Source organism: Nicotiana sylvestris, chromosome 1 (assembly GCF_000393655.2).
Source record: "Nicotiana sylvestris chromosome 1, ASM39365v2, whole genome shotgun sequence".
Taxonomy (NCBI): Eukaryota; Viridiplantae; Streptophyta; class Magnoliopsida; order Solanales; family Solanaceae; genus Nicotiana; species Nicotiana sylvestris.
This window is the reverse complement of record NC_091057.1, coordinates 77,715,336-77,859,514: the sequence shown is the minus strand read 5'-3', so window position 1 is coordinate 77,859,514 and position 144,179 is coordinate 77,715,336.

The window sequence follows — 144,179 nt, the reverse complement described above, 5'->3', positions numbered from 1 at the left end:
GGCGCCTGATTGCCAAAACTTGAACTGTATTCCCTTGTTCTCTAGGTGTGCGCCTGATTGCCAAAAACATGAACTATAGTCCCTTGTTCTCCAGGTGGGCGCCTGATTGCCAAAAACTTTAACTGTATTCCGTTGTTCTCAAGGTGGGCGCCTGATTGCCAAAACTTGAACTGTATTCCCTTATTCTCCAGGTTGGCGCCCGATTGCCAAAAACTTGAACTGTATTCCCTTGTTCTCCAGGTGGACGCCTGATTGCCAAAAACTTGTACTATATTCCCTTGTTCTCCATGTGGGAGCCTGATTGCCAAAAACTTAAACTGTATTCCCTTGTTCTCCAGGTGGGCGCCTGATTGCAAAAAACTTGTACTGTATTCCCTTGTTTTCCAGGTGGGGGCCTGATTGTGTTCTCCAGGTGGGTGCCTGATTGCCAAAAACTTGAACTGTATTCCCTTGTTCTCCAGGTGGGCGCCTGATTCCAAAAAACTTGTATTGTATTCCCTTGTTCTCCAAGTGGTCGCCTTATTTCCAAAAACATGAAATGTTTTCCCTTGTTCTCCAGGTGGGTGCCTAATTGCCAAAAACATGAATTGTATTCCCTTGTTCTCCAGGTGGGCGCCTGATTGCCAAAAACTTGAACTGTATTCCCTTGTTTTCCAAGTGGGCGCCTGATTTCCAAAAACTTTAACTGTATTCCCTTATTCTCCAGGTGGACGCCTGAGTGCCAAAAACTTGAACTGTACTCCCTTGTTCTCCAGGTGGGCGCCTGATTGCCAAAAACTTGAACTGTATTCCTTTGTTCTCCAGGTGGGCGCCTGATTGCAAAAAACACGAATTGTATTTCTTTGTTCTCCAAGTGGGCGCCTGATTGCCAAAAACTTGAATTTTATTCCCTTGTTCTCCAGGTGGGCGCCTAATTGCCAAAAACTTGAACTGTATTCCCTTGTTCTCCAGGTAGGCGCCTGATTTCCAAAACCTTTAACTGTATTCCCTTGTTCTCCAGGTTGGCGCCTAATTACCAAAAACTTGAATTGTGTTCCCTTGTTTTCCAAGTAGGCGCCTGGTTGCCAAAAACTTGAACTGTATTCCCTTATTCTCCAGGTGGGCGCCTGATTGCAAAAAACTTGTACTATATTCCCTTATGTCTAGTTGGGCGCCTGATTGCTAAAAATTTGAACTGTATTCCCTTGTTCTCCATGTGGGCGCCTTATTGCCAAAAACTTGAATTGTATTCCCTTCTTCTCCAGGTGGGCGCCTGATTGCCAAAATTTGAACTGTATTCCCTTGTTCACCAGGTGGGCGCCTGATTGCCAAAAACTTGAACGGTACTCCATAATTCTCCAGGTTGGCGTCTGATTTCGAAAAACTTGAACTGTACTCCCTTGTTCTCCAAGTGGGCACCTGATTGCCAAAAATTTGTACTATAGTCCCTTGTTCTCCAGGTGGGCGCCTGATTGCCAAAAACTTTAACTGTATTCCGTTGTTCTCCATGTGGGCGCCTGATTGCCAAAAACTTGAACTGTATTCCCTTATTCTCCAGGTTGGCACCCGATTGCCAAAAACTTGAACTGTATTCCCTTGTTCTCCAGGCGGACGCCTGATTGCCAAAAACTTGTACTATATTCCCTTGTTCTCCAGGTGGGCGCCTGATTGCCAAAAACTTCAACTGTATTCCCTTGTTCTCTAGGTGGGCGCCTGATTGCAAAAAACTTGTACTGTATTACCTTGTTCTCCAGTGGGCGCCTGATTGTGTTCTCCAGGTGGGCTCCTGATTGCCAAAAACTTGAACTTTAGTCCCTTGTTCTCCAGGTGGGCGCCTGATTCCAAAAAACTTGTACTGTATTCCCTTATTCTCCAAGTGGGCGCTTGATTGTCAAAAACATGAAATGTATTCCCTTGTTCTCCAGGTGGGCGCCTAATTGCACAAAACTTGAATTGTATTCCCTTGTTCTCCAGGTGGGCGCCTGATTGCCAAAAACATGAACTGTATTCCCTTGTTCTCCAGGTGGGCGCCTGATTGCCAAAAACATGAACTGTATTCCCTTGTTCTCCAGGTGGGCGCCTGATTGCCAAAAACTTGAACTGTATGTCCTTATTCTCCAGGTGGACGCCTGATTGCCAAAAACTTGAACTATACTCCCTTGTTCTCCAGGTGGGCGCCTGATTGCCAAAAACTTGAACTGTATTCCCTTGTTCTCTAAGTGGGCGCCTGATTGCAAAAAACTTGTACTGTATTCCCTTGTTCTCCAGATGGGCGCCTGATTGCCAAAAACTTGAACTGTATTCCCTTGTTTACCAGGTGGGCGCCTGATTGCCAAAAACATGAATTGTACTCCCTTATTCTCCAGGTTGGAGTTTGATTGCCAAAAACTTGAACTATACTCCCTTGTTCTCCAAGTGGGCGCCTGATTGCCAAAAACTTGTACAATATTCCCTTGTTCTCCAGGTGTGTGCCTGATTGCCAAAAACTTGAACTGTATTCCCTTGTTCTCCAGGTGGGCGCCTGATTGCCAAAAACATGAACTGTATTCCCTTGTTCTCCAAGTGGACGCCTGATTGCCAAAAACTTGAAATGTATTCCCTTATTCTCCAGGTGGGCGCCTGATTGACAAAAACTTGAACAGTATTCCCTTGTTCTCCAGGTGGGCGCCTAATTGCAAAAAAACTTGTACTGTATTCCCTTGTTCTCCAGGTGGGCGCCTGATTGCCAAAACTCGAACTGTATTCCCTTGTTCTCCATGTGGGCACCTGATTGCCAAAACTCGAACTGTATTCTCTTGTTCTCCATGTAGGCACCTAATTGCCAAAAACTTGAATTGTATTCCATTGTTCTCCAGGTGGGTGCCTGATTGCAAAAAACATTAATTGTATTCCCTTGTTCTCTAGGTTGGCTCCTGATTGCCAAAAACTTGAACTGTATTCCTTTGTTCTCCAGGTGGGTGCCTAATTGCCAAAAACTTGAATTGTATTCCCTTGTTCTCTAGGTGGGCGCCTGATTGCCAAAAACTTGAACTGTATTCCCCTGTTTACCAGGTGGGCGCCTGATTGCCAAAAACATGAACTGTACTCCCTTATTCACCAGGTTGGCGTTTGATTGCCAAAAACTTGAACTGTACTCCCTTGTTCTCCAAGTTGGCGCCTGATAGCCGAAAACTTGTACCATATTACCTTGTTCTCCAGGTGGGCGCCTGATTGCCAAAAACTTGAACTGTATTCCCTTGTTCTCCATGTGGGCGCCTGATTGCCAAAAACTTGAACTATATTCCCTTGTTCTCCAGGTGGGTGCCTGATTGCCAAAGCTAGAAATGTATTCCCTTGTTCTCCTGGTAGGCGCCTGATTGCCAAAACTTGAACTGTATTCCCTTGTTCTCTAGGTGGGCGCTTGATTGCCAAAAACATGAACTGTATTCCCTTGTTCTCCAAGTGGATGCCTGATTGCCAAAAACTTGAAATGTATTCCCTTATTCTCCAGGTAGGTGCCTGATTGCCAAAAAATTGTACTGTATTCCTTTGTTCTCCAGGTGGGCTCCTGATTTCCAAAAACTTGAATAGTATTCCCTTGTTCTCCAGGTGGGCGCCTGATTGCCAAAACTCGAATTATATTCCCTTGTTCTCTATGTGGACACCTGATTGCCAAAACTCGAACTGTATTCTCTTGTTCTCCATGTGGCCGCCTAATTGCCAAAAACTTGAATTGTATTCCCTTGTTCTCCAGGTGGGCGCCTGATTGCCAAAAACTTTAACTGTATTCCCTTGTTCTCCAGGTGGGCTCCTGATTGCCAAAAACTTGAACTGTATTCCTTTGTTCTCCACGTGGGTGCCTAATTGCCAAAAACTTGAATTGTATTCCCTTGTTCTCCAGGTGGGTGCCTGATTGCCAAAACTAGATATGTATTCCCTTGTTCTCCTAGTAGGCGCCTGATTGCCAAAACTCGAACTGTATTCTCTTGTTCTCCATGTGGGCGCCTAATTGCCAAAAACTTGAATTGTATTCCCTTGTTCTCCAGGTGGGCGCCTGATTGCCAAAAACTTTAACTGTATTCCCTTGTTCTCCAGGTGGGCTCCTGATTGCCAAAAACTTGAACTGTATTCCCTTGTTCTCCAGGCGGATGCCTGATTGCCAAAAACTTGTACTATATTCCCTTGTTCTCCAGGTGGGCGCCTGATTGCCAAAAACTTAAACTGTATTCCCTTGTTCTCTAGGTGGGCGCCTGATTGCAAAAGACTTGTACTGTATTACCTTGTTCTCCAGTGGGCGCCTGATTGTGTTCTCCAGGTGGGCTCCTGATTGCCAAAAACTTGAACTTTAGTCCCTTGTTCTCCAGGTGGGCGCCTGATTCCAAAAAACTTGTACTGTATTCCCTTGTTCTCCAAGTGGGCGCTTGATTGTCAAAAACATGAAATGTATAACCCTTGTTCTCCAGGTGGGCGCCTGATTGCACAAAACTTGAATTGTATTCCTTTGTTCTCCAGGTGGGCGCCTGATTGCCAAAAACATGAACTGTATTCCCTTGTTCTCCAGGTGGGCGCCTGATTGCCAAAAACTTGAACTGTATGTCCTTGTTCTCCAGGTGGACGCCTGATTGCCAAAAACTTGAACTATACTCCCTTGTTCTCCAGGTGGGCGCCTGATTGCCAAAAACTTGAACTATATTCCCTTGTTCTCTAAGTGGGCGCCTGATTGCAAAAAACTTGTACTGTATTCCCTTGTTCTCCAGGTGGGCGCCTGATAGCCAAAAACTTGAACTTTATTCCCTTGTTTACCAGGTGGGCGCCTGATTGCCAAAAACATGAATTGTACTCCCTTATTCTCCAGGTTGGAGTTTGATTGCCAAAAACTTGAACTATACTCCCTTGTTCTCCAAGTGGGCGCCTGATTGCCAAAAACTTGTACAATATTCCCTTGTTCTCCAGGTGTGTGCCTGATTGCCAAAAACTTGAACTGTATTCCCTTGTTCTCCAGGTGGGCGCCTGATTGCCAAAAACATGAACTGTATTCCCTTGTTCTCCAAGTGGACGCCTGATTGCCAAAAACTTGAAATGTATTCCCTTATTCTCCAGGTGGGCGCCTGATTGCCAAAAACTTGAACAGTATTCCCTTGTTCTCCAGGTGGGCGCCTAATTGCAAAAAAACTTGTACTGTATTCCCTTGTTCTCCAGGTGGGCGCCTGATTGCCAAAACTCGAACTGTATTCCCTTGTTCTCCATGTGGGCACCTGATTGCCAAAACTCGAACTGTATTCTCTTGTTCTCCATGTGGGCGCCTAATTGCCAAAAACTTGAATTGTATTCCCTTGTTCTCCAGGTGGGTGCCTGATTGCCAAAAACTTTAATTGTATTCCCTTGTTCTCTAGGTTGGCTCCTGATTGCCAAAAACTTGAACTGTATTCCTTTGTTCTCCAGGTGGGTGCCTAATTGCCAAAAACTTGAATTGTATTCCCTTGTTCTCTAGGTGGGCGCCTGATTGCCAAAAACTTGAACTGTATTCCTCTGTTTACCAGGTGGGCGCCTGATTGCCAAAAACATGAACTGTACTCCCTTATTCACCAGGTTGGCGTTTGATTGCCAAAAACTTGAACTGTACTCCCTTGTTCTCCAAGTTGGCGCCTGATAGCCAAAAACTTGTACCATAATGCCTTGTTCTCCAGGTGGGCGCCTGATTGCCAAAAACATGAACTGTATTCCCTTGTTCTCCATGTGGGCGCCTGATTGCCAAAAACTTGAACTATATTCCCTTGTTCTCCAGGTGGGTGCCTGATTGCCAAAGCTAGAAATATACTTCCCTTGTTCTCCTGGTAGGCGCCTGATTGCCAAAACTTGAACTGTATTCCCTTGTTCTCTAGGTGGCCGCCTGATTGCCAAAAACATGAACTGTATTCCCTTGTTCTCCAAGTGGATGCCTGATTGCCAAAAACTTGAAATGTATTCCCTTATTCTCCAGGTAGGTGCCTGATTGCAAAAAAATTGTACTGTATTCCCTTATTCTCCAGGTGGGCGCCTGATTGCCAAAAACTTGAATAGTATTCCCTTGTTCTCCAGGTGGGAGCCTGATTGCCAAAACTCGAATTATATTCCCTTGTTCTATATGTGGGCACCTGATTGCCAAAACTCGAACTGTATTCTCTTGTTCTCCATGTGGGCGCCTAATTGCCAAAAACTTGAATTGTATTCCCTTGTTCTCCAGGTGGGCGCCTGATTGCCAAAAACTTTAACTGTATTCCCTTGTTCTCCAGGTGGGCTCCTGATTGCCAAAAACTTGAACTGTATTCCTTTGTTCTCCACGTGGGTGCCTAATTGCCAAAAACTTGAATTGTATTCCCTTGTTCTCCAGGTGGGTGCCTGATTGCCAAAACTAGAAATGAATTCCCTTGTTCTCCTAGTAGGCGCCTGATTGCCAAAACTTGAACTGTATTCCCTTGTTCTCTAGGTGGGCGCCTGATTGCCAAAAACATGAACTGTATTCCCTTGTTCTCCAAGTGGACGCCTGATTGCCAAAAACTTGAAATGTATTCCCTTATTCTCCAGGTGGGCGCCTGATTGCAAAAAAATTGTACTGTATTCCCTTGTTCTCCAGGTGGGCGCCTGATTGCCAAAAACTTGAACAGTATTCCCTTGTTCTCCAGGTGGGCGCCTAATTGCAAAAAAACTTGTACTGTATTCCCTTGTTCTCCAGGTGGGCGCCTGATTGCCAAAACTCGAATTATATTCCCTTGTTCTCCATGTGGGCACCTGATTGCCAAAACTCGAACTGTATTCTCTTGTTCTCCATGTGGGCGCCTAATTGCCAAAAACTTGAATTGTATTCCCTTGTTCTCCAGGTGGGCGCCTGATTGCCAAAAACTTTAACTGTATTCCCTTGTTCTCCAGGTGGGCTCCTGATTGCCAAAAACTTGAACTGTATTCCTTTGTTCTCCAGGTGGGTGCCTAATTGCCAAAAACTTGAATTGTATTCCCTTGTTCTCCAGGTGGGCGCCTGATTGCCAAAAACTTGAACTGTATTCCCTTGTTCTCCAGGTGGGCGCATGATTGCCAAAAACTTAAACTGTATTTCCTTATTCTCAAAGTGGATGCCTGATTGCCAAAAACTTGAACTGTACTCCCTTGTTCTCCAGGTGGGCGCCTGATTGCCAAAAACTTGAACTGTATTCCCTTGTTCTCCAGGTGGGCGCCTGATTTCCAAAAACTTGAACTGTATTCCCTTGTTCTCCAGGTGGGCGCCTGATTGCCAAAAACTTGAACTGTATTCCCTTGTTCTCCAGGTGGGCGCCTGATTGCCAAAAACTTGAACTGTATTTCCTTGTTCTCCAGGTTGGCGGCTGATTACCAAATACGTGTACTGTATTCCCTTGTTTTCCAAGTGGGCACCTGATTGCCAAAAACTTGAACTATATTCCCTTATTCTCCAAGTGGGCGCCTGATTGGAAAAAACTTGTATTGTATTCCCTTTTTCTCCAGTTGGGCGCCTGATTGCCAAAAACTTGAAATGTATTCCCTTGTTCTCCAAGTGGGCGCCTAATTGCCAAAAACTTGAATTGTATTCCCTTGTTCTCCAGGTGGGCGCCTGATTGCCAAAAACTTGAACTGTATTCCCTTATTCTCCAGGTGGGCGCCTGATTGCAAAAAACTTGAACTGTATTCCCTTATTCTCCAGGTTGGCACCCGATTGCCAAAAACTTGAACTGTATTCCTTTGTTTTTCAGGTGGACACCTGATTTCCAAAAACTTGTATTATATTCCCTTGTTCTCCAGGTGGGCGCCTGATTGCCAAAAACTTGAACTCTATTCCCTTGTTCTCTAGGTGAGCGCCTGATTGCCAAAAACTTGAATTGTATTCCCTTGTTCTCCAGGTGGGTGCCTGATTGCCAAAAACTTTAACTGTATTCCCTTGTTCTCCAGGTGGGCTCCTGATTGCTAAAAACTTGAACTGTATTCCTTTGTTCTCCAGGTGGGTGCCTAATTGCCAAAAACTTGAATTTTATTCCCTTGTTCTCTAGGTGGGCGCCTGATTGCCAAAAACTTGAACTGTATTCCCCTGTTTACCAGGTGGGCGCCTGATTGCCAAAAACATGAACTGTACTCCCTTATTCACCAGGTTGGCGTTTGATTGTCAAAAACTTGAACTGTACTCCCTTGTTCTCCAAGTGGGCGCCTGATTGCCAAGAACTTGTACCATATTACCTTGTTCTCCAGGTGGGCGCATGATTGCCAAAAACTAGAACTGTATTCCCTTGTTCTCCATGTGGGCGCCTGATTGCCAAAAACTTGAACTGTATTCCCTTGTTCTCCAGGTGGGTGCCTGATTGCCAAAGCTAGAAATGTATTCCCTTGTTCTCCTGGTAGGCGCCTGATTGCCAAAACTTGAACTGTATTCCCTTGTTCTCTAGGTGGGCGCCTAATTGCCAAAAACTTGAACAGTATTCCCTTGTTCTCCAGGTGGGCGCCTAATTGCAAAAAAAACTTGTACTGTATTCCCTTGTTCTCCAAGTGGGCTCCTGATTGCCAAAACTCGAATTATATTTCTTTGTTCTCCATGTGGGCACCTGATTGCCAAAACTCGAACTGTATTCTCTTGTTCTCCATGTGGGCGCCTAATTGCCAAAAACTTGAATTGTATTCCCTTGTTCTCCAGGTGGGCGCCTGATTTCCAAAAACTTTAACTGTATTCCCTTGTTCTCCAGGTGGGCTCCTGATTGCCAAAAACTTGAACTGTATTCCTTTGTTCTCCGGGTGGGTGCCTAATTGCCAAAAACTTGAATTGTATTCCCTTGTTCTCCAGGTGGGCGCCTGATTGCCAAAACTTGAACTGTATTCCCTTATTCTCCAGGTGGGCGCCTGATTGCCAAAAACTTGAACTGTATTCCCTTATTCTCCAGGTTGGCACCCGATTGCCAAAAACTTGAACTGTATTCCTTTGTTTTTCAGGTGGACACCTGATTTCCAAAAACTTGTATTATATTCCCTTGTTCTCCAGGTGGGCGCCTGATTGCCAAAAACTTGAACTCTATTCCCTTGTTCTCTAGGTGAGCGCCTGATTGCCAAAAACTTGAATTGTATTCCCTTGTTCTCCAGGTGGGTGCCTGATTGCCAAAAACTTTAACTGTATTCCCTTGTTCTCCAGGTGGGCTCCTGATTGCTAAAAACTTGAACTGTATTCCTTTGTTCTCCAGGTGGGTGCCTAATTGCCAAAAACTTGAATTTTATTCCCTTGTTCTCTAGGTGGGCGCCTGATTGCCAAAAACTTGAACTGTATTCCCCTGTTTACCAGGTGGGCGCCTGATTGCCAAAAACATGAACTGTACTCCCTTATTCACCAGGTTGGCGTTTGATTGTCAAAAACTTGAACTGTACTCCCTTGTTCTCCAAGTGGGCGCCTGATTGCCAAGAACTTGTACCATATTACCTTATTCTCCAGGTGGGCGCCTGATTGCCAAAAACTAGAACTGTATTCCCTTGTTCTCCATGTGGGCGCCTGATTGCCAAAAACTTGAACTGTATTCCCTTGTTCTCCAGGTGGGTGCCTGATTGCCAAAGCTAGAAATGTATTCCCTTGTTCTCCTGGTAGGCGCCTGATTGCCAAAACTTGAACTGTATTCCCTTGTTCTCTAGGTGGGCGCCTAATTGCCAAAAACTTGAACAGTATTCCCTTGTTCTCCAGGTGGGCGCCTAATTGCAAAAAAACTTGTACTGTATTCCCTTGTTCTCCAAGTGGGCGCCTGATTGCCAAAACTCGAATTATATTTCTTTGTTCTCCATGTGGGCACCTGATTGCCAAAACTCGAACTGTATTCTCTTGTTCTCCATGTGGGCGCCTAATTGCCAAAAACTTGAATTGTATTCCCTTGTTCTCCAGGTGGGCGCCTGATTGCCAAAAACTTTAACTGTATTCCCTTGTTCTCCAGGTGGGCTCCTGATTGCCAAAAACTTGAACTGTATTCCTTTGTTCTCCGGGTGGGTGCCTAATTGCCAAAAACTTGAATTGTATTCCCTTGTTCTCCAGGTGGGCGCCTGATTGCCAAAACTTGAACTGTATTCCCTTGTTCTCCAGGTGGGCGCCTGATTGCCAAAAACTTAAATTGTATTCCCTTATTCTCCAAGTGGACGCCTGATTGCCAAAAACTTGAACTGTACTCCCTTGTTCTCCAGGTAGGCGCCTGATCGCCAAAAACTTGAACTGTATTCCCTTGTTCTCCAGGTGGGCGCCTGATTGCAAAAAACTTATACTGTATTCCCTTGTTCTCCAAGTGGGCGCCTGATTGCCAAAAACTTGAACTGTATTCCCTTATTCTCCAGGTGGGCGCCTGATTGCCAAAAACATGAACTGTATTCCCTTGTTGTCCAAGTGGACGCCTGATTGCCAAAAACATGAAATGTATTCCCTTATTCTCCAGGTGGACGCCTGATTGCAAAAAAATTGAACTGTATTCCCTTGTTCTCCAGGTGGGCGCCTGATTGCCAAAAACTTGAACAGTATTCCCTTGTTCTCCAGGTGGGTGCCTAATTGCAAAAAAACTTGTACTGTATTCCCTTGTTCTCAAGGTGGGCGCCTGATTGCCAAAACTCAAATTATATTCCCTTGTTCTCCATGTAGGTACCTGATTGCCAAAACTCGAACTGTATTCTCTTGTTCTCCATGTGGGCGCCTAATTGCCAAAAACTTGAATTGTATTCCCTTGTTCTCCAGGTGGGCGCCTGATTGCCAAAAACTTTAACTGTATTCCCTTGTTCTCCAGGTGGGCTCCTGATTGCCAAAAACTTGAACTGTATTCCTTTGTTCTCCAGGTGGGTGCCTAATTGCCAAAAACTTTAATTGTATTCTCTTGTTCTCCAGGTGGGTGCCTGATTTCCAAAGCTAGAAATGTATTCCCTTGTTCTCCTGGTAGGCGCCTGATTGCCAAAACTTGAACTGTATTCCCTTGTTCTCTAGGTGGGCGCCTGATTGCCAAAAACATGAACTGTATTCCCTTGTTCTCCAAGTGGACGCCTGATTGCCAAAAACTTGAAATGTATTCCCTTATTCTCCAAGTGGGCGCCTGATTGCAAAAAAATTGTACTGTATTCCCTTGTTCTCCAGGTGGGCGCCTGATTGCCAAAAACTTGAACAGTATTCCCTTGTTCTCCATGTGGGCGCCTAATTGCCAAAACTCGAATTATATTCCCTTGTTCTCCATGTGGGCACCTGATAGCCAAAACTCGAACTGTATTTTCTTGTTCTCCACGTGGGCACCTAATTGCCAAAAACTTGAATTGTATCCCTTGTTCTCCAGGTGGGCGCCTGATTGCCAAAAACTTTAACTGTATTCCCTTGTTCTCCAGGTGGGCTCCTGATTTCCAAAAACTTGAACTGTATTCCTTTGTTCTCCAGGTGGGTGCCTAATTGCCAAAAACTTGAATTGTATTCCCTTGTTCTCCAGGTGGGCGCCTGATTGCCAAAAACTTGAACTGTATTTCCTTGTTCTCCAGGTGGGCGCCTGATTGCCAAAAACTTAAACTGTATTCCCTTATTCTCCAAGTGGACGCCTAATTGCCAAAAACTCGAACTGTACTCCCTTGTTCTCCAGGTAGGCGCCTGATTGACAAAAACATGAACTCTATTCCCTTGTTCTCTAGGTGGGCGCTTGATTGCAAAAAACTTATACTGTATTCCCTTGTTCTCCAAGTGGGCGCTTGATTGCCAAAAACTTGAACTGTATTCCCTTGTTTTCCAAGTGGGCACCTGATTGCTAAAAACTTGAACTATATTCCCTTATTCTCCAAGTGGGCGCCTGATTGGAAAAAACTTGTATTGTATTCCCTTTTTCTCCAGTTGGGCGCCTGATTGCCAAAAACTTGAAATGTATTCCCTTGTTCTCCAGGTGGGCGCCTGATTGCCAAAAACTTGAACTGTATTCCCTTGTTCTCAAGGTGGGCGCCTGATTGCCAAAACTCAAATTATATTCCCTTGTTCTCCATGTAGGCACCTGATTGCCAAAACTCGAACTGTATTCTCTTGTTCTCCATGTGGGCGCCTAATTGCCAAAAACTTGAATAGTATTCCCTTGTTTTCCCGGTGGGCGCCTAATTGCAAAAAACTTATACTGTATTCCCTTGCTCTCCAGGTGGGCGCCTGATTGACAAAACTCGAACTGTATTCCCTTGTTCTCCATGTGGGCACCTGATTGCCAAAACTCGAACTGTATTCTCTTGTTCTCCATGTGGGTGCCTAATTGCTAAAAACTTGAATTGTATTCCCTTGTTCTCCAGGTGGACGCCTGATTGCCAAAAACTTTAACTGTATTCCCTTGTTCTTCAGGTGGGCGCCTGATTGCCAAAATCTTGAACTGTATAAACTTATTCTCCATGTGGGCGCCTGGTTGCCAAAAACTTGAACACTACACCCTTGTTCTTCAGGTGGGCGTATGATTGCCAAAAACTTGAACTGTACTCCCTTATTCTCCAGCTGTGCGCCTGGTTGTAAAAAACTTGTACTTTATTCCCTTGTTCTCCAGGTGGGCGCCTGATTGCCAAAAACATGAACTATATTGCCTTGTTCTCCAGGTGGGGCCTGATTGACAAAGCTTAAACTGTGTTCCCTTGTTCTCTAGGTGGGCGCCTGTTTGCCAAAAACTTGAACTGTATTCCCTTGTTCTCCAGGTGGGCACCTAATTGCCAAAAACTTGAACTGTATTCCCTTGTTCTTCAGGTGGGCGCCTCATTGCAAAAAACTTGTACTGTATTCTCTTTTTCTCCAGGCGGGCGCTTGATTGCCAAAAACTTGAACTGTATTCCATTGTTCTCCAGGTGGGCGCCTGAATTGCCAAAAACTTGAACTGTATTCCTTTGTTCTCCAGGTGGGTGCCTAATTGCCAAAAACTTGAATTGTATTCCCTTGTTCTCCAGGTGGGCGCCTGATTGCCAAAAACTTGAACTGTATTCCCTTGTTCTCCAGGTGGGCGCCTGATTGCCAAAAACTTAAACTGTATTCCCTTATTCTCCAAGTGGACGCCTGATTGCCAAAAACTTGAACTGTACTCCCTTGTTCTCCAGGTAGGCGCCTGATTGCCAAAAACATGAACTGTATTCCCTTGTTCTCTTGGTGGGCGCCTGATTGCAAAAAACTTGTACTGTATTCTCTTGTTCTCCAAGTGGGCGCTTGATTGCCAAAAACTTGAACTGTATTCCCTTGTTTTCCAAGTGGGCACCTGATTGCTAAAAACTTGAACTATATTCCCTTATTCTCCAAGTGGGCGCCTGATTGGAAAAAACTTGTATTGTATTCCCTTTTTCTCCAAGTGGGCGCCTAATTGCCAAAAACTTGAATTGTATTCCCTTGTTCTCCAGGTGGGCACCTGATTGCCAAAAACATGAACTGTATTCCCTTATTCTCCAGGTGGGCGCCTGATTGCCAAAAACTTGTACTGTATTCCCTTATTCTCCAGGTTGGCGCCCGATTGCCAAAAACTTGAACTGTATTCCTTTGTTTTTCAGGTGGACGCATGATTGCCAAAAACTTGTATTATATTCCCTTGTTCTCCAGGTGGGCGCTTGATTGCAAAAAACTTGTACTGTATTCCCTTGTTCTCTAGGTGAGCGCCTGATTGCTAAAAACTTGAATTGTATTCCCTTGTTCTCCAGGTGGGCGCCTTATTGCCAAAAAGTTGAACTGTATTCCATTGTTCTCCAGGTGGGTGCCTAATTGCCAAAAACATGAATTGTATTCCCTTGTTCTCCAGGTGGGCGCCTGATTGCCAAAAACTTGAACTGTATTCCCTTGTTCTCCAAGTGGGATCCTGATTTCCAAAAACTTTAACTGTATTCCCTTATTCTCCAGGTGGACGCCTGAGTGCCAAAAACTTGAATTGTACTCCCTTGTTCTCCAGGTGGCGCCTGATTGCCAAAAACTTGAACTGTATTCCCTTGTTCTCCAGGTGGGAGCCTGATTGCAAAAAACACGAATTGTATTCCTTTGTTCTCCAACTGGGCGCCTGATTGCCAAAAACTTGAATTGTATTCCCTTTCACCAGGTGGGCGCCTAATTGCCAAAAACTTGAATTGTGTTCCCTTGTTCTCCAGGTGGGCGCCTGATTGCCAAAACCTTTAACTGTATTCCCTTGTTCTCCAGGTTGGCGCCTGATTACCAAAAACTTGAACTGTGTTCCCTTGTTTTCCAAGTAGGCGCCTGGTTGCCAAAAACTTGAACTGTATTCCCTTGTTCTCAAGGTGGGCGCCTGATTGCAAAAAATTTGTACTGTATTCCCTTTTTCTCTAGTTGGGCGCTTGATTGCCAAAAACTTGAACTGTATTCCCTTGTTCTCCATGTGGGAGCCTTGTTGCCAAAAACTTGAATTGTATTCCCTTGTTCTCCAGGTGGGCGCCTGATTGCCAAAAACTTGAACTGTATTCCCTTGTTCTCCAAGTGGGCGCCTAATTGCCAAAAATTTGTACTATATTTCCTTGTTCTCCAAGTGGGCGCCTGTTTGCCAAAAACTTAAACTGTATTCCCTTGTTCTCCAGGTGGGCGCTTGATTACCAATAACTTGAACTGTATTCCCTTGTTCTCAATGTGGGTGCCTGATTGCCAAAGCTTGAACTGTATTTCCCTTGTTCTCCTAGTGGGCGCCTGATTGCCAAAACTTGAACTGTATTCCCTTGTTCTCTAGGTGGGTGCCTGATTGCCAAAAACATGAACTGTATTCCCTTGTTCTCCAAGGAGGCGCTTGATTGCCAAAAACTTGAACTGTATTCCCTTGTTCTCCAGGTGGGTGCCTGATTGCCAAAAACTTGAACTGTATTCCCTTGTTCTCCTAGTGGGCGCCTGATTGCCAAAACTTGAACTGTATTCCCTTGTTCTCTAGGTGGGTGCCTGATTGCCAAAAACATGAACTGTATTCCCTTGTTCTCCAAGGAGGCGCTTGATTGCCAAAAACTTGAACTGTATTCCCTTGTTCTCCAGGTGGGTGCCTGATTGCCAAAAACTTGAATAGTATTCCCTTGTTTTCCAGGTGGGCGCCTAATTACAAAAAACTTATATTGTATTCCCTTGCTCTCCAGGTGGGCGCCTGATTGACAAAACTCGAACTGTATTCCCTTGTTCTCCATGTGGGCACCTGATTGCCAAAACTCGAACTGTATTCTCTTGTTCTCCATGTGGGCGCCTAATTTCCAAAAACTTGAATTGTATTCCCTTGTTCTCCAGGTGGACGCCTGATTGCCAAAAACTTTAACTGTATAAACTTATTCTCCATGTGGGCGCCTGGATGCCAAAAACTTGAACAATACACCCTTGTTCTTCAGGTGGGCGTCTGATTGCCAAAAACTTGAACTGTACTCCCTTATTCTCCAGCTGGGCGCCTGGTTGTAAAAAACTTGTACTTTATTCCCTTGTTCTCCAGGTGGGCGCCTGATTGCCAAAAACATGAACTATATTGCCTTGTTCTCCAGGTGGGGCCTGATTGACAAAGCTTAAACTGTGTTCCCTTGTTCTCCAGGTGGGCGCCTGTTTGCCAAAAACTTGAACTGTATTCCCTTGTTCTCCAGGTGGGCACCTAATTGCCAAAAACTTGAACTGTATTCCCTTGTTCTTCAGGTGGGCGCCTCATTGCAAAAAACTTGTACTGTATTCCCCTTTTCTCCAGGTGGGCGCTTGATTGCCAAAAACTTGAACTGTATTCCATTGTTCTCCAGGTGGGCGCCTAATTGCCAAAAACTTGTACTGTATTCCTTTGTTCTCCAGGTGGGTGCCTAATTGCCAAAAACTTGAATTGTATTCCCTTGTTCTCCAGGTGGGCGCCTGATTGCCAAAAACTTGAACTGTATTCCCTTGTTCTCCAGGTGGGCGCCTGATTGCCAAAAACTTAAACTGTATTCCCTTATTCTCCAAGTGGACGCCTGATTGCCAAAAACTTGAACTGTACTCCCTTGTTCTCCAGGTAGGCGCCTGATTGCCAAAAAACATGAACTGTATTCCCTTGTTCTCTAGGTGGGCGCCTGATTGCAAAAAACTTGTACTGTATTCTCTTGTTCTCCAAGTGGGCGCTTGATTGCCAAAAACTTGAACTGTATTCCCTTGTTTTCCAAGTGGGCACCTGATTGCTAAAAACTTGAACTATATTCCCTTATTCTCCAAGTGGGTGCCTGATTGGAAAAAACTTGTATTGTATTCCCTATTTCTCCAGTTGGGCGCCTGATTGCCAAAAACTTGAAATGTATTCCCTTGTTCTCCAAGTGGGCGCCTAATTGCCAAAAAACTTGAATTGTATTCCCTTGTTCTCCAGGTGGGCACCTGATTGCCAAAAACATGAACTGTATTCCCTTGTTCTCCAGGTGGGCGCCTGATTGCCAAAAACTTGTACTGTATTCCCTTATTCTCCAGGTTGGCGCCCGATTGCCAAAAACTTGAACTGTATTCCTTTGTTTTTCAGGTGGACGCCTGATTGCCAAAAACTTGTATTATATTCCCTTGTTCTCCAGGTGGGCGCTTGATTGCAAAAAACTTGTACTGTATTCCCTTGTTCTCTAGGTGAGCGCCTGATTGCTAAAAACTTGAATTGTATTCCCTTGTTCTCCAGGTGGGCGCCTTAGTGCCAAAAAGTTGAACTGTATTCCCTTGTTCTCCAGGTGGGTGCCTAATTGCCAAAAACATGAATTGTATTCCCTTATTCTCCAGGTGGACGCCTGAGTGCCAAAAACTTGAACTGTACTCCCTTGTTCTCCAGGTGGGCGCCTGATTGCCAAAAACTTGAACTGTATTCCCTTGTTCTCCAGGTGGACGCCTGAGTGCCAAAAACTTGAACTGTACTCCCTTGTTCTCCAGGTGGCGCCTGATTGCCAAAAACTTGAACTGTATTCCCTTGTTCTCCAGGTGGGAGCCTGATTGCAAAAAACACGAATTGTATTCCTTTGTTCTCCAACTGGGCGCCTGATTGCCAAAAACTTGAATTGTATTCCCTTTCACCAGGTGGGCGCCTAATTGCCAAAAACTTGAATTGTGTTCCCTTGTTCTCCAGGTGGGCGCCTGATTGCCAAAACCTTTAACTGTATTCCCTTGTTCTCCAGGTTGGCGCCTGATTACCAAAAACTTGAACTGTGTTCCCTTGTTTTCCAAGTAGGTGCCTGGTTGCCAAAAACTTGAACTGTATTCCCTTGTTCTCAAGGTGGGCGCCTGATTGCAAAAAATTTGTACTGTATTCCCTTTTTCTCTAGTTGGGCGCTTGATTGCCAAAAACTTGAACTGTATTCCCTTGTTCTCCATGTGGGAGCCTTGTTGCCAAAAACTTGAATTGTATTCCCTTGTTCTCCAGGTGGGCGCCTGATTGCCAAAAACTTGAACTGTATTCCCTTGTTCTCCAAGTGGGCGCCTAATTGCCAAAAATTTGTACTATATTTCCTTGTTCTCCAAGTGGGCGCCTGATTGCCAAAAACTTAAACTGTATTCCCTTGTTCTCCAGGTGGGCGCTTGATTACCAATAACTTGAACTGTATTCCCTTGTTCTCCATGTGGGTGCCTGATTGCCAAAGCTTGAACTGTATTCCCTTGTTCTCCTAGTGGGCGCCTGATTGCCAAAACTTGAACTGTATTCCCTTGTTCTCTAGGTGGGTGCCTGATTGCCAAAAACATGAACTGTATTCCCTTGTTCTCCAAGGAGGCGCTTGATTGCCAAAAACTTGAACTGTATTCCCTTGTTCTCCAGGTGGGTGCCTGATTGCCAAAAACTTGAATAGTATTCCCTTGTTTTCCAGGTGGGCGCCTAATTACAAAAAACTTATATTGTATTCCCTTGCTCTCCAGGTGGGCGCCTGATTGACAAAACTCGAACTGTATTCCCTTGTTCTCCATGTGGGCACCTGATTGCCAAAACTCGAACTGTATTCTCTTGTTCTCCATGTGGGCGCCTAATTTCCAAAAACTTGAATTGTATTCCCTTGTTCTCCAGGTGGACGCCTGATTGCCAAAAACTTTAACTGTATAAACTTATTCTCCATGTGGGCGCCTGGATGCCAAAAACTTGAACAATACACCCTTGTTCTTCAGGTGGGCGTCTGATTGCCAAAAACTTGAACTGTACTCCCTTATTCTCCAGCTGGGCGCCTGGTTGTAAAAAACTTGTACTTTATTCCCTTGTTCTCCAGGTGGGCGCCTGATTGCCAAAAACATGAACTATATTGCCTTGTTCTCCAGGTGGGGCCTGATTGACAAAGCTTAAACTGTGTTCCCTTGTTCTCCAGGTGGGCGCCTGTTTGCCAAAAACTTGAACTGTATTCCCTTGTTCTCCAGGTGGGCACCTAATTGCCAAAAACTTGAATTGTATTCCCTTGTTCTTCAGGTGGGCGCCTCATTGCAAAAAACTTGTACTGTATTCCCCTTTTCTCCAGGTGGGCGCTTGATTGCCAAAAACTTGAACTGTATTCCATTGTTCTCCAGGTGGGCGCCTAATTGCCAAAAACTTGTACTGTATTCCTTTGTTCTCCAGGTGGGTGCCTAATTGCCAAAAACTTGAATTGTATTCCCTTGTTCTCCAGGTGGGCGCCTGATTGCCAAAAACTTGAACTGTATTCCCTTGTTCTCCAGGTGGGCGCCTGATTGCCAAAAACTTAAACTGTATTCCCTTATTCTCCAAGTGGACGCCTGATTGCCAAAAACTTGAACTGTACTCCCTTGTTCTCCAGGTAGGCGCCTGATTGCCAAAAAACATGAACTGTATTCCCTTGTTCTCTAGGTGGGCGCCTGATTGCAAAAAACTTGTACTGTATTCTCTTGTTCTCCAAGTGGGCGCTTGATTGCCAAAAACTTGAACTGTATTCCCTTGTTTTCCAAGTGGGCACCTGATTGCTAAAAACTTGAACTATATTCCCTTATTCTCCAAGTGGGTGCCTGATTGGAAAAAACTTGTATTGTATTCCCTATTTCTCCAGTTGGGCGCCTGATTGCCAAAAACTTGAAATGTATTCCCTTGTTCTCCAAGTGGGCGCCTAATTGCCAAAAAACTTGAATTGTATTCCCTTGTTCTCCAGGTGGGCACCTGATTGCCAAAAACATGAACTGTATTCCCTTGTTCTCCAGGTGGGCGCCTGATTGCCAAAAACTTGTACTGTATTCCCTTATTCTCCAGGTTGGCGCCCGATTGCCAAAAACTTGAACTGTATTCCTTTGTTTTTCAGGTGGACGCCTGATTGCCAAAAACTTGTATTATATTCCCTTGTTCTCCAGGTGGGCGCTTGATTGCAAAAAACTTGTACTGTATTCCCTTGTTCTCTAGGTGAGCGCCTGATTGCTAAAAACTTGAATTGTATTCCCTTGTTCTCCAGGTGGGCGCCTTAGTGCCAAAAAGTTGAACTGTATTCCCTTATTCTCCAGGTGGGTGCCTAATTGCCAAAAACATGAATTGTATTCCCTTATTCTCCAGGTGGACGCCTGAGTGCCAAAAACTTGAACTGTACTCCCTTGTTCTCCAGGTGGGCGCCTGATTGCCAAAAACTTGAACTGTATTCCCTTGTTCTCCAGGTGGGAGCCTGATTGCAAAAAACACGAATTGTATTCCTTTGTTCTCCAACTGGGCGCCTGATTGCCAAAAACTTGAATTGTATTCCCTTTCACCAGGTGGGCGCCTAATTGCCAAAAACTTGAATTGTATTCCCTTGTTCTCCAGGTGGGCGCCTGATTGCCAAAACCTTTAACTGTATTCTCTTGTTCTCCAGGTTGGCGCCTGATTACCAAAAACTTGAACTGTGTTCCCTTGTTTTCCAAGTAGGCGCCTGGTTGCCAAAAACTTGAACTGTATTCCCTTATTCTCCAGGTGGGCGCCTGATTGCAAAAAATTTGTACTGTATTCCCTTTTTCTCTAGTTGGGCGCTTGATTGCCAAAAACTTGAACTGTATTCCCTTGTTCTCCATGTGGGAGCCTTGTTGCCAAAAACTTGAATTGTATTCCCTTGTTCTCCAGGTGGGCGCCTGATTGCCAAAAACTTGAACTGTATTCCCTTGTTCTCCAAGTGGGCGCCTAATTGCCAAAAATTTGTACTATATTTCCTTGTTCTCCAAGTGGGCGCCTGATTGTTAAAAACTTAAACTGTATTCCCTTGTTCTCCAGGTGGGCGCTTGATTGCCAAAAACATGAACTGTATTCCCTTGTTCTCCAGGTGGGTGCCTGATTGCCAAAGCTTGAACTGTATTCCCTTGTTCTCCTGGTGGGCGCCTGATTGCCAAAACTTGAACTGTATTCTTTTGTTCTCTAGGTGGGCGCCTAAATGCCAAAAACATGAACCGTATTCCCTTGTTCTCCAAGGAGGCGCTTGATTGCCAAAAACTTGAACTGTATTCCCTTGTTCTCCAGGTGGGTGCCTGATTGCCAAAAACTTGAATAGTATTCCCTTGTTTTCCAGGTGGGCGCCTAATTGCAAAAAACTTATACTGTATTCCCTTGCTCTCCAGGTGGGCGCCTAATTGACAAAACTCGAACTGTATTCCCTTGTTCTCCATGTGGGCACCTGATTGCCAAAACTCGAACTGTATTCTCTTGTTCTCCATGTGGGCGCCTAATTGCCAAAAACTTGAATTGTATTCCCTTGTTCTCCAAGTGGACGCCTGATTGCCAAAAACTTTAACTGTATTCCCTTGTTCTTCAGGTGGGCGCCTGATTGCCAAAAACTTGAACTGTATAAACTTATTCTCCATGTGGGCGCCTGGTTGCCAAAAACTTGAAAATACACCCTTGTTCTTCAGGTGGGCGTCTGATTGCCAAAAACTTGAACTGTACTCCCTTATTCTCCAGCTGGGCGCCTGGTTGTAAAAAACTTGTACTTTATTCCCTTGTTCTCCAGGTGGGCGCCTGATTGCCAAAAACATGAACTATATTGCCTTGTTCTCCAGGTGGGGCCTGATTGACAAAGCTTAAACTGTGTTCCCTTGTTCTCTAGGTGGGCGCCTGTTTGCCAAAAACTTGAACTGTATTCCCTTGTTCTCCAGGTGGGCACCTAATTGCCAAAAACTTGAACTGTATTCCCTTGTTCTTCAGGTGGGCGCCTCATTGCAAAAAACTTGTACTGTATTCTCTTTTTCTCCAGGCGGGCGCTTGATTGCCAAAAACTTGAACTGTATTCCATTGTTCTCCAGGTGGGCGCCTGAATTGCCAAAAACTTGAACTGTATTCCTTTGTTCTCCAGGTGGGTGCCTAATTGCCAAAAACTTGAATTGTATTCCCTTGTTCTCCAGGTGGGCGCCTGATTGCCAAAAACTTGAACTGTATTCCCTTGTTCTCCAGGTGGGCGCCTGATTGCCAAAAACTTAAACTGTATTCCCTTATTCTCCAAGTGGACGCCTGATTGCCAAAAACTTGAACTGTACTCCCTTGTTCTCCAGGTAGGCGCCTGATTGCCAAAAACATGAACTGTATTCCCTTGTTCTCTTGGTGGGCGCCTGATTGCAAAAAACTTGTACTGTATTCTCTTGTTCTCCAAGTGGGCGCTTGATTGCCAAAAACTTGAACTGTATTCCCTTGTTTTCCAAGTGGGCACCTGATTGCTAAAAACTTGAACTATATTCCCTTATTCTCCAAGTGGGCGCCTGATTGGAAAAAACTTGTATTGTATTCCCTTTTTCTCCAAGTGGGCGCCTAATTGCCAAAAACTTGAATTGTATTCCCTTGTTCTCCAGGTGGGCACCTGATTGCCAAAAACATGAACTGTATTCCCTTATTCTCCAGGTGGGCGCCTGATTGCCAAAAACTTGTACTGTATTCCCTTATTCTCCAGGTTGGCGCCCGATTGCCAAAAACTTGAACTGTATTCCTTTGTTTTTCAGGTGGACGCCTGATTGCCAAAAACTTGTATTATATTCCCTTGTTCTCCAGGTGGGCGCTTGATTGCAAAAAACTTGTACTGTATTCCCTTGTTCTCTAGGTGAGCGCCTGATTGCTAAAAACTTGAATTGTATTCCCTTGTTCTCCAGGTGGGCGCCTTATTGCCAAAAAGTTGAACTGTATTCCATTGTTCTCCAGGTGGGTGCCTAATTGCCAAAAACATGAATTGTATTCCCTTGTTCTCCAGGTGGGCGCCTGATTGCCAAAAACTTGAACTGTATTCCCTTGTTCTCCAAGTGGGTGCCTGATTTCCAAAAACTTTAACTGTATTCCCTTATTCTCCAGGTGGACGCCTGAGTGCCAAAAACTTGAACTGTACTCCCTTGTTCTCCAGGTGGCGCCTGATTGCCAAAAACTTGAACTGTATTCCCTTGTTCTCCAGGTGGGAGCCTGATTGCAAAAAACACGAATTGTATTCCTTTGTTCTCCAACTGGGCGCCTGATTGCCAAAAACTTGAATTGTATTCCCTTTCACCAGGTGGGCGCCTAATTGCCAAAAACTTGAATTGTGTTCCCTTGTTCTCCAGGTGGGCGCCTGATTGCCAAAACCTTTAACTGTATTCCCTTGTTCTCCAGGTTGGCACCTGATTACCAAAAACTTGAACTGTGTTCCCTTGTTTTCCAAGTAGGCGCCTGGTTGCCAAAAACTTGAACTGTATTCCCTTGTTCTCAAGGTGGGCGCCTGATTGCAAAAAATTTGTACTGTATTCCCTTTTTCTCTAGTTGGGCGCTTGATTGCCAAAAACTTGAACTGTATTCCCTTGTTCTCCATGTGGGAGCCTTGTTGCCAAAAACTTGAATTGTATTCCCTTGTTCTCCAGGTGGGCGCCTGATTGCCAAAAACTTGAATTGTATTCCCTTGTTCTCCAAGTGGGCGCCTAATTGCCAAAAATTTGTACTATATTTCCTTGTTCTCCAAGTGGGCGCCTGATTGCCAAAAACTTAAACTGTATTCCCTTGTTCTCCAGGTGGGCGCTTGATTACCAATAACTTGAACTGTATTCCCTTGTTCTCCATGTGGGTGCCTGATTGCCAAAGCTTGAACTGTATTCCCTTGTTCTCTAGGTGGGTGCCTGATTGCCAAAAACATGAACTGTATTCCCTTGTTCTCCAAGGAGGCGCTTGATTGCCAAAAACTTGAACTGTATTCCCTTGTTCTCCAGGTGGGTGCCTGATTGCCAAAAACTTGAATAGTATTCCCTTGTTTTCCAGGTGGGCGCCTAATTACAAAAAACTTATATTGTATTCCCTTGCTCTCCAGGTGGGCGCCTGATTGACAAAACTCCTTGTTCTCCATGTGGGCACCTGATTGCCAAAACTCGAACTGTATTCTCTTGTTCTCCATGTGGGCGCCTAATTTCCAAAAACTTGAATTGTATTCCCTTGTTCTCCAGGTGGACGCCTGATTGCCAAAAACTTTAACTGTATAAACTTATTCTCCATGTGGGCGCCTGGATGCCAAAAACTTGAACAATACACCCTTGTTCTTCAGGTGGGCGTCTGATTGCCAAAAACTTGAACTGTACTCCCTTATTCTCCAGCTGGGCGCCTGGTTGTAAAAAACTTGTACTTTATTCCCTTGTTCTCCAGGTGGGCGCCTGATTGCCAAAAACATGAACTATATTGCCTTGTTCTCCAGGTGGGGCCTGATTGACAAAGCTTAAACTGTGTTCCCTTGTTCTCCAGGTGGGCGCCTGTTTGCCAAAAACTTGAACTGTATTCCCTTGTTCTCCAGGTGGGCACCTAATTGCCAAAAACTTGAATTGTATTCCCTTGTTCTTCAGGTGGGCGCCTCATTGCAAAAAACTTGTACTGTATTCCCCTTTTCTCCAGGTGGGCGCTTGATTGCCAAAAACTTGAACTGTATTCCATTGTTCTCCAGGTGGGCGCCTAATTGCCAAAAACTTGTACTGTATTCCTTTGTTCTCCAGGTGGGTGCCTAATTGCCAAAAACTTGAATTGTATTCCCTTGTTCTCCAGGTGGGCGCCTGATTGCCAAAAACTTGAACTGTATTCCCTTGTTCTCCAGGTGGGCGCCTGATTGCCAAAAACTTAAACTGTATTCCCTTATTCTCCAAGTGGACGCCTGATTGCCAAAAACTTGAACTGTACTCCCTTGTTCTCCAGGTAGGCGCCTGATTGCCAAAAAACATGAACTGTATTCCCTTGTTCTCTAGGTGGGCGCCTGATTGCAAAAAACTTGTACTGTATTCTCTTGTTCTCCAAGTGGGCGCTTGATTGCCAAAAACTTGAACTGTATTCCCTTGTTTTCCAAGTGGGCACCTGATTGCTAAAAACTTGAACTATATTCCCTTATTCTCCAAGTGGGTGCCTGATTGGAAAAAACTTGTATTGTATTCCCTATTTCTCCAGTTGGGCGCCTGATTGCCAAAAACTTGAAATGTATTCCCTTGTTCTCCAAGTGGGCGCCTAATTGCCAAAAAACTTGAATTGTATTCCCTTGTTCTCCAGGTGGGCACCTGATTGCCAAAAACATGAACTGTATTCCCTTGTTCTCCAGGTGGGCGCCTGATTGCCAAAAACTTGTACTGTATTCCCTTATTCTCCAGGTTGGCGCCCGATTGCCAAAAACTTGAACTGTATTCCTTTGTTTTTCAGGTGGACGCCTGATTGCCAAAAACTTGTATTATATTCCCTTGTTCTCCAGGTGGGCGCTTGATTGCAAAAAACTTGTACTGTATTCCCTTGTTCTCTAGGTGAGCGCCTGATTGCTAAAAACTTGAATTGTATTCCCTTGTTCTCCAGGTGGGCGCCTTAGTGCCAAAAAGTTGAACTGTATTCCCTTGTTCTCCAGGTGGGTGCCTAATTGCCAAAAACATGAATTGTATTCCCTTATTCTCCAGGTGGACGCCTGAGTGCCAAAAACTTGAACTGTACTCCCTTGTTCTCCAGGTGGGCGCCTGATTGCCAAAAACTTGAACTGTATTCCCTTGTTCTCCAGGTGGGAGCCTGATTGCAAAAAACACGAATTGTATTCCTTTGTTCTCCAACTGGGCGCCTGATTGCCAAAAACTTGAATTGTATTCCCTTTCACCAGGTGGGCGCCTAATTGCCAAAAACTTGAATTGTATTCCCTTGTTCTCCAGGTGGGCGCCTGATTGCCAAAACCTTTAACTGTATTCTCTTGTTCTCCAGGTTGGCGCCTGATTACCAAAAACTTGAACTGTGTTCCCTTGTTTTCCAAGTAGGCGCCTGGTTGCCAAAAACTTGAACTGTATTCCCTTATTCTCCAGGTGGGCGCCTGATTGCAAAAAATTTGTACTGTATTCCCTTTTTCTCTAGTTGGGCGCTTGATTGCCAAAAACTTGAACTGTATTCCCTTGTTCTCCATGTGGGAGCCTTGTTGCCAAAAACTTGAATTGTATTCCCTTGTTCTCCAGGTGGGCGCCTGATTGCCAAAAACTTGAACTGTATTCCCTTGTTCTCCAAGTGGGCGCCTAATTGCCAAAAATTTGTACTATATTTCCTTGTTCTCCAAGTGGGCGCCTGATTGTTAAAAACTTAAACTGTATTCCCTTGTTCTCCAGGTGGGCGCTTGATTGCCAAAAACATGAACTGTATTCCCTTGTTCTCCAGGTGGGTGCCTGATTGCCAAAGCTTGAACTGTATTCCCTTGTTCTCCTGGTGGGCGCCTGATTGCCAAAACTTGAACTGTATTCTTTTGTTCTCTAGGTGGGCGCCTAAATGCCAAAAACATGAACCGTATTCCCTTGTTCTCCAAGGAGGCGCTTGATTGCCAAAAACTTGAACTGTATTCCCTTGTTCTCCAGGTGGGTGCCTGATTGCCAAAAACTTGAATAGTATTCCCTTGTTTTCCAGGTGGGCGCCTAATTGCAAAAAACTTATACTGTATTCCCTTGCTCTCCAGGTGGGCGCCTAATTGACAAAACTCGAACTGTATTCCCTTGTTCTCCATGTGGGCACCTGATTGCCAAAACTCGAACTGTATTCTCTTGTTCTCCATGTGGGCGCCTAATTGCCAAAAACTTGAATTGTATTCCCTTGTTCTCCAAGTGGACGCCTGATTGCCAAAAACTTTAACTGTATTCCCTTGTTCTTCAGGTGGGCGCCTGATTGCCAAAAACTTGAACTGTATAAACTTATTCTCCATGTGGGCGCCTGGTTGCCAAAAACTTGAAAATACACCCTTGTTCTTCAGGTGGGCGTCTGATTGCCAAAAACTTGAACTGTACTCCCTTATTCTCCAGCTTGGCGCCTGGTTGTAAAAAACTTGTACTTTATTCCCTTGTTCTCCAGGTGGGCGCCTTATTGCCAAAAACATGAACTATATTGCCTTGCTCTCCAGGTGGGGCCTGATTGACAAAGCTTAAACTGTGTTCCCTTGTTCTCCAGGTGGGCGCCTGTTTGCCAAAAACTTGAACTGTATTCCCTTGTTCTCCAGGTGGGCACCTAATTGCCAAAAACTTGAACTACATTCCCTTGTTCTTCAGGTGGGTGCCTCATTGCAAAAAACTTGTACTGTATTCCCTTTTTCTCCAGGTGGGCGCTTGATTGCCAAAAACTTGAACTGTATTCCATTGTTCTCCAGGTGGGCGCCTAATTGCCAAAAACTTGAACTGTATTCCTTTGTTCTCCAGATGGGTTCCTAATTGCCAAAAACTTGAATTGTATTCCCTTGTTCTACAGGTGGGCGCCTGATTGCAAAAAACTTGAACTGTATTCCCTTGTTCTCCAGGTGGGCGCCTGATTACCAAAAACTTAAACTGTATTCCATTATTCTCCAAGTGGACGCCTGATTGCCAAAAACTTGAACTGTACTCTCTTGTTCTCCAGGTAGGCGCCTGATTGCCAAAAACATGAACTGTATTCCCTTGTTCTCTAGGTGGGCGCCTGATTGCAAAAAACTTGTACTGTATTCCCTTGTTCTCCAAGTGGGCGCTTGATTGCCAAAAACTTGAACTGTATTCCCTTGTTTTCCAAGTGGGCACCTGATTGCTAAAAACTTGAACTATATTCCCTTATTCTCCAAGTGGGCACCTGATTGGAAAAAATTTGTATTGTATTCCCTTTTTCTCCAGTTGGGCGCCTGATTGCCAAAAACTTGAAATGTATTCCCTTGTTCTCCAAGTGGGCGCCTAATTGCCAAAAACTTGAATTGTATTCCCTTGTTCTCCAGGTGGGCGCCTGATTGCCAAAAACAAGAACTGTATTCCCTAGTTCTCCAGGTGGGAGCCTGATTGCCAAAAACTTGTACTGTATTCCCTTATTCTCCAGGTTGGCGCCCGATTGCCAAAAACTTGAACTGTATTCCTTTGTTTTTCAGGTGGACGCCTGATTGCCAAAAACTTGTATTATATTCCCTTGTTCTCCAGGTGGGCGCTTGATTGCAAAAAACTTGTACTGTATTCCCTTGTTCTCTAGGTGAGCGCCTGATTGCTAAAAACTTGAATTGTATTCCCTTGTTCTCCAGGTGGGCGCCTTATTGCCAAAAAGTTGAACTGTATTCCCTTGTTCTCCAGGTGGGTGCCTAATTGCCAAAAACATGAATTGTATTCCCTTGTTCTCCAGGTGGGCGCCTGATTGCCAAAAACTTGAATTGTATTCCCTTGTTCTCCAAGTGGGTGCCTGATTTCCAAAAACTTTAATTGTATTCCCTTATTCTCCAGGTGGACGCCTGAGTGCCAAAAACTTGAACTGTACTCCCTTGTTCTCCAGGTGGGAGCCTGATTGCAAAAAACACGAATTGTATTCCTTTGTTCTCCAACTGGGCACCTGATTGCCAAAAACTTGAATTGTATTCCCTTTCACCAGGTGGGCGCCTAATTGCCAAAAACTTGAATTGTATTCCCTTATTCTCCAGGTGGGCGCCTGATTGCCAAAACCTTTAATTGTATTCCCTTGTTCTCCAGGTTGGCGCCTGATTACCAAAAACTTGAACTGTGTTCCCTTGTTTTCCAAGTAGGCGCCTGGTTGCCAAAAACTTGAACTGTATTCCCTTATTCTACAGGTGGGCGCCTGATTGCAAAAAATTTGTACTGTATTCCCTTTTTCTCTAGTTGGGCGCTTGATTGCCAAAAACTTGAACTGTATTCCCTTGTTCTCCATGTAGGAACCTTGTTGCCAAAAACTTGAATTGTATTCCCTTGTTCTCCAGGTGGGCGCCTGATTGCCAAAAACTTGAACTGTATTCCCTTGTTCTCCTAGTGGGCGCCTAATTGCCAAAAATTTGTACTATATTTCCTTGTTCTCCAAGTGGGCGCCTAAACTTGAACTGTATTCCCTTGTTCTCCAGGTGGGCGCCTAATTGCAAAAAACTTGAATTGTATTCTCTTGTTCTCTAGGTAGGCGCCTGATTGCCAAAAACTTAAACTGTATTCCCTTGTTCTCCAAGTGGGCGCCTGATTGCCAAAAACTTGAACTGTAATCCCTTATTCTCCAGGTGGACGCCAGATTGACAAAAACTTGAACTGTACTCCCTTGTTCTCCAGGTGGGCGCCTGATTTCCAAAAACTTTAACTGTATTCCTTTGTTCTCCAAGTGGGCGCCTGATTGCCAAAACCTTTAACTGTATTCCCTTGTTCTCCAGGTTGGCGCCTGATTGCCAAAAACTTGAACTGTATTCCCTTATTCTCCAGGTGGGCGCCTGATTGCCAAAACTTGAACTGTATTTCCCTGTTCTCTAGGTGGGCGCCAGATTGCCAAAAACATGAACTGTATTCCCTTGTTCTCCAAGTGGGTGCCTGATTGCTAAAAACTTGAACTGTATTCCCTTATTCTCTAGGTGGGCGCCTGATTGTAAAAAACTTGTACAGTATTCACTTGTTCTCCAGGTGGGCGCCAATTTGCCAAAAACTTGAACAGTATTCCCTTGTTCTCCAGGTGGGTGCCTAATTGCAAAAAACTTGTACTGTATTCTCTTGTTCTTCAGGTGGGTGCCTGATTGCCAAAACTAGAATTATATTCCCTTGTTCTCCATGTGGGCACCTGATTGACAAAACTCGAACTGTATTCTCTTGTTCTCCATGTGGGCGCCTAATTGCCAAAAACTTGAAATTTATTCCCTTGTTCTCCAGGTGGGTGCCTAATTACCAAAAATTTTAACTGTATTCCCTTGTTCTCCAGGTGGGCGCTTGATTGCAAAAAACTTGAACTGTATTCCCTTGTTCTCCAGGTGGGCGCCTGATTGCCAAAAACTTGAACTGTATTCCCTTGTTCTCCAGGTGGGCGCCTGATTTCCAAAATCTTTAACTGTATTCCCTTGTTATTCCCTTGTTCTCCAGGTGGGCGCCTGATTGCCAAAACCTTTAACTGTATTCCCTTATTCTCCAGGTGGGCGCCTGATTGCCAAAACTTGAACTGTATTTCCTTGTTCTCTAGGTGGGCGCCAGATTGGCGCCTGATTGAACTGTATTCCCTTGTTCTCCAAGTGGGTGCCTGATTGCTAAAAACTTGAACTGTATTCCCTTATTCTCTAGGTGGGCGCCTGATTGTAAAAAACTTGTACAGTATTCCCTTGTTCTCCAGGTGGGCGCCAATTTGCCAAAAAACTTGAACAGTATTCCCTTGTTCTCCAGGTGGGCGCCTAATTGCAAAAAACTTGTACTGTATTCTCTTGTTCTTTAGGTGGGAGCCTGATTGCCAAAACTCGAACTATATTCCCTTGTTCTCCATGTGGGCACCTGATTGACAAAACTCGAACTGTATTCTCTTGTTCTCCATGTGGGCGCCTAATTGCCAAAAACTTGAAAAATTTATTCCCTTGTTCTTCAGTTGGGTGCCTAATTACCAAAAATTTTAACTGTATTCCCTTGTTCTCTAGGTGGTCGCCTGATTGCAAAAAACTTGAACTGTATTCCCTTATTCTCCATGTGGGCGCCTGGTTACCAAAAACTTGAACACTACTCCCTTGTTCTCCAGGTGGGCGCCTGATTGCCAAAAAATTGAACTGTATTGCCTTGTTCTCTAGGTGGGGCCTGATTGACAAAGCTTAAATTGTGTTCCCTTATTCTCCAGGTGGGAGCCTCTTTGCCAAAAACTTGAACTGTATTCCCTTGTTCTCCAGGTGGGCACCTGATTGCCTAAAACTTCAACTATATTCCCTTGTTCTCCAGGTTGGCGCCTGATTGCAAAAAACTTGTATTGTATTCCCTTTTTCTCCAGGTGGGCGCCTGATTGCCAAAAACATGAACTGTATTCCATTGTTCTCCAAGTGGGCACCAGATTGCCAAAAACTTTAACTGTATTCCCTTGTTCTCCAGGTGGGCACGTAATTGCCAAAAACTTGAATTGTATTCTCTTGTTCTCCAGGTGGGCGCCTGATTGCCAAAAACTTGAACTGTATTTCCTTTATCACCAGGTGGGCGCCTAATTGCCAAAACTCGAACTTTATTGCCTAGTTCTCCATGTGGGCACCTGATTGCCAAACCTCGAACTGTATTCCCTTTTTCTCCAAATGGGCGCCTAATTGCCAAAAACTTGAATTGTATTCCCTTGTTCTCCAGGTGGGCGCCTTATTGCCAAAAACTTTAACTGTATTCCCTTGTTCTCCAGGTGGGCGCCTGATTGCGAAAAACTTGTACTGTATTCCAATTTTCTCCAGGTGGGCGCCTGATTGCCAAAAACTTGAACTGTATTCCATTGTTCTCCTAGTGGGCACCTGATTGCCAAAAACTTGAACTGTATTTCCTTGTTCTCCAGGTGGGCGCCCAATTGCCAAAAACTTAAATTGTATTCATTTGTTCTCCGGGTGGGCGCATGATTGCCAAAAATTTGAACTGTATTCCCTTTTTCTCCAAGTGGGCGCCTGATTGCCAAAACTTGAACTATATTCCCTTGTTCTCCAGGTGGGCGCCTGATTGCCAAAAAATTGAACTGTATTCCCTTGTTCTCCAGGTGGGTGACTGATTGCCAAATCATGAATTGTATTTCCTTGTTCTCTAGGTGGGAGCCTGATTACCAAAACTTGAACTATATTCCCTTGTTCTCCTGGTGGGCGCCTGATTGCCAAAAACTTGAACTGTATTCCCTTATTCTCCAAGTGGGCGCCTAATTACAAAAAACTTGAATTGTATTCCCTTGTTCTCTAGGTGAGCACCTGATTGCCAAAAACTTGAATTGTATTCCCTTGTTCTCCAGGTGGGCGCCTGATTGCCAAAAACTTGAATTGTATTCCCTTATTCTCCAGGTGGACGCCTGATTGCCAAAAAATTGAACTGTATTCCCTTGTTCTCCAGGTGGGTGACTGATTGCCAAATCATGAATTGTATTTCCTTGTTCTCTAGGTGGGAGCCTGATTACCAAAACTTGAACTATATTCCCTTGTTCTCCTTGTGGGCACCTAATTACCAAAACTTGAACTGTATTCCCTTGTTCTCCAGTTGGGCGCCTGATTTCCAAAACTCGAACTGTATTCCCTTGTTCTCCATGTGGGCACCTTATTGCCAAAACTTGAACTGTATTCCCTTGTTCTCCATGTGGGCGCTTGATTGCCAAAACTCAAACTGTATTCACTTGTTCTCCAGGTAGGCGTCTGATTACCAAAACTTGAACTGTATTCCCTTATTCTCTAGGTGGGCTCCTGATTGCCAAAACTTGAACTATATTCCCTTGTTCTCCAGGTGGGCGCTTGCCATTACAACAAAACAGATAAAACAAAAGAAACTTTTCTGCCCTAGTTTGGTATTTGGGTACATCTGTGAGTGTTAATCGAATCATGTTACCTAAAAGAGCTCTAAAAATTTAAAAGCTAAATCCCATTATTCAGGAGGGCCCTGAAAACATCAAATTAAATCTCATCTTAAGAGTGACAACTTTAAAGCTAAATTATATTTCCTAAAGGTAAAACTTATGCTAAATCTCATTATCTATGAGGTTCCAACAACTAAAAACCATATCCCATTATCCAGGAGGGTCCTGATAACTTAAATTTAAATATCATTATCCAGGAGGGTCCTGAACACTTAAAATTAAATTCCAATATCTAGGAGGATTCTGAAGAGCCGAGAATGAACTTACTTGAGCCATGCTTTCTTAATGGAGGATCTCTACAAAACGAACAAAATTCCTTGCCCCTGAACCATGTTTTTCCTCATGGAGGGTTCCTGCAGATTGAACAAATTTTTCTTTCCCCTTCTCAAACTGCCTTTGTGCTGACAAAATTTGGACACGACACTTGAAAAAATTCAAACTTCCAAGCTTTGATTTGGACACAATTTTCGTCCATGTTTCAAACAAAGAAAACTTGTGAGCTATAAATATGGTGGTTGGTTTGTGGCCTTGGCCTTGAGGTCTATTGCTCCTTCACTTGCCATGATAACTTTGATTTCCACTTAGAAGACCTTGCTTGTTATTGGTTAACCACTTTCTCTGTCAACCTTATCACAGAAAATACCTTTGATCTATTCAAACCCAACACCATCTATCTGTTGAATTGTTCATGAATTGACATATATCGAACCTTTGTATTTCACATGAATACCAAAGTACATTGATTGTTACCAACTCAGTGCACTTGCTATTCTTTCTTGACTTATGCCACTTTGATGTGCTAGCCAGATCCTGTTTTGTGCAATTGGAAAGCTGGTGGAAAATTTTGAAGTCATTTCTCACTTGTTCTGACCAAACAGACTTAGGAAGAGGAAGTAAATAATGCAAAAGAAATAGAGTAAAGGACAATGGAAAGAGATGATTTCTAACAAGACAACTACAAAGTAGAAACTTATCAGATGTGGATACCAACTCTAATGACCATGACATGCACCTTTGGATTAAGTGGCCTAATTTGTCAAGCAAGTCTAATGCTCAACTCTCGTTGTACCTCTGAGTCGTGAAACTGGGCTTCCATGCTCCAATTATCCTATCTGATTCACGATCCTTATTCGACTTGCAGTGCCCAAACGGTTTTCACCATCAAGCCTCTCTCATTTTGTTCTTTCTCTCAACTAACCATCGCCTTATGGGGCCTGTGAAGGTTTTCACCAATAAGACTATCTCATTTTGTTCTTTTCTTCTTATTTCCTCTGATTATGCAGATGACAAGGCATAAACCATGGTAAAAACATCATATACTCTTGGCATGTCTAAACTTAACACTCTCAAAGATTATCTGGGAGGTCTTTTTTGGACTGTAATGTGGCTTTTGGACAGGTTTAGAAAGAAAGGATATCATAACAGCTCAAAAAAACAAAGACAACGGGGTTAATTTATTTACAACTTTTGGAATCCATTTCAAAACTTTGCCCCAATTTCTAAAAGAAGAGAATTTGATTCTAAGAAAAACCGCCCCACTCTTGACTTCGTGGGATTATGAAATATTTTATTCGATGCGACAAAACCGTAAAGATACCTACGTATCTTATGGTGACAAAAATCAGGTCGAACGTAGTTCACACGTCTACTTTTTGTTGCTATTTACCTTTTTCTCTTTTTTTTCTTTTTCCTTCTTTTTTTTCTTTTTCTCTCTTTTTCCTTCTTTTTTATCTCTATTTTCTCTTTTTTTTTGAATTTTCCTTTTGGAATGAACATTCTAAAATAAACTTACGGTGTCATGAACTCTTTTTTTTTTCTTTTCATATGACTCTAACTTGATTCCAAAAGAGGGGAGGTCAAAGAAATCAGTATAGGCTTAAAAGGGTATCGAATGGTATAAGTGTTTGGGTAGCTGAAAGAGGGCCTCCCAATCCCTAAAAATGTCAAGTACAACACATGCAACTTGAAATGAAAAAGGAAGAGCACACACAACATTTCTTTTACAGCTTCGGCATTGATATCACTAATATGCCTTCCACTTTTTTTAGTGCCTTGTCAGGTACAAAACTCTCGTTGGGTGATTCCCTCTTCACAATGGATATCGTCTGTCAGTTCAGAGTAAACTCCCTCCACTTTATCTTGTTACTTGAGGTGCACTCAAAATTGCTCACTCCAAATTGTCTGGGATGCACTCTCCTTTAACAAATTCTTGTCATCCTATTAACTTTCCAAATTATCTATCTCAGTTTCACATAGTTCGGGATTTAAAAGATCTCAAAATGTCCAAATCTATATTTATTTCCCTCAAATGTCCCTATCATCTTCAAAATTATTTTATTGCTTCATGATTAAACTAACTTTTAAGACCAAGCCTAGAATTATGCATGCATGTCATGTCACTAGATTCAGCAAGAAAAGAACTATAAAAGGAGAAGAGAACTAAACAAAAAATGACTAGAAATAACAGAAAACAGAAAATTGCATTAGGCAGACGGTGAAAGAGTTTGAACAACAAAACAAGAAAAATAAACTGGGTTACAACCTTGGAACAAACATAGATAATACTAAATAAGTTGCTACAACTAAAGAAACTAGGCAAAATAAAAGGATAGAAGAGTTTGAGTCATAAGACAATATCCAGATTACAACACTGAATAACCCGGACAACAGAAATGACAACAAAATGAACCACCAAGACTCCTCCCTAGCTATCCAAGAAAGGAGGATCTTTCCAATTACCAAGCTCGGCATCTTAGCCACTGAGTTTCACATCATTATTACCAAGACCATTGCCAATTTCCATATCATTAACTTCAATCAGCAAGTTCCCAAGAGAATTCGCATGCTCCCTGTCACTACGCATCATCCTCACAAAGTGTGCATCATCATGTGCAGGTAAAGGATTCTGCGCGATATGTTGGGTGTCACTGTCCTAGATCACAATTATCCCTTCTTGAAGCATTCTTTCTATTTTCTTTTTCAAAGCACGACAATCTTCAATGCTATAACCTTGAACATTAGAGTGGTACATGCACCGTACAGTAGGATCAAAACCTTTTGCATATGCATCCGGAGTTTGAGGAGCGGCTCAATCAGGCCAAAGTGTTTTAACTTTTCAAATAGGCTTGTATAGGATTCTCTAATTGGTGTGAAACTATTTATTTTCCTATGTTTCCCTCCATGCCCTAGTTTTCTAGGGTTGTTGGATGTTCGAAAATGCTGTGAAGGTGCACAAGAATTTTGGCATGCTGGTGCTCGCCCTAAGGAGTGACCTAGTGGTTGGACAGATGGCTAGATGTTGTTTGGAGGATAATACTGGGGTGGATTATGTGGAGTTTGGGGAAGTTCATGGGGTTGGTATTGAGGTTGAAAGCGTTTAACATGAATGCCCACTAGATCCTATCGTTGGCGGGGATCAGCAACATCTTTTCTATCAATATGAGGATTGTCCCGAGCAACTTGTTCGTTTGATCTGAACCAAAATTCCCTAAAACATTCCTTGGGTTTCTTTTCTATCTTAGATATGGAGGAATGGTCTGGGACAATGTCTATATTGTACTGAAAGTGTCGCACAAAATCTTGAGCCATGTCATCCCATGTATGCCACTTACCGACATCTTGACGAGTATGACATTCCATAGCTGCCCCAATTAGGCTCTCACTGAAATACGCCATCAGCAACTCATCTTTCCCGCCAACACTTCTCATTTCACTGCAATAACCCCTCAGATGGGCTACTAGATCTCTACGCCCATCATACAAATTAAACTTTGGCATCTTAAAACCTTTCAGCTTTCTAGATATCTTATCTTGCTCCACTGTCTTAGCAAGCTTTGCACTCCCACCGGGAGGCTCAAAATGTGGAGTGTAAGAGTATGGAACTGAGACCTTGAAAATTGGTTTTGGAGCATAGTGTTGGGCATCAGGGATTTTGAACACAGTCTCGCTAGAGGATCGAGTAAAGGTAGCAGGTGGATGAGCTACAAAAACATTAGTGGTCAAAGGATCAGGATATGAGGTGGTTCTCGGGAGTGGATTGTGAAAAGGTTGTAGGGATATATCCCAGACTTGTGACAGTGGCGGAATGGTGACAAGGATTTCAGTGTAGTTAGTGGGAACTGATGGTGGAGGACGCCGACTAATCCAGGCTTGGTATATTTCGGCCTTCTGTCCTTTCAACCTTAAGACCTCTTCTTTCAACTCAGATTCTGATTCAATAATTCCCTTAGATGGATCAAAAACCCCTGTGTCCAAGTCTTTGGTAGCCATGGCTACCTTGCTCTTTGACCTTCTGTTGTATGGATGAGTTACTTAAGAACCAAAAACCAACCACCCTTCTACTCAATGAAGATAAAAAAAGGAAAAAAATGGGGACATCCTATTAGCATTAGGGCATTTAACAGCGAAAAATATCACATTGTGTGCAATACACCTAGCAACAATTAACGGTTCTAGAATGACTTCTAGTGTAACAAGGTCGCTTGGCATCAACCCAATTTTGTTCATTTCAATCTTCTCTTTTCTTTATTTTCTAGCACTTCTTGGCTTGCTCATTTTCCTTCCTTTTTTTTAATTATCACTCTTTTCTTTCCTGTCAATTCTCACATCCCATTATTTTATCTTTTTCTTTTAATAATAAAAAAATGATTCGTTCGAACACTATGTAGGTTGCCTACATATCATGACACCGCATGAATCATATCTTTGCGTAGTTCGGGAAAAGTAATGGATAAATTAAACTAAAAACGTCTTTTTGGATTATTCATTTACAACGCTTTTTGATTTTCAAATACAAAACAGGAAATATGATAATGAGAGACTCAATTCAACTATACTACGACAAACTCCGACACCAACTAAAAGAATCATTGCTACTGAACATAACTATAAAGTACAAGACAGTATAAAAAAGAAACAGACTCAAAATATAAAAAAATTCTCTTTAAGCAACTCCTAGATGCAACGGTCCTGACCAGACGGTCCTGGGGTATTTGTGATGCTCAAACTCTAGTAAGTAGATTCACACCTGTATAAGAAAACTAAAGCCAAATAGAGTTAAAGATTTAGAACACTATGTGAGGCAATAACACTCCCTGTTGGATACATGCAAGACATGATTATGCAAAAATAGCCTACGTGGCCAAAAGGCGGCTAGAAGTGCAAACTCAACAAAGGTGACGTCTAAGACATGGAAAAATTACTTTTGCAGAAATGACCAATTTTGTTGAAATGGCCAATGTGGCCAAAAACAACCAAGCATGCAAATTTAACAGAATGGGCCTTAACATAAAGGACACCTTGTTGTGGACCTAGGACTCTAAGACATGGGTTAATTGAACCAATTTTACAAAAATAGCCCTATTTTGCAAAATGGTCTATGTGGCCAAAAGCGGTAGACATGCAAATTTGACAAGGATGCACCTTAGAGTAAAGAGACACCTAATTGTAGATTAGGCAAACCACTTTGCAAAAATAGCCCTATTTTGCAAAATGACCGATGTGGCCAAAAGTGGCTAGACATGCAAGATCTGGCTAAGACCCCACGAAACCAAAGACCTAAGACTCAGAAAAAAGACCGAACCCTATGTGGGTTTCCTACGTATCACGCCCCGAAAAACGAGAATCAGGTATGCATAGTTCAGGCAGATTGGATACGGGCGAGAATAAAAAAACAACTAATTTAGAGAAAATATTTTTGTCTTTTTAAAAAAAATGATGAAACATGTAAACTCTTTTTGGATTTTCTTTACTCCTTTTTTTTTTGATTTTTTGAAAATGATGGGAAAGTGCAGAATCTTTTTGGATTTTTCATATTTTTTTGTCTTTTATTTTAAATGTAAAAGAAGAACATAACTAGACCCTACTTGCTTTATTTTTTTTACACTTCACCCTATTATTTTTTCATTTATCCTCAACCATCATTGGTGCGCCAAATGACCCCTTTTACCCGTGAAGATTGCAACATGTAGCACATAAGATGCAACAGGATAGTCTTTTATTTTTGGTTACACCTGTCCTAAACGGACCCAACCCTTGTGTTGAGTCCCCAAAGTCAAATGCAAATGATGCAAACAAGTGTTCCTACTAGGGATCCGGCACGAGGATGAGTTATTCTAGGTTTAAAAACCTGGGTGTATTGTTCTAGACTTGGTTTACCCGAGCAGACAACTCGAGGGGGGAGGGGCAGCATACCGGTAACCAAAAGATCATCCGGCTTTGCAACTTGTACGAACCTCATTCTAAATTAGGGTATGACACTAACAGAAAGAAGTCACGCCAACGTGCACTTCTTAGAAGATTAAAAGAGAGGGGTTTCGTAGTAGTTTATATACAGTTCAGATAATATCAGAGCGGTAAAAAGCAACATTTAGCATATTAGGCCCAAACACGTAAATAAAATCAGATATAAAATAAAGCCAAATATAACAATTATTCTATGCTCGAATTCTTAAACCCTGAACCAAAGATTCTGGGTTCGATCCCCAGCAGAGTCGCCAAAGCTGTCATACCTCCTTTCTCTACCCTCAGAAGGGGGTATATGTGAGTTTTTTCCAATTTAAGTGATAATCAAAATGGGATTTTTTACTTATTGTTCAGAGTCACTACTTGGGATAATTTATGGTGTCCCAAGTCACCGGTTCAAATCCTGAATCGAGGAAAGATTGACTCTATTTTACAGTTCACGAACACAGAAATCTGGGTAAGGAATTCTGTTAACTCGAGAGAAGATGTTAGGCACTCCGGGGTTCCATGGTTTTAGCACGGTCGCTCAACTGTGATTATTGGCCTAATTATCTAATTAATTACATATTTTAAACCTATTGCATATTATTCCTTCTACCGCTTTTAAAAAATCCACGATTGTCATACACCTAATTATTTGATTACACATTGTGAATCATGTCACGGAAACCGTACCCACGATTTACAACCTGTTTATTTTATTAACAAGATTTAATTGTGGCCGGGTCACATAAATGTACCACCTGATTTTAGAAATTAAAGCATCACAACTACGTCACGGAAACCGTACCTGTAGCTATGACAATTTATAAAAAAACTAATTTGAATAAACTTTAGCGCCCAAGCCCCTTTAATCTAATTTGACGTAATTCAGTTGAAGAATAGCAACCCAATTTCTCTACTCTGATAAAATCAAGGTCAGCAATAACCAATTCAAGTAAACACGAGCAGATAACCGAGCGAGCAAATTGAAAACCATAGAGAACAATTACAGAATCAATGAGATCATATCACCAAACAAATAATTAATATCAAGCTTGTATAAAACGAATAGAGGATAAAAGAGTTGAACCTCAATATAGCCGGACAATTGATTGTTACACTATTTTGAACTCAAGATGTAACGAACTACATACGATATTCGAATTAACACCGGAAAACTCGTCACCCAAACTCGAAGCAACTGGGCTAAGCCTCCTGCTACAACATCCAGTCACGTGAATGTGCGAGTTGAAACATCATTGACAAAAAGATCTCCCATTCGTTAAAATCTATCAAATACCTCCTCTGAAACTGAAGCTTCTCCAAATTCAACAAACACAGCTAATATCAAAACAACAAATTACCCAAACACTTCCCTGCCTTTGACTTTCATAACTCACTATCACAATACACCCCCAAGCTTTTCCTTTCCTATACATTTTTTTTCAAGCTCAGCTACAAAAAAAAACTTCATCAACATCTCATAAGGCTACTCAGAAGCTCAACAATATGGGAAAATAACCAAAACCCACAAAGAAAATGTCTTCAAAATTAATAGCTTGATAAGCTTTTAATATTATGTCTCTGTTTAGAAAGTGTATAAAAGCAAATGAATGCTGAGATTCAAACAACCACAGAGATTCAACAACTAGAACTTGACCGGAAATAATGGATGACACTTCGATCGGCATCAACGAACTGCAACATAGCGGTGAAAAACGAGAGAGAAAGGGCGAGATATGAGAGAGACATGATAGTAGTAGCGTTCGCCGGATTCAATGGAGAGTCGTCGCATTTAATGGAAGTCAGTCACCTCCGGCGACTTCGATATATAGCACGACGATGGGCCAAAAGGATGATGGAGATGGCTCATGTCCAAATACGGCTGCTTCTTCTTCTTTTGTCTTAGGGTTCTGCTGTCTTTCTCTACATGGAGAAGATAATCTTAGCTTCAAAAATCAATAGAAACGGCTGTTTCTATCTCTAGTCTAAGTCCAAACAGCGCTACTTTAGGTCTAGGGTGTAAACACGAGCAGATAAGTTGAGGAAGACGACCTCCAAGGTCCCCCTTTTGTGAAAAATGGCCCTCTAGTTTAGGGGTGTGTTTATGGAGAGGGAGCTAAAGTCGTGGAGTTCTCTGCTCAGAAGAAAGCTGAAAGGGGCGCTGGATTTTTTTAGTGTAGGAGCAGCCTAGCCCTTTTTTTTAGCTTGGAGAAGATGGTCCAAAACTGCTCCTGGTTCCTCTAGGTCCTAGGGTTCTTTTTATGTCTAGGTCTAGGGTTTTAGGAGTATTGGGCTTGGGTTATTATGGGCTAGATCCGAAAATTAGTCCTAAAAATGAGTTGTTTGAGCCCAAATTTTATTCTTTCTCCATGAACGAGACTAAAAATACGACCTCATTCACTAATTAATCCTACTTAAGTAAAATAAGTCTAACCATTAAAACAAACCTATTTTTTGGTATTTTTAAATATCATATTAAAATAAAAATAACGTACTATTTTCGTATTTGTATTTTTTTAGTTGTATGAAAGGTACATAAAATAAAATATTTTAGTAATTTTCATTTTTGTGACGAAATAAAGTAAAAGAGTCAAAATTAGTTGAAATAACTATATTAGACCTAAACTAAGTACTTAAATGCTAAAATATGTAAAATCTTGGGGAAGGTCAAAAATCACATGTCTATAACCGGCTGCATCAACTCATGCCAATGCCCATATAGTACAACCATAAAACATGACACGCCACATATAGGCCAACGGTAATATTTTTGATCACAATATCCTCTCAAAATCAAATTCAACATCGGCCATAAGCCTCATATTCAATAGGAACGAGTTTCAAACCTCCACAACACTGACGATGATACAAGAACCATGAAAACCTCATAACTAAACACCCGAATCACCAAATGACAGCTAATACCAATGGGTACACACCCCACAAGCTAAAACTCAAGAAGCACAGAATGAAAATGACTGAGTATGAAAAAGGAAAACACATAAGGGAACTATTAAACAAGCCTGACAAGCTCAATTTTTTTCCTATCAATACTAATCTACAAAACAATGTAATGAGAAAGAATTAAAGCATATAAACGAATCACATAGATCTCACACTAATATAAAGAATTAAATCATATAAAAGAATCACAAGGATCTCACACTGATATAACTTCCACCACGGTACACATCCCGATCTCAACACATAAAATCACATGAAATCATGAGGGTCCCGCCCTCAATTCTGAATCACAAGTAGGGTACACATCAAACCAGCTGGAAACTCTCATTAGATCAATTCTGTCACAATTTACAACAAGTACTGGCTCCCACACCGGTGGAGCATAAACATCTCGGCTCGTAGCCAAAAATACTCATAAATCACATCCAGACTACCGAAAAGGATGACAGGAATTTACTACTAGTCTCATAACTCTCAATAATGAATTAAACAGACAATAGACACGGGCTATTACTTATAGACCTCTCAACAGGGCAACACATAACATAGTGCTAATCATGAAACGCACCATAAGTGGAGCAACAAATAGGGAAACTCACCCCAATAGCAGAACTGTAATGAGCTACGGATGGTGCTCCTCTATAACAAACTGAAAACATACCTGAATGACATCATCTAGCACAACAGCCTCAAGCCTACTATGTGAAACTCATCAATGGGCCGGGCATCCCCTTCTTGGGCGCCCTTTACTCACCTGAATACCTCGTTGTGACACATTGTCCCGAAGTCTAGGGCAATCTCTCACCATATGGCTAGTACTCCACAATCGAAGCAGCCTCGCTGCTGACGTGGCTATGGGAACTGTGCGGTATGGGTACTCAGAGACCCACGAACACCTGAGTCACTATGCAAAGCCTGAAGCATGAACTGAACTGGCTGACCCACAAACCTCTACCATGTTGCACCCTTCCTCCAAAATAAGGACCAGCAGATCTCCCCGGTCTACGAGGCCTCCCCGCCTCCTCAAACTCTCTCTCCTAATCTTGTCTGCCCTCTCTCTCGTGGCCCCGCCTAACCTCTTTTTCCTCTCTTTCTCGAGCCAGCATGCCCTCCACCCTCCTAGCAATACTCATGGTCTGCTGATATGAAATATCTATTTCCAACTCTCGGGCTATGCTAGTCCTGATGCTGGGATGGAGTCCCTCAATAAACTGGTGGACCCTTTACCGAACAGTAGCAACCAAGGTCGGTACATGTCTAGACAAATTACTAAATTTGACGACGTACTCTGATACTGACATAGTACCCTGGCGTAGCTGCTCAAACTCCACGCGTCAAACATCCCGAAGGTACTGAGGTACGAACTCTCTTAGGAACATCTCTGAAAATTGAACCCATGTAAGTGAAACTAACTCGGCCAGGCTACCTAACTCATATGCCCGCCACCACTGATAAGCCACTCCCCTAAGCTGGAATGTAGTAAAAGCAACCCCACTCAACTTAACAATACCCATAGTACGGAGAATGCAATGGCACTCCTCTAGAAAAACCCTGTGCACTCTTTGAAGCCAAACCGCTGAATATAGGAGGGTCGTACTTCTTGTACCTCTAAAGCCTAAGATGCTCTTCTTCAGATGCTGCTGCCCTGACTACGGGCTGAGCTGGAACCACAGGCTGTGTTGCCATGATGCCTTGAACCTGACCAACATGAACTTACTTCTCTGGAGTGTGGACGGCGGGAGTCTGAGTCTCTCCCCTGGTCGTGAAGTAGCTGGTACAACCGGAATCAGCCCCGCCTAAGCTAATGTACCAAACATGCTCAAGAACTCTACTAAGGTCGCCTGAAGTACGGGGGTAACAGCAAGGGCCTCCGGTGCCCGCCCCCAACTGGAGCTACTGGCGGCTCCTCAATAGCTGCTCTGGTAGGTGCTCTAGCTGTGGCAGGTACTCCTCGTCAGCCTCTGTCTCTGCCTCCGGTGACACCTGCTCTGGGAGCAGCGTCATCGGTAACTGTAGCTCGTGTCCTCACCATCTGTGAGAGAATGGAATTGTAATAGTTTAGACACCCAGATCAATAAGCGCGCATGATAGGAATGAAAGAAGTGAGATTGTCCTAATAGTTCCGTAGCCTCTTAAAGATGAGTATAGACGTCTCTGTATCAATCCGCAAGACTCTGTAAACTCGTTTGTGACTCATATCACCTATGAACCTAGAGCTCTGATACAAACTTATCAGGACACAACTTTCCCTCTATTTGGGTAACATGATGGCACCTAGTCTTAGGTACTAGGTAAGCCTAACTCATACTGAAATACCACAATAATAATTGAAATTTAACAGTTTTGAAGAAGAAATCTCAAACAACCAAAATGCGGTAGTACAAGTCATAAGCTCTACAGAGTTAGCTACCACTTCTAAATATAACTATTCGGAAAAGAGTAAAAATAGTTGAATACAAGTAAGAAGGTGACTCCGAAGCCTGCAAACGCAACAACGGGTTTACCTTGAGTCTCCTCAGCAATGATCCGCACAACTACTAATGATCGATACCTAGATCTGCACAACAAAAATATGCAGAAGAGTAACATGAGCACACTACTACGGTGCCCAATAAGTATCAAGACTAACCTCGGTAGAGTAGTGGCGAGGAATACTCAAGACACCTACCGGTCCAATAAACTGTACAAATATAGGAACAATGGAACATGATGTATAGATAAAGACTACACGAAATGGCTAACAATACTACAATCACAATAAAGGAAGAAAACAACAAGTAACAACGGAAATACCAAAATAATAACATAGAAGAGCGAGCAAAACACAAACCCAAATCCTAAACTCACAATACAGTAAAGGTAAGCAATAACTCAGATCCTACGATAGTGTTCACATCAGGTCTTATCCAAAAATTTCCACGAAGTACCGAGTCTCGGACAAATTACAGCTCACGAGTCCCAGTACCTGAAATCTAACATTTGACATCCTGTGCCCCCATCACACCAAATGGTCACGTTGACAACTCACTTGCTAACTAGAGTCACTCTCAGATATATAACAAGTAAACAAGGGTGTGCATCTATACTCAGCAAAATCAGGAGGACTTCACATCCAATAGGAGTGTTCAACTACATGTATGCTTGTATAAGTGCTTTAACATAGTTCCTACCAGCTAATAAGCATAAGGAAAAGAACGGGCAACACGTAAGATGTTTCCTCACAACTTCCATAAGATAAAGCTCATACAGGTAAGCGTAACACAACAAAATATCAAACAACAAGAATGCCCCCAGGCCATCACAAATCATCACAATCAATCCCTGACATAGCCCACCTTGTCTCGCCACATGCGCAACCCACATATAACAATATATATATATATATATATATATATATATATAGACACATACACACATACACACATATCCTGCCTTGACACGCCACATGTGCAATATATCAATAGTCGCAATAGCACGACAGAAACCTCGTGCAACCCCATAACAATAACCGCACAGCAAAAAACTCGTGCATCATAATATCAACAACCGCATGGCAGAAAACTCATACATCATAATATAAATAACCGCACGGAAGAAACCTTGTGCACCGGCACAACAAGTACCGCAACAACAATGGCAATATATACAAGAAAACGACAAGTAAATCAACACGATAACTTTCGATCACAAGGAGGCGATAAAACTAGTTCACAAGGGGTTACAATATAGAATACTAAGCGTAATAAGAACAACTTAACAAGGGAGAAAACAATATGAAGCAACGATCTCACAATATGTAATTCAACAATAAGGAAGCTAACACGGATCAAATATTTCAAATAAGGAAATGTCAACTAAATATAGGATACATAAACTTCTTTTAAGGTTGGGCAAATTATGAAGAATATATGACAATCTCAATTAAGGATGAGCAGCGGGAAGATAATCATAACCTTAATTAAAACTAAACAATTACAAGAGAGATAATAATGGTTTTCAATAGAGACAAGCAGTTATGAAAGATAGCATGATAATAGAAGAGGTAAAAATCTTCAATTAAGCAAAATAAGAGTCAAATAAGCGATAACAATGAATCATAAATCAATTAATTCAAATTAAAGCATGTAGAGGTGAAACTAATAAATGGAAGCTCAATCATATCAAGAACAACTTCATACTTAGTGAGTACAAGGACCTAAGAACTCTATAAGGCCAACTTTCCACAAATAAGTTTGAACACGCACTAGTTACCTCGCGTACACGGACTACAATCAACTTAGAAGCCTTAAATCCTTAGGGGAAGTCCCCCATACGAGGTTTGGCTAGATACTTACCTCAGTCCGGCCAATTCAATACTCAATTTAGCTTTTTCTTTACCAATTCACCAACGCTCGGCTCAATCTAGCCCAAAACGACTTGAATACATCAAATAAGAGAAAACAATTTCAATTAACAACACTGCGATTCTTTTACAATTTGCAAAAAGTCAACTCCCTGGGCTCGAACCTCGGAACCCGACAAAATTTGCAAAAACCAAACACCCATTCGGCTACGTGTTCACCCATACAAAAATTATCAAATTCTGATAACATTTGGTCCTTCTAATTATCATTTTACATTTATAAAAGACATTACAAATTTTCCCCAAATTCCATCCCAAATCAAGAATCAAATGATGAATTCAATGATAGATTCGTGTATTTTAGCCAAATCCGAGTTAGAATCACTTACCCCGATGAATTCTTGAAAAACCATCGAAAAATCGCCAAGATCTGAGCGCTCTAGGTCAAAATATGAAATAAAACACTAAATCTTGTGTTTGTAATGCACCTTCAGGATTCCCTTACTGCTTACCGTGGTGGAGAACCGTTGACCGCGGCAAATCCATCGCTGAAGCGGAAAATGTTGATTGCATTAATAGGATTTAGTATTTTGGCCATAACATTCTCTACATATGTCCGAATCATGCTTTCTTTACCTTTCTAAAAACTAGACGCGAAGGACTAAAACTTTTTTTTTGAATAATCTCAAAATTCCTTATAGATAATAAGATATAGGCTTCCGAAGTCGGACCAGTGAACCTGCAAATCTTCATCACCGTGGACCGCGGAAAAACTTCAGCCTCAGCGGTAAGACCACCGCCCTAGCGGAAATTTCTTTGCCCCCAGCAAAGATTTAAGCATCAGAACCATTCTTATGTTCTGGAATGTCCGGACTCGCTCAAAACTCACCCGAAACACACCCGAGGCCCGCAGGACCTCAACCAAATCTACCAACACATCCCATAACGTCATAAATTTTTACTCAAAACAATACCAAAACACCAAATCCACCTCGGGTTCAAGCCTAAGGACTTAGAAATTTCAAATTCCACAAACAATGCCGAGACCTATCAAATCATGTCCGATTGACCCCAAATTTTGCACACAAGTCATAAATGACACAATGGAACTATTCCAACTCCTTGAGTCAGATTTTGATTTCGATATCAAAAAGTCAATCCCTCGGTCAAACTTCTGAACTTTGACTTCTCATTTTCGCCATTTCAAGACTAATTAAACTACAAACTTCCAAAAAATTTCCGGGCACGCTCATAAGTCCAAAATCACCATACGGAGCTATTGGAAGCATCAAAAATACATTCCGAAGTCGTTTACTGAATTCTGGCCAAACTCTCATCGCTTAAGCTTTCAAAACTAGATTCCTTCTTCCCATTCGACTCCAAATCCCCCGATAACTGAATTCAACCTTGCACTTGAGTCAATGCACATAATATGAAGTTGTTCAAGACCTTACGCTACTGAACGAAGCTTAAATTTTCAAAATGACCGGCATGTCATTACACCAAAGTAAGCAAAGTATCCGGTTAATCCTTAAGTATCATATCTTCAAGCTCGAACCCACTTGAATCATATTACAGGAGTCAACTACTCCATTCTAGTGCCATGATGCATAACCAAACATACCAACAATCTGTGTCCTATTGCACATCATCCCATTAAGAAGAAGTAACCTTTTCTATAGACAACCGAGTGACTATTTTCCCATTACATACTATAGCTACTCTATTATCAAAAATCCATTCACAAACCCCATACATTATTCAAGTGTAGCATATCACATATCTGACAAATCCCTACCCGAGTCAACTTGGATGCCACTCTACTCAAGTCATAATAAGTCCGCAATACCTTAGTGCAGAAGCCACAACAATGGATGCCTATATGCTCCATTCATCGATAATAAGCTTCCCCAATTGGTCTAGACCCATAATCGCATCATCCATTCCACTGAATTGAAAGGGAACCCTTCATAAGAACTCATAAGGAACCATACAACCTCAAACCATTCACGAGGGATAACCCACCTATTAAGACATAACATGACACCTTTCTGCGATCTTACCATGATTACAACCTCTATGTGATTAATTGATCCTTCTCTATGTACACTCGTCAACAAAATGCAAGAATTTATTCAATTCCACTAAGAGCTACTAAAAACCATCAATGCATCTATACTTTATGTGACGACCCGGCCGGTCGTCTTAAGAATTTACGCCTCGCTCCCCTATTAAATGCTTTCCCTGTGTTCATTTCTGCTATTTTGATTTATCGGGATGTTCGGTTTTGAGTTTCGGAGAGTTTTGGGACACTTAGTCCCTAAATGGGAGCTTGAGTGTTAGAAATTTGACCGTAGTCAGAGCAGTGTGAAGACGACCTCAGAATGGAAATCTGATGGTTCTGTTAGCTCCGTTGGATGATTTCGGGCTTAGGGTCATTTTCGGATTATGTTTTGCAGGTCTATAGTTAATTTAGGCTTGAAATGCCGAAAGGTCAAATTTTGAAGTTTCTGGTCCGGTACTGAGATTTTGATCTGGGGGCCGTAATAGAATTCCAGAAGTTGGAGTAACTCCGTAGAGTTAAAGGTAACATGTGTGCAAAATTTCAAGTCATTCAGTCGAGGTTTGATAAACTTTTTGATCGAAAGCGTATTTCTAGAGTTTTGGAGTTCTTAGGCTTGAATCCGTGGTTGATTCGTCATTTTGCTGTTGTTTTAGGTATTTTAAGGATTGGTATAAGTTTGGACAGTGGTATTAGACTTGTTGGTTCTTTTGGTTGAGGTCCCGGGGGCCTCAGGATGATTTCAGATGGGTGATGGAAGGATTTTGGAGTTTGGAGTTACAGCTTCAGCTACTAGTTTTCTGTCATAACCGCACCTGCGTATGTGGGACCACAGGTGCGGCATTGCAAAAGTGACTCTCTAGTCACAGAAGCAGAAATGGGGAGGTTCAGTAGGAGCTCCAGAAGTGGTACCGCATCTGCGGATGGGGAGTCGCTGATGCGGAAGCTGGTCTTAAGTGAAAGGTCGCAGGTGCAGCCACTGTTCCGCAAAAGAGGGACCGCAGATGCGGTAATAGCTGGGAAGAAATATGAAATTTCGAGGGTTTAGTTTCAAAAGTTAGAAATTTAATTTGGAGCTCCGGAGAGGGCGGTTTTGAGAGGACATTGAAGAGAAGGTCATTGGGTAACAATTCTTTAACGATTTTTAGTTATATTCCATCAATCTATAGTTAGTTTCATCATTTAATTTTGGATTGGAGGTGAAAAATTGGGGAAACGTTGGGAGAAAGTTCTTAAACGTAGAATTCGACTTTTGATTGGGAATTTGACCATAGATTTGGATAATTTTGGTATGTATGAACTCGTGAGAGTGTGAGGATTCTGAAAATATAAATTTTACCCGATTCCGAGACGTGGGCCAAGGGGAATTTTGGTCATTTTATATAATTTCGCATATTATCTTAGAATTTAATTGTAGAAGTAGTTACTTGAAGTGTTATTTACATTATGCAATTGAATTGAATAGATTTGGGCCATTTGGAGTCGAATACTCATGGCAAGAACGTGATTTCGAGTTGATTTTGAGTTGGTTTGAGGTAAGTGGCTTGCCTAACCTTGTGTGGGGGACCTTCCCCTTAGGATTTGGTATATTTGGTAATTGAAATGCCTTGTACATGAGGTGACGAGTGCGTACTTGTGCTAATTGTTGGAAACTCGGTTTTCATTAAGTAATTACTAGTATGTTTCCTTTTCTATTTTTATTACTTGCACTATTAAACCTATTGTTAGCTTAAGAAAGCATGTCTAAGTGACTTAATTGCTTTACTTGCTCAAATTGCCTTACCTGAATTTTGTGCAGCATGCTAGGCTAGAATTACTTGTTTGCCTTAATATGAAATTTGCCATTTCTGAATATTTTGCTGTTGCTTCTGTGTATTTACATTGGGACTACGGATGTGGGATTCTGGTAGCTCCCCCTTGTCTAATTATTTTGGGACTGTGGATGTGGGATTCCGGTAGATCACTCTTCACAGTTATATGGAACTACGGGAATGCACCCGGTAGATTCTCCCAGTACTGGGTATTTATATTTGGGACTACAGAACGGGATTCCGGTAGATCCCCGCTCACTATGAGTTGGACTACGGGACAAGATCCTGGGAGATCCATTGGATATGTATATTTGGGACTACAGGATGGTATCCTGGGAGATCTGTTTACCAGGAAAATGGTAACAACAATTAAATTTGTAAATGAGATTCTAAAAATACGTGATCTATTTTTATGCTAGTTATTAGAGCAGTAGATGCTAAGAGTATGAACTTTGATGGAGAAATACGAGCTAAAGCGGGGGAATAATAGAATCGAGATGCTTGCAGCCCGAGCCTCGGACTGGCGATGAAAAACCTCGAGGTCAATATCTGGCTCGAGCTCGAGCTATCGGGGGTAGTCAGGAAGGGGATAACAGTTAGGGCATGATCAAATAGAGCTCTTTATAGTTTGTACTAAGTAATAAATGAAGAACAAGTATGAAACTAATAATGCTAAGAGTAGCCTCGAGCTAGTAAGGACGAGCAGGTTAGAGAGAAAAAAGAGAGAGAGATATTATTGATCTTGTGGAGAAAATAGTTGGAGCAACATTAGCCCTTTACAAAGTAGTGTGGGTTCCCTGTATATGGGAGGGGAACCCAGTTATAGTACAATATGCATTAATTGTAAAGTATGGAGATGGGATGGCTAGACGTGATGCTTCGGTTAGGCATTGGAAGGTCGGCTCTGGCAGACTTTGCCGTGTGTCTTGGGAACTTCCCCTTTTGCTCTAGCCTCAACCTTTTTCTTCTTTGCGTCGGGCCTCGACGAGCCCCGAGGGAGGGGACTTGGTCGCAACTCCACGTCCTCGGGGTCTCGAGGTATTCTTCCAAAGTGGCTTGATAGCGAGAAATTAAGTCCTCTAATTTTGCCGCATATAGATAGTCTCCGCGTTCCCCAGAATGAAGTGATGGGAAATGATTCTAACACATGATTCTACGAGCTTCTTACAATGATGTCATATAATTGATGCAACCTGTGGTGCGAGCTTTTGCGGCAACCGGGGTGTCCCATGGACTTGCGTATTTGACATCATTCCTGTCGATTCCCATTCTCCAAGATAAATGCTCCGCCGTCAGTTTGATTCATCAAGAACGCAGTAATTGCGTCCGCCAGTCAATCTTCCAAAGCCTTAATGACCGTGTCGTTACCCTCTATAAATAGGAGTGCTTTGGCATTATTTTTTCTATCCGAGTACCTTCGTTTGCTCATTTGCCCATTTCTTTTTATCACATTCCTCTATCCTTGAACATTATGTTTGGGACTCATGGCCTCAAGGCCATTCGGCAGAGCTCCCATAGGCTATATTGTGGCCTCGCCGGAGCTTCCCTTTGTTGAGCATAACCATGTCGTTCTGTTGCTGATACGGATGTTGTCATGTCTGTTGTTGCTGTTGTCATTGGCCCGAGATGATGATAGACGAGGAATCGGTTCTCCCCTTTTGTAGACAGTTTCTCGGACTATGCACCGCTGCTCACTCTCCTACCTAGGCCTGGTGTGGCACTTCATCCTTTGGGTTTTTCCTTTCCCAAGGGATAAAGTGGCACTACCGGCCGTCGAGGTTGGGGCCTTCCAAATCTTCAACCTTTGGATTTGGCGGGCCATGTCTCTTTCCTCTGCCTCCTCTGCATCCCCTCCTTTTTCCTCCTCTTCATCTTTTCCCCCGGCGGGGATCCCCCGTGTGGTTGAGCCGTGAATCTAGAGGAGATGGCGGTCGAATGAATCGCCATAGAGGATGCAAGCTCGAGGGGGCGGCGCTCGAGGATGCTGATACCAGAGATGGACCTTCAAGGATGGAACGGGTTCTTGGGTTTCATCACATGTACATCCTTCTGTTCCTCTGTTTTTGTGTGGAAAACCTCTGTAGGCTTTTGTAATTGTATGTAAGGACCCCTCGAGGGATGTTGTACATGGATATTTATGAATATATAGATAGTTCCTCGATTTCTGTTTTCTATTCTTGCCCGATTATTGTGTGTTTTCGTGCCCTTCGAGGCCTTTGAATGTTTTCATTTGTTGTTGACCGCTGATATCTAACTCGGATGCGAGCGTTGTTTTCGATCCTCAACCGATTGACATGGCTCTTTTCCTAGCCCATCGTCGTACCTCAGACCATGGCTGAATTGATATGATAGACTCGGGTTGTCGGGTCTTTCGAGTTACATGGAGATAATATGCTGAGTTTTTGAGCTTTTGAGAGAGGTATCCCAAGCGAAGGTCAGCTTTGGGTACCTGGGGATCTGCTTTGGGCTTAATGTAGATAGCCTTTTAAAGCGTAGTGGATAGACTTCCGTTGAGGTGTTGCCTATACTGTAGGCGATACCTCGAGTCCTCCTAGAGCCTTCATGATCGGGTCTTCGCATGCTTATTTTTATTTTTAGAAAGGAAAACCATGAGATCAGGTACCGCCTCGAGTTCCATGATGGCGTTGAAGGCTTTTTAAAGCATAACTTCTTTTTTGGTGGAGACCTTTAAGGTCGGGCACTACCTCGAGATTGGAGACGATACAATTAACTCCTTGAGGCCTAACTTCTTGTCGATGGATGTCTCTCGAATCTTGTTTGCCTGTTGAGGGAAGCCTATTTTAACCGGTTCATTTGGAAGTATATTCGAAGTAATGGCCTGCGATTTTATTAGCGACAGTCGGCGTCCTCGAGTCGCATTAATTTGGCTGGAGCAACCGTTTTGACCGTAGTCATATGTGTTTGGACGGAGCCATTTTTTATCCTGATTGATAGTTTAGGCATCTACACCGAGGGTATGCCCTTCCAGGATTCTTACAAATGCGACTTATGGCCTAAACTTCAGGATAGAGTTTTATGCATGCAGTAAGGTCTTACAAAATTTTCATGCCTGTTGAGGTCTTACAATTTGTCATGCCTGTTGAGGTCTTACAGTTTGTCATGCCTGTTGAGGTCTTACAGTTTTGTTGCTATGTAGAATAGATCTGGTTATACCGAGTCTACCCACTAGGAGTCTTACAACCTCAGGTTTTACAGTGTACGGTGATTGGTGACAGTCTCCTAGTCATCAAGTTTTCTTAGGCTCGAAAGCCGTTATTCATGAGCTTGGAGTTACCTAGTTGGGACTTTATGAGCCCGGAGTTCTAACCTTGGGGTCGCGCGGGTGCCAAATTGCCGATGCTATGTCTTCAAGTATTTCGGGACGCATTTGGTCAAGCGATACCTGCCGAGAGTATGTTGAAATTTCCTTTTTTGGAGTATGAGATGCTGAAAGATATTCTTTTATTGCTTGGCATAAATACATATCGTTTCATTGTTGTGAGCTTGGCCCGCACGGGTGCAGCTCCTTGGACCATTTGATCCGGTGCATGATTCCCTATTGAAACTCAGCCTAACGTTCCCCGGCCCTTCTGAGAGGCAGCGCCTTCAAAGGGGAGGTGTCCTTCATCATTAGATTGCAAAAAAGCCTGTGATCTCGTCGGATCCTCCTCAGGGGGTACGTTCCTCCACTAAGAACCTTGCTGGTGAGACCCTCTTCGGGGCGGGAGTCCTATCGAGGGGAAAGAGTGTAGCGGGTTCTGTTAAGGCCATGGGGTCTCCGAGTAGAGTAAGAACTTCTGAACGCCCTAGCTGGGTGTCTGCATACAGGTTAGTGAAAAATAATGAAGGAGGGAGGTAGTTTTTCTTTACCGCGGGAGGTGTAGGCGATGTTCTGAGGTTTGGTATGTTCCTATTGTTTTGGGGTGTGGACTCTAGTACAGCCCTCCGCTGTGTTTAATCGGGCTTGGCCGAAGATGTGGTTTGCTTGACTTTTGACTCTTTCGAGAGTGGAGATATTGGAGCGGGCAATGCGTCATGTGATGTGGAATTTACCCTTGTTGTGTATTGCTTACTACCGACGATTTTAATTCTGTCCCGTGCGTGGAATTTCATCCTTTTGGTGAAGTGGGGCGACCCTGTCCTAGGGCAATGCACCCGTGGTTGTTTGAATAAGGCGTCCGTGTCTTGCGCCTCCTTTGATGATATGGAACTCGGCGTTCCGGTCTGGGCCAGTCATGATATACTGAAAGAATGGTCTTTCTCTGTCAAAGATTCAAAAGGTGGTTGTGTTTTGACCCGGTGGTCCAAGCTATTTTATTACCCTCGACCTGACAATATTGTCTGAACTACTTGGATCCACGAATACACGTCTTATCTGAAAAGAATTTACAAGAAAGGACATTACCAGGGCATCATTGTGGGGTTGAGAAAAGGTCTCGGTGTTCTCTTCGCTGAACATGAGGTCATCTTCGGGGATGTATCCCCAAGTCCACTTTTCTCTGGTGATGGATATTTTTGTCCTTCTTATTACGGGTTCCTGCGGGGCATCGGCGCCCCCCATGATCATGTGGATGACGTGTTGTGGCTCATTTTCCTCATTCTTCTTGGTTTCCTCCCTTTCTCGGAACTCATTTTTGGCTCGATCGCTAAGGAACTGTCAGAGATGTCCTTTGTTAAGCAGTCGAGCTACCTCCTCTCATAGTTGATGACAATCCTCGGTCCTGTGGTCGTGCGTGTTGTGAAACCCGTATACTAAGTTGTAATTCCTCTATGAAGGATCTGACTGTATCGGTTTGGGCCATTTGGCATCTCTGATCTTACTGATAACGAACACGATGTCTGACACATCGATGTTGAAATTGTATTCTGATAGGTGGGGTGTACCTGTTGGCACTACGTTTTGGTCGAACCTGGCTCTATTGATGAGCCCTCGAGGGTCCTGTCCTCGATCCACCCTCCGATCATTGCGGGGTAGGTTGTGCCTCTGGTTATTCCTCCTTTCCTCGAGATATGGCTGATACTTTTCTTTGTTTGGCTTCGGTTCCTTTGCCAGGAGCATGTTTGGGTGATCATGAAAATGGTAATAACAATTAAATTTGTAAATGGGATTCTAAAAATACGTGATCTATTTTTATGCTAGTTGTTAGAGCAATATATGCTAAGAGTATGAAGTTTAATGGAGAAATACGAGCTAAAGCAGGTCAATAATAGAACCGAGATGCTTGCGACCCGAGCCTCGAACTAGTCGATGAAGGACCTCGAGGTCCACATATGGTTCGAGCTATAAGGGGTAGTCGGGAAGGGGATAACAGTTAAGGTATGATCAAACATATCTCTTTATAGCCTATACTAAGTAATAAAAGAAGAACAAGTATGAAACTAATAATGCTAAGAGTAGCCTCGAGCTAGTAAGTACAATCAGGTTAGAGAGAAAAGAGATAGAGATATTATTGATCTTGTGGAGAAAATAGTTGGAGCGACATCAGCCCTTTACAAAGTAGTGTGGGTTCCCTTTATATAGGAGGGAAACCCGGATATAGTACAATATGCATTAATTGTAAAGTATGGAGATGGGATGGCTAGACGTGATGCTTCGGCATAGGCTCTAGACAGGCCGGCTCTGGCAGACTTTGCCGTGTGTCTTGGGAATTTCCCCTTTTGCTCTAGCCTCGACCTTTTTCTTCTTTGCGTCGGGCCTCGACGAGCCCCAAGGGAGGGGACTCGGTCGCAACTCCACGTCCTCAGGGTCTCGAGGTATTCTTCTGAAGTGGCTTGATAGCGAGAAATTAAGTCCTCCGATTTTGCCGCATACAAGATCCCCGATTGTTATTTTGGTGCTGAACCATATTTCTTTCTATGTTTATCTTGTCTCTATAATAGTTGGTGTTGCCCTTTATATCCTATCTTACTTTTATTGTTGTACTTATTTGTACTGTTCCTTTCTAAACTGTTGAACTTTATATTTTATTTAACCTTAGTAGGGCCTTGACCTTCCTCGTGACTACCTGATTGAGGTTAGGGTTGGCACTTACTGAGTACCATTGTGGTGTACTCATGCTTTTTCTGTGCATGTTTTTCATGTGCAGATCCAGGTACCTTGACTCAGTCCTATCACCCTTGAGGCGAGGCGACTGTTCCATAGATCTCGAGGTATATCTGTCACGTCCGCAGATCGAGAAGTCCCTTTCTACTCTCCCTATTGTATTAGCCCTTATGCATTTCATTTTCCTTGTTAGATATTTTGGAGTTAGACACTGGTAGGCATTCCAAGGCTTGTGGATTTTTGCCTTTTTCGGGTTTTGGGAAAATGTATTAATTTGGAGGATTTATATTGTGCATGCCGAGCAACACTTTTAAACGCTGTTATATCACTCTATTTATGTTTCAATTTTTTTTCTTCCGCAAATTGGTTTATCTTCTGCATTTTAGCCTTACCTAGTCGTAGAGACTAGGTGCCGTCGCGATGGTTCACGGAGGCCGAACCGGGGTCATGACAAGTTGGTATCAGAGCTCTAGGTTCATAGGAATCATGAATCATAAGCCGGTTTATTATATTCTCGATGATCGATACATAGATGTCTGTACTTATCTAGGAGAGGCTACATAACTGTTAGTAAAATTTTCACTTCATTTGATTTCCTTGTCGTGCGTTATTTTGGACATCACAATTCTAAACATCTGTCTTCTATTCTCTCTTAGATGGTGAGGACACGCACTACCCGAGATGATTAGGCACCCCGCCCCCTACTGCAGCCGTCAGAGGACGGGGCCGGGGTAGAGGCCGAGGACGTGCACGCGGTGCAGCCAGAGCACCTGCACGAGCTGCCACCAAGGTACCACCAGCAGATCTAGCCAGAGCTCTGGCACCTGATACGCCTACTGCTACTACTACTCCAGCATTTCAGGAGACTCTAGCATAGTTCATGAGCACGTACACCACTTTGGCTTAGGCAGGGTTGCTTCCCCTTGTTGTAGCTACATCTCAAGCCAGGGGAGGAGCATAGACTCCCACCGCCCGCACTCTTGAGTAGCAAATGCATGTTGAGTAGGTCCCTGAGATTTTTCCTATACAGCCTGCAGTCCGAGATCCGCCCAAAGATAGGGCAGTGGCTTCCGAGGATGAGCAGCTGAGGCTTGAGAGGTTCAAGAAGTACAAGCCTTCTGTTATCAGTGGTCTAGCATCGGATGATTCTCTGGGATTTCTAGATGAGTGCTACCGCATTCTCCGTACCATGGGTATATCAGGATCGAGCAGGGTTTCCTTCACTACTTTATAGCTTCGAGGAGCTGCCTATGAGTGGTGGCGCACCTATGAGTTAAACAGTCCGGATGAGGCTGCTTCACTGACTTGGACTCAGTTTTCAGATCTATTCCTGGGAGAGTATATTCCTTAGAGCCTCAAGGAGGCATGGCGCCCAAAGTTTGAGCACTTGCGCCAGGGTGCTACGACTATCTGTTACACTAGTTTGGCTAGACGTGCCCCATCCTTAGTTGCTACTGTTCGCAAGAGTGTTCGCCTGTTTATTGAGGGGCTTATTCCCAATATCAGTTCTAGTATGGCTCGTGAGTTGGAGATGGACATTTCTTATCAGCAGGTGGTGAGCATTGCTAGGAGGATTGAGGGTGTGCATGCTAGGGAGAGAGAGGAGAGGGATGCTAGTAGGTCTCAAGAATCGGGCCATTTCTATGCCCCAGCAACAGGTCGTCATAGTAGGGGTTATATGAGTCGCCCTGTTCATTCCGCTCTTCAAGTAGCTAGTGGTATTCCACCTCCTCCTAGACCTCGGGAGCCTTATTATGCATCTCCGGTATCTAGCGCTCCTCCTGCGTGGGGTGCTTTTAGATGTTAGTCCAGCAGACCTGTCCTGAGCCACTCACAACCACCACGTCCTCCTAAAGCTTGTTTTGAGTGTGGTGACACATGCCATATAGTGAGGGATTGCCCTAGACTTGGGAGGGGTGCACTGCCACAGACTTCTAAGCCACAGCGTGTCCCGCAGAGTTCTCAGGCCATAGTTACAGCTCCAATTGCTACCCCACCTGCTCAGTCAGCTAGAGATGGAGGTTGGGGAGGTAGAGGTCATCCTAGAGGGGGAGGCCAGGCCAGATACTATGCCCTTCCTACCCGTACCGAGGCTGTTGTCTCTTATTCTGTCATCATAGGTATTATACTAGTTTGTCATAGAGATATATCGGTTCTATTCGATCCAAGCTCCACTTATTCTTATGTGTCTTCTTATTTTGCTCCGCATTTAGGTGTATCTCGAGATTCTTTGAGTTCCCTATTTATGTTTCTATTCCTGTGGGATATTCTTTTGTTGTGGACCGCATTTATCGGTCGTGTTTGGTTACTCTTAGTGGTTTTGAGACCGGAGCCGATTTACTATTGCTCAGCATGGTAGATTTTGATATTATCTTGGGCATGGACTAGTTGTCACCCCATTATGCTATTCTTGATTGTCACACAAAAATTGTGACACTGGCTATACCAGGTGTGCCGGATGTTGAGTGGAGGGGTACTTTATATCACACTCCCAGTAGAGTTATTTCTTCTCTTAAAGCTCAGTCTATGGTTGAGAAGGGGTGTGAAGCATATTTAGCCTATGTGAGGGATGTCAGTACTGATACCCCTTCAATTGATTTGGTTCCAGTAGTACGGGATTTTCTCGATGTGTTTCCAGCTAAGCTTCTAGGCATGCCGCCTGATAGAGATATTGATTTTGGCATTGATCTGTTGCCGGGCACTCAGCCCATTTCTATTCCTCCGTATCGTATGGCTCCTCCTATGTTGAAGGAGTTGAAGGATCAGTTAAAGGAATTGCTTGATAAGGGTTTTATTCGGCATAGTGTATTACCTTGGGGTCTCCTGTCTTATTTGTGAAGAAAAAGGATGGTTCTATACGTATGTGTATTGATTATCACCAGCTGAACAAGGTTACAGTGAATAACCGTTATCCTTTGCCTCGTATTGATGATCTATTTTACCAGCTTCAGGGCGCACAGGTGTTTTCTAAGATTGACTTGCGCTCAGGTTAACATCAGTTGAAGATTTGGGAGACAGATATCCCAAAAGACTGCTTTCAAGACTCGGTATAGTCATTATGAGTTCATTGTCCTGTCATTTGGGCTGACCTATGCCCCAGTAGCCTTTATGCATTTGATGCACAATGTGTTCCGGCCGTATCTTGAGTCGTTTGTAATTGTCTTTATTGATGATATTCTGGTGTATTTCCGGGGTCGGGAAGATCATGACCAACACCTGAGGACTGTGCTTCAGACTTTGAGAGAGAAGAAATTATATGCAAAGTTCTCTAAATGTGAGTTTTGGTTGGATTCCGTGGCATTGCTAGGCCACGTGGTATCGACTGAGGGTATTTAGGTGGATCTGAAGAAAATAGAGGTCGTTCAGAGTTGTCCCAGACCATCCTCAGCTACAGAGATCCACAATTTCCTTGGCATGGTGGGTTATTACCGTTGTTTTGTTGATGGGTTTTCATCAATTGCAGCCCATATGGCCAGACTGACCCAGAAGGGTGCTTCGTTCCAGCGGACGGAAGAGTATGAGGCGAGCTTTCAGAAGCTCAAGACAGCTTTGACTATAGCCCCAATTTTGATACTGCCTGTAGGTTCGAGGTCTTATACGGTCTATTGTCATGCCTCGAGGATTGGCCTCGGAGTAGTGTTGATGCAGGACGATAGGGTAATTGCCTACGCATCCAGACAGTTGAAGATACATGAGACGAATTACCCTGTCCACGACCTTGAGTTACCCTGAAGATCTGGCATCACTATTTGTATGGTGTTCCTTGTGAGATTTATATAGATCATCGGAGCTTGCAACACATGTTCAAGCAAAATGATCTAAATTTGCACTAGAGGAGGTGGTTAGAGTTGCTGAAGGACTATGATATCACTATTTTGTATCACCTGGGCAAGGCCAATGTAGTAGCCGATGCTTTGAGTTACCGGGCAGAGAGTTTGGGAAGTTTGGCTTATTTACCAGCATCGGAGAGGCCTACAGAAATGGATGTTCAGGCCTTAGCCATCTAGTTTGTGAGATTGGATCTTTCGGAGCCTAGTCGGATTCTAGCTTACGTGGTTTCTCGATACTATTGGTGGAGGCAGATGAAGAAAGATATAGTTGGGTTTGTAGCTTGGTACCTTAGCTGTCAGTAGGTGAAGTATGAGCACTAGAGACCGGGTGGAGTGCTTCAATAGATAGAGATTCCAGAGTGGAAGTGGGAGCGGATCAAAATGGACTTTGTAGTTAGGATCCGATGGACTTTGAGAAAGTTTGATGCTATTTGGGTGATTGTGGTTCGGCTGACCAAGTCCACTCACTTCATCCCTGTGTGTACTACTTATTGTTTGGAGCAGTTGGCAGAGATCTAAATCCGGGAGATTGTTCGTCTGCATGGTATTCCAGTTTCCATCATTTTAGATAGAGGTACTCAGTTCACATCACGATTTTGGAGAGTCGTTCAATATGAGTTGGGTACTCGGGTGGAGTTGAGTACAACATTCACACTTAGATGGACGGACAGTCCGAGCGCACTATTCAGATTCTTGAGGATATGCTCCGTTTGTGTGTGATTGAGTTTTGAGGGTCTTGGAATAAGTTCTTGCCATTGGCGGAGTTTGCTTACAACAACAACTATCAGTCCAACATTCAGATGGCACCATATACGGCTTTATATAGGAGACGGTGTAGTCCCCAGTGGGTTGGTTTGAGCCAGGTGAGGCTATATTGTTGGGCACAGACTTGGTTCAGGTTGCTTTGGAGAAGGTTAAGGTGATTTAGGATAGACTCCGTATAGCCTAGTCCAGACAGAAGAGTTACGCAAACTGGAAGGTTCGTGATGTTTCCTATATGGTTGGAGAGCGGGTTCTGCTTCGAGTTTCACCTATAAAGGGCGTTATGAGACTTGGGAAGAAAGGGAAGTTGAGTCCGAGGTTTATTGGCCCTTTTGAGATATTGAGGCGTGTTGGGGAGGTTGCTTATGAGCTTGCCTTACCTCCAAGCTTAGCAGGAGTTTATCCGATATTTCATGTTTTGATGCTCGAGAGGTATCACGGTGATCCGTTGCACGTGTTGGATTTTTAGTTCAGTCCAACTGAGCAAGGATCTATACTTTGTTGAGGAGATAGTAGCAATATTGGATAGGCGGGTTAGAAAGTTGAGGTCAAAGAACATTGCATCAGTAAAGGATTAGTAGCGGGGTCAGCCGGTCGAGGAGGTGACCTCGGAGACTGAGTAGGATATGTGCAGCAGTTACCCTCCTCTTTTCACTACTTTAGGTATGTCTCTATGCTCGTTCGAGGACGAATGAATGTTTAAGTGTAGGAGGATGTGACGACCCTGTCACACCTCCTTTTTACCTCCCCGCGAGGGGTGAGATGGAGATTTTCCAATTAAAGGACAATCGAAACGGGATTTGTTATTAAGATTCAGAGTTGCCACTTGGGAGATTTATGGTGTCCCAAGTCACCGGTTGAATCCCGAATCTAGGAAAAGAATGACTCTGTTTAACAGTCCGCGAACCAGAAATCCAGATAAGGAATTCTGTTAACCCCGGAGAAGGTGTTAGGCATTCCCGAGTTCCGTGGTTCTAGCACGGTCGCTCAACTATCATGTTCAGCTTATTTACTTGATTTTAATACATGTTGTAACTTATGTGCTAATTTTAACTTTTAACCACTTTTATTTAATTTATTAAAGAAAATTGAACGTCGTCTGAGATATGTCTTTGGATTGTGCCGCATGAAATAAACCCGCAATCCTGAACACATTTGATTCGACGCTTTGGGATTTGGATTTGGGTTGCATGAAATGCACACCCGAATTTAAGAAGGTGAAATTATTAAACACGCGCCTAAAGAGCCTATTGCGTTCTTATTTCTAGGGACGGCCGTGAAGTTTGCTAAACGGCTCCTCCCGAAGTCTAAGTAGTTAAAATGTACATTTATTGAGGGCCCCGCAGTTTATTTAGCGAGGCTCGTCTCATTTATTTTAAAAGGATAATCGTAAAGTGACTACATTTTCTCTATGAAGTTCGTCTCTAAATACGAAAGAAGAAAAAGTCTTAATGGATTTATATGCTTAGCGAGTTCGGGCCTCTTATTGGTTATTAAGTTTACACTAGAGGCTAACAAAAAAATGCACTCGAACTCGAAAAATGGAAGATTGTTTTGTGCCTTATTCTATAAATGAACTACTAAAGCTGAAATTATAATATGCATACGAGGTTGACAAAAACGCTAAAGCAGACCAACCATTCTCCAAGTTGATTTGAACTATCATTTGTATGTGATTGAGACTAATGGAATTAAACACGAACCTATTAAATTCTACCTTAAATACCCAAACCAATTAGTGATGAAATCTAAACAACTAATCTATTAACTATTTGTTCATTCTACAAACTACATAACCAACTACAACTGGATCTGCAACTGACGACTACCACTATAGCTAAAAAAACAAACAGTCCCAATTAAGTAAAAGAGTACATCATGCATCCTTATCGAATTACAAAAATGAAACTTATACAAATATTTATCACATAATTGGTTAAACTATAGGTACACCACATGATACATTAATTCCCATAAGCATTTCATTTCACTTGTACACCTCCCAGCTACATCATAGTCTATTGGAAAACGTACCTGGTATTGAAATAAAAGAAAAAGAGGGTGATGACCAGCAGAGCAGTATGCAACAACACAGCAACACAGTTAACAGAACAGCCACAGACCAGTAGCAGTGAGAGAGATAGCCCAATAAAAGACTAAGACCCAGTAGCAACTTAAGAAAACCCAGTAGTAACTTCAGAAAACCAAGCAGCAACAACCAGTGTTAATAGTAACAAATAACCAGTGCAGATTTGAGTATTAATAGAACTCCAACAGAAACAGTGAAAAACCTCAGAAAGACCAATAAAACAGTACCAGCTACAGTCCTGATGTTCAATAGTGTAACAGAAGAAACCTCTTTTATCTCTCAAACTACTCTTTTAGTTCTGGAAAATTAGCTCAACTTTCAGCCTATTTCAACTCCCCAAATATGTTTTTTTTTTCTAGTACTCAACTCCTAAAAATCAAAATCCAGTCCTCTCTCAATCTGTCCTCAGCCTCTTATTTATGACCAAGAAGTGTGTTTTAAAAGACCAGTCAGGCCCCTTTTTTTATTCCAGCTTTAGCTTTTTCAGCCTGTATATTCTTTCTCATGTGCACTCCTTAATCCCCTTTTATCATTCAGCCCATGATATTCTGATTTCCCCTTTTATTCAGCCCCCTTTTTTTTAAAATGGTGTCAGCTCTTCACTTCTTTATTAAAAGCCCATGCTATTTCTGATTTCCAGCCAATAAAGTCACTTAACACATTATCACTCCCACCATTGATCCCTATTTTATTCATTAGTTTAGTGGTATATTAGTATTATACTGACTTACCATTAAAATTGAACAATTTTCAGGCTTCTGACATCCCAAAATACCCCTCTGGGAATCTGAACTACTGCCCTAACAGCTGATTGCTAACTGCTCTCTAATGTACTACAGCTATAACCAATTCAAAACTAAATTCAAACAATGATTCGATCAAAAATGTGAAGCAGTATGAATCAGATTATTCTAACATTAAAACCTCTAAAACTAATCGATGACATTTATCCAATCGACTATACTAGCTATATCATAGAACAATCAATCGATAAACAAATAATACTAAACAGGGCACCAAATGATTTCAGCAGCTTTGCACAAAACAGGGAACCTACATGAATTACCACTCGATGATATTAATCAAATTGAATACGTATCTTATCACACGTATTTAACAATGGTTAGAAGAAGAGTCGACCAAATAAAAGGTCTTATGAAGACGACGAGAATTGAAATAAAATAACAGAAAAATCAACAAATTAACTAAACATGCTAACTAACAAAAACAACATTCAAACAAGAACAGAAGGGAAAGAGAAACTTATCTTGGAAGCTCACAAACAAAACGACCCAGGCTTGAACCAAACGTGATCATTTGAGGTCGAACGAACTTTAATCGAAGTGTTCTCAACTGAGAACACCTCGATTAAGGTCTATTAGATCCCCATCCTTTGTTTAAACTGGATGGATCCCCAAGGCTTTGAGTTCCAGGGTTTATACGGTCTGATTTAGGGCTTGAGGGTCTCTACCTAGATTCGAACCAAACCAAGCTTGGTTTGGTCACGAGTGAAGCCAGAGTAGTGACCGGTGTGAATCTGGGGTTGGTTGGTGTAGATCGGGATTTTGCTCGAACCTTCAAACGAAGATTCGAGACGATGGGGAATGATTCGAGGCAAGATGCTAACGGATCCGTGTTTAGGGTGGTTGGGTGTATCAGGGGTGTTATTTTGGTGGTCATCGGCGTCGTGTTTGCCGGGTTTACGGAGATAGTGAGGGGTGGCGGCTAGGGTTTGAAACAGTATGTTTGGTTCGTCTTTGAGAGAGACGACGGAAAGGGGGGGGGGAGTGTTCGGATAGGGGGCAGGGTAAAGCGGTTAGGCTTATATACGGTTTAGAAGAATTGATCCTGGCCGTTGGATAGAAAGTGATCAATGGCCAGGATCCCTTGGCTAGTGTAAAATGGTGTCGTTCCACTTAAAATGAGATCGGGTTGGTCTGGGGTTAAATGGGTTGGGCATCTAGGGATGGTTTAAGGCCGTTGGATGGGATTGGGTTAACAGTTGAGATCAGATAGCCCTATACGACGTCGTTTGGGTAAGTGAATGGTCTGATCTGGGCCGTTCATTTGAATCAATCAATGGTTAGGAATGGGGATGCCATTACGACGTTGTTTCACCGTCTGTGAGACCAGGGTGATTTGGACTGGGTTTATGTATCGATTTGGGCCTGATTTGTTTGGTCCAATCCGAATTTTTTCATTTTTTTCAACTTCTTTTTCTTCTTTTAATTTTCTAATTTAAACACAATTCCTAATTAAATTTTATAATTAAAAATAAAACTACACAAATATTAATTAACACTTACATCAATTAACACACAAATTAAAACCTTAAAATAAAATCAATCAAAGACAAAAAATAGAATAAAAAGGTATATATATTTATATATTTTTTGATTTTCCTTTTAGAGCTAAATGATGGTTTAACTAATTCCTAAATGCATGATTAAATCCTAAATATGCATGAAACATGTATTTTTGTATTTTTCAATTAACTATAACAAGGATAAACATTTACGGACAAAATAATTACAAAAATGTCATGCCAATTCTCAAAAATTGTACACAGATGAAATTTGTTTTATTTTTGATTTCTTTTGGAGTAGTTTTTGTGCAGCAAAAATCACGTGCTCACAGCTGCCCCTCTTTGTTCGAAAACACAAAGAGTTTTCGTACAAAGATAAAGTGAGCGGATACGAGCGATTTTTGCCCGTTGGAATACTCCGTGTGAAGCATTTTTTTTTTGAAAAGATTTAACCGAACCTTTGCTTCAAAGGTTTCCTAGATATCCCTGGTTAAAGGGGAATTATGTTAATGTAGTTCGGGAAGTCTTGGTAGCTGGTGCTACCGGGGAACTGTGGTTCTGCTGTTACTGCTGTCGTGTGTTGTTACCACTGCCTTACCGATCTCCTTGTTACACCGTGTCAAAAGAAAACAAGAAGTTATGCTAGACTATGAATCATAAGATCTTATCTATCTTCAACTTGTTTTTGCTGCTTTGCTTTTTTGTTGGCTTGTGTATCTTCTGCCGCTTTTCCTTTTCGTAAACTTGGGGATGGCGCTGGCCTTTTGTTTTTCCGAATACCAGTTCTTACTATCTTGTTCGGTCAGCTGGGGATATGGATTCCTTCATTAAGCTTTTAGGCGGTTCCTCTGGCGATACGGCTTTCTTCATCATATTTGTTAGGCTGGGAATAATTTGATGTTCAAAGGCCTCTTCTCTCGCGATTTTTCTTATCTTCCTTTTGGCTCGTGTGCTTGAATATGCGCCGGGACCTCTTGTTGTAACCTTATGCTTTCCGGTGGGTTACGGATTTCACGACTTGAAATGTAAAGACTGAAAAATATTCCCTCGTTATACAGGTGGGCGCCTAATTGGTAAAGACATGAAAAGTATTCCCTTGTTATACAGGTGGGCGCCTATAAATCTAGAAACATGAAAAGTATTCCTCTTGTTATACTGGTGGGCGCCTATTTATCTAAAAACATGAAAAGTATTCCTATTGTTATATAGGTGGGCACCTATTTGTCTAAAAACATGAAAAGCATTCCTCTTGTTATACAAGTGGGCGCCTATTTATCTAAAAACATGAAAAGCATTCCTCTTGTTATACAGGTGGGCGCCTATTTATCTAAAAAACATGAAAGTATTCCTCTTGTTATGCAGGTGGGCTCCTATTTACCGAAAAGCATGAAAAGTATTCTTCTTGTTATACAGGTGGGCGCCTATTAATCTAAAAAACATGAAAAGCATTCCTCTTGTTATGCAGGTGGGCGCCTATTTATCTAAAAACATGAAAAGTATTCCTCTTGTTATACAGGTGGGCGCCTATTTATCTAAAAACCTGAAAAATATTTCTCTTGTTATGTAGGTGGACGCCTATTAATCTAAAAACATGAAAAGCATTCCTCTTGAAATACAGGTGGGCGCCTATTTATCTAAAATCCTGAAAAGTATTCCTCTTGTTATACAGGTGGGCGCCTATTTTTCTAAAAACATGAAAAGTATTCCTCTTGTTATGCAGGTGGGCGCCTATTTATCTAAAAACATGAAAGGTATTCCTCTTGTTATACAGGTGGGCGCCTATTTATATAAAAACATGAAAAGTATTCCTCTTGTTATGCAGGTGGGCGCCTATTTATCTAAAAACATGAAAAGTATTCCTCTTGTTATACAGGTGGGCGCCTATTTATCTAAAAACATGAAAAGTATTCCTCTTGTTATGCAAGTGGGCGTCTATTTATCTAAAAACATGAAAACTATTCCTCTTGTTATACAGGTCGGCGCCTATTGATATAAAAACATGAAAAATATTCCTCTTGTTATGCAGGTGGGCGCCTATTTATCTAAAAACATGAAAAGTATTCCTCTTGTTATACAGGTGGCGCCTATTTATCTAAAAATATGAAAAGTATTCCTCTTGTTATACAGGTGGGCGCCTATTTACCGAAAAGCATGAAAAGTATTCTTCTTGTTATACAGGTGGGCGCCTATTAATCTAAAAAACATGAAAAGCATTCCTCTTGTTATGCAGGTGGGCGCCTATTTATCTAAAAACATGAAAAGTATTCCTCTTGTTATACAGGTGGGCGCCTATTTATCTAAAAACCTGAAAAATATTTCTCTTGTTATGTAGGTGGACGCCTATTAATCTAAAAACATGAAAAGCATTCCTCTTGAAATACAGGTGGGCGCCTATTTATCTAAAATCCTGAAAAGTATTCCTCTTGTTATACAGGTGGGCGCCTATTTTTCTAAAAACATGAAAAGTATTCCTCTTGTTATGCAGGTGGGCGCCTATTTATCTAAAAACATGAAAGCTATTCCTCTTGTTATACAGGTGGGCGCCTATTTATATAAAAACATGAAAAGTATTCCTCTTGTTATGCAGGTGGGCGCCTATTTATCTAAAAGCATGAAAAGTATTCCTCTTGTTATACAGGTGGGCGCCTATTTATCTAAAAACATGAAAAGTATTCCTCTTGTTATGCAAGTGGGCGTCTATTTATCTAAAAACCTGAAAACTATTCCTCTTGTTATACAGGTCGGCGCCTATTGATATAAAAACATGAAAAATATTCCTCTTGTTATGCAGGTGGGCGCCTATTTATCTAAAAACATGAAAAGTATTCCTCTTGTAATACAGGTGGCGCCTATTTATCTAAAAATATGAAAAGTATTCCTCTTGTTATACAGGTGGGCGCCTATTTATCGAAAAGCATGAAAAGTATTCTTCTTGTTATACAGGTGGGCGCCTACTTATCTAAAAACATGAAAAGTATTACTCTTGTTATACAGGTGGGCGCCTATTTATCTAAAAGCATGAAAAGTATTCCTCTTGTTATACAGGTGGGCGCCTATTTATCTAAAAACATGAAAAGTATTCCTCTTGTTATGCAGGTGGGCGCCTATTTATCTAAAAACATGAAAAGTATTCCTCTTGTTATACAGGTGGGCGCTTATTTATATAAAAACATTAAAAGTATTCCTCTTGTTATGCAGGTGGGCGCCTATTTATCTAAATATGAAAAGTATTCCTCTTGTTAAACAGGTGGGCGCCTATTTATATAAAAATATGAAAAGTATTCCTCTTGTTATGCAGGTGGGCGCCTATTTATCTAAAAACATGAAAAGTATTCCTCTTGTTATACAGGTGTCGCCTATTTATCTAAAAAAATGAAAATTATTCCTCTTGTTATACAGGTGGGCGCCTATTTATCTAAAAGCATGAAAAGTATTCCTTTTGTTATACAGGTGGCGCCTATTTATCTAAAAAAATGAAAAGTATTCCTCTTGTTATACAGGTGGGCGCCTATTTATCTAAAAGCATGAAAAATATTCCTCTTGTTATACAGGTGGGCGCCTATTTATCTAAAAACATGAAAAGTATTCCTCTTGTTATGCAGGTGGGCGCCTATTTATCTAAAAACATGAAAAGTATTCCTCTTGTTTTATAGGTGGACGCCTATTTATCTAAAAACATGAAAAGTATTCCTCTTGTTATACAGGTGGGCACCTATTTATCTAAAAACATGAAAAGCATTCCTCTTATTATACAGGTGGGCGCCTATTTATCTAAAAACATGAAAACTATTCCTCTTGTTATACAGGTGGGAGCCTATTTATCTAAAAAACATGAAAGTATTCCTCTTGTTATGCAGGTGGGCGCCTATTTATCTAAAAACATGAAAAGCATTCCCCTTATTATACATGTGGGCGCCTATTTATCTAAAAGCATGAAAAGTATTCCTCTTATTGCCCTATCTTTGGCCTGTCCCCTTCACCTTCCGCTTTGTACAATTTTGGCAACTGGTAGTAAACTCTGAAAAATCCTTCTCAAAAACAAATTTCTGGAAAAAGACTTTTAGCCAAAGAAATGAAAAGATAGAAAAAAAGAAAAAATCTTTCTGAACAAATGCTGGGGGAAAAGAAAAGGAAAGAACTTATCTGGACGGTATGACTGGTCCCAATGATTATGTCGTGCATTCCGGATTAATAGACCCAGTCTATTTGTATCAATCAATCTTCCTGATGGCCTCATTTGCCGGGAATAAACAGGCGCCTAACTTTTGCCATATGCAGATTCTTTCTGCCGATCTCATTTTGTCGCCTCATAGTGCCCTTCGAGAGGTTTTCACTAATAAGACTCTCTCATTTCTCTCAGCTCCCGTCGCCTTATGGTGTCTCTGAAGGTTTTCACCGATAAGACTCTCTTATTTTATTTTTTCAGCTGGGGATCGGAGTATTACCGATAAGATTCTCTCTACTAGGCATTCTTTTTCCTATCAATTTCTTCAGCTTATGGCCCTCGTCCGGTCGAGGATCAGTGTATTACCCTTGGCTTTCATTTGCCTGACTTGGCACCTCTTACATAACGATCGGGAGGAGTTTTTGGACATAAGTTGTGGGTAAAGAAAAGAAAAGGTTATCAAGGAATAATTTGTTGGGTAATATATTACAACTCTTGGGATCAAACCTCTTTTTTTTTTTTTTTTAGAAAAAAACATAACTTCTGTCCCAGTTTTCTTGCTTGGGGGACTTTTGATTTTTCGTGACATTTTGTCACATTGCGACCGAGCCATGAAGCGCCTACGTATCCTCTTGGAGGAATCAGGTCGAACGTAGTTCACTCGATTCCTTTATTTTTCTTGTGACTTTTCTCTTGTTTCATAATATATATTTTTTGTTTTTCATTAGTGACTCCAAAAGAGGGGTTTGAAAGAATAAATAAGGCTCAAAGGGGGAAGCAAAGGTTAAAAGTGTTTGGATAGAAGAAAGAATTGTCTCCGTCATTTCATTATCCAATAAGTACCAAGTACAAACAAACGAACAAATAACTATCATAATCAAAGAAATTACGCATAATATCTCTTGACTGCATCAGAATTGATAGCCATGTCGACGCATCTTCCTTCGACATCTGTCAGACATAAAGCGCCGTTGGATAACACTCTGGTCACAATATAAGGCCCTTGCCAATTTGGGGCGAACTTGCCTTTTGCTTCGACCTGATACGGGAGGATCAGTTTCAATACTTGCTGCCCTACTTCGAATTTTCTAAGGCGCACCTTCTTATTGTATGCTCTTGCCATTCTCTTCTGATACAACTGGCCATGACACACTACTGCCAATCTTTTTTTATCTATTAAGTTCAACTGCTCCAGCCGAGCTTTGACCCATTCATCATCGTCAATCCCGGCTTCAGCGACAATCCGGAGGGATGGAATTTCGACCTCTGCTGGTATCACTGCTTCAGTTCCGTATACCAATAAATAAGGAGTTGCACCTACTGAAGTCCGAACTGTAGTGCCATAACCCAACAATGCAAATGGTAATTTCTCATGCCATTGTCTAGATCCTTCCACCATCTTCCTCAGTATCTTCTTGATGTTCTTATTACTGCTTCAACTGCTCCATTCGCCTTGGGACGATATGGGGTGGAATTGCGGTGTGCAATCTTAAACTGTTGACATACCTCTCTCATCAAATTGTTGTTAAGATTTGCACCATTATCCGTGATGATCACTTTTGGGACCCCAAATCTACAGATGATATGGGAGTGAACAAAATCCACCACTGCCCTCTTGGTTACCGACCTGAAAGTTTTAGCTTTAACCTGCCTACAGCTGCTTGGTCACTTCTTTTTTGATCTTCACACTCATATCCGTCTTAAACTTCCTCAATTTTTGCTTGACGGGAGGGTATGCCGGGTCAGTGGGAAATTTGTGAACCACTAGATCGGTGCTTAATCCTGGCATGTCATCATTTGACCACACAAAAACATCTTTGAACTCAATGAGGGCTTTGATTAATTCCTCCCTGATGTCTGACTCGATGTGGATGCTGATTTTGGTTTCCCTGACATCGTCTGCATCCCCTAAATTGACAGCTTCGGTGTCATTCAGATTAGGCTTGGGTTTCTCTTCGAACTGGCACAATTCTCTGTTTATTTCTTCGAAGGCTTCATCCTCGTCGTATCGGACTCATCATCATAATTGATCACTTGCACAATTAAGTCAGTGTCAGATTGATTTTTTAGACTAGGTCGAAGATCCGTTGTGCATGCCATGTCATTAGAACCAATAAAAAGAGAACTGTTCAGAAAGAGAAAAGAATAAAACAAAATTAAAACAAGATAAGAAGAGAAACTTTTATATAAAATACGGGATAATAGGGTTCACACTTTACAAAATAAAATGAGATTTGGATTACACCTTGGAATAATCCAAACAAACAAGAAAGAAAAATCAAAGCCTACTACCAGGACTCCCCCCGGGTAGGAAGAGGAGTAGCTGTCCAATTGTTGGTATTGGCCTTAGGTCCCACAAACTGTATGTCTGCTCTGCTGGAGCCCTCTCCAACTTCTATCACATTGACATCAGCGAACAGTCTTTCGAAGCTCTAATTCAAATCCCCGTCCATCCCAATCAATGGTCCGAGAATTTTTGGGACCGGTGACCCCTTGGCACTTGCTCTAACAAAGGATCTGGAGAGACGCGAAATTGGTTTGGGAAGAGCCCAAACTTTATTCTTCATTTTCCGCGCTCGCTTTACATATGTTGCAGTAGGTTTAAACCCCAGTCCAAAGGTCTCTAAATTCTTGGGCAAGGAGACAGGTTCAACAATCCCCTGAAGTTCAGCCCCCAGACCTTTTCCCGGCACAAACCCATTACCTAACATCTCTGAAATCATCATGACGGTTGCGGTAGCTATCTTGGGGAGTGGGAGGTCTTCGCCTTCAGAAATTTTATCCACTAAAACCCCGTCAAAAACCTGGTACACCCAAGGCTCTCTGTCGTCACCCATTTCTATGAATGGCACAATGGCACATCCCATGGTGAACGCAGTGCCTTCCCCATGCAGCACGACATCTTGTCTGTCCTATTCAAACTTGACCATTTGATGCAATGTGGATGGTACTGCTTTGGCCGCGTAGATCCACGGTCGTCCCAACAAAAGGTTATAAGATACCGCAGCATCCAATACTTGGAACTCCATAGTAAACTTGATCGGGCCGATGGTCAACTCGAGTACAATATCCCCCACGGTGTCTATTCCACTTCCGTCAAATCCTCGGACACAAACGCTGTTCTTGTGGATTCTATCATGGTCAATCTTCAGCTGGTTCAGTGTGAATAATGCACAAATATTGTCACTTGAACCGTCATCCACAAACGCCCGAGTAATCGCCGAATCTTCAGATTGGACAGTCAAGTAGAGAGCTTTATTATGTTTCGTGCTCTCTACTGGCAAATCGTCATCAGAGAACGTTACCCTGTTTACCTCAAAAAATTTGTTGGCAATCGTTTCAAGGTGGTTCATTGAAATTTCATTGGGCACATGAGCTTCATTTAGTATCTTCATCAGGGCCCGGCGATGCTCGTCCGAATGGATGAATAGTGACAACAACGAGATCTGGGTCGGTGTTTTCCTCAATTGTTCGACAACGGAGTAATCCTGCACTTTCATCTTTTTCAGGAATTCCTCCGACTCTTTTTCTGACACGGGTTTCTTTGTTACTGTTGGGTTGGACCTTCTGAACTCCACTAGAGTAAAACATCGTCCCGATTGAGTCAGTCACTACGCCTCACAACTATCCTCCTCCACTTGCTTTCCCTTGTACATTACAACTGCCTCATACTTCCAAGGCACGGCCTTGCTATCAATCACTGGCAATTGGACTACCAGCTTTATGATGACCGGTTCCCTGCAGACCCCTTTCACAACAACTACGGGTGCAGATGATGCTCCCGATACTACCAATTTGGATGGCTCTGGTTTCTTCGTTGCAGTGGATGGATTATTCCCTAATATCACCACTGGATTGACATCTTCCCCCTTCAACTGTTCCCCTGCTTCCCCACCGGTCAATTTTTCTTTCGGAGTGGTACGGATCATCATCACTGTCTGTGAGGGTTTCTTTGACTCCCCTCCTTTGTGCACAAGCTCGATCATGTAAGCTTCGTGGTGCGCTGGCAATGGGTTCTGGTTGATGTTGGGTGCCAACGGCGTCTGGACCTCGATCTTGTTGGCGTCAATGAGATCTTGTATTGCACGCTTCAACCTCCAACATTTCTCGGTATCATGACCTAGCATTCCTGAGCAGTACTCGCAGCTTATCGATCGGTCCACATTTTGGGGTAGGGGGTTTGGCAACCTAGGCTCGACAGGACTCAATAAACCTAATTGCCTCAACTTGTGGAACAAGGCGGTATAGGTTTCTCCCAACTCAGTAAAGGCTCTCTGTCTCTGTAGCCTTTCATTTCTAGAAGCTTGATTTCCTCGGAAATTTGCCCCTGGAGTGTTCCTGTAGGCCCTTGGTGGAGGATAGGCATTTTGGGGAACCGGCGCGCGCCATTGTGGGTGAATCGGAGGTTGAGTGTATGTTTGGGCTTGGTGCACAGAGAAGTGTGGTTCTTGAGGCGGATAGTAGTGTTGTGGTGGGCTGTATGGGGAATATGGATAGTTGTGATTGTGGGGTCTGGGTTGGTTGTAGTATGGTTTGCCGGACCTGGACCAACTGCCTGCCACAACCGTGGCAACTTCTTCTTTCATTTTCCTCCCCAACGCACCTCCCGAGCCGCTCTGGATAGCCTGAGTTGTTGCCTTAGCGCCGAGTAATTCAAGATTTTATCGGACCTCAGTCCCTCCTCTATCATAACCCCTATTTTTACTACTTCATTGAAGGATTTTCCAACCGTCGTCACCAAGTGACCCAAGTAAGTTGGATCCAGCGTTTGCAGGAAGTAGTCCACTATTTCCCCCTCTCTCATGGGAGGATCAACCTTGGCTGCCTGTTCTCTCCAGCAAAAACCGAATTCACGAAAGCTCTCCCCAGGCTTCTTTCCGGTCCTCAGTAATGTGAGATGGTCAGGGACTATCTCGAGATTGTATTGGAAGTGACCTGCGAAAGACTGTGCTAGGTCATCACAAGTGTACCACCTGCTGGGATCTTGTCTGGTATACCATTCCAATGTCGATCCAGTTAAGCTTTGACCAAAGTAAGCTATCAGTAGCTCATCTTTGTCGACTGCTCCTCTCATTTTGCTACAAAAGCCCCGTAAATGTGCCATAGGATCACCGTGCCCTTCGTATAAGTCAAACTTGGGCATCTTGAACCCTACTGGGAGTTGGACGTCCGGGAAAGGGCATAGATCCTTGTAGGCCATGCTGACCTGGTTGCCCAATCCGTGCATGCTCCTGAAGGATTGCTCCAGGCTTTGGAACTTCCTCATTACCTCATCCTGCTCTGGAACCCTAGCCGACTTTTCAATCTCCGCTGGGACCTCCAAGTGGGGATTATAGGTATGGGGTTCTGGTGCATTGAATTTGGGTTCAGGGGGATAGTATTGCGCATCGTGAGCCTGAAACAATGGCTCACTAGTTGCTCTTTGCAGCGTGGCTGGTGTAGGTCCCATAAAACTGGAACATTTGGTGGTGGGAAATGTTGATGGGGTGGTGGATCTTGGGAATCATAAGGGCTTCTCCCCTGATAATAGTAGTGATTCGGGAGGCTTGTTGAAGGGCCAAGGTGTGGGTATTCCGGCATATGCCCTACTATAGGAGTAACGGGTGGTTTAGGGCTCTTTTTTACTTTAGCCAAGGCTAACTATATCGCGTTCATTTCCAATCCGATCCTCTCTATCTTCTCCATTGCCTCTTTGAGCAACTCGCTTACTGGCCTTTCTTCCTCGACACTGTTTTCTGAAGTAGTCATGATTATTGGTATAGGTCCTTTGGATCTGGTTTGATAATGATATGATGCCAGAACGCTTTAACAACTAACTGTCTGGTAGTTTTGGAAAACAGCAAACTTGTTAGCGGTAGAGTTTAACAGATTTGGTAATTGCACGTTAGGGATGCAATGTTCCTAAGCAGTTAACCATTTCTAACATGTTTTTGCTCCAATCGCATGCGTCATCCCGGCTTGCTTTATTTGTGCCTTTAAAGTGTTTTGGGAACCCTCCGCTTTCCTCTCTACTATTTTTCTTTCTTTTTTTTTCTTTTTTTTAGTGGTGGTCGAATCTTATGTGGATTGCCTACGTATCACGTCCCCGTGTGAATCAGACCGGGCGTAGTTCTGCCACAAAGTAAAGACACAAAATTTTCTTGGAATCATTCAATTTATCACCAAAATTTGCTATTACAAGCTACTTATTTTAAACAAAGAACAGCAAAATACAGATTCCAAAATTCTTAACCTGACTCGATGAAAAAACAACATATGGGAAGATAACGGACCCATAAAGTCAACAAAAAAGACTCGAATTAGGGATACATTAAAGATTTCAATTTAGGTGCCCGCGAGGCATCGTTCGGCCTTTCCGCGGGCTTTGGTGTAAGACCCCTTTGCAAGCTCTTCAAGTCATTCATGATCCGGTGGACGTAGCCGATAATGGAGGCAAGAAGGGTATCTCGAGGTATTTGCTCACATGCTAGACATCTCATGTAGATGTAGTGCCCAATCTCATCAATCCTACCCCGGATGTTATCCCTTTCCCCGAACAGTTGCTCTATTCGCCGGTTTTTTAGTCCCAGTACTTGAGCATTATCGGCGAGTCGATCCTGAAACCTCTCCATTTGTTCTTCCATTCTGGCCATTAAATCATAACAGCGCCTTCTGTCTGCCCAGGCATCTCGGGCTTGTTTAAAGACCCGCTCCTAAAGAGTGGAGTTTGTTTCTCTTAATAGTCTAATGCTAATTTTAGAATCCCTTATGACTTGTTGAAGATGCTTTCTCCGTGCCATTGTACCTTTTGCCCATCTGACCCGCATTCTTTCTATGCAAGCCTCGGATCTCTCCAAGTCCTCTCGGTTTTTGCTGACTTGATTTCTCAACTCTGCTATCAACCTTTTATCGGATCGACGTTTCTGTCGGTCGTTGCTACTCTTACTGACTTGGCAAATTTGGGCTTTCAGTGCCTGGTTTTCTTTGGTTAATTTATTCTTTTCACCCTGCTCCGAGGTAACTTGCACGCTGTTCTCAAATTTAAGCCTTTCAACTTGTCGCTTCAGCTTCCCGATTTCAGACCGGTAACCTTCTTCTCTCGCCAACAAACCCCAATGTTCCTGCGAATCATCCGTAAATTGTTGGACATGAGCTCTTTTAGCAGGTCTCTAACGAATCTGGAACCTTCTCCCGAACCAAGCATTGTACTTTGGGTCTACCTCACCCTTAGCCAGTTCTCGAACCATAGTCTCGGGCTCAAGGAATCTACATTCGTGCCACAACTTTCTAATTTTTCCTTCGGGGAATACGACTCCTGGGCTCAACTCAATGGCGTGCTTTCATAGATCCTCATCAGTGGGAATTACCTGATATCTTCCTAGCTGGCGCAATACCCGATGAGGAGCATATGGTTGGATACTGCGAACTCCCATCAAAGGAATATGACATTCCTCGGCCGCCATGTATATTACCTCAGTATCAGGAAACCATCCAAATGCCCATTCAATTTGGTCGGTTGTTATTGACCTTAATCGTGCAAGCCACGCTTTGACACCTTCGGGGAATACAACGCCTGTCATCCGTTTCTCAAAACCACTGATATAGTTTTTTCCGGTCAACCCGTGATTCATGTATCCTACTCGATGACAGAGGTGTTCTTGCATCCACAGTTGGAGTAACAGATTGCATCCCTGGAAGAAATTGCCTCCTTCTCGGCATATAGTTAAGGCTCGGTAGATTTCGGACAAAACCAAAGGGACAACAGTACTGTTAGTTTTTTTGATTGCAACATCAGCCATCCCTACAAGGCCTATCTCTATTTTCTTATCTTTGAGGGACTAACCACGATCCCCAGGAATGCTGTTATGAATGCCAAAGTACATCTCGCCTCCCACTTGTTCCTATTCCCAGCATGAGTTAGTCCGAGGTTCGGCTCTTCAAAACCCTGCGGAGTACCATACCGTTGATATAAGAATTGGAGAGCGCATCATCCTCTCGACAAATCATCATTTTGCACCTTCCAACTAATGTTTAGCAAATCCAAAAACCCGTGCGGAGATACCGGTCTTGGTGAAAGCAAATATTGTCCCCTTAATTTCCCATTCAGTCCTTCATATCCTGCGACTTCCTCTAGTGTAGGTGAAAGTTCAAAGTCAACAAAATGGAATACATTGCGGGTTAGGTCCCAGAACGGTATTAGAGCCTCGAAGATATCTGTCCTCGGCTTGATATTCAACAGATTGACAAAACCTCTGAAAATTCTTCCCACTATCTCTTTACTACCTTCTTTCAGATCATTCCACCACATGTGGAGTTGTAGAGGGACCTCGCTAAAGACTTAGAACGGTTTATTTTGATTTTTGCTCATCCTACACATTTATTAAGGTGATTAAAGAAGGAAAAACTTTTATTCGACTCAAAACAAAACTATCTATATTCCATTTTCAATTTTGAAGATGAAGAGCTCGGTTTTCAGATACGGCCTTTCAGCACTTCGGAGACGAAGATTTTAAGGCTGTGTAGGTCTACCGGTCAAAACAAAATCACAAAAATGGCCGTTTGTGCAAATTCAGCCTTCCGACGTCCCTTTCGGGAACATTCAGGTATGTTTTGACAAAACAGCGTCACCCGACATCTTTATGATGAAATTAGCATTTGACATATTTTGGTTATTTTAGCAAAAGGGGAGGTTGGACCCGACTAGGGCTGCCTACGTATCTCACATCCAGTGACAATCAAACCGGCGTAGTTCACCAAATTAAACAAACTATTTAAAAACTACTTTTAAAAACAACATATTTTCGCTTCCGTTGGAAAATAAACTATTTTGAAACAAAAATCAAGACTCTTTTTCTTTTCCTATAAGAAAACAAAATATATATTTTTTTCACTTTCCATTTTTGCAGACCAGACCAAGTAAAGATGATATACCCCTTTTTTCTTTTCTTTTTTTCTTTTTTTCTTTTTTTTTTGTTTAAATTTCCAACATTCCCGAGATTCAGAAGCCGGTCAACATGCAAGCCCGAGCAAATAAATGCACAGAAAACAAATAGGATGCATCAGGATGGTCTTTTCCTTTCAGGTTGCTAGCCCTAGACGGACCCAACCCCTGTGTTGAGTCCCCTGAGTCAACATGCACATGATGCAGATAAGCGTTCCTACTAGGGATCCGGCATGAAGTTGAGTTATTCTAGGTTCAAAACCTGGGTGTTTGTTCTAGACCTGGCTTACCCGAGCGGATAGCTCGAGCCGAGGGGAGGCAGCAATCCGGGAATACAGAAGCTTCGCCGGCTTTGCAACTTATCCAAACCTCGTTCTAAATTGGGATTTGACACTCTACAGAAAAGAAGTCGTACAAAGTACACCCTTCTTCATGATTCAGAAGACTTAGAGAGGAGATGGGTTTCGACACAGTTTATATATAGTTCACATAATATCAAAGCGGTAAAAGGCAATCAATTATCACAATTGGCACATATCGTGTAACAAAATCAAACAAAGCCAAATACAACAATTATTCCAAGCTCGAATTCTGAACCCTGAACAAAACGTTCTGGGTAGAAAATCCCCAGCAGAGTCGCCAGAGCTGTCACACCTCCTTTTTACCGCCCCGCGAGGGGTGAGAAGGAGTTTTTCCAATTAAAGGACAATCGAAACGGGATTTGTTATTAAGATTCAGAGTAACCACTTGGGAGATTTATGGTCTCACAAGTCACCGGTTGAATCCCGAATCGAGGAAAAGAATGACTCTGTTTAACAGTCCGCGAACCAGAAATCCAGATAAGGAATTCTGTTAATCTGGGAGAAGATGTTAGGCATTCCCGAGTTCCGTGGTTCTAGCACGGTCGCTCAACTGTCATGTTCAGCTTATTTACTTGATTATAATACATGTTGTAACTTATGTGCTAATTTTAACTTTTAACCACTTTTATTTAATTTATTAAAGAAAATTGAACGTCGTCTGAGATATGTCTTTGGATTGTGCCGCATGAAATGAACCTGCAATCCTGAACACATTTGATTCGACGCTTTGGGATTTTGATTTGGGTTGCATGAAATGCACACCCGAATTTAAGAAGGTGAAATTATTAAACACGCGCCTAAAGAGCCTATCACGTTCTTATTTCTGGGGACGGCCGTGAAGTTTGCGAAACGGCTCCTCCCGAAGTCTAAGTGGTTAAACTGTACATTTATTGAGGGCCCCGCAGTTTATTTAGCGAGGCTCGTCTCATTTATTTTAAAAGGATAATCCTAAAGTGACTACATTTTCTCTATTAAGTTCGTCTCTAAATACGAAAGAAGAAAAAGTCTTAATAGATTTACATGCTTAGCGAGTTCGGGCCTCTTATTGGTTATTAAGTTTACACTAGAGGCTAACAAAAAAATGCACTCGAACTCGAAAAATGGAAAATTGTTTCGTGCCTTATTCTATAAATGAACTACTAAAGCTGAAAATATAATATGCATACGAGGTTGACAAAAACGCTAAAGCAGACCAACCATTCTCTAAGTTGATTTGAACTATCATTTGTATGTGATTGAGACTAATGGAATTAAACACGAACCTATTAAAGTCTGCCTTAAATACCCAAACCAATTAGTGATGAAATCTAAACAACTAATCCATTAACTATTTGTTCATTCTACAAACTACATAACCAACTACAACTGGATCTGCAACTGACGACTAGCACTATAGCTAAAAAAACAAACAGTCCCAATTAAGTAAAAGAGTACATCATGCATCCTTATCGAATTACAAAAATGAAACTTATACAAATATTTATCACATAATTGGTTAAACTATAGGTACACCACATGATACATTAATTCCCATAAGCAATTCATTTCACTTGTACACCTCCCAGCTACATCATAGTCTATTGGAAAACGTACCTGGTATTGAAATAAAAGAAGAAGAGGGTGATGATCAGCAGAGCAGTATGCAACAACACAGCAACACAGTTAACAGAACAGCCACAGACCAGTAGCAACTTAAGAAAACCCAGTAGTAACTTCAGAAAACCAAGCAACAACAAATAGTGTTAATAGTAACAAATAACCAGTGCAGATTTGAGTATTAACAGAACTCTAACAGAAACAGTGAAAAACCTCAAAAAGACCAATAAAACAGTACCAGCTACAGTCCTGATGTTCAACAGTGTAACAGAAGAAACCTCTTTTATCTCTCAAACTACTCTTTTAGTTCTGGAAAATTAGCTCAACTTTCAGCCTATTTCAACTCCCCAATTCTGTTTTTTTCTAGTACTCAACTCCTAAAAATCAAAATCCAGTCCTTTCTCAATATGTCCTCAGCCTCTTATTTATAACCAAGAAGTGTGTTTTAAAAGACCAGTCAGGCCCCTTTTTTTATTCCAGCTTTAGCTTTTTCAGCCTGTATATTCTTTCCCATGTGCACTCCTTAATCCTCTTTTATCATTCAGCCCATGATATTCTTATTTCCCCTTTTATTCAGCCCCCCTTTTTTTAAAATGGTGTCAGCTCTTCACTTCTTTATTAAAAGCCCATGTTATTTCTGATTTCCAGCCAATAAAGGCACTTAACACATTATCACTCCCACCATTGATCCCTATTTTATTCATTAGTTTAGTGGTATATTAGTATTATACTGACATACCATTAAAATTGAACAATTTCAGGCTTCTGACGTACCAAAATACCCCTCTGGGAATCTGAACTACTGCCCTAACAGCTGATTGCTAACTGCTCTCTAATGTACTACAGCTATAACCAATTCACAACTAAATTCAAACAATGATTCAATCAAAAATGTGAAGCAGTATGAATCAGATTATTCTAACATTCAACCCTGTAAAACTAATCGACGACATTTATCCAATCGACTATACTAGCTATATCATAGAACAATCAATCGATAAACAAATAATACTAAACAGGGCACCAAATGATTTCATCAGCTTTGCACAAAACAGGGAACCTACATGAATTACCACTCGATTATATTAATCAAATTGAATACATATCTTATCACACGTATTTAACAATGGTCAGAAGAAGAGTCGACCAAATAAAAGGTCTTATGAAGACGACGAGAATTGAAAGAAAATAACAGAAAAATCAACAAATTAACTAAACATGCTAACAAACAAAAACAACAATCAAACAAGAACATAAGGGAAAGAGAAACTTATCTTGGAAGCTCACAAACAAAACGACCCAGGCTTGAACCAAACTCGATAATTTGAGGTCGAATGGACTTTAATCGAAGTGTTCTCAACTGAGAACACCTCGATTAAGGTCTATTATATCCCCATCCTTTGTTTAAACTGGACGGATCCCCAAGGCTTTGAGTTCTAGGGTTTATACGGTCTGATTTGGGGCTTGAGGTTCTCTACCTAGATTCGAACCAAACCAAGCTTGGTTTGGTCACGAGTGAAGCCAGGGTAGTGACCGGTGTGAATTTGGGGTTGGTTGGTGTAGATCGGGGTTTTGCTCGAACCTTCAAACAAAGATTCGAGACGATGGGGAATGATTCGAGGAAATATGCTAACGGATTCGTGTTCAGGGTGGTTGGGTGTATCAGGAGTGTTATTTTGGTGGTCATCGGCGTCGTGGTTGTCGGGTTTACGGTGAGAGTGAGGGGTGGCGGATAGGGTTTGAAACGGGATGTTTGGTTCGTCTCTGAGAGAGACGACGGAAGGGGGGGGGGTGTTCGGATAGGGGGCAGGGTAAAGGGGTTAGGCTTATATACGGCTTAGAAGAATTGATCCTGGCCGTTGTATAGAAAGTGATCAATGGCCAGGATCCCTTGGCTAGTGTAAAATGGTGTCGTTCCACTTAAAAGGAGATCGGGTTGGTCCGGGGTTAAATGGGTCGGGCACCTGGGGATGGTTTGAGGCCGTTGGATGGGATTGGGTTAACAGTTGAGATCAGATAGCCCTATACGGCATCGTTTGGGTAAGTGAATGGTCTGATCTGGGCCGTTCATTTGAATCAATCAATGGTTCAGAATGGGGATGCCAATACGGCGTCGTTTCACCGTCTGTGAGACCAAGTTGATTTGGACTGGGTCTATGTATCAATTTGGGCCTGATTTGTTTGGTCCAATCAGAATTTTTTCATTTTTTTCAACTTCTTTTTCTTCTTTTAATTTTCTAATTTAAACACAATTCCTAATTAAATTGTAAAATTAAAAATAAAAATACACAAATATTAATTAACACTTACAACAATTAACACACAAATTAAAACATTAAAATAAAATCACTCAAAGACAAAAAATAGAATAAAAAGGTATATATATTTATATATTTTTTGATTTTCTTTTTAGAGCTAAATGATGGTTTAACTAATTCCTAAATGCATGATTAAATCATAAATATGCATGCAACATGTATTTTTGTATTTTTCAACTAACTATATCAAGGTAAACATTTACGGACAAAATAATTACCAAAATGTCACGCCAATTCTCAAAAATTGTACACAGATGAAATTTGTTTTATTTTTGATTTCTTTTGGAGTAGTTTTCGTGCAGCAAAAATCACGTGCTCACAGACCCGGTCGGTCGTCCTAAGCATTGACGCCTTGCTCCCCTATTAACTACTTTCCTCGTGTTCATTTCTGCTATTTTGATTTGCTGGGATGTTCGGTTTTAAGTTTTGGAGAGTTTTGGGACACTTAGTCCCTAAATGAGAGCTTAAGTGTTAGAAATTTGACCGTAGTCGGAGTAGTGTAAAGATAGCCTCGGAATGGAAATCCGATCATTCCGTTAGCTCCGTTGGGTGATTTGGGGCTTAGGGGCGTGTTCAGATTGTGTTTTGGAGGCCCGTAGCTAATTTAGGCTTGAAATGCCGAAAAGTCAAATTTTGAAGTTTTTGGTGCGATAGTGAGATTTTTATCTGAGGGTCGTAATGGAATTCCAAAAGTTGGAGTAGATCCGTAAAGTTGAAGGTAACGTGTGTGCAAAATTTTAGGTCACTCGGACGAGATTTGATGGAATTTTTTATCGAAAGCGTATTTCTAGAGTGTTGGAGTTCTTAGGCTTGAATCCTTGGTTGATTCGTCATTTTGCTATTGTTTTAGGTGTTTTAAGGATTGGTATAAGTTTGGACAGTGGTATTAGACTTTTTGGTGCTTTTGGTTGAGGTCCCGGGGGCCTCGGGATGATTTCAAATGATTGACAGAAGGATTTTGGAGTTTGGAGTTGCAGCTGCAGCTGTTGGTTTTCTGTCATAACCGCACCTGCGAGTATGGGATCATAGGTGCAGCACCGCAGAAGCAGCTCTGTGGTCGCAGAAGCGGAAATGGGGAGGTTCAGCAGGAGCCGCAAAAGCGGTAGAATTTCCACATAAGCGGTACCGCATCTGCGGATGGGGAGTCGCAGATGCGGAAGCTGGTCCCTTGACCGCAAGATGCTGTAATAGCTGGGCAGAAATATGAAATTTTGAGGGTTTAGTTTCAAAAGTTGGAAATCCCTTTCTAGTTATATTCCATCAATCTATAGTTAGTTTCATCATTTAATTTCGGATTGGAGGTGAAAAATTGGAAAAAAGTTGGAAGAAAGTTCTTAGACCTAGAATTCGACTTTTGATTGGGAATTTGACCCTAGATTTGGATAATTTTGGTATGCATGAACTCGTGAGAGTGTGAGGATTCTGAAAATATAAATTTTACCCGATTCCAAAACGTGGGCCCGAGGGATGTTTTGGTCATTTTACCCAATTTCGCTTATTAGCTTAGAATTTAATTGTAGAATCAATTACTTGAAATGTTATTTACATTATGCAATTGAATTGAATAAATTTGGGTCATTTGGAGTCGAATACTCGTGGCAAGAACGTAATTTCGAGTTGATTTTGAGCTGGTTCGAGGTAAGTGGCTCGCCTAACCTTGTGTCGGGGACCTTCCCCTTAGGATTTGGTATATTTGATAATTGAAATGCCTTGTACGTGAGGTGACAAGTGCGTAGTTGTGCTAATTTTTGGAAACCCGGTTTTCATTAAATAATTACTAGTATGTTTCCTTTTTTTGTTTTTATTACTTGCACTATTAAGCCTATTTTTAGCTTAGGAAAGCATGTTTAAGTGACTTAATTGCTTTACTTGCTCAAACTTCCTTGAACTTTGTGCAGCATGCTAGGCTAGAATTACTTGTTTGCCTTAATATGAAATTTGCCATTTCTGAATATTTTCCTGTTGCTGCTGTGTATTTACATTGGGACTACAAATGTGGGATTCCGGTAGCTCCCCGTTGTCTGTTTATTTTGGGACTACGGATGTGAGATTCCGGTAGATCCCCCTGCACAGTTATATGGAACTACGAGAATGCACCCGGTAGATTCCCCCAGTACTAGGTATTTACATTTGGGACTACGGAATGGGATTTCGGCAGATCCCCGCACACAATGAGTTGGAGTACGGGACAAGATCCCGGGAGATCCATTGGATATGTATATTTGGGACTATAGGACGGTATCCTGGGAGGTCCCCGATTGTTATTTTGGTGTTGAACCGTTTTTTTTCGGTGTTTACCTTATCTCTGTAATAGTTATTGTTGCCCTTTATATCTTGTGCTACTTTTATTGTTGTACTTATTTATACTGTTCTTTTCTACACCGTTGAACTTTATATTTTATTTAACCTCAGTAGGGCCCTGACCTTACTCGTCACTACCCGAACGAGGTTAGGCTTGGCACTTACTGAGTACTGCTGTGGTATACTCATGCCCTTTCTGCGAATGTGTTTCATGTGCCAATCCAGGTACCTTGACTCAGTCCTATCAACTTTGAGGCGAGGCGACTGTTCCAGAGATTTCGAGGTATATTTGTCGCATCCGCAGATCGATGAGTCCGTTTCTAATCTCCCTATTGTATTAGCCCTTCTGCATTTCCTTTTCTTTGTTAGATATTCTAGAGTTAGACACTGGTAGACATTACAAGGCTTATGGATTCATGGGTTTCTGAGTTTTGGGAAAATGTATTAGTTTTGAGGATTTATATTGTGTATGCCGAGCGACACTTTTAAACGCTGCTATATCACTCTATTTCTATTTTAAATTGTTTTCTTCCACAAATTAGTTTATCTTTCGCATTTTAGGCTTACCTAGTCGTAGAGACTAGGTGCCACCACGATGGTTCACGAAGGACGAACCGGGGTCGGTACAATTTATGACTACACTATATTTCGAGACGATAATCAAACGCCCACATCCTGTAGTATCTCAAGAAAAACTTTCTCGCTATATCTAAACTTTCTAAACATAGTCTTGAGACACATGCCACTTACAACTTAGCTATCTCAAAGCCCTACTACAGTATCACATTAAGCCCCCAGTGCCAAACAAATAACATATTCCCAACACGCAGACAAACAAATAGAAAGGAAGAGAAGGTTAAACTTCAAGTTAAAACAAACCCGCACGATGGGAAAAAAAATGAGGTTTCCTAAATGATCTATAGCCTGTCAAAGATAAGAATAGACATCTCCATACTGATCTACAAGGCTCTACTAGACAAGCTCATGACTATAGAATTATTGAACCTAGAGCTCTGACACCAATTTCTCACGACCAAAATCCCATCAAGTCGTGACGACACCTAACCTAACCTACTAGGTAAGCTAATTAACATATATTATCATCCAAGTTGATAAGCATCTATTATGCCTCGTAGTATTACGCTAATGTTATGCCTTGCAGTATTATATTACGGTGAAATCACACTTCACAGTGTTAAGTTACGACGATGTTGCACCCTTCAGTATTGTACGTTGAATTTGTCGTAAGATAATTGAAATCAGTCCAAGGAAACGATTATTTGGATATTATAAGGATTACGCTATTTCAAACAAGTAATGAGTAAATTCGTGGAGATGAAAAGGGAAGCAAGTCAAAGAAAATAAATTTTCATCAAAGTTTGGCATTTTGGGTTAAAATACGGCCCGAACTAAAATACCAGGTATTTATGGACTAGTGCCATAAAAGGTACTACATGACCATGGTAGTATATATATAAAGTATTTTAGAAATAAATATAATTTTAAGTAATTTTAGGCAATTTTTAAATTATGCGGGTAATTGATTAATTACCAGATAACAGAACATTACACAATTAACTAATAAGTGGATAAAAAAATTAATAAATTATCCCACCCCAACCTTCGTGGCAAAAAGCCACAAAGATTTTAAATGACTAAGTAGTCATTTGGCCAGATGGCTAATATAATCATAACTTAGGTCATTTAAATCTTATACATAGCATTATAAGGAATGCCTTGTAAAAAGGATTCAAAATCCAATTCAGCCTTTGGCTGATAAGCCAAGAACGTGAGGCAGAAGCAAAAACTCGTTCAGTTTAAAGAAAATCCAAGCCAAAGTTTCGTTCCAGTTTCAGAAGCAGAAGCTTCATTTTCTCGTTCCAACGTATTTCACGGAAGTAGAATCTTCACGTCGATCAAATAATTCAAGGAACAGGTATGTTAAGGCAAAACTCTTTCTTCATTTTGGCATGATCTCGTTATTATTCAAGTTTGATAACTAGGCATAAAGAAAAATTTATATCCCGAAATTTACGCATATTTTGCTTGTCTCGCAAATTGCGTATATTTTCCTAGTTTTGTAAGTTATAATATTCTCCTTATCAGAACTTCATATTCAATTGAGTATTTTGTTCTTCCAGTCAAGAGAGTAGAGAATTTACATATATACAATATTAAAAGTATTTTCATTACCATCGAGCTATAATCAATGGGCAGGCCCTATTCGGCAACCTCTGATCAGATGGTAAGTTATATACCGAGCCTATTGTGGCTGAGCGCTTATAAGCGAGCCTAGTTGGTCGAGATACAGAGCCTAATATGGCCGAGCACCTATTAGCGAGCCTACTACAGCAGAGTAGTTATATATATATATACCGAGCCTACTGTGGCCAAACGCTTATGAGGGAGCCCAATTGGTCGAGATACAGAGCCTAATATGGCCAAGCGCCTATGAGCGAGCCTACTATGGTAGAACAGTTAAATATATATATCGAGCCTTATAGGGTTGGACAGCTATTTAACTTACTATATTGAGAAAGTTTAGTCAGTATCAGCAGGTAAGCATATCTACAGATTATCTTTGATTTCCAGCTACTTGCAGTTATTATAATATCAGTTCAGTTCCAGCTTTTAATATATTTCCTTACGTACTTGGTATATTATTTCGTACTAACGTCCCTTTTGCCTGGGGACGTTGTGTTTCATACCCGTAGGTCCAGACAGACAGGTCGAGAGCCCTCCAAGTAGGCTATCAGCTCAGCAGAAGATGTTGGTTCGCTCCATTTGCTTCGGAGTTGCGTGTTTGGTTAGTATGATTTAAACGTGTATTTCTTGGTATGGCGGGACTCTGTCCTGACCTTTATGACATTTATGAACTTTTAGAGGCTTGTAGACATATGTCGTGTACGTGAAAGATTGTACGGCCTTGTCGGCCTATGTTTTGAATTTATAAATGATCATGTTGGCCTATTAGTCCCGTATATCATGTGTATATGATGATTTAATAAGAAGGATACGTTATGTTGGTACTCGATTGAGTAAGGTACCGATTGCCCGTCACGGACCATCGGTTTGGGTCGTGAGAAAAGTGGTATTAGAGCAGTTCTGTCCTAGGGAGTCTACAAGCCGTGTTTAGTAGATTCTTGTTTATGAGTGTGTCGTGCACCACACTTATAAGCAGGAGGCTACATGGTATTTAGGATTGTCACTCTTTCTTTTCACTCTAGATCGTCTGGTAGAGCTCACTTATAAGAATTCAAATTCCGAATGTTTTTTATTTGTAATAAGAGGATACCTACATCCGAAATAAAGGTTGGAAAGAGAGATAGTTGTGGACGAGCTGAGTCAGAGGAATTGGATTTTTGATAATACGCCTTGCGAGAATGCCTATCCATCTTTATGGTGAAGGACAATGAGAGATTAAGAAGATACGTACAAGTTTTAGCAAGTAAAAGGAGCAAGGTGAAAAAGGGTACGAGGTACCCAATTAATGAAGGTTAACAACGCTTATAATTGAGTCAGAGAAACATAAGCTTTTTGAGTTATATTCAACAGTAACATAGGTATATACAATTTGCTGCATCCATTCCAGATATGCCCTATGGGGGTTAATAGAAGTAGTATAAAAGATATGATGGATGAATTGTTTGCGTCAGTTGACATTTCCGAAGGATATTGCAAATGTGTTAATAGATCTCTTTATGAGACACCCAGATAGTGCACTCTATAATAGTGCAGCCAAATATGAGTACTACAAAGACATACACTATAAGCCTTGAAGGGATAAATATTATCTTAGTGTGGCTCGCGTCCCTAGTAAAGCGAGAACGTTAAGCAACTTGAAGAGCCATTTGATGGAGCAAAGGGAAACTAAAATCAAAGGAATGTCTTGTTCAAGTTTTCAGAATAAAGTGATAGGCATAAATGTTAGCGGGAAATAAGAAAAGAGTTAATGAAGCATTATGAGTAAGATGTGGTACATGGATGACAACGGTAGATCAAAAGATAACAATATTACAAAATCTATAGTCAAGATAAGGAAGAGACGATAGGTGACAGGCCTTAGGACAACAAAAGAGTATATGCCATACAGTCATGTCCTTATTTCGAGAAATAAGTTCACAACTCTAGCGCAATTACAAAGAGGAAAAGTTAAACCCCAAAATAATAGAACAAGTATGGATTGGTGAACAAGATAAACTAAATATGAATTAAGTAATAAGTGATTTGATAATAGTCAGCATCATGAGAATTTTAGATCGCGTTTCGGCAATAATAGGACGGACAACAGAAGAAGATTTATGAGAAATTCAGAGAATGGTCATTTAGGAAGACGCTTCCCTAAGGCAAGCAATGTTAGTAAAGTTAAGCTTAAGGGGCTGTTTGTACCAGTTACATTAAATGTCACCATCGCATGTAAGGGAATTTATCATCCTTGGTACGGAAGGATTGCCGCAAGGCGAATAAGGATCATTGATGTTGAGAAGCGACGCCAAAGATGAAGAAGTAAAACATCTATAGGTAGATCCTCGTGGCTTCAGCTCTTAGTACATCCCTAAAAGGGGGGGTATGGAGTGATGTGACATAAAGTCAGAATTAAGTGGTTCTAGTGACTATGGAATGGTAAAGGAAGAATGCGATAAATGAAAGAGGAATGAGATGACACTTATCCAAATCTTACAGATACGCTACGATTCAAGAATATTGTGCTAGCACGACGTCAAGGAGAAGAAGTAAAGGTTGATACCCGGGCTGTTATTAATAAATAAGGAACCAGTGCAAGACGTAAGTTAAGACAAAGGAAATAACCCAAGAAAGATTACGAGGAATATTGATATGAGAATGGGCCAACGAGTAGTTAATAATTGGTCAGGAAGATCCTAGTTATGACTAAACATGAGGTTACAGATGAGTCATTAGATCGTGTAAGATAAACATAGTAGAAGTCAACGTGGAGAATTCAGCTTCGAAGAATATCATTATAATACTTGAGATATATTCAAACAAGAGTTGGGGTAGTTAAAGGTACCGTATGGGTGTTACAGGGATAAAAGAAAGTGTCACTGGGAAGGCAGTCAAAATATCAGTTAAGAAGCAACCATACAAGCACAAGGTCATGAAATTAAGTAACTACGGATGATTATAGGCAAGTAAGGACATCAAAAAGGTTCGTAATAAGCTCACAGCTTTAGGAGAGTCAAGGGTTCTCCCTAAATTAAAGACTAGCTGAGGAGATAAGAAAGAGGGCTTCAACCTAAGCACAACGACCTAAAGAGGAAATAGTCGTGTAACAACAATCTCGCAACAACATTGTAAGCATTCCAAAGGAAAATGGCACCTACCATGGCTAATGAACGGAAAGTAGGAATTAAAAGTAATATTCGAAATCATATGAGTTGTATGAAAACTCTGGCAAGTGTGGACACTAAGATAAGCTAAGTATGGACGCAACAAGGGGGAAGAAAGACAAGGAAAAATAATACCTTACGTTGAAAGAAAGCTAAGAGGGAACGAAAGAATCATTCGAACAATGATACAGAGTTAGTACGTTATGAGTACACTCAAGATTTTGGAGCATTATCCAAACAACATATTTGTTGATAATCATACAGGCATAGAAGACTCTAGTATAAGTTAAAAGAAAGAATTAAGCCCAGGGCATAGACAAATGATTGAATTGTTAGAAGATTGTATCATGGATATTCCATAACACCCGTGAAAGGCTAAGGTAATAATTGATACCAGGAACCACATATCGGAAGATAGCTTAAGTCGACGTAAAAGCCGATCAGACGAAGGAGGAAACTAAAGAGTTACATCACCCAAGTAAATCAGGAGTCTGATTATTTGACCTAGAAAAATAGAAATATCGTGAACGAGAACATTGCAGGATCTCCCTTAAAATCAGAGGTATGAGAGAGATAGTACAACAACCATAGTCTATAATAGTTGTATGATAAAGCCAGTTAAAAAATAACAACCTCAAAAGGAGTCAGTATGAAGCTCCCATCGGATTGTAGTATTATAATAGAGCTTCAAGTTGTAGTATGAATCATACCTATGTAGAAGGAAAGTTATGAAAGATATAGAAGATATGATGCGAGATTTTAAGTAAGTAAGGTAAAGGTGAACAACGTACGAGATACTCAAATGCAGAAAGTTGTGAATAGTCCATACTTTGGATAGAAGGCCATATTGGTATCCAATAACCAGGAATGATAGCGGCATCGTCAGCGGCATGTCTTCCAACCTATGGTTTCTAAGTACTAAGAGATCTAGTTAAGAGAGTTGGAGACGATGTGATGTATCGCTTGACGTTCCAGAATAACGTAAGGAAATTTATGGTACAAGCAATTTGAAGGAAAGTTGTGAGTATTATAAATGGATGTTTATAGATTGCAAGCTAAAGTATGGTAGAGCGACAAAATTTTAAGAAAACATGAGTAAGGATGAGGAAAGGCAAGTGAAAAGGTGACGAGAATGGATAAGTTCTCAGGATTAAGTCCATGAAAACAAGAGAGATAATTGTTTCTCTAAGTTATTGAAAGTTCAGTATAGCCTGAATGAACTCAAAGGAATCTAAGATTAATAGAATTTAGAAAGAATGAAATGCTAACCTAGTAATAAAATGAGGGTATAGTTGTGACAGATAAAGGATGACGTTTGGGCCTTCGTTTGAATAATGATTTGAAAAAGAAATAGAAGAAGATAAGGAGAAAAGATCTCATTGGTGGCACGAAATTAGGATACCCCCATAAGGTTAATCACATTGATACACTATGAAATGTGATTATGGAAATCGCTTCAAATATTCCTCAATGCAACGTAAGCCCTAGCAGTAATGTATTACGTAAAGAAGTTTCAAGTCTTCAAGTAGAGGATTATAGATCAACATTGAGATGAATCATTAATAGTCAAATAAAAATTACAAAGTATGAAATAAGATTACGCCATCCTTCTTAAGACGAACGGTAATGAAGGAGCATTAACGAACTGAGATTTATACCTAAATGATAGACAACAAAAGTAACTGGGAGCTTGGTAAGCATACCTCAATAAAGATATATTGAACTAAAATATTATGGTATAGTATAACCCACGTAAATGCAGTAAAGTCATATGAATGGATAACCAGATCTATGGAATAAGATATGGCCGTATTCGCAAGTTCTACAAAGTATCGAGCAAAGGACATCAATATACTTATAGAGGCCCAAAGAGGCATCCTATTAAGCATTGTATATCCAAAGTAAGGCCTAGAGATCGACTAAAATATAAAAGGAAAAAGGAAAGATGAATCGCATAAGTACACTTACAAAGCCAGGGTCAAACAGGCTACATGACACGAGGTAACAGTAGTTGCAAGATTAGGAAGATTTCGACCACAGGTCATGATATGAGCAAAAAGACTAAAGGGGGGAATACCCTAGACTTTGAATTTATTCACAGAGCAACTGCTTAAATGGCAAGAAGAGTATTAAGGTATTCACAAGAGCTATAAGTTATGAAAATGATAAGTGTATCAGTTAACATTCGAGGACGAATGTTCCAAAGGGGGGAATAATATTATGCCCCACAGTATTATGATGATGTTATGCCTTGCAGTATTATATTACGGTGATATCATGCTTCGCAGTGTTAAGTTACGACGATGTTGCACCCTGCAGTATTGTACGTTGAATTTGTCATAAGAAAATTGACATCAGTCCAAGGAAAAGAATATTTAGATATTATAAGGATTATGCTATTTCAAACAAGTAATGAGGAAATTCGTGGAGACGAAAAGGGAAGTAAAAGAAAATAAATTTTCGTTAAAGTTTGGCATTTTGGGGTAAAATACGACCCGAGCTAAAATACCAGCTATTTATGGACTAGTGTCATACATGGTACTACATGACCATGGTAGTATATATATAAAGTATATATGAAATATTTTAGAAATAAATACAATTTAAAGTAATTTGGGGCAATTTTTAAATTATGCGAGTAATTGATTAATTACCGGATAACAAGACATTACCCAGTTAACTAATAAGTGGATAAAAAACTAATAAAATATTCCACCCCCAACCATCATGGCAAGAAGCCACAAAGATTTGAAATGACTGAGTAGTCATTTGGCCAGATGGCTAATATAATCATAACTTAAGTCTTTTAAATCTTATCCGTAGCATTATAAGGAATGCCTTGTAAAAAGGCTTCAAAATCCAATTCACCCTTTGGCTGATAAGCCAAGAACGTGAGGCAAAAGTAAAAAATCGTTCAGTTTAAAGAAAATCTAAGCCAAAGTTTCGTTCCAATTTCAGAAGCAGAAGCTTCATTTTCTCGTTACAACGTATTTCACGGAAGCAGAAGCTTCACTTCGATCAAATAATTTAAGGTACATGTATGTTAAGGCTAAGCTCTTCCTTCATTTTGGCATGATCTCGTCATTATACAAGTTTGATACCGAGGCATAAAGAAAAATTCATATCCCGAAATTTACCTATATTTTGCTAGTCTCGCAAATTGCGTATATTTCCTAGTTTTGTAAGTTATAATATTCTCCTTATCAGAACTTCATATTCAATTGAGTATTTTATTCTTCTAGTCAAGAGAGCAGAGAATTTACATATATACAGTATTAAAAGTATTTTTATTACCATCGAGCTATAATCGTTGGGCAGGCCCCTATTGGGCAACCTCTGATCAGATGGTAAGTTATATACCGAGCCTACTCTGGCCGAGCGCTTATGAGCGAGCCCAGTTGGTCGAAATACAGAGCCTAGTATGGCCGAGCGCCTATGACCGAGCCTACTATGGTAGAGCAGTTATATATATATATATATATATATACCGAGCCTTATAGGGTCGGACAACTATTTTACTTAGTATATTGAGAGAGTTGAGTCAGTATCAGCAGGTAAGCATATCTTCAGATTATCTTTGACTTCCAGCTACTTGCAGTTATTATATTATCAGTTCAGTTCCAACTTTTAGTAGATTGCCTTACATACTCTGTACATTATTTTGTACTGACGTCCCTTTTGCCTGGGACGCTGCGTTCCATGCCCGCAGGTCCAGACAGAAAGGTCGAGAGCCCTCCAAGTAGGCTATCAGCTCAGCAGAAGATGTTGGTGCGCTCCATTTGCTTCGGAGTGGCGTGTTTGGTTAGTATGATTTAGACATGTATTTGATGGTATGGTGGGACTCTATCCCGACCTTTATGACATTTATGTACTTTTAGAGGCTTGTAGACATATGTCGTGTACGTGAAAGATTGTACGGCCTTGTCGGCCTATGTTTTGAATTTATAAATGATCATGTTGGCCTATTAGGCCCGTATGTCACGTGTATATGATAATGTAATAAGAAGGATACACTACATTGGTACTCGGTTGAGTAAGGTACCGGGCCCCCGTCACGGCCCATCAGTTTGGGTTGTGACAACATCGATAAATAAAAAAATAAGAAAGTAGAAATTAATACAACTGTTCCCAAGAACTGGTATTACAAGTTATGAGCAATTAAGATTTGGAATTTACAACGTTGGCAAGAAGAAACACATCATCTGCATGAATATACATAAACATAAATAATCTTCTAAACTACCATGAACAAGATGTTAGTTAAAGACTGAAATGCTAAAGTCATCAATGTCTATCCATCTAATCTGCAGCCATTTAGCTCCAAAATTTGCAAACAAGGTGCAGAAGTGTAGTATGAGTATATCTTACCCAATGTACTCAATAAGTATCTTGATCTGCCTTAACAAGATAGTGGCGAGATTTAGACAAATATATTCACTTTGCATACCTGTGCAGCCCATAAGCAATATACAACAATAGAAAATAGATAATAAATAACTAATGAACAAGGGATATTAACTGTTACATCCCATGTTTTCGTACGTTAGACTATGTCATAAGCCAATTGATGTAAGCTAGGAAATGAGATAGTTTTTGAAAGTACATAATGTAAGTTCATCATGTTATCTTGGAGGTTACAAATCTTTAAGATCATGAACAACAAGCTCCACAAGAGTTGGAAAGCTTAGACACTAAACGAATTGAAGAACATAAGTTTCGTCGAAAGTCGACAAGTTTGAAATGTTATAACATATACTTTTGGGGTGAGACTAGGGTGATTAACATGATTAGGAGGTTACGTTATGAGTTATTTTATACGTATTATAGTCGTGTGTTATGTTTTAAGTCAAGCGAGTTGTGGAACAAAAGTTGCATTCATAATGTGCTGAAATTTAAGTCAAATATAGCTGCACTTTTCTCCCAATGTACTTTGAATCAAGGGATATCTAAATATAAAATTGAATATCTAAGAGTCTATTTTCTAACATAATAAACCGTTCCTCGATACGACATCGAACTAGAGAGATATTCGCATTTTTGCAAGACTGCACAAGCAGCTCCCATGGGACCCACAAAGTCAGTTTAAACTTCAGCTTGTATTTAAGTCATTTATATGTCATTTTAACTCATGTTTTCTCATCCACAACAGTCCCTAAACCCTCCTAAATGCTCTCCAAGGGTACCTCCATGATTCTAGGGTGAAAACATAAGATAAAAATATGAATCCAACACTAGAAATCCTGTAGTGCTTGCTGGATCGTAGTCCTTCATCTTGTGGCTATTTTGGAGGGTTCTTCAAAGGTAAGTAACCTCATATTTCATGTTTTTCTTTATGATTATGCTAAGAATCAGTACCTTATTCATGTATATTAGAGTTTCAAGGCGAAATACAAGTGTTTACACACCAACATGAACACAAAAGTTGATTCAAGAAGAGAATACAACTCCTATAATGTTGTGGTGTGATTGAGGGTTGTTGTGAGCTACACCAGCTGGGAATTTCAAGTTGTATCTACTTCCTACGGTAAGAAAATCATGTTCCTGGTTGTTCTCAAGCTCAATCATGTGTTGGTTGAGTTGTTTGAGTGAAAATTTGCAAGATAGTAATTGACATGGCGTAAGGAATCGTTATCTTTTTTATGGGTTGTATTGAGGATATATATATGGTTTGTTGTGGCTAGAAATTGTTATAAATAGTTTTATTATGTTGTGGCAGCTGTTGTTAATCTTATCTATGTGCTAATTCAGTGGATTGAAGAAGATAACATGAAAAATAAGATGTTGACGATAAAGGTTAAGGTGCTAGGTGTGTGGGCCATATTTGAAGATTATGCTTATGATGTTTTGGGTTGAAAATGATATGGTAAGAATAAGTATGATGTTATATATGTTGTAGACAGATTCATGGAAAAGTTATTGGATTCAAACCATGCTTTGTTAATCGTAAATCGAGCTTGCCGCTCAAAATGGTTGTTGAACAAATCGGAGAGCTTATTATGAATTATATTGATGCTGTTTGGGCTGTTTGGGCTGTTTGGTGACTTTTGGTAACATATGGGATGTAGTAAAAATAGGGGAGATGCTTTCCATTTTCTTGTAGAATATTGGTTTCTAAATATGAGAGTTACAACAGTTATATGATGACTACGAAGTCAGTTTACACCTTGTAGACGTAACAAGATCATATTGAGCTTGCTTGAAGATTGGGTAGAAGATTTCAAAGGTATGTTAAGGCACTTCCTTCTTTCTTTTGGAATGATCTAATCTGAGATGAACATAAATAATATGCTATTTCATAACGGATGTACTCCTAGCAACTAAGGTTGTCCATGTTCTTCTTTCCTTATAAAGTTATTCTAAGCAAGTATGTATGACCCTTGAATCCTATAGAAGTTCAAAATGTTAATCGGAGGTGCAACGACCTTACGCCACTCCAAATGGTTTAAAATGTGATTCCATGAGTCTAGAATGCATTATATATATGTATCTATTTTACTCTACCGGGACGCGCTATAGTCGGTTGGGTACGACACCTATTGTGCAACCACTGACCAGTTGGGTTTACCGAACTCCACATGCCCGGGTACGATTCTACCGAGCCTTATGATAGCCGAGTGCATTTTTACCGAGTCCTGTTTGAGGTCGGGTATGATATGATAAAGATGATCCCCATTGAGGCGTATGTTTTTAAAAGTTTATGCATATATATGTATTATGCATTTCATGTCAGTAGCCCCCCCAGAGGCACTCATATCTTACAGGTCGTATCTCCTCTATCTCTCTTTACATTACTATTCTTGTTTATATTTTCCTGCCCTACATACTCGGTACTTTATTCATACTGACGTCCCTTTTAATTGGGGACGTTGCGTTTCATACCCAAAGGTCCTGATTGATAGGTAGACAGTCCTCCAAGTAGGCTATCAGCTCAGCGGAAGGTGTTGGTGCACTCCACTTGCTCCGGAGTTACCTATTTGATCAGTATGCTTTGGATATGTATTGATTTGTATGGAAGGGGCCTGTCCCGACCTTTATGATTTTATGTACTCTTAGAGGCTTGTAGACAGATGTCAGGTGTATGGATACTTGTATGGCCTTGTCGGCATATGTTTTGAGTTTAGAAATGGTCATGTCGGCCTAATAGGCCCGTATGTCACATGTATGAATTTGTATATCATGTTGGGTCATCATATGTTGAGTATTCCCTTATATTTTATTCTTGTTATCTCATGATGAGTTTTCTTGTTCATTTACCCATGATAGTATGATAAGAATGATATGTTACATGGTACTCGGTTGAGTAAGGCACCGGGTGCCCGTTGCGGCCCCTTCGGTTTGGGTCGAGACATTAATAAGAAGGTGCAAATTCAAGGAACAAGATAATAACATGCTTTTACAAATAACCAGGCCAAAAGCATATACAAATTCACCAAATCCACATACAACGAAAAAGTATGCCAAGTAGTATTAACTCAAATACTTCTACATGAATATTCAATGCACGTACAATATCCAACTTCACATCAACTACCAAATAACATTTATGCAAATCCGTCTACATGAATCTGAAATGTTAATGCATGACTAAAACTCATATAAATAATCATATAACTGAAAGGACCACACAAGGATCATAATTATATCAAGTCATACGAGAACATCCATCGTGCTAATAACTCTCATCCTCACCTGCACAGAAACACCCATCATGCTAATAACTCTCATCCTCACCATGCATATTTGTAATACTAACAAACAAGGTAAGATGCATATGTACAATAGTAACAAATATGGTATGTTGCATATAAGTAACAATAGCAAACAAAGTAGGACACATATAAGTAATAGTAGCAAATGAGGTAAGATGCATATATGTAATAGTAACAAATAAGATATGATGCATATATGTGTGTATGAGAGAAGAATAAACATAATATATTGCATGACTCCCATCCTCACCTGCACAAAAATACCTATTGCACCATGAAATCTTACAAATATTTTAGGAGTAATCTTTCCCAAATATTACAACAAGGCCTGAACATATTTTCTAACATGAATAAGGAGGCTTAAGTATCATAAGAATAACAAGTATAAATACGTGTTCATGATATAAAGTATGACTGAATGTCACGACCCAGTTTTTCCTCCGTAGAGTTTCGTGATGGCACCTAGTCTTAAGGACTAGGTAATCCTACTAAAATGCGGAATAACAACAATAACTAATAACAACTAGAATTCTTCTAAGATGATTCCCTTATATAATGAACAACTTCCCAAAACCCCGTAGTACAAGTCATAAGCTCTACAACATTTTGCTAGAACTTCTAAACAAACCATATGGAAATAATTACAACAATGTGAATATTAAATAGGAAGGTAACTCCGAAGCCTGCGAACGCAGCAACAGGACTACCTTGAGTCTCATCGGTAAGAATCCTCACAGCTACTAGCGAACAATACCTGGATCTGCACAAAAAAAGTGTAGAAGTGTAGTATGAACACACCACAGCGGTGCCTAGTAAGTATCAAGACTAACCTTAGTGGAGTAGTGATGAGGAACAATCAATATACCTACTGGTCTAATAAGCAGAACAAGTATAAGAATAGAAAAGAACCGAACATGATATCTATATAAAGACTAAGCGATATTTCTAACAATACAGAAAATACAATAAGGAAAGGAAACAACAAGTATAGTGGAAAAACCATAATAAAGCTCATAAAAGTGAACAAAGAAAATACAATCCAACACGAAATCACAAATACAGTAAGGGCAAGTCATAACTCAGCAACTACGGCAGCCCTCACCTTGAGTCTTAACCAGCAAGTATCAATCAAATAATCAAACTCTTTTCAAGTGGTAAAAATTGGTTTGAATTATAATTCCTTCAAATAAGTGTCCTTTTCAAAAGAGTTTCTTTCAAAATAATGCTTCAAATATAATCTTTTCTAAAAAGCAAATCCTCCGAATATAAGGCACCCCGTGTCACCTCATCTCATAATCATACTATACGGATCTCAATACCTGAACCCTAACACTTAGCATACTATGCCCTCATCACCCATCATAATCATACTGACAACTCACGTGCCCAAAGAGTCATTCTCACATGGAAGGAAAATAAACAAGGGGTGCGTCTATACTCAGAAATGCCAAAGAGCCTCCTACCAGATAAGGGTGATTAACCACGTGTATGCTTGTGCAAGTGTCCTAACATAGTTCGCACCAACTAGTAAGTATAAGTAATGGAATGGCCATCATCTATAATGTTTACACAGGGATAGAATAAATTAAAACATCAGCTCATAACATAATGATTTAACAGGGGATCTCCCAGGATATCGTCCCATAGTCCCAAACGTAAATATGTGTGCTAGGGATCTACTGGTATCCCGAGGATCTCTTCATATCCTCAATATATGTACAAGGGATCTCGTGGTATTTCGAGGATCTTTGGGTATCCTCGATATATGTGTTGGGGATCTCTTGGTATCCTCAATATATGTACCAGGGATCTCTTTGTATCCTCAATATATGTGTTGGGGATCTCTTGGTATCCCGAGGATATCTTGGTATCCTTAATATATGTACTAGGGATCTCTTGGTATCCCAAGGATCTCTTGGTATCCTCAATATATGTGTTGTGGATCTCTTGGTATCCCGCACAATAGCCAAAATCAATATATGTGAAGGGGGGTCTCCAGGGTGTAGTCCCGTAGCCCCAAAAGTAAATACGCAGCTCAACCAATAGAAACAATAGTCACAGAACAATAGAAAGCTCATACATCACCACGATACATATAACAACAGCAAAAATGACTATAATACAAAGTAAGACAAGTAATCAACTTAAGGACTGTAAATCACAAGGAAACGGTAGAACCATATCACGATAAATAACCATAGAAAAGAATGATGACATAAAGGGAATAGTTTAACACAGGAGAGCTAACGTATAACGACGATCCCACAACATACAAGTCAATAAAAAGGAAATCAATGTGAGTCAAGTAGTCCCAAATAAGGGCAAGTCAACAAGGATATAGGTTATCTAACTCCTATTTAAGGTTGGACAATTCTGAGGATATTCGACAATTCAATTAGGGAGAGATGATCTTTAGCTTCACTTAAGACTAAACAAAGATTCAGGAAGGATGCTAATGATTCTCAAATAAGACAAACATCTACGAAGAGTTAGCATGACAATAGGAGAGGCGAAATTCTTCAATTAAATCAAATAGGAGTCAGTTGAGCAATAAGAGTGAATCATAAAGCAATTATTTCCAATCAAGCATGTAGATGTAAAACTAGTAATTAGGAATCTTAGTCATGTAAAGAACACATTCATACACAGTGAATATAAGGATCTAATAACTCTAAAAAGGCCACTTTTTCATCGATAAGTTCGAGCACACACTCGTCACCTCACATACACGAACTACAATCAATCATAGAAGACTCAAATCCTAGGGGGAAGTCACCCACACAAGGTTAGGCAAGATACTTACCTGAAAGACGACAAACCGATCCCCTAAGATGCACTTCTCGGGTGAAAAGACCTCTGGACGGCTCAAATCTAACCAATTAACTTCAAAGCACAAATAAAACACATAAGAGACTATTCTGGATCATAATGTCTCAATCTTGATCAAATTCTAAAAATCGGCCCAAAAGTCGACCCCTCGGCCCGCACCTCGGAACCCGACAAATTTTACAAAAACTGAATACCCATTTCGATACGAGTTCAACAATACAAAATTTATCCACTTCCGATACCATTTGGTCCCTCAAATAACAATTTTTCATTTTGGAATCTTTCTTCAAAAACTAACTCCTTCCCCAACCCAAAACACAATTTAAATGATAAAAACAAAGACAAATTCATGGAATATATTTAATTATAGTTAAAGAACACTTACCCAATCGAATTTGGTAAAAAACCCACCAAATATCGCCAAGAACCGAGCTCTAAAAGTCAAAATGTGATGAAAATGGTGAAACCCTCGATTTTTGGAATATATTTTGTCTGCCCAGGTTTTTGCGCATCGCGAACGCGAAGAGAGGACCGCAATCACGAAGAAGAAAAGTTAAGGCTGGAAATTTGCTCATCGCGAACGTGATGATGAGCTCGCAAACGTGGAGAAGAAGCGCATGAACCTAGGCGAACGCGTAGGGAAGGACGCGAACGCGAAGAAGGAAAATGCAGGGCTTCGCGAACGCGAAGTGTTGGACGCGAACGCGAAGAAATATTTCGAGGTGGTCGGAAACAAGGCATCGCGAATGCGAAAGGCTGTTCACGATCGCGAAGGAGGATACCATAAGAAGAAAATAGCAGTTCCAACAATGGGAAAAATGACCCGTGGCCCACCCGGAACATAACTGAGGCCCCCGGGACCCCGTTTAAACACATAAAAAAGTCACATAACCTAACACGGGCTCGCTCGAGGTTACAAATCACATTAAACAATGCCGAAACAACGAATCAAACCATAAATCGAACTTATAAACTTTCAAATCTTCAAATTTCTAAACTCGTGCCAAAACTTATCAAATCAATCCGGAATGATTACAAATTTTGTAGACAAGTCCAAAATGACGTAACAGAGCTGTTCCAACTCTTGAAATCACATTTTGACCCCGATATCCCAAAAGTCAACTGTGGGTTAAACTTCTCCATTTTCCAAACTTCAATTTTACCAACTTCGCCGAAATGCCTCAATTTACCCTACGTACCTCCAAATCTGAATCCGGACGTGTGCCTAAGTACAAAATGACCATACGAAGCTATTGGAATCATCAAAAATTCATCCCATTGCCGTTTACTGAAAAGCCCAACTCCGGTCAAATTCTTATCGTTCAAACTTCCAAAACTAGATTCCTTCTTCCAATTTGACTCTAAACCATCCGTTAACTGAATTCCACCATGCATGCAAGTCGATACTAATATTATGAAGTTGTTCTAGATCTTACGTCACTGAACGAAGCTTAAATTCTCAAAACGACTTGTCGGGTCATTACATACTCCCTATCTTAATACCAACATTCGTCCTCGAACTTGCTAAGATTTGCCTTGAAGTCCTCAAGTCACTGAATACACACTTCCAACATACACTCGCGGGTGATCCCATGTCACCCCAATCCATATAAACCTGACGACACCATCTCAACTGAAATTTAACCTTTTCTACTAATACCAAAAAGTATTAGAGCGAAAATTCTCACCTTCCATTCACTTCCAAGAGACCTGATTCTAAATCCATATCCGGTACCAGTCTTGACCAGCTATATCAACTCATGCAAACACCCACAGGGTACAACCACACAATATGACACATCACACATAGGCCCACAATAACATTTCTGATAACAATATCACCCAAAATCAAATTCTGCACCGACCATAAGCCTCATATTCAATAGGAACTCGTTTTAAACCTCTATAACTCTGGCAATGATACAATAACTACGAAAGCCACATAACTAAACACCCGAATTACCAAATCCCAGCTAATACCAACGGGCTAACACCCCATAGCTAAAACTCAAGAAGCACATAACAAACATGACTGAATATGGAAAGGGGAACACATAAGGGAACTATCAAACAAGCCCGACGAGCACAAATTTTTCAATTAATACTAATCTACAAAAACAATCTAACAAGAAAGAACTAAAGCATATGAAAGGATTACAAGGATCTCATACTGATATAACTCCCATCGCGGTACACAGCCCGGTCTCAACACATCAACCCACATGAACTCATGAGGGTCTTGCCCTCAACTCTAAAACTCAAGTGTGGTACACATCAAATCAGCTGAAAACTCTCACTAGATCAATTCCGTCACAATTTACAACAAGTACTGGCTCCCACACCGGTGGAGCATAAACATCACGGCTCGTAGACAAAATACTAATAAATCACATCAAGCCTACCGAAAAGGACAACAGGATTTTACTACTAGTCTCATAACTCTCAACAATGAATAAAACAGACGATAGACAGGGCTATCACTCATAGAACCTCCGAACGGGGTAACACATAAAAAGAGTGCAAATCATGAAACACACCCATAAGTGGAGCAACAAATAGGGGAACTCTCCTTGATAAACAGAATTGTATGAACTACGGATGATGCTCATATATAACACATCAAAATCATACCTGAATGTCATCATCTAGCGCAACGGCCTTAAGCCTACTATATGAAACACATCAACGGGCCGGGCCTCTCCCTTTTTTGGGAGCCCTCTACTCACATGAATACCTTGCTATGATACATCTGTCCAAAATCTAGGGAAATCTCTCACCGTGTGGCTAGTATCTCCACACTCAAAGCAACCCCTCTATTGACGTGGCTATAGGAATCGTGCAGTAGGGGTACTCCAAGGTGCATGAACACCTGAATCACTGTGTGAAGCCTGAAGTGCAACTGAACAGGCTAACACACAAAACCTCCACCATGTCGCACCCTACCTCCAGAATAAGGGCTAGAAGATATCTCCGGTCTATGAGGCCTCCTTGCCTCCCCATACTCTCTCTCTCTCCTAACCTCGTCCATCCTCTCATTGGTACCACATGCTCTCTAATCGGCGAGCTATCACTACCACTTGCTGGAACAAAATATCTGACTCCAACTCTCAAGCCATGCTTAACCAAATATCATGGCTGATCCCCTTAATGAATCCACGAACTCGCTCTCTAACTATAGCAGCCAATGCAGGTGCATGTCTTGCTAAATCGTTGAATCTAACAGTATAATCTATTACTAACACAGTGCCCTAACACGGCTGCTCAAACTCCGTGTGCCATGCATCCCGAAGTGATTGAGGTACAAACTCTCCCAAAACATATCTGGAAGTTGAACCCATGTAAGTGAAGCTGCATCGGCCAGCTACCCAACTCATACGTTCGCCACCACTGATAAGCCGCTCCATCAATCTAGAACGTAGTAAAAGCAACCCACTCATCTCTACAATACCCATAGTGCTGATAATGCATTGGCACTCCTCTATGAAACCCATTGTGCTCTCTTAAGACAACCTGCAGAATGTAGGAGGGTCACATTTTCTTGAACCTTGCAAATCTAAGTTGTTCTCCCTTTGATGTTGTTGCCCTAGGCTGAACTGGAACCACAAATTGTGTCACCATGACACTTGGGACCTGACTAATGGAAACTCACTACTCTGAGTGTGGACTAGTTGCAACACATACTCTTTCTCTGCCTCTGCCTCTAGCAATACCTGCTCTGGGAGCAACGTCGTTGATAACTATAGCTCGTATCCTCACCGTTGGTGAGAGAATGGAATGACAAAAGTTCAAACTCCGGGATCAATAAGCTCGCACGATAGGAATAAAAGACGTGAGATTGTCCTATTAGTTCTGTAGCCTTTCAAAGATAAGTACAGATGTCTCCGTACCTATCTGCAAGACTCTACTAATCTCACTTATGATTCGTAGCACCTATAAACCTAGAGCTTTGATGCCAACCTGTCACGACCCAGTTTTCCCTCTGTAGGGTTTCGTGATGGCACCTAGTCTTAAGGACTAGGTAAACCTACTAAAATGTGTAATAACAACAATAACTAATAACTGCTAGAATTCTTTTGAGATGTATCCCTTATACAATGAACAATTTTCCAAAACCCGGTAGTACTAGTCATAAACTCTACAGAGTTTTGCTACAACTTCTAAACAAACTGTATGGAAATAAGTACAACAATGTAAATATAAAGTGGGAAGGTGACTCTGAAGCCTGCGAACGCAGCAACAAGACTACCTTGAATCTCCTCGGCAAGAATCCACACAGCTACTAGCGAACAATAATTGGATCTGGACGCGCGCCTAAGTCCAAAATCACCATACGAAGCTGTTGGAATCATCAAAAATTCATCCCGGGGTGTTTACTCAAAAGTCCAACTCCGGTCAAATTCTCACCGTTCAAACTTCCAAAACTAGATTCCTTCTTCCAATTTGATTCTGAACCATCCGTTAACTGAATTCCACCATGCACGCGAGTCGATACTCATATTATAAAGCTGTTCTAGACTTTATGCCGCTGAACGAAGCTTAAATTCTCAAAATGACCGGCCGGGTCGTTACATTAAAGCCAAATAAAGTATATCCACTGCCTCAAGAATAGTTTATCATGCACAATTGAGGTGTCATAAGCTAAAATATGATCTTATGCTCATGTTTCCATAAAATCAAGTAAAGTATAAGTTAAGGAAAACACATAATCCAACAAAGCATAAAGTAACTTAGAATCTACCCTGAGCATGAATAATCATGTCACACAAATATACGCTTATCACCTCGTATATGTGTCACCCCCACATGTAGCGAAAAATATCATTAAATAGGAAAAGTTTCTCAAACGAAAGTTAGGCAAGACACTTACCTCATTCGGGCGAGTCTAAAGTACTCAAACCGCTTTCCCTTTAGAATTCACCTCTAAATGACTCGAATCCAGCCAAATAATATTTAGATTAGTCAATAAATGCTTAAAGAAAAAAATCTCAATCGACAAAGCTTTGATCTCTGAAGAGACTCCAAAAGGTCAAAAAAGTTAACCCGGGTGCACATGGTTAAAAGGAACAACCGCGACCAAATCCCGATAACCTATAATCTCACGAGTCCAAATATGTGTGAGTTCTCAATTCCAAGTCCAAATCAGCACTCAAAACTTTGAAGTACACTTTTAGCCAAACCCCTCTTTTCTTCTTTAAAATTCATTGATTTGGAGCAAAAATCAATTATACATTCAAGTAGAAATTATAGATATAAATTAGTATTCCTTATCCCAAAGTTGTTGATGAAATTTCCCTAAAAAATCTCTCAAATATTAGTTGTGTAGCTCCCATAATGATAAAATAAAGTTTACGCTCAAAATGGGGGTTAAATAGGGCAAAAAGCTGAAATTTTTAGAACTGGGAGCGTGCAAAATTCAATGCTTCGCGTGCCCCCCACCCCTTGGTCTACACTTCTACTGCAGGTTTCAATACTACCACTCTTTACTAAAACAATCATAACACGGTGCTCAGATGTCAGAGTGACAAATGGTATGAACCACTAGAAACTAGATCAAAGGATTATAATATCATTAAAATCTCACCCCAAAATTCTTTATAGTTGGGAGAAACACTCTTGTGAAGTCAGAACATCTGTAGAAACTTTTGAGTCTCACAACCCAAAATCCACTTAGTCATGAAGGCACCTGACCCAACCCACTAGGTAAGCCAAACAACAATTACACAATTCTAACAAAAATAATAAGTAGTCAATAAGTGAAATAACTTAATTCCCATATAATATCCCAAGAATTGGTAATACAAGTCATGAGACACTATGATTTGGATTTACAAAACTAGTAAAATAAATAAGTACAACATATGTTTGAGGATTACATAAACAGAAATGAAGTTCTAATCTACCGTGAACAAATGGTAGCTCGAATCTGGAATGCAACTACGACTTCATTGCCCGCCTTCATCATTCACAAGCGATCAACTCCAAAATATGCACACAAGGTGCATAGCATAGTATGAGTACACCACAGTCGATACTCAGTATGTATCATGACTAACCTCAATAAAGTAGTGATGAGGTTCAAGTTATGTGATACTCACTACTCCAATAACCTATGCAATATACTAAATACTAGTAACAAAAATTAAAGAAGAAAAGTGATAACAATAATTTCATCAGAACCAACAATGGCAATTCAATACTAGTGAAGGCTCAACTTTAGCAAAAACTCATCAACTATAAACCTATAGACAGAGCACCTCGTGCCCACAATATAAGTCACAATCGCACGGTAAAGACCTCGTGCCATGATACTAGTCATATTCTCACAATATAGACCTCATGCCCATATTGATCACACTTGCACGTCAATGAACTCATGCTCGCACGACAAAGACCTCATACCAATATAATCACACTCACACGAAAGATACCTCGTGCTCACACGACAGAGACCTCGTGCCAATATCAATCATACTCGTATGACAATGACCTTGTGCCAGCATAGCAAAGACCTCGTGCCAATACCCAAGCAATCCGATCAACATGTCCACATGTGTCACAAATTAACATAAAAATAATGCCAAAGCTTTTATCACTAATATGCGCTCATAAATTTATCAACAAGTGCATAAGAACATGTAAAATAGTAAAGTGCGGATGGGTATTTAACAAATAAGGCATTACTACGGCTAAAAACCAGTGTAATAATCATGTTCATATAGCCAGAAAGTGATTAAGCATGGTTCATATACAATGCAACCTCAAATTAAGGCATATTAATAGCCTAAGGCCTATTCCGGTGACAAACCACATGGCACCCATGTACGCGCTCGTCACCTCATGTACACGTTGCATTCCACATCACATAAATTAGCAATTACGACCAAATCCTAAGGGGTATTTCCCTACAGAAGGTTTGGCAAGTAAGCCAAAACAATACTTTAAAAGTGTTACCCCGCATGAATCGACCTCTGAACGGCTCGAAACTAACCAAAAGCAACTCAAAAATATTAAACAACTCCATAGAAATCAAACCCAAAAGATAAAGGTTGAATATTTAATCAAATATTCAAGGTCAAAAAAGATATCAACCTGGGTCCGCACCTCAAAACTAGATAAAACCTATAAATTTCGATCATCCATTCAAATGTTAGTCCAACTATATTAGTTTTATCCAAATTCAACGAAGAATAGATGTTCAAAACCCAATTATTCACTATAGAAAAGTTTTGACAAAACCCCCAAATTTCCCTATTAGATTCATCAGTCAAATGCCAAAATCAAATATGGAATCATGAATAATAATAAAAAACTGAATCAAGAACACTTACTCCAATCCAAGTAGTGAAAATCCCCTAAAAAATAGCCCAAATTCGAGCTCCTAATCTCTAAATGTGATAAAATGAACTCAACGTCCGAAAATATAAAGTTATACCTCTGCTACAGGTGTACCCATCGCCACCGTGGGACCTACTGCGTGATTGGAAAGAACTAAATGCACACTGCCAGAAAACACTACTCATTCGTGGCCCTAGGCTTGCGATTGCGACGCACAACTAAGACAATCCTCTGTTATCGTTGTATAGACCTCTCGAACGCGAAAGCAACACCACTCGCTCCCAGCTCCCCATCGCAAACGCGACTGACTTCATGAGAAAGCGAAGAGACCCAACAAACAACCTTCGCGAATTCGGTCCCTCTCCCGCGAACGTGAAGAACAATCTCTCCAGTCCAATTTCCTTATCCGCGAATGCGATTATACTCCATCGCTAATGCGATTCATAGCTGACACCATCAAAACCATTAATGCAAACATGAGAGAAAATTGTCCGAAACCACCCCGAAACTCACCCGAGCTCCTCAAAACCTTGTCCGAACATGTCAACAAGTCCCAAAGCATAACATAGACCTACTTAGGGCCTCAAACGACACATAAAAATAACAAAACCATGAATCATACCACAAATCAAGCTTAAAGAACTATTTCAAATTTTCAATCTCCAAACTTACACCGAAAATGCCTAAACAACCTGGAATCACGTCAAATTTTGCACACAAGTTTCAAATGAAACAACAAACCTATTCCATCTTCTGGAACAATAATCCAAACCCGATAACATTAACGTCAACTCTCGATCAAACCTGTGAACTTTTTAAACCTTCAAATTGCAACTTTCGCCAATTGAGACAAAACCTTCTAGAAACATCCAAATACAAATACGGGCATATGCCCAATCCAAAATTACCATCCGGACCTAATGGAACAATCAAAACTTTCACTCGAGGTCAATTATAAAAAGTCAAACTTTGTCAACTCTTCCAACTTAAAGCGTTAAAAATGAGAATCATATCCCGATTCACTCAAAAAATAAAATCTTACATGTAGATTATAATACATCATGTGAAGCTACTCACAGCCTAAAACCCCATAATAGAAATGTAAATGCTCAAAATGATCGGCCGGGTCATTAAATTTTCCCCCACATAAACATACGTGTATCCTCGAACGTGCCAAGAGTCGTTGTAAGGCCATCAAATCACTGTATAAACTCACCATACACATACCCATGGGTGATCCTACATCACCCCAATCCATATAAGCCCCACAATACAACCTAACTACAGATCTTTACTTCAACCTTAGTCCACAAACTTTAGCACCTAATCTCCAACACCTAGTATTCATTATAGACCCGATTCTAATATCTAAACCCTATATAAGTATTAACAAGATGTATCAAGCCATAACCATATTTCAAGATATAATAACATGATATATCACATCACTCACGTTATAATAATACCTTCTGACCTTAATAGCTGCTCATTACTAAACCTGATATAGGCAACATACCTCATCTCAAATTAAAACCTTGTTCTGGACCTACGTACACTGGCAAGGTTAAATGAAACAGGTAGAAACTAATAACGATTCATCATATCAACTATTCATGGAGCTCTCTCGTTCTCCAAGAACCATAGCCAAATATTGAGCTGACTAATGACATTATTCACCCAAACATACCGTAATCAGATCCGATAGAACTCATTACAGGTCCAATTACCTCATTTCATCCAGTTCAAGGTGCCGACCGACACTCCACACCGGCACAACTTAAAGCCACATATTGTGCAATCCGTGCACCAAACAAGCAACAACTCGAATGTACCAATAATGGAAAGAGAATCAAATGAGAGAACAGTCCTACAAGCTCAATAGTTACCACTACAAATCATAATGGTATGAACCCATCACACAAAGGAGAAACAAAACACACAAAATAAGCACAAAGGATCCTATCCCAACATAAATTTGCTGCAATACGTGACCCAATCCAAACATTAGTCCACATAGAATACCTGGAGCCGTGATGCTCACAATCAACAACCATATGCATATCAACATCAAACGCGTGAAGTGCATGATCATAACTATGGAGAAACAAATAGCACAATATACCACAAACAAGAAGAATATAACCAAGGTGCAATCAACCACTTAACAGCCCAAGAGCCATCTCGCTCAAATTTTGCCACAAGGCGCAAACAGAACTGCATCATGTGTGTAAATAGTAAAAAAGTCTCACAATCTATCATAGCATAGGGGAGTAACACATGAAACATATCAAAACATGAATAAGATCAACTCTAACTGATGACATACCCCTCAACAATAGTTGTGTTGAGTAAATGATGTTTGACAATAATTGTATATTTTTATTGCATTGTTTACCTTACACTGTAACGTTTTTGTTACAACCCGCATTTCATACGTAAAAGTACGCCATAAGTAAATTGATGAAAGCTTAGAAATGAGATGTTACATCCCGTTTCTCGTACATTAAAATTTCATTGTAAGTTAATCGATGTAAGTTCGGGAATGAGATTATTTTGGGATTATTAGTATTACGCTATTTCAAACAGGTGATGAGTAAATTTGTGAAGGTGAAAGGGTAAGAGAATCGAAGAAAATGAGTTTCGTCAAAGTTTGTCAATTGGGGATAAAATACCGTCCGAGCGATAATACCCGACATTTATGGACTAGTACCATACAAGGTACCACATGACCACGATAGTAGGGTATATAAAGTGTGTTAAAAATGAGTAGTATTTTAAGTAGTTTGAGATAATTCTTAATTATGTGAATAATTAGGTAATTAATAATTTTTAGTGAGAGATTATTAATATTTGGATAATTGAAGAATGGGATAATATTAGATCTCCCCTCCCATGTGGCAGCAACCCACCTTAAATATATGACTTTTAAAGTCATAGGAATTAGGTGACAAAACTAAGGATATGTGGTTAAGACACTACATAAGGTGGGGCCTACATCAATTATAACAAAACATATCTCTAATAAAGAGACAATCATATGTAAAGTGAGGCATCTCAACTTTAACATATATCAGATGCCAAAATCTTCAAGAATTCAACGTGAGGTATCTCTACTATAAGCATATGTCAAATGCCAAAATATTGATATTTAAGAATTCAATATGAGATTTCATAGCATCTCTAACAATTTGAAACGTGAGATTTTGCAATTATAAGGAAGTACAGTGCAATCTTTAATAAAAATATCATATGAATTTTTTCCTACCCTAATCTTGTTGTCACGTGTTTTATCGCAATTAACGTGTGTTAGAAGGATTATCAAGAAAATTAGCTCAAGTATGTTAAGGCTATCCCTTATTTCTTTTGGCATGATCTATACGATACAAACGAAATGAGTAAATGCTCAATTTCCATAAATGACTCTATTCATAGAAATACTAGAGATGCTTATGTTATTGACTCCCCATGTGTCATATTATTTTATCATATGTTCATGGGTCTCAAAAATACGTAAGTTGGTAAGGTTTATTTCATGATATTAATCAGAGGCATAATGGTCTCATGACGTACCGAGAAATGTTATTAACTTATTTCATATGGATTTCATGCATTTATACATGCATATTGACCCATGACAAGATGTCATTATATACGCATATATATATATGGGATATAGGAAAGGTTATGGCGTTATATATGCACCACCACCTGATCAGCTGATATACGTTGATGATTTTGCCCATAGGGGTCGAGATGATATGATAGGATGCCCTAAGAGGCTTGATGATATTATGAACACATGTACCTATGCACTACATGACATTCATATGCATATACATGACACTATAAATATTTCATGATTTACAGAGTTGTCCAGACTTATAGGTTGAGTCATGTACTCTATATTTATTCCATGTCTTTTATGTACTTATTTATGTGCCTTACATATTCGGTTCATTATTCGTACTGATGTCCCTTTTGCTTGGGGACACTATGTTTCATGCTTGCAGGTCCCGTTAGACAGGTCGAGAGTCCTCCAAGTAGGCTACCAGCTTAGCGGAAGATGTTGGTGCGCTCCATTTACTCCGGAGTGGCTTGTTTGGTCAGTATGATTTAGACACATACTATTTTGTATGGCGAGGCCCTGTCCCAACCTTATGATAAGTATATACTCTTAGTGGCTTGTTGGCATATGTCATGTATACGGATGCTTGTATGGCCTTATCAGCCTATGTTTTTATTTTACAAACGATCATGTTGTCCTTATAGGCCCGTATGTCACGTATGCAAGTTTTTATATCAGGATGGGTCATTCTATGTTGGGTATTTCCCCATGTTTTATTCTACTAATATCATGACACCCTCTCTGGATCATTTACCTATGATAGTATGATACGAAAGATATGTTATGTAGGTACTCGGTTAAGTAAGGTACCGGGTGCCCGTTGCGGCCTATCAGTTTGGGTCGTGACAAAAGTGGTATCAGAGCAGTTCTATCCTAGAGAGTCTACAAGCGGTGTCTAGTAGAGTCTTGTTTATGGGTGTGTCGTGCACCACACTTATAAGCAGGAGGCTACATGGCATTTAGGAATGTCACTCTTTCTTCTTACTCTAGATCATGTGGTAGAGCTAAGTTGTAAGGAGTCAACTTCCTAAACTATATCTTATTCATAATATGACCATGCCTACATCTAGAAAGACAGTTGGTAAGGGATTGAATGTGGCTGTGGAATAATTGAGTCAAAGGAACTCGATTTTGCATCATGCTTATGATGAGTAAATGTAAGGTCCCAAGCTGATCATATGTGTACTAAGACGTGTCAGCTTCTGGAAAATGAGCCCTAAGGCATGAATAACTATCCACCCGTATGGTAAACAACAACGAGAAAATCTGAAGGTAGATACAAGTTTCAACAGGTAAAAGAAGAAAGCTGAAGAAGGGTACGAGGTACCCAGTTAGTAAAGATTATCATTATCTACCCTTCAAGAAGAGAGATATAAGCATTATGAGGTACCTTCAATAGTAATAGATGTATGTACAATTGGCCACACCGATCTAAGTTATTCCCTATGCGATCTAACAAATATGGTTTTAGAGAAGGATGAAATATCATGATACAGCTGGGGTTAGAGTAACCTAAAATGGTGGATGGATTGTTTGGGTTAGTTGACATTTTCGAAGGATATTGCAAATATGCTAATAGATCTCTTTGTAAGACGCCCAGATGGTGCACTCTAAAATAGTACAACTAGATATGAGTACTACAAAGATAGGCACTAGAAGCCTGAAAGGGATAAATATTATCTTAGTGTGGCTCTCGTCCCTAGTAGAGAAAGAATATTAGGCAATTCGAAAAGCCAATGGATGGAGCAAGGGGAGCTAAAAGCAAAAGAATGTCTTGTTTGAGTTTTTCAAATAAAGTGATAGACATAGATGTTAGCTGAAAATAAGAAAAGAGTTAGTGAAGCATTATAAGTAAGATGTGATATGTGGATGACAACGGTAGAAATATAAAAATGAAAATGATAACAGTATTACAGAGTCTATAGTCGAGTGAATGAAAAGACGAAAGGTGAAAATCCTTGAGACAACAAAAGAATATGGGCTATAAAGTCATATCCTAGTTTCAAGAAGTAAGTTCGCGACTCTAACGTGATTGCCAGAAGGAAAAGTTACACCCCAAAGTAATAATAAATTATTATGGGATAGTGCAAAAAGGTAAAGTAAACATGAATTGGGAACTGAGTGCGTTTACCATGAAAATGGTAATAACAATTAATTTTTTTTGATGGGACTCTAAAAATACGTGATCTATTTTTATGCTACTTTGTTAAGTAGTTGATGATATGTGTGAAATTTAGAAATGAGATAAGAGCAAGGAGTGAAGTGATAACCATAGCGATGAGTCAATTATCGGGGCCTCGAGCTTGCTGATTCGGGGCCTCGAGGTCGACTCCGGAGCTCGATTGTGAGATATCGAGGGGGTCGGAATATGGCTAATAGTTACAACGAAATTAACAGAGGCTCTTTAGGGCCAATGATAAGCATTAAGTGATGAACAAATATGACGATAATAAATGAAAGCAATAGTATCAAGAGAATATGTTACAGAGCAAATAGAATGTTCTTGTATATTTTGTGTAGAGAAACCGAAGCAACATACCTTGCAAAGTGATAAGGATCCCCTATATATATGAGGAGAAATCCAACATAGTACGAAATACATTAATGATAAAGAAACGGAGATGGGACAGCTAGAAGACATCCTGATTAAGGGCTATGGTAGTTCTGTCAGTCCTATCCACGTTCCTTGGGAACTCCCCATTTCTACCTTGGCCGAGGTCAACGTCATCCCAAGATTGGGCCTCAACGAACCTCGAGGGAGGAGACTCGATCATAACCTCGTAGCCTCAAGACTTCGAGATGATTTTCTGAGGTGCCTCGATGTCGAGAAATTCGGCTCTCCAATTTCACCATATATAGATAGTCCCCGCGTTTCAAAGAGAGGAGCGATGAGAAACGATTATGAGCTTTTAACCCGAGGGCATCATCATTGTGACATCAGCCTATCAGAGTATTAAATGCCAAGCCCAAAAGAATCGTGCAAGGGTCGTCGTCTGACGTGACTATCGAGAAGCCCATGTACCGCTACTAGTTCGTCCCTTCCTCTTCCCACACAGCTCCTATAAAGGCACCAATTGTTGGATATTTCACTTTCCCAATTACTTCAGATTTGCAAAGCCAGACCCATTCCTACTTGCATCCTTTCTTCATTCTTCTAACTCTTCTGTTTTGCTGTAGTGTAAGGAGATATAAGATCATGCCCTCTCCATGCTTAACGAGGAGCTTTCATGCCATGAGAAGGAGCTTGAGAAGTTGTCCTTGAGACTGCGAGAGTTGGAGGCTCGCTCTACCCAGAAGGAGAAAGAGTCAGGCGAGCTTCGAGCTACTTTGGAGGGAGCCCTTCGAAAAAACTTTGCCCTTGCGGAGTAGGTATTTTGTTATGCATGAGTCTTTCCTTCGCCCCATAATTCAATACTGACTGGTTTACCTTTCCCTTCGCAGATCGGTCAAAGAGATTCGCTAATTGGGAAAAAGGATATGGAGATCCTTTGGTTGAAGGAACAAAATGAGGTGGCCACCTCAGAGTTTGTATCGACCCACGATCTTCTCCAAAATGCTCGAAAGGAGGTTGCTGCACTGGTTGCGACCAAGTCCGAGATCAAAGGAAATATCGCTACTTACTTGAAGGACGCAGCCATGGCGAATCAAATAGTCCGTGACATATCGATAAAGGCCAAGCAGAAATTGGCTCGGGCAATCGAACATGCTAGGGCAGAAGAAAGGAGAGAAACCTTAGAGGAGATCAAGGCCAGAGGCGTCGATCTGTCAGTTGGAATTGAGAAGGCCCAAGAGCTGGAGAAAATGTTGGCACTTTTGATCGCTCTAGATGAGGATTCTGGAGATGGTTCAGAGGATAGCGGCGATGAAGAGTAGACCTTGTGTCGCTTTTGATTTTTTCCTTTTTTCTTTCCGTGCATGTACTCCCGAGGGAGTGAGACTTGGAAAGACGTCCCCTGTAAATATAGTTTTTGGAAATGAAAAAGGGTTTTTCGACCCCAACTCTTTCCATTGTTTATATCTTGCTACTCTTGCGGATCTAATCTTTGAATTGTAATATTAATCCTTTGGAGCCCATTGTTGGAGTAATCGGGACCCCTGAAATTGGATCCTATTTCGAAGTTAGGTTGATAGCTGCTTTGGGGGTCAATGCTATTTCGAAGTTAGGTTGCCCCCTCTTAGGGCAAGAAGCCCCTGAGGTCTTGTAACCTCTCAACTCTCATGGGGTAGTAGTATTCATGCGATTTGATAAAAGGGGGCCCCAGAGTGATCCCGGGTGGTCCCGCCAGTACATTTCCCAATGAAAAAGTAGTATTACCATGGCCAGGAGTAATTGGCCCTCTGGGTAAGCGAGCCACTGCTATTTTGCCCCTATATATTAAGTCACTTGCTTCCTCAGTGGAAATCCTGCTACTCTGAGTAACCATTTCTCCCATAGAACTTGGTGCTTTGTGCTAGTTATCCCGTTGCTTTAACTCAATTTTTTTTGCCTAGATCTATATCCTCCTACTCTTATTCTATCGTAGCCATGACCGCTATGTTGATATCCGCCCATCAAGGAGAGGGGAATTCTTCCTCTGTTTCATGTCCGGTCGGTGGTACACCATCGGTGCTCGGTGAGCGAACCTCGAGGTGCTTTGTCTCAAGGAAAAACTTTATATTAGAGAAACCTCCCAACGTCCAAGGACATCGGGAGCACGCATCGAAGTTCATCTCATCATCAGGGGAGGAGAACCTCGAAATGATCAGAAAAGTGATGGGGAAAAGGGGCGGTGCTACAGGTACCTTCCTCTGAGGAGAGCATTATGACCTACGTCGAGGGGTTTTTGAGTGTGTATACGCACATTTTTACATTGGGTCCCTCGACCGGGTCGTGCTTGAGTTTTGTCGGATATATCAGGTCACCTTGGCGTAGACTCACCCATCCCTTTGGAAGACAGTGCAGACGATAAAATACTTTGCAGAGAAAGGTCGGGCTCAACTTTACCCTTAGTCATCTCGTGAGGTTATATTGGCCACTGTGTTATCGGGATTTGATTACTCTGTAGCGTCGATCTACCCGGTCTCCTGCCATTGGTGGCTTATTTCCCTAGAATGATACTTTTATTTTAGCATACTAACTTAGCCGCAGCAGGTATTGGAGATTTTTCCCAGGTGAGGCCATATCTTCTGGGGGAGGAGGAGATACTGCCGACCTCGGGGTCTAGGGTCGATGATAAAAAAAAAGAATATCTGGGGTGTGAGGAGGCTTACAACGAGGCGAGTCCTTCTCAATAGTTGAAGAAAGGCGATTCAATCGATCATTCGGTTTGGAGTCTTCCGTTCTCGAAAGAACAATCCTCAATTCTGCTGATGGCACTTCAAAGAGTGAAAAGCGTGTGGTGCCTTCTTCTTCTCCTAATAAAGGCGCTTCAGGGGGTACTAAGCCATCAGACATTGGCTCGGACTTTGGTAAGGCTTGGCGGCTTGACTTTATTGTATGTTTCGTAACCGGCATAGGACTTTTCTGGCTTCAAACTCTTCCTTTCTAATTGAATTTTCTTTCGCAGGCCTTTTCCATGCTCAAATTCTAGCTACTTCGCTATGAGGCTCGGTTGCGGAAATCTTTGGATAGGGAGAAATCCTTTAAGCTTCTTTCTGAGAAAAAAAAAGAAAGCGAGCTGGTATCCCTGCGGTGTGAGGCGGATCGAAGTCGGAGCCGAGAGAGCTGTGTTGAGAGACAACTATCTTGTATTTCATGCTGACGTATGCTCCTTTTTCATTTTCGGAGGTTAATGCTTCGATATTTTAGTTGGAGAGCAAAAATAGACAAGCTGGAATGATTTTGGGGCAAAGTTGGCAGTGTCAAACGTGAGTTCGACGAGCTGCAGACCCATGTAGATGCCCAAGTTATGGCCAAGGAGAATGCTTTGGCTAAAGTTTCCACCCTGGTGATGCAAATTCGGACTGCTCGTGCGAGTGATTTTGCGCGGGCCAGCATGATCGCAAGGCTCGAGTCTAAGCTCTCGAAGGCGAAGGCCAAGGTGGTGAATGCCCTGGGCAAGGCTGTGATGAACAACACTAGGGCGGATCAAAGAGCGGTGGCCTATTTGAAGAGTGTTGCCACTGCTAGAGCTGAGCTAAGTAGAACTCTTAGTCGTGCGAGCATCAATAAAGAGTACGTAAAGTACAAATTTCAGCGGAAACTTCTCGAGGAAGTTCACGCGAGGGGTTTCAATTTTTCGAGGAGATCGAGCAAGGCAAGGTGGAGGAGTATGATGCCAAGTTCCTTCTGTCCGATACTAAAAATGGCGAGGACAGGGCCGTCGGGCCGTAGTCCCCAAGGGGGATGTCTATTTTCTTTCTTTGTCTTTGTATATAGTGTTTTCACAGTACACTGTTAATGGAGCTTGTATTTTATTACATGCATGTACAAGGGGGAAACCTAACGATCTTTGTATCTTCCGAGTTCCTCTTTTCCGAGATTTCGACTAGATCAATTGACCTTTGAGTTGGTAGGAATCCTAAGATTCGTGTTACGACCCTAGGGATCATTAGGCTGGCCCATAGGCTCTTACACGCTTGGTCAATGTAACCTTTTATGTGGGCTAGCAATAAAGGCTCTTATGCCTTGGCCGATGTGACCTTTTTTAGTGTGGGCTGGCAACACTGCCTCTTATGCCTTGGGCGGATGTGGCCTTTTTTAGTGTGGGCTGGCGATAACGGTTCTTATGCCTTACTCTTAGGCATATTTAGTCATGTATTTTGGGTTCAGTTTCCGAATCGGGTTATGACTCTAGCTCATTTGACCCTCAAGTTTTTAATTTGTGTGGGCTGCCGACAATGGCTCTTACGCCTTGGGTCGAAGCGACCTTTTATGTATGTGGCCCTGAGGCTCATTAGGCTGGCAACAATGGCTCTTACGCGTTTGGTCGATGTGATCGTTTATGTGGGCTTTATTTTTCCCTCGATAAGGATTTTTGAAATAGTCTTTGCTTGACTCTTCGATGGTTTAATAAAAAACCTCGATTGTGAGTCGTTATGCAGCGATGATCGAGCACCTTGGGAGGTTTGGCTCGGAGGCTGAGTATCTCTAAGCTGATGTTTAGGAGCTGACGTGGTCGAAGCTCTTTTGCCTGTATCGAGGGTAGCCTATTTAACCGGTTCTTTTCGAAGTAGATTCAAAGTAATTGAAGGCCTGTGATTTTTTAGCGACGGTCGGGCTTCCCCGAGTCGCGTTAGTTCGGCTGGTACAGACGTGTGACCGGAGTCACTTGTCTTTGGCTGGAGCCTTTGAGTCTCGAGTGAGATAGTTTCTGAATCTATATCGAGGGTATGCCTTTTTAGGGGTCCTACAAGTTCGATATATAGCCAAAATATTCAGATCGGGTTTACGCCTTTAGTAAGGTCTTACAAGTTTTTCATGCCTTTAAGGTCTTGCAGTTTTGGATACATGGTACAACTATTGTTCATGTATTGTTTGAGGTCTTGTCACTTGGTATAAGTGTGGTTCATGCCTTGCTTGAGGTCTTACAAATATAGTTGCTACCTTATGTAGGTCTTACGAGACCGAGTCTGCCAGCTCGGGACCTTACGACCTCAGGTGTTTTAATGAATGGCAATCAGCGACAGTCTCCGAGTCATCGACGATACCTTGGCTTGGAATCCGTTACTCGTAAATTTTGTATTGCCTTATCGAGTGCTTACAATTGCGGAGATACCGACCTAGAGGTCATGCGTTTTTTGAGATTTTAAAGCCAGTCCTCGAGTATTCGGGGCACTTTCGGCCTTGGAGTCCCGACCCGGAGGTCGTTCATGTGTTGAGTTGTTAACGCCAGTCCCCGAGTGTTCGGGGCATTTTAGGCAGAGAAGTCATTTTTGTGAAGGTGCCGAGCATCTTTTGGAGTGTGAAATGCTTTGATAAAAAATATTCTTCAATAATTTGGTACAAGTGTACATGTTTTTTCTGTCGGGGCTTCGGCTATACGGACACAGTTCGTTCGACCATTTGGCCCAGTACATCGTTGTCCTATTGGGACCCCATTTGGCGTTTCTTAGCTTTTCTGAGTTTATGACCTTCCGGGGACCAGTGTTTGGGGTCGATTGCAAAAGAAGCCTTGAACAGTTATTGGATCTTCCTTAGGTAGCATATAAGTGTTGCCTCGTTAAAAACCTTGCCGGTAAAACCCTTTTCGGGATAAAAACTCGGTCGAAGGAAAAAAGTGCAATAGATGCTTTAAAACCCTAAGGTCTTCGAGCTGGATTAACACTTTGACTGCTTCGGTCGGGTGCCTGCATAAGGGTTAGTATGAAATATGAAATGAAAAAGAGGGATGGTTTTACCTTAGTGTGGGATGTGCCAGCGGTGTTTCGAGGACCGATATGTCCTAGTTACTCGATATGAGGACGTGGTATGGTCCTTTACTTTGTTTAATCGGGCTTAATCGAAGGTGTAGTATGATTACCCTTCGGCTCTTTTGTAGGCGGAGGTATTGGTTTCGGTGCCACGTCGTGCACCGCGAACATTTCCCTTGCCGCATGTTGTTCCCCGTATACAGTTTTAATCCCATCCTTTGTCAGAAATTTCATCATTTGCTATAGCGTGGACGGTACTGCTCTCATGCAGTATATCTACGGCCATCCGAACAAGGCGTTGTACCTCATGTCTCCTTCGATGACATGGAATTTGGCATTTTGGGTTGTGCCGGCCACAGTGATTGTGATGGTGACTTCTCCTTTCGCTGTTTCACTTGCCATGTTGAATCCATTGAGGACTCGAGTAGCGGGTACAATTTGGTCAAGCAGTCTGAGCTGCTCTATCACCCTCTACCTGATAATGTTGGCTGAGCTACCTGGATCCACGAGTACACGTTTTATTTAAAAAGAATTTACAAGGAAAAAGATTACCAGTACGTCATTGTGTGGTTGAGACAAGGTATCGGTGTCCTCTTTGCTTAATGTGAGGGCATGCTCGGGAATATACCCCGGGTTCGCTTTTCTCTGGTGATGGATAGTTTTATCCTTCTCATCACGGGTTCCTGTGGGGCATCAACGCCTCCCAAGATCACGTGGATGACATGTTGTGGCTTATTTGTTTTGTTCTTCTTGGCCTCCTCTCTTTCTCGGAACTGATTTATGGCTCGTTCGCTGAGGAATTACCGAAGATGGCCATTGTCAAGTAACCGGTCCATTTCCTCCCCGAGTTTCCCGCAATCTTTGGTCCTGTGTCCTTGCGTGTTGTGGAATTTGCAAACTACATTGTAGTTCCTTTGCAAAGGATCTGATTGTACAGGTCTGGGCCATCTGGCATCTCTGATTTTACTGATGGCGAACACAATGTACGATACATCGACATTAAAGTTGTATTCCAATAAGCGAGGTGACTTTGTTGGTCCTGCGTTCCTATCGAACCCGGCCCTGTTCATAAGTCCCCGAAGTTTCTATCCTCGGTCTATCCTTCAATTGTTACGAGGTGGGTTGCGCCTTAAGGAGTTCCTTTGGTCTTCGATGTATGGTTGATATCTTTATTTGTTTGACTTTGGCTCCTTCTCCAAGAGCCTGACTGGATATACTGAGCCTAAGGGGGCTCCCAGCTGGTCATCCTCAACCTTGATTTTTGGCTAGTATCGGTTGTAGACGTCCGACCAGGTCACGATGGGATATTCAACCAGATTCTCTTTCAGTTGCTTCGAAGCCACCGAGCTTCGTTCATTCAGGCCTTGAGTGAAGGCCTATAGCGCCCAGTCATCAAAGACCGGCAGTAGTTCCATTCGTTCTGTTTGCAAGCAAGACACAAACTCTCATACTTGATCTTGAACACGTTAGATTTCCTTGTTTCTACTTTGATGGCATTGGCATGTGCCTTTATGAAGGAGTCTGCTAACATGGCAAATGAGTCTATGAAGTTGGGAGCTAGGTTGTGATACCACATCATGGCCCCTTTCGAGAGTGTTTCCCCGAACTTCTATAGTAAGACGGACTCGATCTCGTCATCCTTTATATCGTTGCCCTTCACTGCCCAAATGTAGGCAGTAATGTGATCATTGGGGTCTGAGGTCTCGTTGTACTTTGGGAGTTATGGCATTCTGAACTTCTTTGGAATGGGTTTCGGGGCCGGTTCCTTGAGGAAAGACCTTTGTATGAACTTCTTCGAATTCACACCTTTCAGGACCGGGGGTGCACCCGGAATTTGGTTGACCCTAGAGTTGTAGGTTTCAACCTTTTTGTCATTGGCTTCTATCATTTTCTCGCCCGATTATATCATTTTGGTGAGGTCCTCGAGCATTTACACAATGACGGGATCAGCCATCGACCCGTTTTTGCTCGATCTCTCTGGTGCCTGTTCGGCTGGGGGAGCTATCCCTGGTGCTATTATGGTGGGTGTTTTCTGGTGACTTTGCAGCTGAGCAATAGCTAGCTGTTGTGCCTGCAACATTTCAAAAATAACATGAAGGCTAACCTCACGCTCTCCCCTGGTCGGGATTTTCTAAGCTTCTTGTGGATCTCCCTGACACATGCTCATGTCGATATGCGAGCTTATATCGACCCGTTGGGCATTGCGTGAGACCGCGTCCACACCAATACCTGGCACACCAATACCTAGAACATCCACATCGTTTTCTCCATGGTCCTCGAGATTCTTGTTTTCACCTCCATTCACCGAGTTAGACATCTTGACCTGAAATCGAAGATCTAGGACAAGAAAAAGCGTGAAAGATAACTTGCGTTGTGTAGCTAAACCGGCAAGAAAATAATCACTATTATTTTTAGCCCCACGATTGGCGCCAAACTGTTTACCGTGAAAATGGTAATAACAATTAAGTTTGTTGATGGGAATCTAAAAATACGTGATCTATGTTTATGCTAGTTTGTTAAGCAGCTGATGCTATGTGTGATGTTTAGAAACGAGATAAGAGCAAGGAGTGAAGTGATAACCAAACCGATGAGTTAATTATCGAGGCCTCAAGCCTGCTGATTTAGGGCCTCGAGGTTGACTCCGGAGCTTGATTGTGAGCTATTGGGGGGGGGGGTCGGAATATGACTAACAGTTACAATGAAATTAACGGAGGATCTTTATGGCCAATGATAAGCATTAAGTGATGAACAAATATGAAGATAATAAATGAAAGCAATAGTATCAAGAGAATATGTTAGAGAGCAAATAGAATGTTCTTGTATGTTTCGTGTAGAGCAACTGAAGCAACAGACCTTACTAAGTGATAAGGATGCCCTTTATATATGAGGAGAAATCCAACATAGTACAAAATACATTAATGATAAAGAAATGGAGATGGGACAACTAAAAGACATCCTCATTAAGGGCTAGGGTAGTCCTGTCAGTCATAGCCACATGCCTTGGGAACTCCCCATTTCTACCGTGGTCGAGGTCAACGTCATCCCAATATCGGGTCTCGATAAACCTCGAGCAAGGAGACTCGATAATAACCTTGTAGCCTCGAGACTTCGACATGGTTTTCCGAGGTGCCTTGATGTCAATAAATAGGGCTCTCCGATTTCACCGTACACAGAGTGATTTTATAATAGTCGACACCATGAGAATATTAGATTGTTTTCCGGCGATAAAAGAATGAATGACATAAGAATAACCCTTAAAGGTCATTTAGGAAGAAGCTTTCCTAAAGCAAGCAATGTGAGTAAAGTTAAGCTTAATGGACTAAGTGTGCCAGTTGCACTAAGTGTCACCCTCATGAGTAAGGAATTTTGTTATCCTTAGAACATAAGGATTGCCGCAAGGCGTGTAAATTTCATCATGATGTGAAAAGATGCCAATGAGGTAAAACATCTATACGTAGATAATTTAGAACTAAATCTTAGTACTTACCTAAAGGGATGAAATATGGAGTGATGTGACATTAAGTCAGAATTAAATGCTTGTAGTAACTATAGAATAATAAAGGAAAAATGTGATAAGACTGAGAAAGGGATAAGATTGCACTTATCCAAATCCTACAGGTATGTTGCAATTCCAGAACATTATGCAAACACGACGTAAAGGAGGGGAAGTAAGGGTCCTTGTCCGAGATGTTATTGATAGATAAGGAGCTAATGAGAGAAGTGAGTTATGACAGAGGAAATAACCCAAGAAAGATTACACAAAATACTGATATGACAATGGGCCAACGAGTAGTTAGTAGTTGATTCAGAAAGGGCCTAGTTATGGGTAAACAAAAGGATACAGACAAATCAATAGATCGTGCAAGATAAACAGAATGAACCCCAACATGAAAATTTCAGTCTAACAGATATGACATCATGACCTTGAGAAATACTAAGATAGGAGTTGGGGTAGTTAAAAGATATCGTATGAGTATTATGGGAATGAAAGAGAGTTCTACTGGGAAGACAGCCAAATCTTCAGTTCATAAGCAACCATACAAGCACATGAGTGCGGATGTAAGTAACAATGGATAATTATGGGTAAGTACGAACATCAAAAATTCTATCGGGTAAGCAATATAACAAGCTTGTAACTTTATAAGAGCCAAAATGTCCTCCCTAAGTACTACAATGAAAGACGAGTTGAGGAAATAAGAAAGAAAGCTTCAACTTAAACATAGTAACTAGAAGAATAAATGGTCTTCTAATAGTAGTGTCACTACAACATTGTATGCACTCCATAAGAAAGTGGTCCGGCACCTATCGTGGCTTATGAGAGGGAAGTGAAACTAAAAGTAATTTTCGAGACCATATGAGTCGCACGAAACTTCTGGTATGCATGAGAACTAAGATAAGCCAAGTACTTGTGCAACAAGTGGCCGAACGACCACGAAAAGCAATTGTTGGAATTAAAGAAAGTCGGGAAGTAATGAAAGGATTTATTCTATTAATGATCCAGAGATAGTTATGTTATGAATTCACTTAAGAGTTCAGAGTATTATCCATGCAACATATATGTTGACAATTATACACCAGTAGAAGATTCCGGTATAAGTGAAAAGAAAGAATTAAGCCCAAGTCATAGACAAATGATTAAATTTTTAGAAGATTGTATCATGGATATTCCATAGCATCCATAAGGGGATAAAGTAATAACTAATATCATGAGCCGCAGATCGGAAAATAGCTTAAGCCTACATAAAGGCTGATCAGAAGGAAGAGGAAACTAAAGAGTTACATCAACGAAGTAAATCAGGAGTCTGATTATTGGACCCAAAAAATTATAGAAATCGTGATTGAGAATATTACAGAATTACTCTTAATATCAGAGGTACAAGAGAGATAGTACAACAACCATAAGCTATAATGGATCTATGATAAATTTAGTTAGAAGAGTACCAGCCGCATAAGAAGTCAGTATGAAGCTCTCACCGCATCATGTAAAGAGGTGCAAGTATTATAATAGAAGTTCTAGTTGTGGATGTGAGTTATACCTAGGTGAAAGGGAGGTTATGAAAGAGATAGAAGATATGATGTAAGACTTTAAAGTTAGAAAGGTGAAGGTGAACAACGTACGAGAAACTAAAATGCAAAAGGTTGTGAATAGTCCATACTTCGGATAGAAGGCTAGAAGCGCGGGGATTCAATATACAGGAATGATATTGGCATCGTTAGTGGCATATCTTCCAACCTATGGTTTCTACGTATCAAGAAGTATAGTTAAGAGAGTAAATAAGAGTTAGAGACGATGTGATGTTCCAGAATAACACAAGGAAATCTATGGTGCAAGCAAGTTGAAGGAAGATTTTGAGTAGTATAAATGGATATGTGTAGGTCGCAAGCTAAAGTATGGTAGAGCGACAAGATTTTAGGAAGAGAGGAGTAAGGATTAGAAAAAGGCGAGTGTAAATGTGACGAGAATGGATAATTCCTCGGGATTAAGCCCATGAAAACAAGAAGAGCTTATGGTTTCTCTAAGTTATAGAAAGCTCAGTATAGCCTGAATAAATTCAAAGGAGTCAAAGACTAGTAGCATTTAGAAGATATGGAATGCTTCCCTGATACAATGAGGGTGTAATTGTGATGGATAAAGGATGACATTTAAGCCTTCAAGTGAGTAGTGATTAGAAGAGGATTTCATGGATTGTACGGGATTGAAATACCAATGTAAGTGAATCACATTGGGATGCTATAAAATACGGTCATTGAAGTGCAGTATCACCCCTAAGTGGATTAGGAAAATAACTTCAAATATTCCTCGATGCAACGTAAGCCCTAGTGGCAAGGTATGACATAAGGAGTTTCAAGTTATCAGTGGTATATTGTAGATTAATATCAAGGTGAACTATAAGGCCTCGTTAAAATTTCTACTCAAAAACCCGAATCTCGTGGTGCCAAGTTAGGATCATGTATTACAAATTTGTAAAATTCTTTGCGGCGAGCAAGCTTGCCGCGGTTCAGACCATTTGGATTGATTTGTGCATTAAAGAGTTAAGAAATTATATTTTCTAGAAAAGTGTGTTTCGGTGGTCTATTATGCGGTCGCATATTAGATATGCGGACTGCATAGCCGCCGCTGAGTCAGACAGTGTGATGGTTAATTTTAGGTCAACTATGCGGCCAATTATGCGATCGCATGATTGATATGCTGGCCGCATATTCATCGCACAATCCCCTTGGATTTTTTTTTGAGAAGCAGTTCTGCGGTGCATTATGCGACTGCAGAACATGTATGCGGACAACATTTTTGTCGCACACCCAGACAATTTGTAATTTTCATAAAATAGATTGAAGTTGCTAAGAGTCCCGGAATTTTGTAAGAATTTGAAAAAAGCTCTGTTGAGGTATGTATGGCTAAAACCCTCTCTTATTAAAAATTCAGCTTCGTTGGTGTATGTGCAAATGTGGTAAGACTGAAAACTTGATTGATGTATTGATTGTTACTTCACATGAATTGGTTTTTAAATTATATATATATACATGAAAGGTGTGCCTCAATGAGTGTAAAGTACTCTTCTAGATAATTAAATATGTGCAAAAGATATGAACCATGTGTTGAAATTGCTTAGACTTCACGCCAAGATTTAAAACCGAGATTGTCATGCTAATCATGTGAAATCTTGCATATGCATACAACTTGAATAGCTTTGTATGTGCTTATGATCATAAATTGCAAGGTTGACATTGAAAGTGGAAATGATGTGATAATTGTGGCCCTAAGTGCCAATGAATTGGTATGATATATGTGAAATAAAGACTCAAATGAGATGATTAATGAGGAAGGAAAAACGCCTAGGTAAGGTGGCCTAGCCGATCGGGCACCATGCCGCACACATGGTGGTAATGTGCTGATATCGAATTTTGAAAAAGGAGAATGAGTTTGTGAGTGAGGTATATGTCCCAAATGAGGCAACCTAGCCGATCGGTTTGTGATCGGACTCCGCTCAAGACAGCGGTGGTATGTGAATAATGATGAACAGTATGAAATGCCCCAAACTAAAGTTATGGAAATCACATGAAAGTTGTATGATTCTTTATTTGATGATGTGGTGTTCGGTTAAAGCTTTGATTGTCTCTTGTGATTTTCTTGTTCTTGTATGATAGATCTTTCTAATAATATGATGTTTAGTTACCCATACTAGTACTATTCCATGGTACTAACGTCCCTTTTATCGGGGGCGCTACATTTTTAAATGAATGTAGGCGGCTCTATAACGGACAATGCCGATCGCGTGTGGAAGAATATCCTCCGCTCATAGTATTGGTGAGCCCCTTTATCCTTCAAGGGCTTATATTGCACATCTTTTCTTGTACACTTCCACTTTTGAGGTATAGTCGGGGCCTTGTTGCCGGCGTTGTCATAATTTTCTTTTGTATCCTTAGAGGCTCCGTAGACGTTTGTGTGGGTTATGTATGGGTGTTGGATGGGTGTATTAACTAGGTTGTAATCTTGGAAACCTAACTACGGCTTGAGGTTGTGATATGAAATGATCTATCAATGTTGAATGTACCATCTTTCCTATTGTCCAAGTAAGCAAAAGCATGTTTCCCTTAATTATATTGAGTTGGGTAGAAAGTGTTAAAAAAGGCTTTCTCAGTTGGAATAACTCAATTGAGCGCCGGTTGTGCCTCCCGAGGTTGGGGCGTGACAAACTTGGTATCAAAACCTAATGTTTTAAAGTGTCCTAGGATGTCTCGGAACCGTGCGTAGTAGAGTTCTTCTTATCGGTGTGTAGTCGACCACAACTATAATTTGGAGGCAAATTAGGCATTTAGGAATAACACCCTTCTTAGATATGCTGGATCGTGCGGCAAGACTTGTTACGAAACTATTCCCCCTCTAACTAGTGCATTGTTCTATCTTTTAGTAAACGGCACCCAAGAAGAAAGCGAGAATTGGCCAAGAAGCCAATTCCACCTCAAGAGTGGCTGATGAATCACTGCTTGATACTGTGGGTGAGGGTAGTCGCCCCGCTATCACCCTACCTGGTTCTTCTATTCTAGAGCAGACTACCCTAGTTCATACACTTGCGGAGGGTACCACTATGCCCCCTATTGATATTCCTGTTCCGCCTCCAGCCCCAGCTTCCGGTTCTAGTATTTCTGATGGGGATCTTAGGGGAGCTATTCAGATGTTGACCCAGCTAGTGGCCTCTCAGGCCTAGAGGTCCAACATTGCACCCAATTCATCCAGCCAACAAGGGGATTCCACTAGTTCTAGGGTGAATAAATTTCTTCAGTTAGACCCTCCTGTGTTTTCGGGTGCCAATCCAGAAGAAGAACCTCAGGATTTTATTGATGAGATGCACAAGACTCTTAGGGTTATGCGTGCAACTGAGACAGAGGGAGTAGAGATGGCACCCAATCGTCTGAAAGGGGTGGCCTATTCGTGGTTTGAGTTGTGGGAAGATTCTTGTGATGAGGGGAGCCCTCCGACGAGGTGGAGCGAGTTTGCTGATGCCTTTATAGATCATTTCCTGCCTACTGAGACAAGGGCATCCCGTGCAGCAGAGTTTGAAAATCTGAAGCAAGGTAGCAGAAGTGTGTGGGAGTACCACATGGAGTTTGCTCGCCTGTCCAAGTGTGCCATTCATATGTTTCCCCCAATGGAGGCCAAGGTGCGCCGGTTTGTTCAGGGCCTTATTCATTTGACTATTAATGAGGCTTCTACGACTGCATTGAATTCTGACATTAATTATGGGAAGATGGTAGCATTTGCTCAGGCCACAGAGAACCGTAAACTGAAGAATAGAATAGAGAAAGAGGGTAATAGCAAGGCCTGGTCTAGGGGCAACATGGGAGAGTCACTAGGTGGGGGAAGATCAGCTTTAAGGGGAGGATCATCAGGGTCGTCCTAGTTTGTTGCAAAGTCTTCAGCCAGTGCACCACCATCAGGGCCCAGCTAGCACTAGCAATGGTATCGTTTCAAGCCTAGTCAGGGCAACGGGGGATCCCACCAACGGGGTCAGTTAGGAGAGAGATCCCAGCAGCAGTAGAGGTCCCCGTACCCCAGGTGCAAGAAGATGCACTCAGGGATTTGCTATTTAGAGTTGCCTATATGCTATGAATGCGGGATAAGGTGTCATATTCAGAAGCATTTTCATGTATCCCGCCAAGGAGCGGGTAGGGGCACAACTCAGTCATCCAGTCCAGCGGTTTCTATATCTTAAGCCCCCTCTCCAGCTCGAGGTACCCCAGCACCCGCAGGGCATGGTTCAGCTAAGGGTGGTGCGCAGAGTTCAGGAGGACCCAGCCAGTTCTATGTAGTGAGTGGTCGCTAGACCGCATAGGCTTCTCTAGATGTTGTTACAGGTATTCTGACTGTCCAATCTCATGATGTCTATGCACTTATTGACCCTGGTTCCACCTTGTCCTATGTTACCCCTTTTGTTGCTATGGAATTTAGGATAAAATCGGATCAGCTTCATGAGAAATTTTAAGTGTCTGCTCCAGTTGGTGAGTCAATTACGGCTGCTCGAGTATATAGAAGTTGTGTTGTCATGGTACATGGTAGGGATACCATGGCCAATCTTATTAAATTGGGGATGGTCGATTTTGATGTAATAATGGGAATGGATTGGCTTTATTCATGTTTTGCCAAACTTGATTGTTGGACTAGAACTATGAGGCTTGTATTTCCTAATGAGCCCATTGTTGAATGGAAGGGAGATAATGTAGTGCCAAAAGGTCAGTTTATTTCTTACCTTAAGGCCGCGAAGATGATCAAGAAGGGGTGTATCTCTTATTTAGTTTGGGTTACGGACACCAATGCCGAGGCACCTAGCCTTGAGTCTGTTCCAGTTGTGAATGAATTTCCGGATGTCTTTCCAGATGAACTCCCTAGGATTCCACAAGACAGGGAGATCTATTTTGGGATCGATATGATGCCAGACGCGCACCCTATATCAATTCCACCTTACAGATTGGCACTGGCAGAATTGATAGAGCTAAAGGAACAACAGAAGGATTTGCTAGAAAAGTATTTCATCTGGCCGAGTGTGTCACCGTGGGCACACTGGTCTTGTTTGTATGGAAGAAAGATGGGTCACTATGGATGTGTATTGACTACCGACAACTCAACAAGGTCACAATAAAAAATAAATACCTTTTACCAAGGATAAATGACTTGTTTGATCAATTGCAAGGTTCTACGTGTTTCTCAAAAATTAACTTGCGATCCGGATATCATCAATTAAAGATAAGGGATCAGGATATTCCAAAAACAACTTTCAGGACTCGGTATGGGCACTTTGAATTTCTGGTGATGTCTTTTGGGCTCACAAATGCCCTAGCAGCTTTCATGGATCTTATGAATCGAGTCTTCAAGCCTTTTCAAGACTCCTTTGTGATAGTGTTCATTGACGATATTCTTGTGTATTCCCGAAGTCGGGAGGACTATGTTGACCATCTCAGGGCAGTTCTGCAAACTCTTCATTAACATCAACTATACGCAAAATTTTTGAAATGTGAATTTTGGATTGTATCTGTCGCGTTCTTGGGTCAAGTCGTCTCCAGGACGGGAATTATGATTAATCCTCAAAAGATTGCAGCAGTGAAGAATTGGCCTAAACCTACCCCTCCAATAGAGATTCGTAGTTTCTTAGGTTTGGTTAGGTACTATAGGAGATTTGTGGAGACGTTTTCTACTCTTGCCTCTCCATTGACTAAATTGGCACAGAAAGCAGTTAAGTTCCAATGGTCCGATACTTGTGAAAGGAGATTCCAAGAATTGAAATCAAGATTGGCTACAACTCCGGTATTAACCCTACTATAGGGTACAAAGGGATTTGTGGTGTATTGCGATGTTTCAAGGATCGAGCTTGGGTGTGTGTTAATGCAACATGACAAGGTTATAGCTTACGCTTCTAGGAAACTCAAGAATCATGAAAAGAACTATCTAACCCATGACTTAGAGCTTGCGGCATTGGTGTTTGCGCTAAAGATTTGGCGACATTATTTATATGGGGTCCACGTGGATGTATTTACGGACCACAAGAGCCTTCAATATATTTTCAAGCATAAGGAGTTGAATCTGAGACAAAGAAGATGAGTAGAGTTACTCAAGGACTATGACATTGATATTCTCTATCACCCTGGAAAGGCTAATATTGTGGCGGATGCTCTTAGTCAAAAATCTATGGGAAGTTTGGCTTATTTGGAGACATATCAGAGGCCGTTGGCCAGGGAGATTCACCAGTTGGCTAGTTTGGGAGTTTGCCTTGTGGACTCTAATGAAGTAGGAGTGATTATGCAGAATAGGGCTGAATCATCCCTTGTGGTGGAGGTGAAGGAGAAGCAATTCAACGATCCATTGTTAGAACAACTGAAAGAGAGGATTCATATACACAAGACCATAGCTTTTTTCCTTTGGCATGGGTGATGGTACCCTATGGTACCAAGGCCGCCTATGTGTTCCAGATACTGATGGTCTTCGGGAGAAGATCATGGCAGAAGCTCACACTCCTAGGTACTTCGTGCACCCATGTTCTATGAAAATGTATCATGATCTCAAGGAAGTTTATTGGTGGAACAACATGAAAAAGGATGTTGCGAACTTTGTGGCAAAATGTCTGAACTGTCAGCAAGTGAAGGCCGAACATCAAAGGCCCGGTGGATTGGCTCAAAGCATAGAAATTCCAATATGGAAATGGGAGATGATGAACATATTTTGTGGTAGGGTTACCGCGCACTTCGCTCAAGTTCGACTCAATTTGGGTGATTGTGGATCGACTCACAAAATCAGCGCACTTCTTGCCAGTTAAATCTACCGGCACAACGGAACGTTATGCTCAGTCGTATATCAAAGAAATAGTTAGGTTGCATGGCACTCCAGTCTCGATTATTTCAGATCGAGGGGCTCAGTTCACAGCTAACTCTTAGAAGAAATTTCAGTAAGGTTTGGGCACGCATGTAAATCTTAGCACGACTTTTCACCCTCAAACCGATGGGAAAGCAGAGCGGACTATTCAGACGCTTGAGGCCATGTTGCGTGCTTGTACTCTTGATTTGAAAGGGAGCTGGGATGATCATTTGCCACTCATAGAGTTTTCTTACAACAACAACTTCTATGCTAGTATCCAGATGGCACCGTTTGAAGCATTGTATGGTAGGAGATGTAGAGCTCCCATTGGGTGGTTCGAAGTTGGAGAAGCTGAATTGATAGGGCCAGACCTTGTGCATCAGTCTATGGAGAAAGTGAAGATTATCAAGGAGAGTTTGAAAACTGCTTAGAGTCACCAAAAGTCATATTTGGACGTTCGTCGCAGAGTATTAAAGTTAAAATAAGATGATTGGGTATTTTTGAAGGTTTCCCCCATGAAGGGTATCATGCGGTTTGGAAAGAAATGAAAATTTAGTCTGAGGTATGTCGGACCTTACAGAATCATTCAAAGGATTGGTCAGGTGGCGTACAAGCTCGAGCTGCCACCCGAGATGTCATTGGTACACCCAGTCTTCCATGTGTCTATGTTGAATAAGGTGGTGGGAAATCCGTCCATTATTGTGCCAGTTGAAACTATTGAGGTTAATGAAGAACTGTCGTATGAAGAAGTTCTAGTTGCCATTCTTGACAGGAAAGTCCGAAAATTGAGAAATAAGGAAATTGCCTCTGTGAAAGTGTTATGGTGAAACCATCAGGTTGAGGAATCCACTTGGGAAGCCGAAGAAGAAATGAGAAAGAAGTACCCACATTTGTTTGTATAGCCATGTAATAGCTTTTATGCATTTAGTTCCTTTAAACTCTGTATCCTTTGATTTGATCGATGTAAGACTATTCTATTTTGGTTATATGTTTCCTATGTGGCCATGGTTAGTGTTGTACAAGTTATGTTATGTCTATGGAATGTGTATATGCTGTTAGGATATGTTTCTAGGGCTCTATGACAGGTGGATAGGCCTAGTTACAAAGGAAACTCTGGCAAAAATTTTGGAAAATTTAGGGAGTTAGCCAAATTTGGGAACTAATAATATGTTTCATGTTGTGAAAAGCAGAGGATTGAATACAGATTGTTAATAAGTGAACCTTGATCCTCATTCGAGGACGAATGATCTTACGTGGTGGAGGATGTAAGGCCCCGTGAAAATTTCTGCTCAAAAACCCATATCTCATGGTGCCAAAGTAGGATCATGTGTTAGAAATTTGTAAAATTCTTCGCGGCTTCAGACTCTTTGGATTGATCTGTGCATTAAAAAGTGAAGAAATTATGTTTTCCAAAAAAGTGCGTTTCTATGGTCCATTATGCGGTCGCATAATAGATATGCGGACCGCATATCCGCCGCAGAGTCAGACAGTGTGATGGTTCATTTGAGGTCAACTATGCGGCCAATTATACGATCGCATAACCGACATACGGGCTACATAGTCATCGCATAATCCGCTTAGAATTTTGTGAGAAGCAGTTCTGCGGTGCATTATGTGAACGCAGAACAGGTATGCGGACCGCATTTCTGTCGTACACCCAGACATTTTGTTCAGGTTTTTGGGACCATTTTTGCAGTCCATTTCTTGGGCCGCATGTCCATTATGCGATCGCAGATTGTATCGGGGCTCCTGTTTTCTAACTTTTAAAACCCGACCACATCCCATAAAAACACCCATTAGACCTCTTTTACGATATTTTCAATGCAAATAGAGTGAGAGAGGGAGCTCTAGAGGGGGGAAACTAACTCTCAAACCTTGGCAAAACTTTGAAGACTTTCAAGCAAAAGTTTCTAGGATTTCACCCGAAGAGGTAAGAACTTGAGCCCTAATCTCTGGTTTCGAAATTCACACTAGAGTGAGTAATTATCTTGGTTGTTCATGGGTATAAAAATGGATTTTGTAGCATGCATAAAAGATAATAGGGTATAGGGAGGTTTTGAACTAAAAATATAGAAATTGGGCTGTAAAATGATAGAAATCTCTCGCAAAAGGGTTATAGAATCACAAGTGCACACCTAGTGCTTTATGATGTGCTCAAATGAGCTAGAATCTTAATCATGTCTCTAATTCTTTGTTCAATTTGTAATTTTCATAAAAAGATTGAAGTTGCTAAGAGTCCTAGAATTTTGTAAGAATTTAAAGAAAGCTATGCTGAGGTATGTATGGCTAAAACCCCCTCTTATTAAAAATTGAGCTCCGTTGGTGTATGTGCAAATGTGGTAAGACTGAAAACTTGATTGATGTATTGATTGTTACTTCACATGAATTGGTTTTGAGATTATATATACACATGAAATGTGTGCCTCGATGAGTGTAAAATACTCTTCCAGATAATTAAAGATGTGCAAAAGATATGAACCATGTGTTGAAATTGCTTAGACTTCACGTCGAGATTTAAAACTGAGATTGTCATGCTAATCATGTGAAATCTTGCATATGCATACAACTTCAATTGCTTTGTATGTGCCTATGATCATAAATTCCAAGGTTGACATTGAAAGTGGAAATGATGTGATAATTGTGGCCCTAAGAGCCAATGAATTGATATGATATACGTGAAATAAAAACTTAAATGAGCTGATTAATGAGGAAGGAACAACGCCTAAGTAAGGTGGCCTAGCCGATCGGGCCGCGATCGGACACCATGCCGCACACATGATGGTAATGTGCTGATATCCAATTTCGTAAAAGGAGAATGAGATTGTGACTGAGGTATATGTCTCAAATGAGGCAACCTAGCTGATCGGGTCATGATCGGACTCCGCTCAAGACAGCGGTGGTATGTGAATAATGATGAACAATATGAAATGCCCCAAACTAAAGTTATGTAAATCACGTGAAAGTTGTATGATTCTTTAGTTGATAATGTGGTGTTCGGTTAAAGCTTTGATTATCTCTTGTGATTTCCTTGATCTTGTATGATAGTTCTTTCTAATAAGATGGTGTTTAGTTATACATACTAGTACTATTCCATGGTACTAACGTCCCTTTTGCCAGGGGCGCTACATTTTTAAATGAATATAGGTGGCTCCATAGCGGACAGTGCCAATCGCGCGTAGCAGAGTATCCTCCTCTCATAGTATCGGAGAGCCACTTTCTCCTTCAAGGGTTTATATTGCACATCTTTTATTGTGGACTTCCACTTTTGAGGTATAGTCGGGGCCTTATTGCCGGCGTTGTCATAATTGTCTTTTATATCCTTAGAGGTTCCGTAGAAGTTTGTGTGGGTTATGTACAAGTGTTGGATGGGTCTATGAACTAGGTTGTTATCTTGAACTCTTGTGTCTCTAAACTGAAACTGTATGTAATCTTGGAAACTTAACTATTATTTGAGGTTGCGATATGAAATGATCTATAAATGTTGAATGTACCATCTTTCCTATTGTCTAAGTAAGCAAAAGCATGTTTCCCTTAATCATATTGAGTTGGGTAGAAAGTGCTAAATAAAAGGCTTGCTCAGTTGGGATCAATCGATTGAGCGCCGGTCGTGCCTCCCGAGGTTTGGGCGTGACATGAATATATATGGATAAAATCGGGAAGACCAATTTTACAATCGATAAGGCATTATGCAATCTCGCCCAATATCGGGGTATAATGGACCAGTGTTTATCCCTGATAAGCGGGAAGTTCCCTAGTAGCTGTATCTTCTGACAAACGCATGCGCAAACAGTGACAGTCTACACCAGGCTAATTGAGTGGTTGTATCAGCTATTTTATGTAATAATTACACATGCGTTTGTACAACGTTAGGTTTCCCCCTCATATATAAAGGGGACACTTGCCTTTTTGTAAAGGATCTAATGCTCAATATTGAATACACAAGAACATTCTCTCTGCTCTCTAACATATTCTCTTGATCTCATTACTTGCATTTATTGCTAATATTCATTGTGTTCTATTTATTGTTCTTCATTTATTGCTTATTATTGGCCATAAGGAGCCATCGTTGATTTTATTATAACTATTAGTCATCCATCGACTACCCTCGTAAAGACATCAGACTCGACCTCGAGGCCCCAAATAATCGAGCTCGAGGCCCCGATTAGCAGCCATTCGATTTGGTTATCACCTTGTTTTCAAGCTCTTGTCTTGTTTCCAAGTCATTAACTTAGCATCAATTGCCTAACAACTAGCATAAAATAGATCACATATTTCTAGAACCACAAAATCAAATCTAATTGTAATTACCATTTTCAAGGTAAATAGTTTGGCGCCCACTGTTGGGCTAAAAATAATAGTGATTATTTTCTTGCCGGTTCACTCCATAATGCAAGTTACCTTTCACACTTTTTCTTGTCCATGATCTTTGATTTCAGGTCAAAATGCTTAACTCAGTAAATGCACGTGAAAACAAAAACCTTGAAGAACATTGGAGAAAATTGTGTGGATGTTCCAGGTGTTGGTGTACCACCATGAAACCCTGAGAATGCACCAGAACCAATTCCCGTGGACATGGTCTAATGCAACTGTCAACACATTGGCGTAAGTTCTAACTTCGACATGAGTATACGCCGAGAAAATAAACTGGATATTTGGAATAACATCGTCAGGGATAAAGAGGAGCGAACGGGGGAAGCAATGTAGGAAAAGGTTGGCACATTGTTCATATGATTATCGGAGGGACCGATATTCCCCAGGGGTCCAGGATCAAGCAGATAAAACTTTCTGCGGCAGCATAAGGGCAAGCCCGAGACCGGGCATCTGAGGAGATCCTCGCGCTCATCGAAGAAGATTTTGAGACACTGTCTCATCCACACAACGATGCACTGGTAATCTCGTTTCTCTTGAATAACATCCAAATTAAACGTGTACTCGTGCATCCAAGTAGCTCGACCAACGTAATTAGATCGACGGTGGTAGAGTAGATCGGATTACTCGATCAGGTCATACCTACATCCCGAATCCTTGAAGGCTTCAATATGGCAAGTGAGGCAACAAAAGGAGAGATCACCCTCCAGGTTAACATATCCGATGTAGTTCCAGATACTAGGTTCATTGTCATTAAAAGTGATACAAGGTACAATGCCTTGCTCGGTAGACCGTGGATACATAATATGAAGGCGGTACCATCAACCCTACATCAGATGATGAAGTTAACGACAAAGTACAGAATAAAGACAGTGTATGGAGAACAACACACGGCAAAGGAAATGTTTGCGGTCCATAAAGAAGTACCGAATTTTGTGCACTCCACCTCGGAAGAGGTCGAAAACCGACCAACCCCCGATGATGATAAAGAAGACTTCCTCACTCCCAGAATTATCATTGCCCCCGAAGAATCTGATGCAACAAAGACGATTGTTGAAGAACTAGAGCAAGTCGTATTGGTCGAGCATCTCCTCGATCAGAAGGTATACCTGGGGATGGGATTAACCCCCGATCTTAGGAAAAAACTCATCCAATTCCTTATTAACAACATAGATTGCTTTGCTTGGTCCCATTTAGGCATGACAGGGATCCTACCGGAGATAGCCACCTATCGGCTAAGCGTCGACCCCAAATACAAATCGGTGAAGCAAAAAAGGAGACCACAATTCGAGGTAAAGCATGCCTTCATCAAAGATGAGGTAACAAAGCTCCTCAAAATAGGGTCTATTAGGGAAGTAAAATATCTCGAATGGTTGGCCAATGTGGTGGTAGTTCCCAAAAAGGGGAATAAACTAAGAATGTGTGTAGATTATAAATATCTAAACAGGGCATGCCCAAAGGACTCATTCCCACTACCCAACATCGACCGATTGATCGATGCCACGACCGGTCATGAAACCCTTACTTTCCTCGGTGCCTATTCGGGGTAAAATTAAATTCAAATGAACCCCAAGGATAGAGAAAAGACTTCGTTTATCACAATGTACAGTATGTACTGTTACAATGTAATGCCTTTCGGGCTAAAAAATGTAGGGGCCACATATCAGTGCCTAGTTAATAGGATGTTCGAACATCAAATAGGCAATTCCATAGAAGTTTATATTGACGATATGCTAGTTAAGTCCCTGTGCGCAGAGGACCATTTGACTCATTTGCAGGAAACATTCGACATCCTCAAAAGTTATAGCATGAAACTTAATCCCGAGAAATGCACGTTCGGGGTAGGATCAGGTAAATTCTTGGTTTTCATGGTATCGAACAGAGGAATCGAGATCAACCCCGATAAATTCAAAGCCATCGAAGAAATCATGGTGGTAAATAATGTAAAGGTCGTACAGCGGTTGACCGGACGGATAGCAGCCCTGGGCCAGTTTATATTAAGATCATCGGATATAAGTTATCATTTCTTCACCTTGCTCAAAGAGAGAAATAGTTTCGAATGGACTCTGGAGTGCCAATGCGCCTTAGAGGAGTTGAAGCGATACTTGACGAGCCCAACATTGCTCCACACTCCAAAAGAGGATGATACATTATATTTGTACCTGGCCGTATCCGAGATAGCGGTAAGTGGTGTGCTGGTCCGAGAAGAACATGGTACGCAATTCCCTATTTATTACATAAGTCGAACCCTGGGTGATGCCGAAACTAGGTATCCGCATCTAGAAAAACTAGCTCTTGCATTAACAAGCACGTCTAGAAAATTGAAACCTTACTTTCAATGTCATCATATTTGCATTTTACCAACGTATCCCCTTCGAAGCATATTGCATAAACTCGAATTATCGGGCCTGTTGGCCAAATCGGCCATTGAACTCGGGGGATATGTTATCGAGTATCAGCTTCGGACTATTATAAAGTCTCAAATTTTGGCAGACTTCGTAGGCGACTTCACTCCCTCTCTCGTGCCCGAGGTCGAGAAAGAACTTTTGCTAAAAACAGGCATATCCGCCGGAATATGGACCCTGTTCACCGACGGTGCCTCGAATGTAAGAGGGTCCGGGCTCGGCATAGTCCCAAAGCTACCTACAGGTGACATGATTAAACAATCTATAAAAACCCTAAGGTTAACTAACAATGAAGCTGAGTATGAGGCTATGATTACAGGTTTGGAATTGGCCAAAGGCCTCAGAACTGAGGTCATCGAAACGAAATGTGATTCCCTCCTAGTGGTAAATCAGGTAAATGGGAGCTTCGAGGTTCGGGAAGATAGGATGCAAAGATTCTTAGACAAAATTCAAATCACATTGAACCGCTTCAAAGAATGGACCCTGGTCCACATTGTAAACGGTGAAATTGGAGTGTTCAATTTCTCGCCATTAAGGCACTTTGGAAGATCACTTTGAAGGCTCGAGGCTACGGCCGATTATCCTCCCTCGAGGGTCATCGACACTCGACCTCGGGGCAGTAAAGATCATGGTCATGGTAGAAATGGGAGTTGACAAGGCACACGGCTAGGGCTGACAGAGCCTAGTGGACTACTCTAAACCCAAATCAGGATGTCATCTAGCTGTCCCATCCCCATGTCTTTGTAATTAATGAATTTATGTACTATATTGGGACTCCCCTCCAATATAAAGTGGATCCTTGTCATTTTGTAAACACTTGTTGCTTCAGTTGCTCCACATGAAATATTTAAAAACATTCTCTTTGCTTTCCAACATATTCTCTTGATATTATTGCTTCCATTTATTATTTTCATTATCGTTCATAATTTGTTACTTATCATTGGATACAAAGAGCCTTCAATGATTTTACTATAACTGTTAGCCATATTTCGCCCACCTTCGATAGCTCCAAGTAGAGCTCTGGAATCGACCCTCAAGCCCCTAATCAACAAGCTCGAGGCCCCGATCGTTAACCTATCGGTTTGGTTATTGCCTTATCCTTCACTCCTATTTCGTTTCTAAGTCTAACACATAGCATCATTTGCTTAACAACTAGCATAACAATAGATCACATATTTCTGAGTCCCAAAATCTAATTTAATATTTATTGCCATTTTCACGGTAAACAGTTTGGCGCCACTGTGGAGCTAAAAATAATAGTGATTATTTTCTTGCTGGTATTACGATATAGCGCAAGTTATCTTTCATGCTTTCTCTTGTCCAAGATCTTTGATTTCAGGTCGAAATGTCTAAAGTGAATGTGGGTGAAAACAACAATCTTGAGGAATATGGAGAAAACGGTGTGGGTATTCCAGGTGTTGGTATGCCACCACGAAACCCTTGGAATGCACTAGAACCAATCCTTATGGATGCGGTCTCACACGACGCCCAATGCATCGATATAAGCTCCCATACTGATAGGAGCATGCACTAAGGGGATCCACAAGAAACTCAGAAAACCCCAATCAGGGAAGAACAGGAGGTTAGCCTTCATGTTATTTTTGAAATATTGCAGGCACAATAGGTAGCTATTGCTCAACTAAAAAGCCACCAAAAAACTCCTAGCACGATAGCACCGAGGACATCTCCCCTAGCCGAACAGGTACCGGAGAGATGGAGCAATAACGGGTCGATGACCGATCCCGTCATCGTAAATATACTCGAAGACCTCACTAGAAGGATTGAATCGAGCGAGAAAATGATAGAAGCCAACGACAAAAAGGCCGAGACCTACAACTCTATGGTCGACAAATTTATGGGCGCACCCCCGATACTAAAAGGGGTAGATTTAAAGAAGTTCATACAAAGGTCATTCCCAGAGGAGGCAGCTCCATAACCCATCCCAAAGAAGTTTAGAATGTCAGGCCTTCCAAATACAATGGAACCTCTGACCCTAATGAGCACGTTACTGCTTACACCTGTGCAATAAAGGGAAATGACCTGAAGGACGACGCGATTGAGTCCATCCTGCTGAAAAAGTTCGGAGAAACACTTTATAAAGGGGCAATGATATGGTATCATAACTTGGCCCCGAACTCTATAGACTCATTTGCCATGCTGGCAGATTCCTTCATAAAGGCGCATGCCGGGCCCATCAATGTGGCCACAAGGAAATTCGATGTCTTCAAAATCAAGCAAAGGGAGAACGAGATAGTGCAAGAATTTGTATCTCGCTTTCAAATGGAACGAATGGAACAACCACCGGTCTTTGATGACTGGGTGGTACAAGCCTTCAACCAAGGTCAGAATGATCAAATCTCGGTGGCTTCAAAGTAGCTGAAAGAGAATCTGGTCGAATATCCCGCCGTGACCTGATCGGACGTCCACAACCGATACCAGTCGAAAATCAGGGTCATAGATTACCAACTGGAGGCCCCCTCGGGGTCAGTATACCTAAGCAGGCTCCCGACAAAGGAGCCAAAGCCAAACAAAGAAAGATATCAGCCATACATCAAAGACTGAAAGAATGCCCCGAGGTGCAACCCATCTCGTAACGATCGAAGGATAGACCGAGGATAAAATCCTTGGGGACTCATCAAAACAACCGGGATCGATAGGAATGCAAGACCATTAGAAGCACCTCGATTATCAGAATATAACTTCAATGTAAATGTATCGGACATCGTATTCGCCATCAGTAAAATCAGATATGCAAGGTGGCCCAGGCCTGTGTAATCGGATGCTTCACAAAGAAAGCATAACTTAGTGTGCGTATTTCACAACACGCACGGACACAGGACCGAGGATTGCTGACAACTTCGGGAGGAAGTGGCCCGGTTTCTTGACAATAGTCACCTTCGGGAATTCCTTAGCGACCGAGCGAAAAATAGTTTCGAGAAAGAGAAACAACCAAGAAGAACAAAGCGGACGAGCCGCTACATGTCATCCACACGATCATTTGAGACAGCTTCCACTAGCCGAAACACCAAAGTCTCCACCAGCAGAGGGACTAAGAAATAAACCAATGACAAGATAGCAACCACGATACATATTCTTGGATGTATCCGAACAGAGGACCGTACCACATCTTTCGAGTGAATACCAAGGATAAAAAGCGCCATCGCCACCAAGGTATAACCCTCTCCATTTTCATTTTGTATTTCACTAACCTTTATGCAGGATCCCGACCGAAGCAATCAAAGTGCTAACCTAGATCGAAGACCTTAAGGTTTTAAATCATTCGTTGTAATCTTTTCCTTCGGTCGAGTTTTTATCCCGAAAAGGGTTTTACCGGTAAGGTGTTTTAATGAGGCAACATTCACATGCTACCTAAGGATTACTTGACAAGTATTTAAGGCTTCTATTGCAATCAACCTCGAACACTGGGGGCATCCCCCCAGAAGGCCATCCACTCGGAAAAGCCAAGAAACGCCAAATGAGGCCCCAAAAGGAAAATGATGTACTGAGCTAAACGGTCGAACGAACCGTGTCCTTATAGTCGGGCCCCTGACGGAGAAAACATGTACACTTATTCCAAGTAATCGAAGAATATCCTTTATCAAAGCATATCACACTCCAAAAGAAACTCGACACCTTTGCTAAAATAGCTCCTCCGACAAAACGTCCCCAGCACTCGGGGACTAGTGTCAACAATTTAACACCGGAACAACCCCCAGGTCGGGACTCCAAATTCATAAGCCCTCAGCAAGGCAACATGAAAATCACTAAACGTCTCCAAGGCCGAAAGTGTCTTGAACACTCGGGGACTGGCGTCAAAATCTCAAAAATCGCACGACCTCAGGGTCGGAATCTCCGAAATCGTAAGCCCTCAATGAAGCAATACCAAGTTCTCGAAGTAACGGATCCTGAGCCAGAATACCCTTGGAGACTTAGGGACTATCGCCAATCACCATTCATTAAAAAAACCCGAGGCCATAAGACCCCAACCAAGCAGACTCGGTCTCGTAAGACCTCCATAAGGCAGTAGCAGCATCTGTAAGACCTCAAGCAAGGGATGAACCATACTTGTACCAAGTATCTTAAAACTGTAAGACCTCAAAAGCATTAAAAATTTGCAACACCTTACTAAAGGCATAAACCCGATCTCAAAGTTTTGGCTATATATCGAACATGTAAGACCCCTAAAAAGTAATACCCTCAATATAGATGCCGAAACTACTTCACTCGACTTAAAGGCTCTGGCCGAACACAAATGACTACGGTCACAAGGCTGTACCAGCCTAACTAACGTGAATTAGGGACGCCCGACCGTCGCTACAAAATCACAGTCCTTCAATTACTTCGAATCTATTTTGAAAAGAACTAGTTAATCAGGATACCCTCGATATAGGCAAAAGATCTTCGATCATGTCAACTCCAAATCACAGGCTTCGAGAAACTCAGCCCCCGAGCCAAACATCCCGAGGTAATCGATTATCACCACAATACGACTCGTAATCGAGGTTTTTCTCGAACCGTCGAAAAGTCAGGCAAAAATTATTTCAAAGAGTCCTTAATGAGGGAAAAATACAGCCTATAAAAGGTCGCTTCGACCCAAGGCATAAGAGCCACTATCACCAGCCTGCACTAAAAGGCCGCATCTACCCAAGGCATAAGAGCCATTGTTTCCAGCCTTACTAAAAGGCCGCATCAGCCCAAGGAATAAGAGCCATTGTCGCAAGCCCGCACAAATACAAAACTTGAGGGTTGAACGAGCTCGAGTTGAAACCCGATTCGGATATTGAACCCAAAATAGTTAACTAAATAGTCACTCCGACACAAGTCATAAGAGCCATTGTCACCGGCCCATCAAAAAGGACATATCGACCAAGCGCGTAAGAGCCTACGGGCAGCCTAGTGAGCCCTAGGTCCATACCACGAATCTAAGGATTCCTACCAACTCAAAGGCCAATTGATCTAGTGAAAATCTAGGCAAACAAAAGCCCAGAAGATACAAAATTGCAAGGTTTCCCCCTCATAAAATACAAGCTCCATTTACAACATACTGAGAAAGTACTATATACAAATATAGAGAAAGAAAACAAATGTCCCCCTTGGGGACTATGGCCCGACGACCCCAACCTCGCCATCTTCGGCATCTAATAGAAGGAACTGGGCATCATATTCGTCCGCTTTGTCTTGCTCGAACTCTTCCTAAAGATCAAAACTCCGGGCATGAATTTCCTTGTGAGTTTCCCTACGAGATTTGCACATCACGTACTCTTTACTACTATTCGCATGACCAAGAGTTATCCTCAGCTCAGCTGTAGAAGTGAAAGTGCTCTTCAAATAGGTCACCGCTTTCTGGTCTACCCTAGTGCTGCTCATCACAGCCTCGGCCCGGGTATTCACCACCTCGGTCTTCGCCATTGAAAGCTCAGACTAGAGCCTTATGATTACGTTCGCTCGTGCAAAATCATTCACACGAGCGGTCCAGATTTTCATCTCGAGGGTGGAAGCTTTAGCCAAAGCACTCTCCTTAGCCGCAACTTGGCATCTACATGAGCCTGCAGCTTGTTAAACTCACGTTTGGCCCAGCCTACTTCACCCCAAAGTCGTTCTAGCTCCTTCATTTTGCTCTCCAACTGAAATATCGAAACATTAATCTCCAAAAATGAAAGGAGGAGCATACATCAACATGAAATACAAGATACCTGTCTTTCGGGGTAGCCCTCGCGGCTCCAACTTCGATCCTCCTCACACCACAGGGATACCAGCTCGCTTTCCTTTCTTGCACAAAGAAGCTTAAGAGATTTCTCCTTATTCGAAGCTTTTCGCAACCTAGCCTCATAGTGAAGCAACTCGGATTTAAGCATGTCAAAGGCCTGCGAAAGAAAATTCATTAAGGAAGGAAGTTTGTGAAATTGAAATAATCCTATGCCAGCTACCGAAACTTACCATAAAGCCGAGCCGCTGAGCCTCGCCAAAGGCCGAGAAAATGTCTGATGGCTTAGTGTCCTCTGAAGCGCCTTTGGTAGGAAAAGAAGAAGGCACCACATGCTCGTCGCTCTTCGAAGTACCCTCAGCAGAAATGGGGAATGTTCTTTTGAGAATGGAGGCCTCCGAAGTTGGATGATCCGCCGAATAGCCTCTTTTGAACCTTTGAGAAGGACTCACCCCGCTGTGAGCCTCCTCACACCCCAGAGGCCTTTCTCATTTATCATCGACCCTTGACCCCAAGGTCGGTAGTCTCTCCTCCTCCCCTAGGGAGCACAGCCTCATCTCAAAAAAATCACAAACACCTGTGGTGGCTAAGTTAGTACGCTAAAAATAAAAGTAACATTCAGGGGAAATAAGACACCAAGCGCCTACCATGATGTTTTGCCTCCTATATCCTCTTGGACAAGTCTCGCCACATGTGCTTATCATAGGTCAAACAAGCTGCCAGCTTATGAGACCACTCGGATAACTCAGGGACCTCGTTTGGCAACCAAGGAGTTGCTACAAAAATTAAACAATAAAATGTCGTTATGGAGCCTGCATCTGCTATGGACAAAGTGATAAAAATACAAGTATGACACTTACGTGTGAAATTCCATTTCTCAGGAAAGGGCAGAAACTCTCCAGGAATGATATCGATCGTCCGTGCTCAAATGAATCGACTCATCCATCCTTGGTCATCTTTCTCTTCGCCGTCAATGGCAATAAACTAGGTGGATCGATGCCACAAAGTTATCAAACCCTAATAACGCAG